Source organism: Paroedura picta, chromosome 5, assembly GCF_049243985.1.
Source record: "Paroedura picta isolate Pp20150507F chromosome 5, Ppicta_v3.0, whole genome shotgun sequence".
In the NCBI taxonomy this organism is placed as follows: Eukaryota; Metazoa; Chordata; class Lepidosauria; order Squamata; family Gekkonidae; genus Paroedura; species Paroedura picta.
In genome coordinates, this window is record NC_135373.1 from 84,854,735 (window position 1) to 84,980,112 (window position 125,378).

The 125,378-nt window shown below is 42.2% G+C and overlaps 1 protein-coding gene across 8 annotated transcripts; it reads right to left on the reverse strand.

The window, feature by feature from the left end:
* Positions 1-42,870: 42,870 nt before the first annotated feature.
* On the reverse strand, positions 42,871-121,374 carry KCNC2 (potassium voltage-gated channel subfamily C member 2). Of its 8 annotated transcripts, none has more exons than XM_077338836.1 (6): positions 120,162-120,301; positions 118,904-119,711; positions 55,209-56,136; positions 50,382-50,549; positions 46,152-46,284; positions 42,871-45,409 (listed from the first exon to the last, which is right to left on the reverse strand). In XM_077338836.1, exons 2-6 carry the CDS (start codon positions 119,690-119,692, stop codon positions 45,406-45,408), a joined length of 2,022 nt encoding a protein of 673 aa, XP_077194951.1. In that variant the 5' UTR covers positions 119,693-119,711; positions 120,162-120,301; the 3' UTR covers positions 42,871-45,405. The 8 variants fall into 8 exon arrangements, with proteins under 8 accessions (XP_077194951.1, XP_077194950.1, XP_077194956.1 ...); XM_077338838.1 differs by lacking the exon at positions 46,152-46,284 and having other exon boundaries at positions 42,875-44,299; positions 45,315-45,409; XM_077338835.1 differs by lacking the exon at positions 120,162-120,301 and adding an exon at positions 120,853-121,374 and having other exon boundaries at positions 42,871-46,284.
* Between the last annotated feature and the right edge of the window lie 4,004 nt (positions 121,375-125,378).

Genomic DNA, 125,378 nt, shown 5'->3' on the forward strand with positions numbered 1-125,378 from the left:
TCAGAGCAAAGGAAAGATTGCAGGTAAGGGAAAGTTCTTAACAATACAAATTTAAGATTCCTATGTCGAAACTGGCATCAGAAGCTGAGCCAAGGCAAGAGAGTGACATCGGTATAACCAATATCCAAAGTAGGCCCTCTGGGTCTGCCTCCACACCAGGGGTGGGAGGACTCTGGAGCTAAAGGTCCTGGTCGGGCTCAACCAGGGGAGCTGTGAGGGAGCTGCATTCTGAGCCAGTCATGAACTGCCGACCCTTTCTTTTCTCCTGGGGCTGATTGATCTTCCTCCCCCCCACCCACCACCACTGCCTTCTTGGTGGAACTCCAAGATGTTCAAAAGTTGCTTATCCACCAGGGCTCTGCCAGCCAGGGAATCTAATAGGTACCACTTCCAAAGATTGCACCAAAGTCTCCTTTGGCTCTCGGCCTGGCAGTAAGCAGAGCGCGGCAGCCATGTTGCCCTGAGACAGGGGCGAAAAGAGCACCCTCTGGTGGCAAGCTTTACCCTAGCATGCAGTGAGGCACAGCTCATCTGCCTTCCTGCCTCCCCCCACCTAGCAAGCAGGGGCTGCGTCTTCCCCCAAAATCAGAAGCGACCACTCAGCAATCAGGCAAGATGGTCCAGCCAGCTGGATCTCACCAGGGCCTGCCACAATTGGCAGCTTCTCCGTGGAACCTCCCTTGGGGGAGAGCTGCTGGGCGAGAGATGGCTCTGCCACTTCTCCCCCCCCCCCATGGGGCAGGGAGAGCCCTGGAGGGCTCTGTGCAAATATTTACACAGCTAAGTGTTAAAGATGTGGCACTTCCTAATTCAAGCAGTTCAGTTTCTTAGAACTCACAAATAATCTAAATATGAAAGAATTTACCAAAAAAAAATAGGTCCAAACATGCAGCAATTAGAACTATTGTGTAACCAATATTGTCACAGCTAGGGATGAGTAAACATGAGGAAGAATCCTGCATGTGAAGGTACAGTAGATCAAATAAATAAGAATTGTCTTCTTGAGAACTTGCAGCTGTATGATTGGTGCAAAAAGAAACTGAGTCATGGACACAGGAGCCTGCCATAACTCCTTCTCTCCCTACCTCACCCCCCAACCCAGCTCTCTCATGGACCATGCATGAAATTAAAGTGCTATCACTGACAGAGTGTTTAGATGCAATGTTTAAGAGTTCCATAGAAATGGAATTTGGCCAAGAATTATATCTTTATTTTTTATCAAATGGGATGTAGATCTAAGGATTGCCTGGCACTCAGGCAAGAGAAGCTCAGAGTTGGTTTCCCTCTGTGCCATGATCCCTAGTGCTCCTTAGAGGAACTATTACACAAATCCTTGGAGGTCTCCCATCCAAATACTAGCCAGGATCAACCCTGCTTAGTTTCTGAGATCTGATGGGATCAGGCTTTCCTGAGATTTCTGGCCAGGAATTTCTCGGTTTTGCACAGACAAACATGATAAGCTGCAACCAAGTGAAACCAGAAGATTCACAGATGCTTGGGATGCTCTTTGATTCTGATGAGCTTTGTTACTTAGGGGGTAAGGCCAGCACAGAGGGATCCCTAGCTGCAAGCCAATTAGTCTGATTATTTCTCTTTGAAAAAGAATGGCTTCTGATTTAGTCCAATAAGGGGAACAATAGCCTTAAAAGGTTCTCCCTCGGTTCCAAAAATAACAATGCCTTTATTGCTAGACAATATATAGTGAATGTTCATTCCTCTTTTCTGACCCAGTCTGACATGACCCTAGAATCCTGAGTGAGATCAGAACTTTTTCACATCTAGTAAGAGATGGACCATCTTTGTATTCCCCTTCCCTTCATATCAAAAGCCACTCTTATTATTTTTCTGGAAATTGATTGCCAACCATTCCCAGAAAATGGATGAGTGTGGGCAGTTTTAGACTTTCAAAAACATATTAGTACATTGTGTTCACATGAATCCACCCACATACCATTTAAAAGCAGGCATCCCCCTCCCCCAGGATATGTGATGTGCATATATCTGCATTTGGCACTCTTTCAATGAGAACATAATGTCATCAAGGACAATAAAGCTTGTGGTCTGCTATTACATCAGTTTCATTTCCCCCATACCTTTCATTTCACACTTTGTCTTTTACATTTGACAGCAAGAAGCCTGCAAACTGTACTTTTGACTAGGCATCCATGGTCAGGAAAAAGAACCTTCCTTTTTAAAAACTTGGTTAGAACATTAAAGGAAAGTGCCTGTGAGCCATTACTTAAATTATTCAAAACACACCTCATCAAACACATCAAAAATTGAATAGGGTTTTGAATTCTAAGCACATCATTATAAGAAGGCCTTTGTTTTGCATGTATGCTGTGATCTGTCACACAAGTGTGGAGGTCTGTCACTGATGTTTACCGATTTGTATGGGCAGAAATGGATTTTCCTCCATAGAGTATGCAGTACAACAAGGCACATTTTCACACATAATGCTTCATGAAAGATGACTGTTTTACCATAGCAGCTCAGTGTGCTGACAATACTTTCATATAAAGAATACTGTTTTGTAATGAGTAGAAGGAATGTTGGGGAACCCGGTTGCTGCCCGGATCCGGTTCAAGGTTTTGGGATTAACTTTTAAGGCCCTGCGTGGTCTGGGACCCACATACTTGAGGGACCGCCTCTTGCCTGATGCCCCCCGCAGGGTTTTACTCTCTGTGAGTTCAAATCTGCTTGTCTTATCCAGCCCCCAGGAAGCATGTCTGGCCTCAACTGGCCTCAACCAAAAGTGTCCTGGCCCCTACCTGGTGGAATGAGCTCCCGGAAGGGATACTTTCGGCATTCCACAGGGCCTGTAAGGCAATGGCTGCGGTAATTTGGGTGGGAACATGTGATGAGATCTTTTGGTTGATAACATTGGAGCACATAGGGCACAGCTACATTGCCTCCCAATTAGAAAGCAGAGCAAATACATACATAAATAATGCAAGATGTGATAAAAATCTGTGGCCCCTCCTCCTCAGTAATATCCTGACCAGTTCATTATGAAGCAGTTGAAATTTCAGGATAGCTTTTTAATTGAATACACTGAAAGAATCTATCCTAGACATTACTAAATGTAATGTCTGAGAGTTTCAAGAGCCAATCTTCACAAAGAAGGATTGTGAAGATACACCAACTGAAACCAGTGAAACATACAAAGAAGACACAGATACCACCTGGGCAAGTCCAGATCTAATAGCACACACTGCCAACCTGATCTTCCATGGAGGAATCACTAGCTTCTGTTCACCTCCCAGTCAACCTTTTCACCTGCCAAAAGCACATTTGTTCTGTCTGGGTTGAATTTTAGTTTCCTGTTCCCATTTCCACTTTATGACTGCATCTAGGCACCTGTTCAGAATGTCCTTTACCTCGTTAGAGTTGGATGCCACTGGCATAATGATGGATCTCCTTCCAGGTGCCTGGATGACTTTAAATGATCTCATGTAAATGTTAACAGCAATGCAGATAATATAAATAAGCAAGGAACTAGGTGCAGGATGCAGCTGAATGGAGACAATGTTGGTGGTACACTCATTTGTTTACCATAATTTTCAAAAATCATGGAACTCCATACAGCTAAAGGCTTCCCTTTGACTTTAATGTCAGGGGAAAAGGTTTCTCCAGCAGTCTTCATCATATGCATGGCACTTATTGAGTGCCATCAAGTTGCAAATTACTCGTGGAAACTAAGTGACGTGCCTCATGGAATTTCATTGCAAAGGATGAGCTGAAGTGGTTCACCATTGCCTTCCTCTGCATCGCAATTCCAGCTTTCCTTGGTGGTCTTCCATCCAAGTACTGACCGTGGCCATCTTTACTTAGCTTTCAAGCTCTGACAAGCTCAGGTTAGTCTGGGCTATTTAGGCTGCTTCAAATATGACTGAGAAATGACTAATGTATCCTCAATGGTTTATATATAAGAACTCTGTTGAACTTTGGACAGAAACATCTGTAGAGACCAATAATATGTCATTTTCAAAAAAGCAACTGAAAATACAGTGTCAGGAGCCTGTCCTGTTCAAGGCACAAGATCAGAGAGTCTAAGCAAGCAGCCCAAAGGACAAAGAATAGAATTCAAAGCAAGCAAAGATCCAGGAAGCCGTGGCTTTAAGAAATGGGAGGAGCTTGTGCTGACAAGTTGTCCAGAATAAATAGGTACATTGCAATCCCAGGTTTAGAAGAACTGTCCTGAACCTTTGTAAATGGGTTCTTGGTCAATGTGCTAGAACACATTCAGCTGCTTTCAGATCATGAGGGAACCTTAGGGTTGCCAGCTCCTTACAGGGACAGACTGGGTATAACTTTAACATTTTAATTCAAACAGTGACAGAGGGAGTATGAATAACTTCCTTTTTTTCTTGACATATTTCTTGTGTACCATGCAGAGCATTTCCCTCCTGGTGGGATGCATGAGTTTCATATTTATCTGGCATTTTCTCTCATTTTCTTAAAAGGTGGAGTGGAGAGGCTATGCTTTGTAAGTCACACAGGAAATGTAAACCATTTACACTTTATCCATCCCCATTTACATATCTTGAGTGACACCCTTCTGCACCTCTTATTTATAAAGAAACCCGCCACATTTCACCTCTGGTGAGGAGTTTTTTCTACTGAGATCTTTATATACACTGTATGGAATTCCATCTATGAAGGGCTCTGATATTAATCAATATATTCTTGTATAGATAAATGAAGTTGCAAGTAATTCTACTACAAACAAAGAACCACCCTTGAACTATCATTTTGTACAGATCTAGAAGATTTAGAAACAGGCCTGCAGAAGCATTCTGTCTACAATGCTGCCATTTAATAAAGGACAACTTAAAATACCCAATACTAGAACTAATTTCTGCCTAAGGAAAAATATTGTTCTGGTTTCTACCACCCACTTTCCTTTGGAGGAAGCAGGTGAGCTCTTAGGAAAAAAGGCAGTCTGGAATTCATTATAATTTTCTTTGTTTCCAGCAAAGATGTGCTGTATAATTTCTAAAGTCTTCAGACTAAAGAGGAAAACATCACAATAGAGCATTAGTATAGTTTTCCATGAATGATTTACAAGCCCCAAATTAAAAGCAGCTTTTAATTCAAAGAAATAAGTCACGTAGCAGAATTCTGCATTTGGTTCATGTGAATTTTAATTTGCTGTGAAAGCCACAATACATTTGAAGCTTACTATCCCATTTTTCTTTCAGAAATACAGGATACAGAACTGCAGAACTGACTCATCTGTTAGGGATATCTATATTATTTTTATATTTGAGCTTACTACTGATCATTTACTTAGTCTCAGGCCTGAGTTGAAACTAGAATTTTGAAGATGGAGACCTTTTATTGTATGTTAGTGTTTATAAATGTGAAATGCTGAAAAACCTCACGAGCCCAAATGTAAGTACATTTACTCAGAAGTAAGTCCAACTGAGTTTAGCAGGACATGTATCCTTGGTATTTGAGTGCTGTCATAAGCAGAGTTACACCCTTCTAAACTCGCTGACCTCGATTGACTCAGGAGGATGTAAACCCGCTCTGAACTGCATTGCAAGTTACTTAGCTCCTGGTAGGTGGGACTGAGAGCTTGCATTGTTATCCTTTGGTGCTCCAGTGTAAACCAGTCCCTTTGTATAAATGCCTGATCTTACAGAGACCCTGTTTGCATTTTTTTGTTTTCTTTAGGAGACCAAAAAAATAACAAAAGCAGTATTTAAATGGATGAAATTATCCAATATTACCATAGAAATAATATATTTTTAAGTTTTGCCTTGTATAATTTGGGAAACCACTGTCAAGAGTCATTTCACTCCTACACAAATTCCAAGTTTCCTTCCCTTACTTGTTTTCTACCCTTGCATAGGAGCCTGGCTCATACTGTAAGCCATCTGTGCAGTAAAGGGGTTATACCTTGATCTCCAAATAAACATATGAAGTGGAACTTCACAGTCAGAGTAGTTTAGCAGTGGAATAGGCTGCCTAAGGAGGTGGTAAACTCCCCCTCACTGGCAGTCTTCAAGCAAAGGCTGGATACACACTTTTCTTGGATGCTTTAGGATGGTTAGGGCTGATCCTGCATTGAGCAGGGGGTTGGACTAGATGGCCTGTATGGACCCTTCCAACTCTATGATTCTATGATTCTATGAACTTGGAGTTAATATTTCTGTAGTTGCTGAGAAATGTAGATTCATCATCTCAGATGGCATTATGTCCTTCTCAATTACTTGGTAGTTCTATGAGAGTATACAGATCTCGCCAACATTAAAGCCCATGGTGGACCTGCTTTCTGGCACTTGGTAGCGAGGTCACCAGCCAGTGTTTCTGGCAATCAAGTGACAATATTTTGCATCTTATAAAGCAGGGTTGAGAAACCTTGAGGAACTGGTGGTTGCTATGAAGAATAAATAGGATAATACAAAAAGGGTCTGACAAAAACTACTTTAAACAGAATTTGACTGGCAATCCATAGTTTCTTATATATATTAACTCCTTATTGATGTTTCTTCAATTTCTACATTGATATTATTTTTCTGTATATTTATGCACTTGTTAATGGTATACAGAATACTGTTTACAATTGTATGCTTGTCACACATTGTGGGTTCAGGTGGTATTTTCACTTTGTATTTTACAATAATCCCTTGTTTGTGATGTACTTCCTTGTTTTTGGAAGTTTTCTAAAGTCAAAGATAAAATTATGTTCTCCATGACTAAAACTATATGGCAAGCAATTTTTTTTAAACCATAGATAGGGATGGGCATAAACCACTTTTTTGTGGTTCCGTTCATGGCTAAATCATGAATCGATATGCTGGTTCACAAACCTGACCAGTTTGTGAGGCAAATTTTAAACCCCTGCATTTTATTTCCTGAGAAAAGTGACAGCAGGCAGAAAGCAGGGGGTGAAATGGCTCTGAGCCATTTTGCCCCCTGCTTTGTGCCCCCAACCACTTTTATGGAGAATAGACACAGTTGAATAGTAGGCAGCATAAAACAGAGGGGTTAAATGGCTTTATGAACCACATCAAAATTTGTGGAAGTTCATAGCAGCTCTTCAGTTTGCAAACATTGCTTCACAAACCAGCCCAGATTCATGATTAACTTTTGTTAGTGAGACAGTTCATGCCTATCCCTAACCATAAATGCTTAACATGGCTGTTCTTCTGGAAAGGCAGTTCTGTTCACCTGGAAAGAATTAATTAAACTGTGGACCTAGCAGTCAATATTCACTTTGTGATAGGGTTTGGCAAATCTACCCTGGCCACCAATAAGGGTTGAGTTGTTGTTGGAAGGTTTTGCTTCAGCCAGGTTGGCAAACTCCTAGAGATTTAGGGATGGAGCCTGGGGAGGACAGGGACCTCAGTGTAGTACAATGCCTTGAAAGCATTACTTTCTTCAGGGAACTGATCTCTGTAGTCTGAATTCCAGGGACATGATATGATAACATTTATTGTATGTAGCCAAAGGCCATTACAAAACACAATTAAAACAATATGGCACAAATATAAATAAATAAAACAATATTTCTCCAATATTGTGTACCTAAAAATGTAAACATGGATAACTAAGTTACAATAAAAGGGATAAAATGGTGTATCAAGGTGGAGGCTCCTGTAAAAATGCATTAGCTCGAATCTTCCTGGCAGCCAGAGCAAAAAGTGCCACCCTATATGAGATATAGGGGTCGACATCTGATAACAGATAGGTGACTTTGTTAAAATCAGAAATAGTGTGAGAGTTTGGTAATAACTTGGCAAGGAATTTGCCCCTGGGTTTGGAGTACAGGGGACAAGCCAAAACATAGTGGGGCAGGTCCTCCACAGATGGATTTCCACATATGCACAGGCGTTGGGCTGTGGGTATTCGGAGATATCGCCCAGAGAGCATGGCTGATGGCATCATTTCAAACCGCAACGATGTTAGGGCCATTCTAATATGACGTGTTATATTTATTAAATATGATGCTCTAGAATGGTCTTTTTTAATTGTTTTATACCATGGGGCTGCTTGTGATAGCTGTATTGAAGAGTGGTCAATCAGTGAGTCAGCTTTGAACACCCAATCACGTAAATCAGAAATATTGGCTGACTAGTAAAAAAAGCCCATTTTATATGTAAATAAAATGGGCGCTAGCAGGGGAAACTGAGGGGCGCGGGAGCCTTGGCAGCGGGGTATGGTTGGTGGGGCTGCGGCTTTCCTTGTCTGGGTGGGAGACTGACCTTTCGGAGGCTTTTTAGGAGTGGCGGTGGTCCTCGTCGCGCGTCGCCAGTGGCCTGGCCAGTCCAGGGGGCCGGGAGGGCGTCGGGGCGATGGCGGCCATCAGGAGGCGAGGTCGGAGGCGGCGGCGAAGGCAGGTCGGCGGTCAGTTCCCGGCCCACCCCCCACCTGAGGCTCTGTGGAGCCTTCCCTTGGCCGGCGGAGCCCTCTGACTTCAGCCTCTATGACTGGGGGCCAAGCTGGTAAATTTAGAGAGTCAATGGAAATAGCCTGGGTACTTGATTCTGTACATGGTGGGGGAGATGGCCAGGCTCCAAAAGTTTTCGAAAAGTGTGTAAACCAAGTGTTTCCAGATATTTGGGCTTCAACCTGTTGGGGTGATTTTGCAAGCCTGAAAGAAACAAGGTTCCAGAATTGAGACTCATTTTTCTCCTTTACTGCCAGATTCCAGGGGATTCCCAGGTCCCACCTGGAGGCTGGCATCTTAACTTTGAGAGGTCTTTATACCTTCCAACTAAATTTAAGAACTGGTAGAATCAATTCCTTCACCCACTTCACAGAGGCTCCACCAAGTAACCAGCTTTACCTGGGGGCTGGTGACCTAAATAGGACTGAGAAAGCCTTCAGCCACCACCAAAAGGAGAATATAGGAAGCAGGACATGGCCCATAGCATGGAAACCCACCATATTTAGACTGCAGCATGAGGCCCATCCTATGGTGTGTGATTAAGAGGGCGCTGAAGGGTCTTAACAAGTGATGAGAAAGATGTGTTAGTCATTGTGAAGTTAAGAGTGTCATTCTATGAAATTCTCTAAGTGCAGCATCATGGAAGTCAGTCTAACAACACACTTCGTTAATAATGAGTTCCTAAGTAATTTTTCTTATTGTTATATATAATTCTTACTTGTAATTCATATATTTTACTTTATAGTTATGTCACTGAGCAAGTATATGAAACCGTATGATTAGAGCTCCATGTTTTGACATAATGCATATTTGGCTGAAAGTCATCACTACTCTTCAACGTTATGAAACCTGCTTCTCAGTTTCTTCTACTTCTTTGCTGACCACCTGGAAGTTGGCAACAGAAGCTATATCCCCCGCCTCTTTTTACCATTCTCTTTTCCATTTCTATTTGCATACTTCTATTTGCTTACAAAGAAATCAACCCAATTTTTTCTTCCTTGGTTACCTTCTATTACTTTGCATAGGACCAGAGAAAGAGAAATAAGCTTTATTTGGAACTAGTAATAAAGCCCATTTATAAAAATGGGCAAGAAATGCGAGGCTGTGAGAGGGTGCATGGCGTCGGTAGGGTGGGGTGGGTGGAGGGCGCCATGTGGGGACGGGTCGGGCTGGCGCCACGCAGTGGGAGTTGCATAGGTCGGGCTGGTGTCATGCAGCGGGAGTCGCACGGGTCAGGCTGGCGTCGCGCAGGTCAGGCTGACGGGTTGGGCTGGCATCGCGCAGCGGGAGTGGCATGGCCGCTCAGTGTTGGGGGGAGGCGGAGGAGGAGGCAGAGGGGAATCACGCATGGCCGGAAGTCAGCGCATGCGTGGTCTGTCATTGTGGTGTGGGTGGGGGTAGCGTGGGAGAGGGAAGCCACGCATGCGCGGAACTCCACGCATGCGTGGCTCAGTTTGTTACTGTTGCGGCAGCCATGTGGGTCACATGGCCTGGCCGTGGCACGGAGCAGTCCGGGGGAGAATGGGGTGATGGGCGAGACAGGTTGATGGCGATGGCCGAGACGGGGCGATGGCGATGGCCGAGACGGTAAGTAGGGGAGCATCGGAGGGTGGCAGGGTGGGTGGCGGGGTAAAGGGTCGTGTTGGGGGGTAGGGTTTTGGGGGGAAGCACGGCACAGTTGTTGGGGGGTGTTGGGGGGGTGGGAGGAGGGGTCGATCGTCAGGATGGGCAACCATTGTTGGTTGGTGGCGGGTGCGGGGAAAGAGGCGCGAAGCAGGAGAGATTTGGGGGGGTTAGGAAGCAAAGGGGGGTGGGTAGTGGTGGGCGGCAGCTCACCTGGGTCGTGCGGCGGCATCATTCGGGTCCCGGAGGTCGGTGGCGGTGGCATGTTTGTGGCGGGAAGGCTAAATGGGAGGCATGCGATTCCTTCCCTGCTCCCCGGGCAAGTTGGGAGGGCGTGCATTTTCAATGCGGCATCCCTGCTCCTTTCCCCGCATCGAGGTGCAGTCCATGGCGGCCTGAGTGTAGGGCTGATGGCATAACTTGAAAGCGTAAATGAGCAAATGCCATTTGAAGTTTTTATACAGAAATGGTTACTAAATAGTCTGATCTGAGATGGACTGTTTTGAATAGTTTAAACAAAGGAGAAAAGTTAGATTTTATTATTGTTTGTCTATCCAGTATGGCATCAGTATTAAAGATCCAATCTCCCATATCAGACCCATCAACTTGTGTTGATATTCAATAACACTGGCATCATCTGTAAAGAGCCAGTACAAAAATTTTGAAGGTGCCTCAGTCTCAAGGTCTGCTGGATAATTTGCCCACTCTCACCCCCTGGAGTGAGCAGGCCAACCCATAGCCACCCAAAATGTTTAAGCAACCAAATAATCCCATATACTAAAGATGTTCATTTGGAAGCATCCATTAGAAAGAAGGGAGCTTAATTGTATCACTCAGCACTATAACATGGGGCCATAACTTAGCTAATACAAGATAAGGATTAATCTTGAGAATTCATATTTTTTTAAATGAAGAGTTATATGTTTGATGCAACAAATTTAATCTTTCTACGAATACCACAATCCAAATCTTCATTTGTTGGCTAATCCATATTTACTGTACTTTAAATTGATTTGCATTATCTTTTTTTAACCATTTGCCACCTTGGGACCCCTCATTGGATACAATGATGGTAAAGTTTTACCAGTCATGCTTATGACTAGATATTAAGTCCGTTGTAGGGAAAATACAAGTATGAGCCTCTTGTGGTGCAGGGTGGTAAGGCAGCAGAAATGCTGTCTGAAGCTGTCTGCCCCTGAGGCTGGGAGTTCAATCCCAGCAGCCGGCTCAAGGTTGACTCAGCCTTCCATCCTTCCGAGGTCGGTAAAATGAGTACCCAGCTTGCTGGGGGATAAACGGTAATGACTGGGGAAGGCACTGGCAAACCACCCCGTATTGAGTCTGCCATGAAAACGCTGGAGGGCGTCACCCCAAGGGTCAGACATAACCCAGTGCTTGTACAGGGGATACATTTACCTTTACCTAGGCAAAATACAGTGGGCGCTAGTGGGGTGGGAAAGAAAGAAAGAGAGGAAGGAAGAGTGAGAGAGAAAGGCTGAGAGACAGAGGCAGATAGGGGGGGAGAGAGAAATTAAGGAAGGAAGGAGGAAGGGAGTGAGGGAGGGAGGAAAGAAGGAAGGAGGAAGGGAGGAAGGAGAAAGAGAATGCTGGGAGGAAGAACAACAGGAAGGGAGGCAGGTAGGAGATAGCTTGAAGGAAACGGGGCAGGGGTTGGAGGAAGAGTGTGGGGAAGGTCCTTTTGGGGGAGGGTGAAGTAGCAAAGGGTGGGTGGGTGAGTGGGTGGGTGGACTTGGAAGGGCGGTGGAGGGTAGTGCAGAGGGGGAGCGGGCTTGGCAGAAGGGGGGAAAGCCTTTCCCACAGGCCCCCCCACGCTGAAGCCATCCCCCCTTCCCCTCCTGCAGTCGCTGGCTTCAGCGCAGCGAAAGGAGCAGGGCCGGCACGTCTCTGACCGCCGGGCCTGCTCCTTTCACCACGTGGAAGCCATTCCCTACCCCCCTGGTCGCCCCTCGGGTACTCACCAGCAGCGAAGGCTCTTTGCTTGCTGTGGCAACTCCCCGGCCAGCCCAGGCGAGGCTGGGCCAACTAGATTGGTCCTGGATCGCGGCTCCTGATTGGGCTCTCCGAGTTTTTATCCCGAACAGGGCCTGCCCTTTCTCCTTCCCTTTAGCCCTTAGAATTTTATTTAGACTGCTCCGCAGGAGCGGTTTAAAGATGTGTACCATGAGAAATCTCCTTTAACATATCAACTAGTGGAAACTGAAAAACAACAGATTTGACAGCATATAGGTGAGAAGTCCAAAATGTGTGAGACAGCTTTCAGGGTCAGCTGTGACAAATGCTGTAAGGCCATTTCCTAGCGCTTTGTTCTTCCAGGGGGGGGGGGGAAATAATAAATATGATGTACTATTCCCAAAAAAATTATTTTGCATAGACAGAACAGTCTGCAGCAAGCACCCACACAAGATTCAATTTGTGGAGAGAGCAACCTCAGGATCTATTTTTAGAAACATGGCTTGTACTCCATTGGCACCACTATCATAGCATTGACCACAAATATTAGACACCCACAATCCATACTTTCCTGACACGCTGTCCAACTCACTGATTGAAAAAGCTTTTCCTGTTGTCTCTGAGACATGCAGAATTCCAAAACACCCTCCTTAATGTCTACTGGTTGCTATTAGAAAAGGAGTGTGTGTCAATCCAGCAGGCAAATGGTCTCTTGATGATTTGGTGAGACCTTAGCATCCATCACCATTCTCCCCTTTATTGCAGTATAAAGTTTGCTCTGTGGTGGATCCTACTCTGCCCACTGCCGATGCTGGCACACCTGCAAATCCCAAAATAGTTATGAGATTTTTTGTATCTGTGTTTCAACCTTTGTTCTACATTTTTAAAATTAAATTAAATCTAGTACAGCATTTAGAAGGAACATACAGACTCCTGGCTTCAGTTTTTATCATTTTCTTTATAGCTGGACTTTAGATGCCATTTAATGTGGGCTTGAAAAGGTCTCCTCAGATGATACATGACAGATTGTGTACACTCCATTCAAAATGTGCCAGTCTTATGGATTTACTCAAAGTGGGGCACTGCTCCATACTCAACTGCTAGCTCCAGGCAGGTGTTTCTTCTCCTTCCAGCAGAAAGAGAGATGGATCAAGTCTGACAGGGTTTCCCCTTCAGTGCCATTTTTCGTGAAATTAGCTAGACTTGTTTTGTAGCTGAAGCTGACCAAAGTGACAAATAACTGTCAGTCAAAGTCTTTTCCCCTGCTTTATGGCTAGAAGAACCAGCTCTCCCTCAGACAAACTGGGTGAGAAGTGAATGGAAATATCTGAGTACATTTTACTCTTTATTTTATTAGCAGCAGATAGAAATTTAGTTTCTGCTGTTGGTACCCAAAAAGGTTGTAGTAGGCATCTCCTAAAGGACTACATAGACATTATAACTGACTGCAGTTATTCTAACATATTCATAAAGATAGAATGTTGGAATGAGCTGATTAAAAAAAAAGAAATCCATTTAGGTATTCTCATACACAATTATGTTTGTTTGTTTACATTTTTATTTTAAAGGTTTCAACCATACTGGCAAAATTTCCTTTGCCTCAGCCCATTCTCTACCATGCCATTTCCCCACTACCACCACCTTCAGAAGTCTTTTTAGACTTTAAAAACAGGTGATTGCTAACTCACAATGGCAAATAAAAAAATAACATTATAACACAATAATCATGTTCTACTTGTTTCTCTAAATTCCCAATTTATTTTTTTTTAAGTCTATAGCCCTTTTGCTGTGGAAATACATGGGGAAAGGCTTCAGTACCTTAATATATGTTAATACATTAAACCAAATTAAACATGGAAGAGTCTTTTAAAAAATTACGGATATAGTAGAACATTTTATAAGAAGCCCTGAAATTGGCATGAAATTTTAAAAAGGCTTTTGCTTTCTTGTTAAAACTTAGCATCCTGGCATTAGGATCCATGAAAAGATAAAGTATTATGAAACATAAAAGACAGAGGAAGCATAAAAAAGTTATTATTCAGATTAGAATGAGAGATCAAAAGATTCTTTCTGAACTGCAAAGTCTCATATCATTTTAAAGTTTATTTTTAACATTTTTAAAAATAGCATAAGAAACTTTCCAGTGGATTTAAAGCTTCCCTTAGACAGACATTTAATTACATGCTTAATTTTGTCTTTGAGTACTTATTTCTACTGACAGGCAGGATTGTGCTGTTGGCTTCTGAGCTTGGTTCTGAATGCTTCGGGCTAGGTAGACGTTTCAGGATAATTTATGCTTATTTTTTGTGTGTCTGTGTGTGTTGCTTCTGACTTATGGTGACTCCTTGAATTAATGACCTCCAAAATAACCTACCTTTAACAGCCTTGCTCAGGTATTGTAAACTCAAGTTTAATTTCTTCTGAAATTCTCTGGTGTGCTCCAGTAACCAGCATAAATTCGCAAAATTATCTCTACTGCCTCTTTCTTTTCAGAAGCCAGCTTGAACATCTGGCATTTCTTGTTCCAAATACAGAAAACATCTTTGTTGTATGATTTTGAGCAACACTTTACTTATATGTCCAATAGTTGCTGCAGTCTTTGGTGTCTCCTGTTTTCCAGAATTGGATGTAAATTAAGTTTTTTCAATCTGTGGACCATTGTTTGGTTTCCAAATTTGTTGGCATATTATAATTTTGATGGGTTCTGTTTCAATGGCTAGGAATAGCTATATTGCTTTCCTGTATACTCCTGGTAATTTGTTTCCCCTAATTGTTCTCAGTATAACATATGTGTCACTTCCTAAAACTGAATCATCAAAGGATTTGTATCTCTTTTTCATGCAACAGCAGAAAGACTCATCATTGCTGTTGGCTTGAAGCAGCAAAAGACTCCTCAATAAATCTATAGAGCACAACACAGTAATGGCTAAACTGATGGATTTGGTCAGTCACAGAACACCAGAAGATTTTCAGGGACACTGGGATGAATATCCGAAATATTTGTAAAATTCTCTATTTCTGTAATTTTTCTGAATTACTGATAAAAATTTTAAAAGAGTTTCATTATTCATCCATTGAAGCATTTCAGTTCTTTGGCTACAGGAATACTCTTTGCACATTCTTCGTCAATAATATCTCTGATTTGAACCCATAGTTCTTCTGGTTCCCATTGACTTTAATTTAGTATTGCAAATCTCTTCTTTACATGGTGTTTAAACTCTTCAGGAATACTGTGCAGATTTTATTTTGGCACTATGAATTTTTTTGTGTTCTTCAGCTTTATTTTGTTTTTTAGAAAAGAAACCAGCATGTCTCCATTTATTGCTTCTGGTTATATAATTTTTATATTGACCATCTAGTGATGTTGATTGCAATAAACAACTTGTCTTCACAGAATTCTGAGTTGTTTCCCTGCTTCATTTCACAGTTCTAGCCTAAATGTTTCAACAATATTTGAGTCTGTTTTGTTTGTTAGTTTTGCATTCCCGCCACCTATGATTATGTTGTTGTTGTTGTTGTTGTTGTTGTTGTTGTTGTTGTTGTTAGGTGCGAAGTCGTGTCCGACCCATCGCGACCCCATGGACAATGATCCTCCAGGCCTTCCTGTCCTCTACCATTCCCCCGGAGTCCATTTAAATTTGTAACTACTTCTTCAGTGACTCCATCTAGCCACCTCATTCTCTGTCGTCCCCTTCTTCTTTTGCCCTCGATCGCTCCCAGCATTAGGCTCTTCTCTAGGGAGTCCTTCCTTCTTGAGTTTCATCTTCAGGATCTGGCCTTCTAAGGAGCAGTCAGGGCTGATCTCCTCTAGGACTGACTGGTTTGTTCGCCTTGCAGTTCAAGGGACTCGCAAGAGTCTTCTCCAGCACCAGAGTTCAAAGCCTCAATTCTTTGACGCTTGGCCTTCCTTATAGTCCAACTTTCGCAGCCAAAAATTGCAACTGGGAATAACATAGCCTTGACTAAGCGCACTTTTGTTGGCAGGGTGATGTCTCTGCTTTTTAGGATGCTGTCTAGATTTGCCATAGCTTTCCTCCCCAGGAGCAAGCGTCTTTTAATTTCTTTGCTGCAGTCCCCATCTGCAATGAATTATAAGCACACCTTATTCATGTGTATGATCAATTTCTTCCTGGACACTTGTATAAAGTTGCTAATTTCTCCCTCATCAACACCTGCAGTTGTGGCAAAAAACTGAATGGTGCTTATGTTTACAGATTTTCCATGAATTTTGATAGATAGTTTTTGGTCAGACCTTGCATTGTAGTCCTGACTATATCCTCTTTAGTCTTTTGTTTTCTAATTTATTCCAAAAGGTCTACAGTAGATCACTCTGGTACATACCATACTGTTTTCATTTGGACCCAAATTGATGGATTGCTGAATCAAAATTGATTGACACCATAAAACAATATAATCCCAGATAAGTGGGGAAAGTAAAAAAAAGGAAAATCAGTTGAAAAAAAGAAATGGCAAATAGATGGGAAGGAAAATAGGTGTACTAAGGCCTAAAAAATCCTTTATAATATGCAACCTTTTAGGCACAGAATGTTACAACCAGATTCTAATAAGGTGTGTGAAAAGAGCCAACAAAAGTAATGGAGGAGAATATGGATCACAAAAAGTAAATATTTTTCCGATGTCTCTCAGGTGATGGCATCATCTGTGTTTTGGCACAGAAACTGGGATCCATGTAGAAAATTGCTTGTGGTACACTCATACAGTGGGGACAATGCATCAGCCATTTATTTATTTATTTATTTATTTATTTATCTTTATTTGGATTTTTATACCACCCATTCTTTACAGCTCTGGGCGGTTTACATTGAAACATTATCTAACTTTACATGGAACATATGAACGGCTTTCAAACAACTTTCAAAACATTATAACAGTTCAATACCTCATTATTTCCCATGGGTGATCAATGTGGTTCAAGTCATGTAAGCTGATGAGTGGAGGCAGTTTTGAATCAGGGTCTTGGTTTGAAACTGCCAGGATTTACTTGATGTGATGTAATAAAACCAGAAAAGTTTGAAAGCAAATAGAAAGGCAGCAATGTATATACATAGAAACAGAAAAGTTTGGCCAGCAAGGGAGCAGCAGAAGCATGAGGACAGAGAGACACAACTTTATACCTACATTTGTTTTCACAATAGCGTGGACCATCAGTGGAGACATCTGGTGATAAGGAGAATATGCTAGTAGGAACTATGGAGTATTCTCAATAACATATTAGAAATATTTTCCAGCATTTTCAAGTCTGGAATAGGTCTGTTAATGTTAAGACATTTTGGAAATCATTAATTCCAAAAGAAAAGGAGGTTGAGAGGGGACATGATAGCCCTCTTTTAAGTATTTGAAAGGTTGTCACTTGGAGGAGGGCAGGATGCTGTTCCCATTGGCTGCAGAGGAAAGGAATGGGTTTAAACTACAAGTACAACGATATAGGCTAGATATCAGGAAAAAAAATTTCACAGAGTAGTTCAGCAGTGAAATAGGCTGCCTAAGGAGGTGGTGAGCTCCCCCTCACTGGCAGTCTTCAAGCAAAGGTTGGATACACTCTTTTCTTGGATGCTTTAGGATGCTTAGGGTTGATCCTGCGTAGAGCAGGGGGGTTGGACTAGATGGCCTGGATGGCACCTTCCAACTCTATGATTCTATGATTCTAATTCATAGGGTCATTATAAGTCATAAGGAACTTCACAGCACGTGTTTTCTTGTATCTTGAACAGTACAAGGTGCCCATCATCACTATACACAAATGTCAAAAGTTAGTAAAGTCTAGCTAATTGGTCCCATCCCCCCCCCCCTAAGTCTCAGCAAATAGGGGTGGAACAGGGGCCCACTTATGACTAATTTTCCTGCCCTCATTTTGGGATGAGAATGACAAGTATTTATCTCACAGCTTCTCTGGAACTGGGCCAGCAAGACCAGCAGAAGTAATTAGAACAGAACACCTCTAGGGAGGAATGCAGACAAGGGAGCCATCCCCCGTATTGTACAATGTGCATTTTGTAGGTCTAAATACTGTAAACATGGGAATGCACTGGTGATTGAGAGCTGGGCAAAACCGGAGAGTGGGGGCCTCTGGAAGTGCATATTTTAGAAGGTGGGCTCCAAATCAGATACCTTTACTAGAAAAACTAGTTGGAGCAGCACCTAACAGATTTTTCTTTGCTACCCAGCAAGCCTTTAATATTGATTTTATACATGAGTGCATTCCTCACAGTAATTTGACCAGAGGAAGCCCCCTTGGGGTTGAAATGCATTTTGTCCATTCTGTGTTTGTCTATTCCAGGTGCAATTAGAAATGTGATGTTTTAAAATTATGATGACTATATTTTTAATATGTTGAATCAGTGCATTTTGGGTTCCTAACCTAAACGTAAACTGTCTTGGTCATATTCATAGAAACATGAGATAGACAGCTTTCAGAGAAGCAGAAAAGTAAATATTGGGAACAGTCCAGTATTGCAGATATGTAAGCCAGCCTGCTCTCAGTCCGCCTTCACTAAAGATATGTAATAAAGTATTTGCTACAAGGAAACTAAGCCAGATATTTCTTGGCTCACAGATCAGGCTGGTAGCTACTCTTCTACACATGTTTGGGATCTTTTTCTTACTGTTTGCAAATATACTTACGCATAATATGAAAAATATCCAAATCAAAAGTATAGTGGACCGTGATATTTTCAATGAAAACCTTCTGAGGGTGGCATGAGGTTACTGTGCCAAGAATTACCACCAGCTGATTTTTTTCAATATTTGTATGGCTGACTGTGACCATTTCCCTCCTCCTCCCACACAGTCATCATCATACCAGCTGCCCAATCATTACTTCATTTCATTCTCTTTACCATGGCAACCATGATATTTCGGCAGGCTTTCACACAATTTGATTACTGTCTGAAATGTTCCAAACTAGGCTTTCATGCCACCAATATTGTTTTTCTCAGTCTGCACTATTGCTTTAATCATGTTCTATCACCTTTCGCGATCTTGGCAGGATATCATAAACACAATGTTTGAAAAAGTACTCTTGCTTTCGCTCATTTTGATGTTTTGCTTGCATAACCTTTGAAGATATAAATAGGACAATATCATTCATAAACTAGCCCATACTTGCTCTGCTTTCAGTATTGGAAGTGTTACTAGTTTTGCTCAATGACATTTTATATAAGTTGCAACATATATCTATGAAAATTTCACTTAGAGTATAGGGATGTCCATTTGTCTACTAATAACAAAATGAAACAAATGTCATGTAGTACTATAACAAAAATGAACAAATTGCATTAGGTTAATCTTAATGGATCAGCAGATTTCAGACAAGTGAAGGGGAAACACATCAGGAAACAGGAACCTTTTCAATTTGCTGAATAAAACAAGAAGTTTTTCCATATGGACCCATTATTTAATAGTATTTCCTCCTTTCTGCTTCCTTATACATTTATTAAAAATTGACTTTATCTGGGACTGAATGCAATATATTAAGCAATCCCATCAACCTGCTTTGTACAATACATGATGAGATGCTGGGTCTGGCAGCCTTTATTCATTCATGAAACAGATTGCTAAACTATGTATTCCTAATCTATTGATTGGCAGGTGGAAGCATGACAGATATAAGGTGCATTGCTCTCTTCTGCCATTTCCAGCAGCAGATGTGGAGGGTGAGACATGCAAAAAGGCAGCATACAAAGGTGAAACATCAAAAAGGTGAGGAGGGGCTGAGAAGCACGATAAAATTTAATGCTTTGCCATTTAGCTGGTATAACGCTATTTTTACTAATGTGCAGAAATACCCTAAGATTCCTCTAGTTTTTCAACAAACAAATCATAAATTTAAAAGATCTTTAATTGCTTCTGTTAAAATAAAGCCAGAGTAGTTCAATTTTATTGGCTAGTTTTAAAAAAAGGATTAGGAGTAATAACCCAGCTGTTACAAATGATGTCTGTCAGAACATAATCCAAAGTACAAACATTTTTATATTTCCATATTCATCTACACTAAGTAATTTCCAGTAAAATCTGAAAACATTCATATATCAGAAAAAATGGCTCTATTTCCCCTCCCATCAAGGAATACCATCTCCAGGTTGGGAAACACCTCGGGCCATTCCGCACCGGGATCCATGTAGCAAATTGTTTGCTGAACGAAAAATCGCCATTTTAAATAGTGGAATTCGGCGTAACGCATACCTGCCTTTGTAGTGGAATCCAGTTGCGTTTCTATCGTTTCCCACAGGGTTCCGTTCTTGGCAAAAATCGCTAGAAAGGAAGCGCTATTGTTGAGCTGTGTCCTGCCCCTGGCCGTCAAGCAGCCAATGGACGGCCGTTATCATGCTCCCAAACAGCCCCTTTCCCTTTAAGGAAGGTTTTTAAAAAGAAAAAAACACCCGTTGCAACGAATATGCATTGATTTGTTGCAACGGAGAGACCCATCCAGCTAGCAGGTGATGTTTGAGCTGCCGTTTCATCGTTGCCACACTCCCCCCCCCCGAGTGAAAAAAATCCCCCCCCCCTACGGGCGCGATTTTCGGCCGCAAACAGTGTAAAAAATAAAGTGAAAATAAACCAGCAAACGGGCCTCTGCAATGCTTGTGCTTGGTGACTTTAAACAGAAGGACTGCAGCCGGGGAAGCCTCACTGGGTAAACGAAGGCTTGCCGGTGCGTTGATCTCCACTCACTCGGAGAGAAAAAAATGGCGATCGCTTCTCCGGAAGATCAGAGGAGAGAGCCAAGGGGAGGGACTTTGCAGAAACCGCAACAATGGTAATGCACAGAACTTTCCCGCTAGTGTTGCAGATTGGTTGCAGGAGTGTAGCACTTTCCGGAGGGTGAATCCACTTTTTGGGATTTCCCTGAAAGCGCTACAATGAAGCGCTTTTTGCGGATCGGTTTCAGGAGTGTTGCAGCTTGTCAACGACGTTGTGCATAACAGCAAAACTGTAGCGATTTCAATTAGTAACCACTGTGCTATTTTGGACGAATGCGGAACGGCCCCTGGAGATTTTGGAGGTGGCACCTGAAGCAGATCCTGGAATTTTTTTTTAAACTTTCCAAATCCAGCAGACATGAAAACACTGGAAATATAAGTCAACATACATACAAATACTTAATTCAAATTAAGAACACCTGTGTCCCCTTCCCACCTCCATGATCAGGCCTAGCAGCCAGCTTCACTCAGCATGTCTCAATATATATGGATATAACTCCTATACACTGCCTGTTTCAACAGATTAAGATCTGCAAGCAGATATGGAGAGATGTCCTACAAATTCTGACAACCTTTCTTTCCTGGGATGGTCAAGAAATAGCTTCAGCTGGCTGACAAGCAAAATCCTCCCAATTATCTTACAGCTTGCACCCTTACAATGAGATTGATTGTGCAGAGTAGAAACCATTTGCATGTAAACACAAGGAAGAAAATCTAGCTAAAATGTGCTAATATGGTGTTTTCTGATGATGAAAATAGCAGCAGCTGCAGGAGTCTGGAGATAGTCACGCTTGTACAACCCTTCCCCCCACCCCCAGCCCACATTTGAAAGAAACTCTAATGATGAATCATACACTGTTCTATAAATAAAACGTGATAATGGATTACCAGGCATAGAAACAGTCTCATTAAACTGTGTTGTCTTTAAACCGAAAGAGCCTCATTTATAATTTTAATCTCACTGAATCGTTTTGGGACAATTGTACCATCATGTCAAATTTCCTGCAGCATGCTATACAGGATAACTATTGTACATGGAACAGAACTTCACATCCAGCTTAATATTTTTATTAAATAGCTGCTGGTATAGGATGATGCAGATTTGTAGATTTACATCTGCAGAATTTGATTCAGACTAGGGTTGGATGCTTCGGCGGCCAAAGCGGCCATTCGCAGTGCGAGGGGAGGGGAGGCATGGGCGATGGCACAAAGGCCAGTGCACACACGCAGGAACAGAGCTCTGGCTGCTTTGGGCATGAATAGCTGCTTCAGAGGCCGAAAGGCCCAACCCTAATTCAAACACAAGAACCTGCCAGCTTTTCCCTGTTATTCCCTAACTGTAGCTGTGAAGTAGCTAATGAGCATCACTTTTAACACTGATCATACTGGATTACTTACAGCAGTAAAATTCACAAAAGATGATAGAGCAGATCATTCTACATCTTCCCCTTTCCCAGACCATCTGCTGTTTGCTCCTAAAGGTTCTTTGGGAGGATAAAGAGATCTTCTCAAAGGAAATCCAGCAATGTAGAGGATATTGCAGCAAGGAAAGAAATCTATTGAATTCACTTCCTCCTCTCTTCTTTGCCAATGCAAGTTCTAGTAAAATAGCTGCGGTGGCTAACGCAGGACCTGAGGGTTTGCCCAAGGAGTACTGGGATTTACAAGACGTTTTTGCAGAAAAGGAGTGTGATCAATTGCCCCCTCACCGTAAAACTGATTGTGCAATTGAACTCAAGCCTGGTGAGCCACTCCCTAGGGCTAAACTTTATTCTATGTGCCCTCGAGAAATGCAGGAGCTGAGAGCTTTCTTGGACAAGAATTTGGTGCGTGGATTCATCCGTCCCACCACCTCGTCTCTGGCCGCCCCGTTCTATTGAAAAAAAAAGGACAGCTTCCTGCGTCTTTGTACGGATTACAGAGGGCTGAACGCAGTCTCAACCTGCAATGCTTACCCATTGCCTTTGATTAAAGACTTGTTAGGACGCTTGGGGAGAGCCCGCATTTTTACAAAGCTAGATTTGAGGGAAGCCTACTACTGTGTGCGAATCAAGAAGGGGCACGAATATTTAACAGCGTTCAACACCCCCTTGGGACAATTTGAGTATACTATTATGCCGTTCGGCCTCGCCGGTGCTCCAGGCATGTTCATGAACATGATTAATGAGGTCATGCATGACCTGCTGTACAAGGGAGCCCTGGTTTACCTGGATGATATTTTGTTGTATTCAGAGGACCCTACTGAACATGTGTTGTTGGTCCGTGAAGTGCTGCACCGGCTACAGGCGCACCACCTGTACGCTAAGCTTTCTAAGTGCGAGTTCCACCGGGAGGCAGTGGAATTCCTGGGCTTCCACGTCTCCAGTAGCGGGATTGAAATGGACCCTGGGAAGGTCCGGGACTTATTGGTGTGGGAACCCCCTCGAACCAGAAAACAGCTCCGAAGTTTCTTAGAGTTCGCCAACTTTTACCGTTCCTTCATCCCCAACTTTGCAAAAGTTGCCCTCCCTCCGACTGATCTCCTAAAGACGAGGGGGGGGGAACGCGTCCCAGTGCGCCATTTGTGTGGTCATTGGACTGCCAAGCAGATTTCGACAAAATGAAGGCGCGGTTCACCTCCGAGCCTGTGCTGGCCCACGCTGACCCCCAAAAGCAATTTACTGTGCAAATGGATTCCTCGGATGTGGCCATGGGGGCAGTGATCCTCCAGGAGGGGGAAGATGGCAAACTGCACCCCATTGCCTACATTTCAAAAAAATTCTCTGGCCCAGAAAAGAACTGGGCGATCTGGGAAAAAGAGGTAGCGGCAGTCAAATTGGCTTTGGCAACGTGGACGCATTGGCTGGAGGGGGTGACCCACCCGTTCATAGTTTGGACGGACCATAAAAACTTGCAAGCGCTCAAACAGCCCTGCTCCCTGTCCACCAAACAGATGAGACAGGTGGAGTTTTTCTCCCGGTTCAACTTCACCCTCAAGCATCTACCAGGCAAAATGAACTTTCTTGCTGACGCTCTCTCGCGCCTCCCCCAATATGACTGCAAACGTGACCAATTGGTTGACACGGTGTTTACCCCCTCCCAACTCAGGCTGACGGTCATGACACGTAGCAAGACAAAGGGCGGGGGGCCATACTCAGGGGGCTGGGTCCAAAAGGACGTCAGGCTAGACACAGAGTTTGAACGCCTCTGCCCCTCCCTGGTTGAGAAAGAAGGACTGTTTTTTAAGGAGGATCGTTTGTTTGTCCCCTTTGCTGCTCGCAAAGAAATGCTGAAACTCTGCCACAATTCCAAACCCGCTGGGCACTTTGGGTTTGTGAAGACACTCCACCTGGCCCGGCAGCATTATTGGTGGCCATCCCTGCAAAAGGATATGGAACTCAATGTGTAAAGTTGCCCTGTGTGCCTGACTGCTAAACCCATGGGTGGGAAAAAGAAGGGTCTTCTGCAGCCCCTGCCTACCCCATCATGACCCTGGACAGATGTCACTATGGATTTTATTACGGACCTTCCCCTTAGTCAAGGGAAGAGTGTGATTTGGGTGGTGGTAGATGCTTTCTCTAAGCAAGCCCATTTTATCCCCTGCGCCGGGGTTCCCTCGGCTTTGAAACTGGCTTCTTTGTTCATCACCCACGTATATCGCCTGCACGGGATCCCGAGCAGGCTGCTCACAGATCGGGGCCCCCAGTTCGTTGCCAAGTTCTGGTGGGAGCTGTTGAAGCTGCTGGGGGTAGAACAAGCTCTTACTTCCGGCTATCACCCAGAGTCTAATGGACAAACTGAGAGGGTAAACCAAATCCTGGAGCAGTATCTACGCTGCTTCATTAACCATCAGCAGGATGATTGGGTCTCCCTCCTCCCCCTGGCTGAATTTGCATACAACAACGGGGTGCACGCGTCTACTGGAATGACCCCCTTAAAAGCTGTCTATGGGGACTTGTCTGCTGTGCCCACCTGGGAATCTATTGTTTAAAGCTACAATCATTATTTTTATCATTTTTGAACCCTCTGACATGTTTTTGTTTTCTTTAGATTTTAGGTTTTTCTGCAAACCTGAGGCCCTTTTCAGGATTTGTAGAAAGGTGTGTCTTGCCAGTTCACAGCTCGTCACTAAATTTAAGTATCCAAAGATTGGTTTCGCTACGACAGAGAGAGAGAGAGAGAGTGAGAGTGAGTGAGTGAGAGAGAGAGAGAGAGAGAGAGAGAGATGCATTGTGACTCATACAGCTTCTGTTTTGTTGTTCTGGGATCTCATACAGCATTCAACATTTATCTGCTTGCTTGCCATATGGGTAAGCCCTGTTCAAGATGGGCCATCTGTCTAGTTGTTCCTTAACATGTGTTCATACTTTCTATTTTAAGTTGTTCCTCCCATTCATTAATGCTGTGTCTATTTAGCTGTTTCACTGGGAACCTAACGTTATATCTTAGTCACGCACACAGTATGTATGCTATTACCAGCTTTTTTGTTTTCCAACAAAGATATGAATTCAATTCCATAGCCTGCAATGAACCTCTCCTTACAATGAGTGCTCATGGAAAACCCAAGTATTCCCTGCCAAATATCTCCAGCTGAGATTCTGGCAACTTGGATTTCCAAAATGTTGATATGTGTAGGCTAAAGACTCTCAACACCATGTCAGAATAAATATCTTTATCATTACTGTAGTCAAACAAAACTCTAACTGGCTGTGCCCTCTTGTATGAACTCTGGTGAAGAAGAAGAGTTGGTTTTTATACCCTGATTTTCACTATCCAACGTAGTCTCAAAGTGGCTTACAATTGCCTTCCCTTCCTCTCCCTACAAAAGACACTCTATGAGGTAGGTGGGGCTGAGAGAGCTCCAACCAAAGTGCTCTGAGAACAGGTCTAAGAGAACTGAGACTTGTCTGAGGTCATCCAGCTCTCTGCATGTGGAGGGGTGGGGAATCAAACCCACTTCTCCAGATCAGATGCCACTGCTCTTAACCATTACACCATGCTAACTCTAAGGAAGGGTAGAAACCAGAGTGTCTAAAGGGAACTAGACAACCCCATCATAAACATAGTAAGAAGGTGAGCAGAGAGCATACAAGAAAGGTTTCAGAACACATATGCTATGTACCATTTACACTCGAGTATAAGCTGACCTGAGTATAAGCCGAGGCACCTAACTGTACCACAAAAAACTGGGAAAATTTATTGACTTGAGTATAAGCCGAGGTTGGGAAATGCAGCAGCTACTGGTAAATTACATTAATTGAGGCATCGGTAGGTTAAATGTTTTTGAATATTTATTTCAAAGAAAAACAGAAACCTAGCTCTGTCATCAAGAACAATATGGTATCAACAATAACTTTAAAAGTGCAAAAACCTTGGCTTGATCAGCAACCAAACTAAAATATAAGAGTTAAAATCCTTCAAAACTGGATTCCTCACCATCATCTGTATGTCCAAAAAGAGCTTCAGCTGTAGCTGGTGCGAGATTATCAGCATAGACTGAGTTTGCAGTCATCATCATCACTGCTGTCGTTCTCATATAAAGTGCTGTCTTCACTGCCATCCACAGCATCAGAAAGCAAGGGGGGAGTGTCACATGGACACCTTCCTCCTCTTCAGCAGGATTATCATGTGAACATACCCTACTGACCTCCAGTGGAGGAGCTCAGGGTGGCCTGTTTAATCCCATTCCAGTGGTCCCTTTCATTTCCCTCTAGAATCAGAGGGAAGCAAAACATGGGGTTTAAATATCCAAGGAACCATTTATCTCCTTACGGCCCCACACAGAGCACTCCACTCTGCGGGAACTAATAAATTGGTGATCCCTGGCTGTGAAGTGCACCTGGCCTCGACCTGGGGGAATGAGCTCCCAAGAGCTGAGGGCCCTGTTGGAGGCAACAGCATTCCACAAGGCCTGCACGATGGAGCTCTTCCACCAGGCAGTTGGTTGAGGCCAAATCCCAAGGACTATCTTGGGATCCCTCCCCTAGATATTCAGATCAGCTATACCAGTAGCCAAAACAGATAAGTGATTCTGTGTTTGGCTTAGAAAATACCAAAAGTATTGGTAAAGTGTTTTTCTGTTATTTTTTCCAGTTCAGGTAAACCAAATGTACACACTTATATACATTAACAATGCATTTTCCCAATTAAGTCCCGGTCATAATTTTCTACAAATACATCAACAATAAAGTAGGAGGTTGAACACTGTCTTTCCAATAAACACTGGTTGTTCCTATTTCAAGCAACACAAAACACTGATTTCAGCAGCTTTGCTGCAACAGATCACAGCCATGGAAACCACAGTGTCACCTCTTCCTACAGCAGAATGTAAAGCATCTCTGTTCAAGAAAAAACTATTAATTCTTTGATATATAAATCTACAAGACGTTGTGCTCTCAAAATCATGAAAAGTCCTCAGGCGGTTAAGCTTCATGTTGTTATAAATTATTCTGCTCTGCTGGACTAATCATAACTTTTTTAGCCAGCCAAACCATAATGTAATCAGTCATCTCTTTGAAATTTATTGGATACTCTCATCTTTTGGATGTTAAACAACCCCAAACCAAGCAAACTGATAGCTTTGCTAACTTTGACAAAGACAGAGAGGAAGAGTATTCCTAAGCCATAGGATGCCATAAAATGTAAGGTCATCTGATAGCTACATAAAACACAAAAATTATCATTCTCTGTCAGAGAATAACAATACAATACTGATATTCAAGAAAAAAGTGCAATTAAATCTCCAAATGCTATGAAAATAAAATCCAAATCCAAAAGAATGAGCTTGAAAAGCCCCAGATGTACTGCTGAGCATGGGTACTTCTTATTACACCCATTTGCACACAGTGTCATCCTTGAGTATAGGTGCCAGCATAGTTGAGATAGCACCCAGTGTGCAAGAGGAAAAGGTGAGATGGAGGCAGAGATGGGGCTGAGACTGATGGATCTCTATACCTAATCATTTGTCAGTATGTGGTCAGTCACTCCCTTTATGTGCATCTCTAGAGACAAAGTATAAAGGTTTTGGAATATGACATGTTGGTCACACAGCAGGGAAGTTTAGGACATGTTAGTCATACAGTAGGAAAGGAGGGGTGGGATTGGCTACAGCCACAGACGGCATCCTTTGCTGTGCTAGAGCTAGTAGACAGGACCATGACCAGGCTTTACGCGAGTTGGGACCCACATACCTGAGGGACCGCCTATCGCCCTATGCCCCTCGCAGGGCCTTGCGCTCTGCGGGTGAAAACCTGTTGGTCGTTCCCGGCCCTAGGGAAGCACGCCTGGCCTCGACCAGGGCCAGGGCCTTTTCGGTCCTGGCCCCGACCTGGTGGAATGAGCTCCCGGGAGAGCTGCGGGCCCTGCGGGATCTTTCAACGTTCCGCAGGGCCTGCAAGACAGAGCTCTTCCGTCAGGTTTATGGTTGAGGCCGGGGCTGATAATAGATCTATGCCTCCCCCGGTGACTCGGGTTCTGGACCCGAAGCAAAACATCATCAGGACCTCCTCTCCACCCGCTAGTAGTGGGAGGGAGGGGGGGGAGTTGAGCTGCCATTCTTGCCATGCCGGCAATATTGGCAATGTTATTATTGTTTTATGGGGTTTTAATGGGGATTTGCAATATTGTTACCCGCCACGAGCCACAAGGGAGTGGCGGGCTATAAATCTAATACTACTACTACTACTACTACTACTACTAATAATAATAATAATAATAATAATAATGACTCAGGGAACATTTCGCCATTTCTTTTGCATGGATGCCTATAAGCTACATTGTGGTGGGATATTTTTAATTAAAAATTTTTATACAAAACTATAAAAGTTCAACAAATATAAAAAAATAAGAACATTAAAATACAGATAAAGATTTCAGTGTAACTCTCAAGTTTCTCAACAACAAAAACAGATCATTACTATTTAAACTAATGTTATAGCAAAAATACCTATTTACTCTAAATTATCCAAACCCCATTCTTTTTGCTTCTATATAACTTCTTAATCCTCAAAACCACAAATCATCAATTCATTTTCCCTTACATGCAAAAAAAAATTTCCCTTACATTTTCCCCTTACATGCAGTCAATGAGGTGTCCAGTTAGCATTAAATATAGTTATTGTTTTTTTCTCTTATCAAAGAAGAGCATTTAGCCATTTCTGCAAATTCCAGCATCTTCAACAACTAGTCCTCTACTGACAGTATTTCCAGTGTTTTCCACTTCAAAGCATATAATAATCTCACTGTGGTTATGTATCAGAACAAAGTTCCATGAAAAATATCTGTCAGTCTATTAGTCCCAAAAGAAAGGCTTCTGATATCACCTGCAAATTCCTTTAATATCTCCTGCATTATTGAATAAATTTGTATCCAAGGCTTTTTCTCTTTATTACAAGTCTACCACATATGTTAAAATATCAGGTCAAGTTCTCTACATTTCCAGTACTTCAAATTAACCGCATTTCCAACATTTATTCAAAGTACTTTATACATTTTACCTAATTTATCCAGCATCACATACCAACAATATATCATCTTGTGAAAATGTTCCCTAAGATATGAACCATGTTTTTCCCATTCTTCCATTTGTATATTATAATAAAAAAATTTAGCCTATTTTGTCATACATTATTTCATCTGTTCCTGTTCTGTTCCATATTTCAGTAACAATTTGTACATTTTGGCAATAACTAGGGTTGCTACTCCCCTGTCAGCCCCACCATCAGTCTGGGCATTTGGGTGCTTCTTAATAAATTCCACCTACCATCAGGTCATTCAGCCTACTGAGCTGGACATTGCTACCTTGCAGTGACTGAATCTGTCACCCTCATGCTCTGCCAAGGCTTCCACAGCTAATTTTTAGGCCTGTTCTTAGCTCAGGTGAGTAGCCTCATCGAGGGGGATGCAGCTGGGGCTAGATTTCACAACCCCCTCCCTTCTTATCAAAATATATTAGTCAGACATAAAGCATTCTGTAGGGTGTTACTCATGTTGTTTTTGTTGCTTTTCTATTTCCAGCCTGCAGCACAGATACCACTTGTTTTGCAGACAATGAGTTTATTAGTCTGGTTATGAGACAGAATCAAAGCAACACTCAACTATTTATCTAGCATTTCACTGTTGCATTATTGCAGCTTAGCAGAATTCATGGAAAACCTCTCAAAGAACTACATATGCATTTTGCTGCATGCATTTCATACTATTGATATGACTTATATAATGTAGTCATAGATAGCCAGCAATTATATTTAATTAATTAATTTGTTATATTTTTAGGTTGACAGTGGTCTTGGGTTGGCTAACAACATTTAATTCTTATAGCAATGTTTTTATATGTCCCAAATATGAAAACGGCTATATTATGCTTTAGTTGTGTTCAAATGTGGACTGTAAAGTGCATTGAGACTTTGAAAATGATGGATAAATTAAGTGATGTAGAACTACCTACTCTGACTCATTTATCAACTACATTATTTCAATCTTAGCTGTACTTATGCGTCTTGACACTATTTAGCCCTTTCTGCCAACTACCTCATGCCAACTATCTTTAACCGCTCCTGCAGAGTGGATTAAATAATCAGTTAAGGGCCCCGAGGGCGGGCCCTGTCCATGGTGAGGAAGGGTGCCAATAGGCCCTTCCCCCGGACTGACAATCGGACTGACAAGCGAAGCGACTGCTGATTGGGCCCTCCGATTGTCAGTCCGGCGGCAAGGGACCAATTGCGAGCCGCACGCAGCGAAGCGCCTGCCGATTGGGCCCTCTGATTGTCAGCCTGGTGGCAAAGGACCAATCGTGAGCCATGCACAGCGCGGCTCGCGATTGGTCCCTTGCCGCCGGACTGACGAATCAGGAGGCACTTCACACCTCCCGATCCGCCCCCCCATCGACTGCGCTCGCTGCAGCCTCGCTGCCGCCATTCCTTCGCTCGCCCAGGACCAGGCAGCTCGCTGCCACCCTCCAACTCCAGCCGGCCCAATGCCTGCGCCCGTTGCCCCGCCGCCACCTGCTGCCACGCCTCACTTTCCGATGCCTCCAAGAAGCCGGCCACAGCTAGACGCGGACGCGTCCCTGCTCCCGCCCGCAAGAACACTGCGGTTGTCACCCCCATGCCCATGCACCCAGGACCGCCCACCGCCAACCAGTCCTGGAGCGACGACGACGACCACCCCACCCACACACCAGCTGAACCTCGCTCGCCTGCGTCGGAGGACCTGCGCCGAGCCCACAGGCTGCCTCCTGCCCTCCGAGCCTGCAAGCTCCCTCCCGCCCACTGCATGTTCCTGCCTGACGTCCCACAAACAGGTAGGCCGCGGCCCAGGGCGCCCACTCGCCGCCACTTCATGGGCTGCCCACCGCCTGGCCTCCGATCCGTCCCTGCTGCGCTGCAAAACTCCAACACCCCGCTAGCACCTGCTGTCTTAAAATTACAGCGGGCTCTATTTCTAGTATGTAAGAATTGAGGAAATCTGTTTCAGTGTACCTGAGGAAGTTTGCATCTACACATGTGAAGTCCCTCAGTTCTCATTTATACCCAAAATTGAACTTTGTTGGCCTTGGGGGTGGAACTGGACCTAAACTTATAGTTCTCACATCTGTTTGTCTACTCTTGTATTTATATGCTAATTTGCTGCTATTTACAAGTCTTAACAATTTCAGCTATACTTATTGCTCAGTTGACTTTAAATCTTGAACAAAGTCTTTGAATTCCTTCCTCATTACAGGTATTAGTAAAGCCTGGAATTCCCCATCCAGCTGTCAACCAGATTTAAAGGTTGCTTAGATATGTCTTTTCCTTGCTTAGATATGAATTTTACTTGATTTCATTTCCTCTGTACTTCATGACCCTGCTGTTTGTTTTTATGCTCATATATTTTTATCTCCCATGTGTGAATCCCCTCATTGCATCTGAAGAAGTGGGTCCACAATTGCTTATGCTGTAATAAAATTTTTAGTTTTTAAGGAGCCACAAACCTGCAGTTCATTTTTGCTGCAACAGACTAACATGGCTACATCTGTAATGATTTTCAGTGACAGCTAACATGGTAAATATCATATGTCTAATTTAGATTTAAGAAACATTCCGTCAGCGGTAATTTTATGAATCATAGGGCAATGGGAAATTGGTAACAAAACCCATTAAAGGACATATTGAAATCAAATGTTAATCACTCCATTACAATGACAAATGTTAAACCGTATGTGAAAAATACCACATAGATCACTTGTCACTACATTGGATAGAATATTTTGACGGAGGCTGTTTATATATTCAGCTGCAAATCATCAGATACAATCCTCACACATATGAGAATCAGTCTCCCACTGAATTTTACCTGGTAATTTTCAGTAACAGTCTGCATTTAGGCCTTTATCGTACCTTGTCCTTACAGGTAATAAGAAATAGATACATTTTGAAATGGAGTAAAGTGGCCTGTCTAGAATGCTGATTAAATGCATAGAAAGCAATTCTCCAAGCAATTACTACTAACTTAAAGACAAAAATTGTAGACCAAACACATAATACAATTTTTATTTAAAAGCATTTGTCTGTCTTGGCCATACGATTATATGTGCAGTCTGTATCAAATATTCAGAAGTCTCTTCTCCAAAGGTCAAGTGTGATTGAGAATGGCTTTGTCTGAATAAGCAATGTGTTTTTTAAAAAATCAAGTTTTTTTTCAATTATGCTAGCATAAAACAGTCATTAGAAGACAAACACAAATATTTTGACACCATTTGTTTAAAATATATCAAAATTTCATTTATATTACATATCAAATACACCTGTTAAATTTTAATGGACTCAAACTTTAACAACTAATTTAATTTAGAATTAAATAAACAAAAGTGGCCATCTCTTGTTAAATTAAATGCTATTACTTCCACAAGAAAATTACATACAATTGTTTCAGATGAATCCCATTAATTTTAATTGACATTGACTGGAAGCCCCACCAGAAAAAAATCATTGAAATGACTGGTGGTTGAATTGTAACAATGCCTGGAAAACTATTACCAGTGTAAATTTCTTTTGTTACAAACCGTTTCTGAAATGTTACTGTCTGCCAAGAAATAAATATTTAATAATCTCTGATGTTTCATTCCTCTTATCCTCTAGCAAAAAAAGAAATGGTCACAAAGAAATGGCAAATTCTATATATTCCTCAAACAGCAACCAAAGTTTTACTGAGGGATTAAGGGAAAACATATTTGGCTGATTACTCTCTCACACATATTGTGAACTACAGTCTCTCATAAGTACCTTAATCAAATAAAATTGATATTTTTCATTCAGCATTCTAAAAATTCTCAACAGAACTACTTTTCTGGGTTCTTTTTCAATGGTTTTTCACAGAATGAACCATTTTTCTCTGTGATTCAACATGCATTTAGACCTTGCAAAAATACATTTTGTAAAACCTTCAAGAAGAGAATTGTGTAAGGTATATATGTTTGAATCCTGGTTGCGTTATTTACATGAATCCCATGTAAATGGAGTGCTCTGAGGTGCTTTTTAAGTGAAAGGCAGGATGCCCCTTACTTTGTTTCCAAGCTGCAAGTAACACAACAGGGAGCCAGTCCCAGCTTTGGTGGCATGGAATTCGCAGCTGAGCTTTTGTCACCCCCACCATTCCTGAACTGAACTGATTTAACTCCTTCTTGCTTCAAAGTGGGGAAAGCCAAAGAGATTATTTAAATGGCTGCCAGCCATTTAAATCAAACAGCTGATGGGTAGACCCACCAAGCTGTCAGGCTAAAATGGTTGTGAGCCATGAGTGGTGGTATATAAATCCAAGTATAAAAAAAATAAAAAATAAAATAAAATAAAATAAAATAAAATAAAATAAAATAAAAATAAAAATATGTGATGGATTTCACTTCCCAGGATCTGCCTGTGGTGGGAAGGTCTTTCTTGCTGCCACATACAGACCTGAAAGGATCTCAGCTCTTGTGGCTCCAGATGATCAATACAGGTATATATCCCCAATTAAAAGCTGGAAACATTTGGCTTTTATTCAGTCAGCTGTACCAGTAGCCAAAACAGTTTCTCCAATCTGCATTCAGCTTAGAAATATATATTTTAAAATTCCAGTAAATTATTTTTTCAATATTTTTTGTGTTCAGTTTAGGTAAATGCTCATCCTTGTTTTGGAGCAGACAGTGCATTTTGGCACTTTGAAATGCAGCTGACATCTATTCCAAATGTCCTTTCTGGCCAGGAGGAATTTCTATGTATGCAGCCTATAAACTGCCCCTTGACCTGGGGAGGGTTCTCGTTACTAACAACTGTTCTTAAGAACCTAGATCTCAGAATTCCTTAAATTTTTCTATGCATCAAAAACTATGCTAGGAAGAACCCATATAAACCTCTTCATACATTTCCATCAGCAGTGAAGAATTTTCATCAGGAATCTAGCTGTGGCAAAATTTATTTTTAATGGTCTTCTTGTTCGAGGCCTACACATTATGGAACACCATCTCCTGTTCTATTGCAGTTTATATATAATGTAGAGATTTTTAAAAATTCTGACAAACTTATGGGGACTAATGAGAAAGGGTAAAATTGCTTACATTGACTTTCTGTACTTCTGAGTTTATATGCAATTTTGTTGTTCCGCGGTTTTAGCCAAATAAATTTTATCAATTGGGAGTATTAACTGCCCTAAGGATTCTTCTTGTCAAGATATACATTTTAAAATTAACAGTATTCTTCAAATAATGTTAAGCAAAGAATTGTGCAAACCAATCCAATTCTGTTAGTCATAATGCACCTTATGTGATTTCTTTAGCATTATGTAAAACCGCCTATGAATATGCCCAAGAGATGATGAGTCAAAGAGACTTTGCAGTGGTGGGATGCTACATTTCAAAAATCACAAACTTACCTTTTTCTTGTTGCTATTCTGCTTTCCAATTTCATTTTCCAGCCAATCCATTCCATTCTTTCAAATGTGTGCAAAAAGCAGTAATTTCACAAGAAACAAGACCTCATCAGGCATAAATATAAGATCAATTGCAATGGCTTTTATCCTCAGTAGTTGCAAGAATTTTTGTGTGGTCAGAGAAATTCATGAAATGCAGTCCTTGATTTAGGGCAATGCTATCTGGAAAATATTGACAATGACTCCTCAAAAATCTGCAAACATATTTCTTTCAGAGCTGAATCTCTGTTGCAACAGATTTGAAAGCATCAGTTTCACTCGTGTCCGTTTCTTTAAACCTTTTGCTTTTTGAGAAGTGGATACATAAACTCTAAGACCGTTTACACACTGCAGGTTTCATGCCAGGCTGCAGGCTGAAGTTTTAGACGTGGCAGGTTGCCCCACCTCTTCCTGAACCCACATGGGGGAGCATTTGGCCAGGTGCATCTCATCTGCCCCCGATATGTGCTCCTGCATGGGAACTGGGGCAGTGAAGTTCCCAGTGCATAAAAAGTGACTAAGAATTACAACAGTGATAAACAAAAGAATCATCGTTCATGGCCAGGTCACTTGGACTCACAATTCTTCTACTGCTCTGTATTCTCTTTTCCTGTGGGATATAAAACAAGGATCCTACAAGGGAGAGCCAGTGGGTCACTGGAACAAACTTATTGGGATTAAGAAGGAAGTCTTGGTGAGGAAACTAAGAGTGGTAGAGAAATAAAGGTAAAGGTAAAGGTATCCCCTGTGCAAGCACCGAGTCATGTCTGACCCTTGGGGTGACGCCCTCTAGCGTTTTCTTGGCAGACTCAATATGGGGTGGTTTGCCAGTGCCTTCCCCAGTCATTACCGTTTACCACCCAGCAAGCTGGGTACTCATTTGACCGACCTCGGAAGGATGGAAGGCTGAGTCAACCTTGAGCCGGCTGCTGGGATTGAACTCCCAGCCTTATGGGCAAAGCTGTCAGACGGCTGCCTTACCACTCTGCGCCACAAGAGGCTCATGGTAGAGAAATATGCAACATAAATTCACAAACACTCTTCATATCAAGTTTCCCAGCATGCAGCTGTTGAAATTAGAATTGTATACACTTGTAATTAAATTCAAGTTGTTGTTGTTATTAAATTTCTAGACCAGCCCTCCCTGCAAGCGGGCTCGAGGCACTTTACAGTAATGAATTAGACATGCCAATAAAGCATTTTAAAATAAATTAAAAATTCTTTAAACTGATAAAGTGCTCTGCCATTCCACCCATTCATCAATCACCATGACTTTGTTTGCGATTTTGCAGGTTACCAGTGGTGGTAGATGGGATAAACAAAAGATAGACTTTATCTGCAGCAAAATATAAGCTTTGGTTTACTGTGGGGAGTCATAACTTCCACCCCCCACTTGTCACTTGTGAAGCTAATATTTTAATAATTTTAATCAATAACCTCTACTCTTTTGAAGAGAATTTTGCTTCTTCTCCTAGTGATTATATTCATTAAATAAATCATTTGTATTACTGCTTGTTAACCAGGCATATTCAACAACCTATTTTTGTTTTCTAGTTTCTGTTTTGTTTTCCTATGTTACAGAGGTATTATTATTATTATTATTATTATTATTAGTGTACAATGTATATCCTTAGTAGTGTACAATGTATATCCTTATCCATGGTTCCTCTATATCAGTGGTCCCCAACCTGCGGGCCTCGGCCGGGTGCCGGGCCGCAGCTCCCTCTCCCCGCCCCCCCCCCAGTAAAAAACTTCCCAGGCCGCAAGCTTGCGGCCCGGGAAGCTTCTTACTGCGGAAGGGCGGGGAGAAGGAATCAGGGCCAGGCTGCGCATCACGCATGCGCGGGTGCGGCCCGATGCGTGGGCGTGGTCCGTGCGGGCACGGCCCGCAGCCGTGGTCCACGCGGGCACAGCCCGATACCCTGCCGGTCCCCAGCCTTAGAAAGGTTGGGGACCACTGCTCTATATATTTGTGAAACAGCCTGGGGGGTGGAACATGTCCAGGTGTCTGTGTTGGAATACGGCCAACCAGCAACGCTGGGTGCACCCTGATTGGCCCTGCCCCTACAGCTCCCGTCCTCCCTCCCTGGATGCTAGCCATGTTCCTCTCAGATGCACCAGAGACAGAGATACACACACAGAGCCCTGCCGGACCGAACACAAGCCGTCATTCCCTCCTATTGATCCTGCTGCGAGGGAGGCAGAGAGAGCTGCCCCAAACTGCACACCAGCCCTGCTTTCCTCTTACAAAACAGCCCAGATTGCCTGCTATGCCTCCTGCTGCAAGGCACACTGAATGACACACAGAGAGAGGGAGCGAAAGAGATACAAAGAGAGCTCTGCACCTCCCGGTGTCCCCTAGGTCCTAGCGCCCATTGCATTCCTGGTTGCAATGGGCTTTCTTGCTAGTATTTAAATAAAAAGCAGAGAACCTACAAGGACTAGCAAGTGCATCTAATTTTTCACTCTCCCACTATTTCCTCTTTCTCTTTCCTGAAAGCTCTCTCCCCTTCATCTGCTTCTCTCTTTCCTGTTCACCACCCAACCAACCTTTCTTTGTCCTGTCTTCAGCTCTCTCTCCTCCACCCCCCTGGCAGCCTCTCCCAAAAAAGGCTGGGTAGACGTACATGGCAGGCAATATGAGAGGACTTGCAGGGAGCATCTTACTTTCCCTTACATCCCCTTCCCCACACCATTTCTGTCCCTCTAGCATTTCCATATCTTCAACTTTTCTTGTTTCCTTTTGTCCTTTCCACCAATCAGCCTTTTATCTAACAAACATATTTGCCTATTTTAAAATTTCTTAACTTCATTTTTACCCTTTCTACACAACGGGGAATCAAAAGCAGCTTATAACATTATCCTAGCCTCCATTTTATCCTCCCAACAACCCTATGAGATAGGTTAGGCTGAGAATGTATGACTGGCCCAAGGTCACCTAGTAAACCTGCATGGCAGAGTAGTAATTCAAACCCGAGTTTCCCATATCCTAGTCTGAAATCCTAACCACTACACAATACTGGCTTTTATGGGGTGACTGCTGCTAAAAAAAACAACCAATCAGGGCCAGGTAATCATGTGGTAGTGAGTTACCCTGTGGTTGCTACCAGGCTCCCATGAGACTAAAGAAGACCTCCAAAGGTCTCTGTCTCTCAACTTCTCTTTTACTGACAGAATCCAAAGCTTGAAGGCTGACCATGTAAGCTCTAGTTATTTAGCAAGGGTCAATAAGGGTATTCATTTCTTAAAGCTACGAGCACTGCTTTTATGATTGGGGGGATGGGTTAAAGTGGCCAGTGTTTGTTTGTTTTTAGATCTCTGGGTTTTCTGCAGATTTGCAGAAGGACCTGTCTAGTCTGAAGGACCTGTCTAGTTCCAATGTTTGGATTTGGCCATATTGAGAATTAGATATATAACTTTCTAATTAATTCATGACTTTTTAAATTCACATCTTATTACATATAGTGGCTAATATTTTCATACTCAATTGCTTTACCCAGTCTCTTCCTTCCTCCTAAATAACTCCAGTACATAAAAAGCAACTTTAAAATATGTATTTTAATATTTGTAGCTCTATATACATCTCCTACAGAATAAAGATATAATTTAATAGTTGTAGAAACCACATATATAAATTCACCTGTCATTTCTTGCATTCACCAAAGAAGAAGCAAAGTCAGAAAATAGGTGATGTTAAGGTTTATTTTGATAGCTCAAATGCAGTTTATAAAAAAATTTAATCCATTTTAGCATAGATTTCCTTAAGAGTCTACTCAATGGGTTTATCCAGCATTTTGGCAAATCATCCTGCCGAAAAGAAAAAGAAAAGGTCTCTATGAAACCTCTATGAAAACAAACAAAAACATATGAAAGTACTACAGGCTGAAACTATAAAACAGCTTCAGTGTGGCGAATATATAGATACAGCATACCTTAGCCCGTAAAGAACCTTAGCCTAGCGATCCCCAACCTGTGGGCTGTGGACCACATGTGGTCCTTTGACTAATTGGAGGTGGGCCCCAAAGGACGCCATCTCTCCCCCCCCCCGGCCCTTTACTTCATCCCCCCCAGCCCTTTACAACACACTTCATTGTTGTGGCGTGTCTGTATCTTATTTTGAAGGGATGTTTAAACATTACCATAGCAATCAGAGAGCGCTAGGGCAGTGGTTGAGAGTAGAGGAGTAAACTACCCCCCCCCACCAGGCCTCAGTAAAAGGTGTTGAGTGGTCCCCGGTGAGTGATCCTCGGCATTGAGTGGTCCCCGGTGATAAAAAGGTTGGGGACCACTGCCTTAGCCCATATAGAAGTTAGAGCATATGATACAAGTAAGAATACAAGTAAGAATACAATTACAAAAACATGCAATGTAAATATAAGTGTATACTCACAAGTAACACGGTTTCAGAGATACCAGCTAACTGTGGAATGTTATTTGACCCTGAAGTAAGGTTCTACATTGAAAATGTAGATACAACCTGGCAGGCTGAGATAATCTGGTTTAGCTAGCTAGAGAGTTAAATTACCAGAATATTTTAGCGCAACAGTATAAATTGGTTTGTTTTTTTGAGCTTTTTGTAAGCCTTCCCAGTTTATCTGCTATACTGGGTTGCTAAATAAACAGGTATGCACAGAAATAGGAGCATAAATAACACTGACAACAATCAATCCTGATACTAGCACTAGTAACTAAATACTGAATCATATATGGAATGCTAGGTGTACTATGTAGGAACCAGAAGACAGTATGTTTTCTCCCTTTAGAAGATTGCAAATGCAGATTTGTGCATAATTTTCAATTTGGGTTTGAATATTTATTTATTTATATATTTATATACCGCCCCTTTCAAATGTCTCGCAGTGGTTTGCAGAATTCATAAAAACAGTAAAATCCCATAAAACCCATTAAAACGTAATTAAAACACAATATCACGATGGCGGATAATATATATATAACCCACTCTCCTCCCCCCGTCCAGCAAAGATCTATTACTCTCTATCTGGGAGCAAGGGACTTAGTTGGTTTCAGCTAGAGATCGCCAGCTGACAGCGCCAGGAGCCACACTGGACTCAACCATATGCCTCGCGGAAGAGTTCCGTCTTGCTGGCCGTGTGGAAAGCTGACAAATCCTGCAGGGCCCATAGCTCTTCCAGGAGCTCGTTCCACCAGGTTGGGGCCAGGGATGAAAAAGCCCTGGCCCTGGTCGAGGCCAGGCATATGTCCTGGGGGCTTGAGACCACCAGTACATTCATACCCACAGAGCGAAGAGCCCTGTGGAGGGCATGAGCAGATAAGCAGTCCCACAGATAAGCCAGATCCAGGCCGCGTATAGCCTTAAAGGTTAAAACCAGAACCTTAAACTTGATCCAGAACCAGATTGGCAACCAGTGCAGATGGAGTACCACCAGCTGAATATGGGCCCTCTAGGATGTTCCAGGGAGGACCTTTGCAGCCGCGTTCTGTACCAGCTGCAATTTCTGGGTCAAAGCCATTCGGGCTACTTTCGTGACCTGAGCCTCCATGGAAAGGGAGGCATCAAAGGTCACACCCAAATTCCTGGCTTCTGTTGCCAGTGTTAATTGCACCCCATCCAGGCATGGGAGATGCACCTCCTGATCCTGCCCCCTTCTACCCAGCCACAGGACTCTGTCTTGGAGGGGTTGAGTTTCAGACAACTCTGCCTGAGCCACTGCTTCTAAACATCTGGCAAATGTATCTGGAGGGGGGAGGGAAGTCCAGCCGGCCGTCGATTAGGAAATAGAGCTGGGTGTCATCTGCATATTGATGGCAACCCATAACCCCGGACCAGCTGGGCTAGAGGGCACATATAGATGTTGAAAGTATTGCCCCCTGAGGTACTCCACATGGGAGCCCAAAAGGGGCCAGCAACTCTTCCCCCAGTGCAACCCTCTGTGTTCGGTTGTGGAAAAAGGAGACTAGCCATGTAATATTCCGTTATTATCCTATCTTAATTTGAATCAGGACATTACATGAATCTACCATGACTTGAAGCTTGAACATAGACCTCTGCAATAATCTTCTCACTTATGAAGACCTTTTTAAGACTACTACTAGTATACCTAATATGAGTATAAAGGTAAAGGTATCCCCTGTGCAAGCACCGGGTCATGTCTGACCCTTGGGGTGACGCCCTCTAGTGTTTTCTTGGCAGACTCAATACAGGGTGGTTTGCCAGTGCCTTCCCCAGTCATTACCGTTTACCCCCCAGCAAGCTGAGTACTCATTTTACCAACCTCGTAAGGATGGAAGGCTGAGTCAACCTTGAGCGGGCTGCTGGGATTGAACTCCCAGCCTCATGGGCAAAGCTTTCAGACTGCATGTCTGCTGCCTTACCACTCTGCGCCACAAGAGGCTCTTATGAGTATATGCTTCAATAGATTACTGATCAGGGCTAGAGTCATGATTGTTGTCAGAGTTATTTATGAGTATACAATTTTATATTTTCTTTACAATGCACATTTTTGCAACTGTACTCTGACCTGTATTATGCTGTATTTGAAGGGTTGTAACTTGGAGGAGGGCAGGATGCTGTTTCCGTTGGCCGCAGAGGAAAGGACACGCAGTAATGGGTTTAAACTACAAGTACAATGATATAGGCTACATATCAGGGGGAAAAATTTCACAGTCAGAGTAGTTCAGCAGTGGAATAGGCTGCCTAAGGAGGTGGTGAGCTGGCAGTCTTCAAGCAAAGGTTGGATACACAATTTTCTTGGATGTTTTAGGACAGTGGTCCCCAACCTTTTTATCACCGGGGGTCGGTCAACGCTTGACAATTTTACTGAGGCCCAGGGGGGGGTAGTCTTTTGCCGAGGGATGTCGCCGCCACCTAAGCCCCTATTCCACTTGCTTTCCTGCTGGTGCCCCTGACTGGGGGGCGCTGCCAGCAGCACTTGTGCAGTGCCATGCCGAGGGGGAGCCCCAGCCATGCCGAGGGGGAGCCCCAGCCATGGCGGCCGCCAGAGAGCACTAAAGGTGAGCCAGCAGCCCCCGAGGCAGCAGCCGGGGAGGACGAGGAGGAGCTGTGGCCCGGTGCTGACTGATCCACGGACCGGTACCAGTCCCTGGACCGGGGGTTGGGGAACACTGCTTTAGGATGCTTTGTGCTGATCCTGCGTTGAGCAGGGGGTTGGACTAGATGGCCTATATGGCCCCTTCCAACTCTATGATTCTATGATTACTTCTGTATGGGCAAAGGTTCGATGCAGCTGTCTGATATCCACAATGCACTTACTGCTATTGTTCCAGCCCCCAGCAACTATGTACTTTGTTTTATCAATGCTATCTGCTACAATGCAAGATTAAATGGACTCTGGGGAATGGTAGAAGACAGAATGTCCAGGGGGTCGCAATGGGTCGGACATGACTTCATAACTAACAACAATCTGCAAATGCCCTTTGAATACAGTACTATTCTATAAGACTTATTCCCCCATCTACCACCAATGTATGGTTGCACTGAAGAAGTAAAGGAGAGGGTGAAATGAGCGATTTTTCAGAAGCAGCCATTTCAAAGGCTACAGAGTTTAAAACATAATATAAAAAAGACATAACAAAGCACCTAATGTTCTATTATGCATGGGTATTCAGAGATGTTTCAGACTATCAATAAGGATGGACTGAGCAAACAAAGTTTATATAGTTTTGATTCTACATAATTCTGAGACCACATCTTAGCCTATGTTCTAACCCACAGAGGCATTCACAATGTAAATGTGAGTATAAATGAACACCACATGTCTATGCCTACTTAAAAGTGATATGACAAATTGTTTATGATTGGTACATTACTGATTCATGTAGAGTCAATTAAAATGGTAATTTGTACATTTGTCCTAAAATTAAATAATTTGCATAGCATTGTAGTCTTATGATGGAGAGTTCGTAGTTGAAAAAAGGACAAGTTTAACAAATTGTTATAAGAAAGTTTTTGAACAGCTTGTTAGGAATCTATGAAAAATCTAGTGCATGTCAGATAAATATAGCTATCTGCATTCAGATTTTTATTCTACGGTCATTAAGTAGTTCAAATAAGAAAAATTAATTACCAAAAAAGGCCTTCCAAAACTACTTCTGGTGTTTAAAAAAAAACTGACTAGACAAAATTCACACAAAAAGAAAGACCTTCCATGAGAATGCAAGCTGACATAACATCACACTTGCTTGTGATCAAATTTTTAAAGACAGAGTCTTCTCACTAATAAGACCAGGAATTCTGGTCTCATTAATAAGGCCTGGGTAGTCTTGTCTTTTTAGAAGCTATAGATGGAAATTACCTTTTTGCATGGGAATATACATTAGTAGTAGAAAACATGATACATTATCACTTCCATCCCTCTCTAACATGTCTGAATCCTTTCATTACACCTTGATTATCAGTACTACCTTGGAACATCAATTTAGTGCTGTAATATATCCATGAAAGATGCTAGTAGAAATTATAATGGCCATTCCCACCTTAAACTAGATGATAAGAAAAAGAGAGAGAGAGAAGATATGCTGAAGAAATACTGAACACCATGCTGTAAGATATGTTCCAGATTCGTCCCCAGATCTTTGTATTTTATTCTCCAATTCTGTTAGTTACATGGCCATTGGTTTCCACCAGGCTTGTGCATGCACCTTGACATGTTGACAAAAAGGTCTACAATACAGAGTTTCATATGTGGGAAAGGTCCCTACATTCGAAATATCATGGTGACAAACAGTTTCTGGAGAAGGTCTCATTGAACAGGATGGCACGAACATAAGTTATCACACAGTACCCAGCTACAAAGCGTCATCGACGTGGAATAGACTAGAACAATTTACCACAAAAGTCACAAAAAGGTAAAGAATATCTCTCTTATGCAAAATATACATTTTTAGGATATATTTTAATTCCTATTTTATGTTTATTGATGTTGATTTTGATAGTTTCTGTAAAAAAACTATAATATTTTACTGCTGTATTTTATTTCTCTCAATACTGAGGTAATAATGAAGTAAACAAACTAAAAAGCTCCTATAGAACTGTGGACAAAGACTGTGATTTGTAAAAAAACATTTTTTCCTGTATTCACAAATCTCTTATCCAAGTCAAAACTAACCAAAATGTTGGCATGTTTGCTAGTATTCATAAAAATATAGATATGGCAAACTGAGAGAGCAACGACGTAGCAAAATTCTAAGCCATTAACGTTCATTACAAACTTTGCAAAAATACAGTTGTTATGAGGAAACTTATGACAGACAGCATTTACATCACTATTGTTAAAACGTGTGCCTTTGCATGATCCACAGCATGATCTACTGTAGGAACCAGGAAGAATACATAAAGAGGTGTCTCGGCCTTTTTTCACAAAGTCTCAGGGATGATGTCTTTGAATTCAGCATCCCTTGGCATAGATGACTAAAGCTGATATTCCATGCACACACATCTTATTTACAGCTGACTCATCAATAGTGACTAATAGCTGCGTCTGCTGGCAGCAGCATTTGGAATTCATCCATAATCCTCATAACAAGCTCCACTTCCATGGGAATTCAAGGGATCTCTTCAAGGTGGAAGATGTTTATCAGGGCCCATTCAGGAGGAGCAGTCTCTTTCCAGTACAGTCCTTGGTATGGCTAAATTCCATTGTCCCTTTTTCAGCAGTCAACAATCCATGATAAATTCTGTATAACACTGTAGCCAATAACAGCAGCACCAGATATTAATTCCTTTGCTAGAAGCTGTTTGCATATCATATACAATATATGAATCTATATCTACTAAAGTTCTTGACCAAAACTAAAGCAATGTACATCTCTAAATATCAGAAATGTAAGCTCTGATAAAATACATTCTCATACAAGAAATTTTAACATGCGGTTCATGCTGGAAGGCTAAGCTATATACAGAACAACATTTTTCATGGTCAAACTGATTTGTTCCTTACAAAAATAAACTTATGACAATCAGGGATTTTCAACAATCTCAAGAGTCTCTTACAGAGTTGATTTTCTTCCATTTATATTTCTAAGGCTATATATTGTTGGGTGTTTTTCTTCACCAGCCCAAAACATCATATTTGGAACTGCATTTGTGACAATGCTTAAATAAGGCTTTTTTTTTCTATTGCAAAGAAAAAGCCAGTGTGAAGGATAAAGTCTGAACATAAGAATGAATGCAGATTGCTAGGGAGTGGGATTGAAACAAGTAACCCTACTGAAATGGCAAAATCATTGCTAAATTCCACATTTGGAAAAATGTCCGAGTGCCCGCTAAAATATATCAGCTTATACTTGAGATATGCATAGATACACATATAAAAAAGTGGAAGAGAAAGGAAATGTATTTAGCAGCTGGTTGTATATGAAGGGGGTATTTTTGAAGAAGGCAACTGTGTATTGTGGAGACAGATGAAAAATACAGACAGGTAGCCAGACAGACACAAACAACACATAGGACAAAGCATTAAAAAATAAAACACTGAGCAAAAAAAATTACAAAAGCTTGAGTGTTAGAGTTTTAAGGCTGGTTAAAAACCCCTTTAAAACCTATTGCCCTCCTATAGCTATAAGAAAAAGTAAAACTCCAATAAACTTTCTTTTACTTAACATGCTGCCTCTGAAAATGTTGAAGAACCCTTGGAAGAGAAATGACTATAGGACCAAGCAGCACTTGCTAGTTTAAAATTGCAAGCCTGGATGCCGTTTACCTTTCTTTTCATGTTTTGTGCCTTCCCAAGCCATTAAGAAAGAGATCTGGCCTCTGCTTGCGTGTAACCCGTAATGACAACCTCTTTGCAGTTATCTGTGTGTAAACAACCGAAAACATTCAGAACTCTGATACATCACTCTAGTACCAAAGTAAACCAATCAAGAAATAACATTATTGAAAACACATTAAAATAAAAATAACAACCACCAAAAAGATCCACAAGAAATAACCCAATCCCACATGCAGACTATTGATCATAGCTTTCATTGCACCAGAATGGTAAAGTGCAAAAAACTAAACACATACACATAAAAAAAAAAAACCCACATCATCCAGAGCCATTTGTGGTCCCGGTAATCTGCAAGACGTATTTCAGGTGATGGAGATGATATGTCCATGCAAATGATCAAAATGAAGTCACACCATATGCAATCAAGACAAGATTCCAGACATCTTCAGAATGGGATAACATTACAAGTAATGAAGGTCCAATGGAGTGGTTATCTATTGGAAGCACATGGGTTTAATTATCTCTCCCTGAAAATGTGTGTGTTTATTTATACTGGCCAGTGAAGTTCATTAGTTATCCTTTTATTGCCATGATAAAGTAGATCAAAAACAGGTGAAAGGAAACAGCACTATTTTAGAGAATTTTTTAAAACCAAATAAGGATCTTCGGTTATCCCAGTGGCATTGTTTGTTACTGGCAAATTATAGCATGCAATATTTATACTAGTATTTGTGGAAACTACAGTTAATGCTATACTTATTTCCATAAGGTGATAAACAGTGCTCCGGTTAACGTTTTGTAGCTGACTGATGCCGTCTGGCTTACAAGATAGATGGAATGGGAGATCGAGAGCGTCTTAGAGGACATGGTGAGTTGTAGGGTGATGTTACTGGAGACAGTCTCAGAGCATTGCCTGCCATGCCAGCTATGTTGTTTAAACTTCGAGACTTTTCATACCCTTTTATGAGAAAATGCAGATATCAGTTGAATTCAGCCAGGTAATAGACAAAAAATACAATGCAATGTAATCAAACATGCTTCTTAGATGCTGAGAGAACTTGAATGTATATAATAAGTGGGGGAAAGATAAAACAGTGTTATCTTTATTACTGACACTAAATGAATTCGGGTATCTTCAGCACTTCGATTTCTTCTTTCAGAACAGGCCAAGTGGCTTGAGTAGAGTTCCAGAAAATGTGCCCAGAGAACTTATCAGACCTTCTGTAGTACACTCAAATGTTATAGCTTTGATCGATGAAAAAGAGTATCTGAAAGATGTATTTGGAACCAATTCCTAATAGCCCTTTAAACTACAGAACATTTCCTAGCTAATTGTACAAGCTTGTGTTGTAATAATAAATGTAGAAGGTTTTGTATTTTTTAAAGTTTCATCTTAGAATCAAATATCTGAGACTGTATTTCATACTATTCAAAGTATATTTACAATATTATCTTTTACAATTTACAATTTATGATTTACAAGTCATTATAAAGTGCAACTTATTTACAGCTTTTTAATGTTCTACAATAAGTATGATTTGCAATATTGATCCATTATTACTAATGAAAGAAACACAGCATGACTATTTGAAATCCCCAGATAGCTAGAATTTACATTTATGAAAATATATTAAACAATATTTTTACTAATATCAAATCATGTACCTGCAGAAGTTCCCTATCACAGATACTGTGAAACGTCATTTCAGTCTACCCACTTTTTCAAGAAAGATAAATCTATTTCAAGTGATTAGTAGATGCTGTACTTAAGCAACAGATACATTCTTATTTAATGTCAATCCATGTTACATACTTACTTGAAGGCTAAGTTTCTAATGGCACACTATACAACTGGAGGACTGTATGATAGTCTCATGGCCACGCTGTAAGCAAGTCTTCTGGGGAGTGATCTTATTGATCTTCATGAGGTTTACACACAAAAGCTGTGCTTAACAGAAGCACTATACCATGGTAAGAGAATGAGGCAGATATCAGCCAGTGATTCTTAAACTGTGAGGCCAGCCCTTTGAGCTGCACAACACCAGGAGAAGCTTGACATTCCAGGAATATAGAGAAACATGAGACAAATGGTCCTTTCCTCACAAGCAGCTGAGACACAGGTAAGATAAATGGTCCCTAATAGAGATCCTCATTGATATATGTATAATTTGTGAAGATGACTTTGCAATCTGTCAAAACCTATCTGGGTTTTGTTGTTGTTGTTGTTTTTAACGTGATGCTTTTTTGTGTGGGTTATAGGAAGGGACAATGAAAGCCATCTTCATCTTCTCAGGCCATTGTTTGATTAGAATCCCAGTACACAGATCCTTGTGCTCAGCAGGCTGCATGCACACAACTGGGAACAAGGACCTGTACGTGCTCACCACTAGAATGGATGGTTGGTTCTGAGCTGGATAGGTCAGATGATAACAAGGATATTATGCTGAAAAAGTAAGAGAAATATTGACATAGGCACAGAATTGTTTGAAATTATGTGTAGGGAACATAATTCATTCAAGATTTTAAATTCAGCTTTTCCTAATCAAATGTTTCAACAGAACTGAGTTTCCTACCAAGGATAACTAATTGATTCTAAATGCAGTAATGCAATTATAATTTTATATAAGTGTGTGTGTGTGTGTGTGCGTGCGCGTGCATGCACACACAGCGTTATTTAGCCTGTGCTGGTAAATGTGGATATAATGAATAAATCTGCTAGCTTCCTCCTTACTCCTTATCCTCTGCATTTGATTCTACATACATACAAGCTGTATGTGCATATAACAGTGCAGGGTAAGGATCATGCACAAAGCACCTACTTACAAACTGCTAATATCCATGGAGGTTCCTTGCAGAGTTCTAAATCAAAGTATTGGGCTGAGTATGCCCAATTGATGCAATTCCACTCCCTCTCCACATACCTATTTTCTTTGCAGCTGAATAATATACACAGAGCTATATTAACTATAGCAATAACAATAATTAAATTTTGAAAGAAAAATTAGGAATTGCATGAAATATATTTAAATTTTCACGGTGGTCACAGTTTGTAAAGTCTAGTCTCCAGACTGAGAGGGCAATTCAAGTTGTGAAATTGAATTTTAAAACAAAATTGTGTAACTACAAACTGTTAATTAACCTAGTATACAAAAGATGGATGGATGGCTCTGGGCTGCTTTGTAGGACATCTAGGATCATATGGCCCTAAAGTATGTATGTGGTCATTGAGGATTCAAAGTAGCAGATTATTAATCAAACTTCTGTTGGTTAAAACTATGCAAATTAATACTTAGGTTATTTCTGTGTGATGATGAAAACTGAGTACAACTCAAAGTTGCAGTTTTATCACTAGACATTAATCAAATAAATGATTTCACATCTTAGTATTTTACCCCAAACAATTTTTGTTTGTATAGCAGGCATTAGATTATTTCATTCCTCTTCTGCCTATATAGAACAAAAAAAATTTAAGTAGACATGTCTATTTGTATTAAATTGATAAAAGATGACTTTGTGACCTTGGTACAAATATACCACTGTGTGTTCTTATAGATATTATTTTCAAAAATCCATGTTCTAGTAACTTTCTTATTACTACAAGATCTACAGAGTCTAGTCTGTTGACTCCAAAGCCAAAACAAAATTATTGCTGATCTGAACAATGGAAAATAATTACAGAGACTTGTAGGTTCATTAGTGTTTCTCACAGTAACATATGAAATATGGATGACCTATCTGTAAGTTGTATTGAAAGAATAACCAGCTAAAGCTATTTAACAATGTAGATCTTTTCCCTTTTCCTTATCCCCACACTTCTTAAGATCTCAGAAAAGATGGATACCATGAATCACAGGACCAACATGGACAAAAAGCCATGATGGTCAGGAGCAGCAATGAGTGACACCTGGGTAAAACTGCCCTGATCTTTCTCTTCCCATTGATATAAGAGCAAAGTGTAAATAGTTTCACCTGGCTCCCCCATCCTGACTGCAGCCTCCAAATCACAACTCTTTTTGCCCATGTGGGTCCTGCAAGCTCCTGCATCAGCTTTTCAGAGATCTCAAGAATTGCTACAGAAAGGAGACAGGAAAGCTCTGTATCTGCAAATGCCCTTGCACTTACGGTTCTTGAATCCAGTCCTATATATGCACATGCATGATAAATCCAAATGGACTTGGCTTTAAGCTTGTTTGACGGTCCTAGCAGGGGACCATAGCCATTTTAAACCCCTAACCAAAGAACAGTACGCTCCTATTTGGGATGGTCGTGCTCTTCCACCGAGTGCACAACTTCAGGAGGGACACACGTGGAGTGGTGAGGGAGGCAGAGGACATCCACCTAACCAGCCAAATCAGCTAAATCAACTCTTGCCATCAATGAGATGACAGATGTCACCGCCAGATCATCTTCACATCCCCAGTGGACTGGATCTTGTTAACACATGTACATGGGTGTTTAAAGACACAGATAAGTCATCCACACTTTATGGGTTTGCTGTGAGAAACATTATTCTACCTAAATAATTATGTTTGACACATAAAGTATAGACCTACCATCAGATTCTGGGTCTTTGGGATCAGAATCTGTTTTCAATTCTAATGCCCTCAAAAAATATATATCCTGGTATTTTACTTTGTGTTGCACACTATTATGAGGCCAAGTGTCCTGTCATTAGAAGTAGACTTTTGAAATAGTTACATTACTATGTTAATTGGAATTTAAGGTATTGCCAAAAATTATTATTTTAGTGATTTAATGAACATGGCCTAAATTACAATTATCTTTGGACAGGACAGACAAATGAAGCCATGAATGAAACAATTACTAGAACGAACACTGACATATTTGAGGTGGATTGATGGGTCAAGGATGCTTTTTTTAAAAGGGGGGAATACTAGCAGCAGGAATAGGGCAACAAATGAAAAAGAATTAAATAGACTGATCCAGACATAGTCTTTCCTATAGAGCATTTGTTCATATCTGTTTCATTCCAGGCTTGCTTATTTATTAGAACAGTGCTGAATGAACTTTATAGTCTAATGAAAGAGTCCATACCTTTCCTGATCCCTCCATCAGTAGCACACGCGTAATCACCTGCTGTCAGTAGGAAACATGTTCCCCCTCTTCTGTTTTTGTCTCTGGTACTAGAGCGTCTCATTGGTGGGAGCCTTTCCACAGGTGAGAGTGGCTGCTCACTTTCTGCACTGTCTTCACCTGATAACACTGGTCAAAGTATCATGCTCATTTATATTAGATAGCCAATGAGTAAATTAAACATCACAAAAAATCTTACTCTGAATAGTGAGAGACCTACTTCTCAAATACCAACGTGCCCCCAAAAGGGTGCAAGGACATGACATGTAAAAGTAGCTACAGAAATGCAGTGAAGTTGTAAATCAATAATATGGGGGGGGGGGGTCTTCTGTTATTCATTTTACATGTCTGCTACAAGGTTTTTTAAAAATACATTAAATCCTCTTTGTACCTTTGGGACTTTAAGAAAAGTTAGATTTGCCAGCTTAAGCTGCTGTGGATGTTGTTGTTTTTTAAATTAAAACAAAGTTCTTTCCTGGGAGTCAGCAATAAAACTTTTAATCCAAATTTTGCCCTCATATTCAGTGTTAATGAATTCTTATGCAATAACAAAAGCAACCCTAATGCACTAATCTAACTGTACCAATTCTTCAGTAGAAACTATCAATTACCATATATGATATTAGACCTTTCATCAAGGTTGCTATAGTCTAGTAAAACAGAGTTGCACTTACTTGTAACTGTTGTTCCTCAAAGTCTTCCGTGCAAACACACACTGGGACTGCACTTGCACAGGCCAGCCACTGATATTTTATTTCCAGCTCTTGAAAACTCCTGCCACATGGAGCTAGTACATGTGCAATTTATCCTGCCATGGGTATCATGTGCTCTGCAGACAGGCCACCCCTCTCCCTCAGTTTCCCTGTGAGCCTGTAAACTCTCCTATTAGACAAGTATAATATATCAAACATCTTTTCTTTTTTTAGAGGGAATGAGAAAGAGCAGGGCAGTAGGGAAGGATTGAGTGTCTTCACAGAAGACGTCTATGAACAACAGTTACAGGTAAGTGCTACTCTGTTTTCATCTTCCAGCTTCTGGTGCAGCCCTACATTAGGACCATTAGTGAACTACTAACCCTAGGAAAAGGGGTGAGCCTCTCATGGAATAAAGACTGCAAGCTTGTTAACTGCAGTGTGCCAAGAAAGGGGGGGGGGGAGTGCTGGACTCAGCCAGTGATTATAGTTTTCCTACAGGGATGTCGGAATCCTTATCACTGCCTTCTGAAAAGAAGCCAAATCTCTCTGAATCTTGAGATGAGGTCCAGGGTGAATATGGATTCTGCTTTGGATTGGAAACTGTAATGAATACCATTCCCTTCTCAGGATTTTTAGAACAGGGATCTCTCTTATCCTTATGTTTCAACTTTTTATGTCACTTAGCACAGCCATTCTTAATGTGGGTCATTTGAAGGGGGCCACAAACTGAAAAATGTAAGAAGGGGTTTATGGGAGGCCCTAGTAAGTAAACCAATGAAATACACTTTTTGTCACACATGACATCATTAATTGCTAGAAAGTTTGTCCTTTGTCAGTGGGGAAAAAAATCATGCAATCCATTCCATTGTGTGTGCTTGAATTAATGCATTCAAGGGGGGGAAACACATGTGCTTCTCTTGGCTGAATGCTTCTCTCAGTTTAAAAGGTTTTTCCAGTATGTTGGAATGTTCAAGTTTTCTGTCTTCATTTTGTATTGTATCCTTGTTTGACAAGGGACCCAGGAACCTGAGAAGAGTTTCTAAGAAGGCCATGACCCCAAAAAAACTTAAGAATGGCTTATTTAGCAGGTGACTCCAACCAAAATCAGTGAGGCTTTTATGCATTTGGTCCTGGGATGTCAATGTGTTCATCCCAGAGGCAACTGAGGAGGCCCTCTTCAGGGGAACAGACTAAACTAGAGGTAGGCCTCACCAGAATGGACTGCACCAATGGCAAGCCCAATTTAGGCTTAGAAACTGAGATGGATAGAACTGAGTCAGGCAGTCTGAGTAATCTTGGGTGGAGTCGAAGGCAAGACAGCCTGTTCCCATAGTGTGGCCTTGAGTTTAGAAGCTCTACCTGAGTGGGCTTCAGGAGTAAATTTCTGGCAGATTTTTTATGTTCCCATCATGTGGGTTTCTCCCAAGTACAGAAGACAGAGTATATGCTCATCAGAAGTGGGCATTTTTGTGGCACACTTGGTGCATTTCTTGAATGGATCCCATATGGGACCACAAGTCAAAAATGAAACACTAATTTTGACATTTTTAGAGCCAAATGATGCCCTATGAGGCTACAGAATCTTTTTACAACATACAATGATGAAAAACAGTCCAAAAGAACAATCTTACTTCTAGTGATAGCTAGGAACAACTCACTCTTGCAGCACAAAAAAAGAACTAAGGGAGTGAGGCAGCTCACCTGTGTACCACATGATGCCTTTGGTGCGCAAAATTGCACATGGACAAGCCATTTTAGGAGTTTTTAAGAGCTAAGAATAATATACCTGCAGCTGTTCTGCACATGTATAGTCCCAATGTGGGGCTGTACCAGAAGACAGAAGATGAATGATTACTACAATGCTCACCCTCCAAAATGTTACACAGTTTAACATCTAGTTGTTTCCTTCTCTGGTTTGACTCCTAGCATCACCCACTTACCCAGTCAACTGGGTCTGTCTGCCCCTTTCCGTTATGGACAAAATAAGCAATGTGAGCTGTATTTGTTTAATATTCTGTTCATCAAAAATGAACAAGGCCTGGCATATAGTGATGGATCTCTTTCTCTCCCTTGGCTGTTCCTTTCTGCAGCTTATGGTTTGCTTGCTTCCTTCAATTATGTATGTTGATCCTGAGCTCAGCTGATTATCTGATTCTCCAGACCAGGCTGGATTCTGGAGACTTTTGGTAGGGGGGGATCACTGGGGCATGGAATTGGGGTCACTGTAGGTGGGCAGGTAGTTATGAGTTCCTGCATTGAGTAGGGGGCTGGATAAGATGATCCTGGACTCTATTGAAATATCAAATACTTTAAAGTTATGCCTTTTGATATATAAGGAGGGTAATCAAAATATCTGTGTCTTATTGAATAGTTCTTTGTATTTTGCAATCTATCTCAAATCCCAGTGATTAAAGGCAAGCTATAAATTAAGTAAATAAATGAAGAAGAAGAAGAAGAGTTGGTTCTTATATGCCGCTTTTCCCTACCCGAAGGAGGCTCAAAGCGGCTTACAGTCGCCTTCCCATTCCTCTCCCCACAACAAGCACCCTGTGGGGTGGGTGAGGCTGAGACAGCCCTGATATCACTGCTCGGTCAGAACAATTTTATCAGTGCCGTGCGAGCCCAAGGTCACCCAGCTGGTTGCATGTGGAGGAGTGCAGAATCGAACCTGGCATGCCAGATTAGAAGTCCGCACTCCTAACCACTACACCAAGCTGGCTCTCTAAATGCCTCTAATAATTATTCTCCCTTCTGGAGTGATATGACTTAAAGAAGGACGCATAGTCCTTTTTGGATGTACCCCTAAAGCTTTGCAGAAAGAAGCTATATTCTACTATATTCTACCACTATCCTTTTTCCCCCCTTTCCTGACATTTTTAAATTTAATACTTAAAGAAACCTTGATGAATCCTTTTCCATAATAACTATATTTGAGGGATTTTGAACAGGATCAAGTTTTAAAGGTAAAGGTAAAGGTATCCCCTGTGCAAGCACCGAGTCATGTCTGACCCTTGGGGTGACGCCCTCTAGCGTTTTCATGGCAGACTCAATACGGGGTGGTTTGCCAGTGCCTTCCCCAGTCATGACCATTTACCCCCCAGCAGCAAGCTGGGTACTCATTTTACCGACCTCGGAAGGATGGAAGGCTGAGTCAACCTTGAGCCGGCTGCTGGGATCGAACTCCCAACCTCATGAGCAAAGCTTTCAGGCGGCTGCCTTACCACTCTGCGCCACAAGAGGCTCTTGCAGTAATAAAAATGGAACATAAATGTCTAATTTTTAAGAACCCAAATCACTTCTCAGACCTGCTTAGGATTGCAGTGTTATTGTTCTAAATAACTTATATGGATATCGCTCCAAATGAAATCATAAGAGATTTATTTCCAAACAACCGACTTTTAGTCTGAGTTTATGACCAGTCAGGGAAAAAAGGTTTAAATATTGCACAGGAAATATAGAATTACGAATGCCATTTTCCTTGCTAAAGATAAACTTCATTCCAAATATTGTGATTTTCAGATCCGAAATTATTGTATGAAGGCATGTTAATATGCTATTCTATGAAAAAGCATGTTCTACTTAAAATCTAAGAGCTTGGGCATTATTTGTTGCATTGAATCTAGTCTAGATTAACCACCCATCTTTAAATAAATGTTCCTTGTATTTCTTTTAGTATTTCACCAGTTTGGCACAGGTAAAGCAGACAGAAAAGACAAATATCACGCCAAAACAGCATGAAAGTCAACAGAGTGATGTACAAACTGTTCTGTAGTCACAAGCATGCAGGGAAAAAAACATCTGTACAAAGCAACAGGCAAATGTAACACTGTGTGCTATTGTAAAATTCAAAAACTGAAAAGATGAAAAATGAAAAGCTTTGCATTCACAACACACCAAGCACCACTTAAGACCAGTGATGAACAGTTCTGGGAACATCATCCTTATGCAATAGCTACTTTAATATACAAGATTGACATACACAAACAGTGAGGGGAGAGATGTGTGCAGATCCTCTAGCTGCAGAAAGACTGAATACTTTCTGATGCTTTGTACTGCCAAACATACCAGACATGCATTTGGGGTTTTATCCTACCTGATTTATTGTGTTCCATCAGCCGGTTATCTTTGCCCAGGCAGATTTCCCCCTGTGTGCTATTGCAGGCCATATTCAAGTCTGTCTTGCAAAATGTAGGGGAACTTGCCTGAGGAACAGGTGGGATGTGCTTCTTTCTCTTTCTTGGAAGCTTCTGCTTTGCCATGGCCAGAGAATAGTACATTCCAAAATTGTTGACAATAACAGGCACAGGCATAGCTATAGTCAGCACCCCAGCCAAAGCACACAGAGCACCTACTAGCATACCTGACCATGTCTTTGGATACATGTCTCCATACCCAAGAGTGGTCATAGTGACCACAGCCCACCAGAAACCAATGGGGATATTTTTAAACTCTGTGTGTGCACTAGCTGATGGGTCATTGGGCTTGGCTCCTATTCGTTCCGCATAGTAGATCATGGTGGCAAATATCAACACTCCTAATGCCAAAAATATTATCAGCAGCAAAAACTCATTGGTGCTTGCTCGTAATGTATGACCCAGCACCCTGAGGCCTACAAAATGTCGGGTGAGCTTGAAGATTCGAAGAATTCTCACAAACCTCACCACCCTGAGGAAACCAAGTACATCTTTAGCAGCTTTAGAGGAGAGCCCACTGAGGCCCACTTCTAGATAGAAGGGCAAGATTGCCACAAAGTCAATGATATTCAAGAGATTTTTGATGAATTCAATTTTGTTGGGTGAAAACACAACACGAACTAAAAATTCAAACGTAAACCACACTACACAGACTCCTTCAACATATGTCAGAGCAGGATCTGTCTCAATTTCATACTGCAGAACCACCTCAGTGCCATTGACAGTAGGGTCTGTTTTATTTATGATGGTATTGAATGCTTCATGGGTTTCCAGACAAAAGGTTGTGATCGAAAGGAGGATGAAGAATAAAGAGGCAAAAGCAATGAACTGCAAAGAAAAGAAAAGAAGATAATCAGAACCAGTTAGTTTAAAAAGTCATAATAATCAGCTCTATACAGTTTACATTATATTAAGGTTTCTACTGCAAAGATTTTTTTCTACACTTGATACTTTAGAGTGCCACTGATGTACATGGCATTTTATAAAGCACAAAACTGTATTGGTTTACATCACTCCTTGTGGAAAGGAATCATTGGGATGCTGTTGCAGATCAGTTGTCCTCAAGTATGAGACTTACCCCACGAGGTTCCACAGGGCTCTGTTCTATCCCACATGCTATTTAATCTCTATGTAAACCCTTAGGACAAAACATTCATGATCTCAGACAAGATTGTCAGCAATATGCTGATGACCCAGCTCGATAATTCTCTATCCAAATTTCCTTTAGAGCAGGGGTAGTCAACCTGCGGTCCTCCAGATGTCCAAGGACTACAATTCCCATGAGCCCCTGCCAGCATTTGCTGACAGGGGCTCATGGGAATTGTAGTTCACGAACATCTGGAGGACCGCAGGTTGACTACCCCTGCTTTAGAGGTCCTGAACTACTGCCTGACTACTGTGGTTAAATGACTAAGGAAAAACAAATTGAAACAGGATTCGGACAAAAGACCCAACGTAAATCCCTGAGGTACTCTCTCCCCTGCATTGGCTATAATCTCTCCCGCCTTTAATGCCAAAGAGAATGGACTGAACAAATATTTAGAGATTAGTACCGGAGTGGAAAGAACACCAGTAACAGCCGCATTATTTTGGTCTGTTACTTTTTCCACTGGTTTCCCAAACTTATATGAGAGCCTTTTAAAACCTGCAGACTTCTGCCTGCTACATAACTTCCAAATAACCCTGAAACAGTACTACTGTAAACTAGCCACATCAGGCCACTACTCGAAACAGTCCATTTTGATTTGAAGAATCTGGAGACAAAACAAGATCCCTAACGTGCTCAAGGAACTTCTAAACTCTATCATAGCAGGAATGCCAGGTACTAGACACTACATTTTTCAATGTTCTAGTGAGACAGACCTCCAGCTGCTGCTGCATCCAACAGATAAGTAAGTGGAATGAGAGGATCCTTTTCTAGTTGAAATAGAATTCTGAGCTGTAAAAAAACTTCCTGGGGTTGTAATGCTGCCCTTGAACGGGAGGATTAAGGGCCTAGTAATTATCAACTCTGGCAGTATCACTTATTTCACATGCAGAGATAAATTTGGTACATATTTAGTAAATTCAAGGCTTGATCATTTTAGAAATCTCTAAATGAAGAAGTATAAATTAAAGTGGGGCAGTGAAAGTCTGTTCAGTAACCTACTTGAGCTATACAGATATATATTTATTGCCGTTGGTTCTACCTGTACCTTTATACAGACATATGCTCTGCAAAAGCTCCAGCTGTCTGAAACATATACCTACCACCAGCCTAAATAAAGACAATAATCCTGGGAAGTGCCAGTAATATGCCACAGATATGGCTACAGCAAGGAAGAATAGGTACAAACAGAAAACTGTGGCCCAGAAGCTGCAAGAATTACCTGTCTTCACTGGCAGTCTTCAAGCAAAGGTTGGATATATACTTTTCTTGGATGCCTTAGTATGCTTAGGGCTGATCCTGCGTTGAGCAGGGGGTTGGACTAGATGGCCTGTGTGGCCCCTTCCAACTCTATGATTCTATGATTCTATGTCCACAGGGATAGCCATTCACATGGCAACAAGGGCCATACCAATGCCTGTGACCTGAGCAGTGGGATTGTCATCATGGCAACAAAGAAAGGTGAGATTTTCTGAGAATCATGGATGTTAATAAAACGGGGGTGGGGTGGGAGTAGAAGTCTGTAGCAGCTGCAGGAATGCATTTAAAGGTCCACTGTTAAAAGCCAAGGAGGAATGTGTGGTTACCTTCCAGAGCACCTATGTGAGAGGTGGGTAATTTGAGCTGTCGCCTCCCCACACACATACACAGCAAGCTAGAAGGTAAGTAATGTATAAAGCAATCAGACAGCAAGGGAGTTGAACCCAGGTCAAAGAGGCAATATGGAGCAAAACCCACCCACCCCCTTCACCATCATAGCAGCTCTTTTTTTTTCATGCAAAGACAAACTCAACAGCTGACCAGAAAGGATGAAAACAGAAATTTTAAACTTATTCCTGGATTTAAAAACTAGGAAAATAAACAGCTAACGAGGAATGTAAATTATATGAATTTACCCTGGAAGCATAGTATCATTGGTATCCGGAAACTATTAGCAATGTGTGGCCCCATCTGCAAAACCAAGGAACCACACTGGCTATTCTGCTGCCAATGGCATAACATACCATTTTATATACTAGTTGCAAAAACCACTTTAAAAGCAGACTGTGGGTGGCAGCCCCCCCTGAGCTCTGATTGTGGGATCGCACAGGTCATAGCTGGAGGTCATGATGACCACTCATCCTTGTCAGTAACACTAAGGCAGTAAAGAACAGTGGGACCTCAGCAGCAAGGCAGGCTGCTTAAAATGACATTGCTGGTGGGGAGGAGGGGGCAAGAGGCACCAACATCTGGAAGGGGTGAGCACCTCATCCACGGAGGCCCAATAGACTGCCAAATTATGGCCACCACCTGGCCACTGCTGGGGGAAAAGCAGGCTGGGTGAGGGTCTATAGAGGATGTGGCTGCCCATTCTAGCCCCCTCCAGAGTTGTGGGAGGTCGATAGTGACATGTTCAAAGATGTGGGAGACCTTTCCTACGGGTCCTCTGTGTCGAGGATGGTGGAGAAGGCCTCAGGGAGGCCATAGAGAACAGTGGCAGGCTGGAGAATATATGGTGGTTTGTTGGAAGATGGGGGGTTCTATCCAATGGATAGCAGTGGTGTAGACAGCAGGAAAAGTGGCAGAGCAGAGGCATCATAAAGCAGCACCCCATTATAAAGCAGCATGGCCCCTGGCACTCATGGGGAGAGAGCCCTTCCACTGATAGCCAATCAGAAGTCCTGAGGAGAGTGTGAGAGCCCTCTGAGTAGCCCTCAGTTGGGAGTGTGCTCTCAGTGAGGGCCAATCGGAGGCCCTCCCATGCTCCCAAACAGCATGCCATCCCCTCTGACTGGACTTAAGGGGGAGGGCCCTCTTCCTGAGGGCCAATCAGAGGGCCAGCACATTGTCAGAAGCACAGTCACAATTTTATGTGGTATGATGTCACTAAATTTGGAGACCAAAGTGGCAAAAAAATTAGAAACTTTCATAAATTATTAGCCAGTCCTATAGTCTCACTACAAGAAATGTGGGGTGAAGTAATTTTCCTGTAGAAAATTTTCTATTTCTGATAATTTATTGTTATAAAAAAATAATCACAATTGATGTCATTGCCAATACAATTTTAGGTATTCAAAGTTTTAAGAGTTTGAATTAACATTTTTCAAGTGATTATCACAAGGAATGGGTATCTGATTAATGAAGCTTTGACTCTCAAAAAACCTAGAAATCTTGTTGCTGGTCCCCAACCTTTTTATCACTGGGGACCACTCAACACCGGGGACCACTCATAGGGGACCACTCAACGCCTTTTACTGAGGCCCGGTGGGCCACTGCCCTAACGCTCTCTGGTCGCTATGGTAATGTTTAAACATCCCTTCAAAATAAGATACAGACATGCCACAACAATGAACATAAGGAACATTTTATTTTCATGGAAATTTTAACTCATGACAATAACAAATCAATGGGAACCCTGAGCTTGTTTCTCTGCAACGAGATAGTCCCATCTGGGAGTGATGGGAGACAATGACACCCGAAGTGTGTTGTAAAGGGCCGGGGGGGGGATGAAATAAAGGGCTGGGGGGGGAGGCGTCCTTCGGGGCCCACCTCCAATTAGTCAAAGGACCACATATGGTCCCCGGCCCACAGATTGGGGATTGCTACTTTACAGTACTACTAGACTCAAATCTTGCTCCCTAGATGTGTGAGAGATAACATATACGGGAGAAATAATTAAACCACAATATGCATAATAATCCATTTTTTAAAAGTAGTTAATAGTTCATCTGACTGGCTATGTATATCAAATCAAAATGAAAACTGAAAATCTTATTTATACTCTCCTCCTATAATGTGGAAAAAATACATAGAAGGAGTGATGCTACAAAGAGTGACAGTGAAAATGAAGTGCACCAGTGACTGCTGCAGAAGACAGATAAATTCTGTTGAAAAGATGAGTGAACATCTGTATTAATAGTTAATCATGAACAATACCTTTGGTGCCCTAAAAACAGCGTACCAATAGTTTCTAGGGGCTTACATTTCCCTACCCCCTTAAATTGAAATCAGGTACATGAAGCACATGTTATATTATCTTTACATTTTATATTACTTCAGTAAAAATATTTCCATAAAACATTTGATGGGATTGGGGCACAAAGTTATTGTGGAATACTTTTTAAAAAACAAAATATATGCCAATATAAACACGCTAAATCAGATCATAGTTTGTTTAAGGCATCAGGAAATTGTAATAGAAAACCCACATCATTGTTCACTAAACTTGAATTCATAATGACATGCCATAATCACAACTCTATGTATATACTAGCAATAAATCAGTAAAAAATACAATAACTGTAGAGACAAGAGCAACATCCAGAACAGGAATACCAATGGACACCTCCAAGAATGTCTCTGGTAACTCATTCCAGTCACAGTATGACACCCACACAGCAGCTTTACACAGAAAGTTCCAGTCAATAAATAGTAATACTATGAGGATCCACAAGAAGTTTGTAGCATCTAGTCCACAGTTTTCATTGTACACAAAGAACAAGAGCATGCTGCCAAAAAGAGCTTTCCAGACCTTCTTGGCTTCCTGACCCTAATGGCTGGAAAGGCAATTCTTCCTCTCAGGCTAACGTCTGAATACTCTGGCAGCCCTTGCAGCAGCCTGAAAACAATTCTTTGGATGAGAGATATGGGCAGATCAGAACAGATCAGAGTGCTGTTCTAATAATAAAAGCAGATAAACTCAAATAAATGTTTCAAGTATTCATTCCCTGTGGTGCCTTTCAATTTGCCCAATCGCCTTCATCGTAGTCACTCATACCTACTTCTTCCTATGAGTTGTGTATTTTCCAGGGTCTGCCTACCAATCATCCTTCTGTACTACTTAGAGAAACAGCTAAACTGAGCCATAAAACCCCCCAAACCCTAAAAAGTATTTTTGAGTTGTTATTTAAGCTGATTACAGATTCCTTGGTCTGATCAGCTGTAGGTACAGCTGATCTAAATAAAAGCAACTTTTATTCAGTCATATTCATCTACATCAATCAGCTATGGTAGTCAGAGCTCTCAGCTCCCGCTACCCCAGCTGATCCTCTCAGATATGGTTGTAGCCGCAAGAGATCTCCCCGCTGCACGCAGATCCTAGGGTAGACGGGTAAGCATGCAGCGGGGAGATTTCTTTCAGATGCACACAGACCCTGGAAATAGCTCCTGTTGCACGGGGATTTAATTACCTTCTTTATTTCTTTCTCCATCTCAAGATCAGCCTCAAGGGTTTGATCAGGTGGGTGATAGTATTTCCATCCATTTAGCTTCTGAGGCACAATATTTCCACCCATATAGCTTCTGTTGAGGAATTAATTCCTCCGATGTCTTCTAACTTATTTGATTCTATGTACTCTTTGATATACAATGCAACACCAACAACAACCCATCAATTCCTGTCCTGCCTATAGAGCTTATATTCAGGAACGATTGTACCTCATAGATTTTCCCCATTCCACCATGTTTCTCAGATATCTAAATGATCGAGTTAGCCTTAAAGCATTATTATGTAAGAATCAGCTGGGAAAATATTAGTCCATTGCCATTGCTATTAACAGGGTAGTTAATAGTAGACCATTATATGCTTCATTATAATTACTTCAATGCACATACCTAATATTAATAATTAATAATATAGTTATTATCACAAAGCTTATGGATAGGAGAGCAAACACACAAGTTGCCCTAAAGTGGTTGAGCTTCCTGTACCACAGTAAAGAAGACCAGAGCAATTATATGTTCCTAATTTTGGAGCTGGGTCATCATTAACCTTGAAATCTTATCCAAATGAAGCTAGTCTTTGACATGTGCATATCAGAACAAAGGATTGTATTTAACTCCTTTAAGCAGAAGGTCTGTCCCTCAGTGGTAAAGCATCTGTTTGGCATGCTGAAGATCCCACATTCAATCCCCATCATCCTTAATTAAAGGATCTAGCAGAAGGTAAATGTGAAAGACCAACTACTAGAGACCATGGAGAGCTGCTTTGATGGACCAAGGATCTGATTCATGTGTTCATTTTGATATCGTACAAGAAGATCATACTATTTGAGAGCTTCCTAACAAAATATGAAGTGTCCTTATTTAAATTGTCGTGCTTCTTAGGGCTCATTCTCTGCATGCTGCAACTGTACTTTGGGCTGATCCTGACAGACAGCCATTTGCTGGGATGGTCTGGCTCATGACACCATCACATGTGGAACTCAGGAGAAATGCACTTTCTTCTCCTGGGTTGATAGTAAAGATGTTTGTATTTTAAGGGGGGAAAAGAAGCTTCTGAGGGTGAGTTTCAGCACAAAACAGCAGGAAGGCACTGACTGCACTATGCATGCATTAATTAGTCTTAAAAGGACATACACCCACATACCCCACAGGCCTTTTGTTGGGGATAAAAAATATATATGCTGTCTTATTTCTATATACTAATAGTCAAGTCAGCTAAATCTCCAACCATATAAATCTGGTGCTTAAAACTGTGAGCAGACAAGATGGATCTTTCTACAAACCTGAGAAATGACCATTTTGCTAAAAAAAATCTGAAATCAAAATACAGTGGGATATTCAAAAAAATGATAAGAAACAGAAACCCTCTGTGGCTGTTAATTCACAACCACAACATTCTAGACTCAGATTTTGTCATTAAAAGAGAACAAGTGGGGGCAGAGCCCTTTCCAGGGCTGTTTTGGCCTTTGAGGGAGGACTCATTGGACTAGTCACCTAATCACTCACCAGGTTACCTGCTACTACCTGGCTTACATGGCTTGCTTAGCCCTGTTCAACAGTAATCACCATATGAAAGCCAATGTGGTGTACTGGTTCAAGTATCGCACTGGGAGACCCAAGTTCAAATTGCCAGTCTGCTATTGGTGTTCGCTAGGTGATGTAGGGCTTACTCTATCTCAGAAAAAGGAAGAGAGAACTGCCAACCTCCAAGTGATGGCTGGAGTTCTCCTGGGACTACAACAAATCTCCAGATATTAAAGATCAGGTCCCCTTATAAAATAGCTGATTTGGACTCTATGGCATTAAGTTTAAATTGGAACAGCATGCTGAAAGATGGTTTTAACAAAAATGATAAGGAAAATAGTTTAGTATAGCGATCCCCAACCTGTGGGCCGCGGGCCACATGTGGTCCGTCTACAAATTGGAGGTGGGCTGCGAAGGACGCCTTCTCCCCCCAGCCCTTTACTTCATACCCCCCGGCCCTTTACAACACACTTCGGGTGTCATTGTCTCCCATCACTCCCAGATGGGACTATCTCGTTGCAGAGAAACAAGCTCAGGGTTCCCATTGATTTGTTATTGTCATGAGTTAAAATTTCCATGAAAATAAAATGTTCCTTATGTTCATTGTTGTGGCGTGTCTGTATCTTATTTTGAAGGGATGTTTAAACATTACCATAGCGACCAGAGAGCGTTAGGGCAGTGGTTGAGAGTAGAGGAGTAAACTACCCCCCCCACTGGGCCTCAGTAAAATTGTCAAGCGTTGAGTGGTCCCCAGTGATAAAAAGGTTGGGGACCACTGGTTTAGTGTATACAAGCCATTGTCTTTCCAATCTTGTGTTATTCAGAAAGTGGGATGCTGCTTACTGTCTATTCCCATCTGTTCCTATTCTGAAAGCAGTGAGCCTTAAACATGAGTCAACCATTTTTGTTTGCATAATTTAGCACCAAGCCACAAGTGAAGCAGGCACAGCTGTTTCTCTATTGTTGATGCAAACCCACAAGTCAGCTTCTTGATTCAACCTAAAAAACTAGCAGAAATATAATACCATACTCTTTGTGTCTCTCTGTGTGTGCTAGTTTTCAACAGTGAACTCAAATAGTTTATATATTTTAAAGTGGAAAAAACACAGGGGAGGGTGCTTAGATGCCATCTTTCCCTCCCTCTGATAATCCCAGCAGTGGTATTTAGTAGCTAGAGAGAGGATTCCTCAACAGAAGCTGGGTCTTGGCACAAGAGACAGATGTCTAGCAGTTACCTCACCCCCTTGAATAGCTTTTACTGAATTTTTGAGAGATCCAAGCATGGCAACTACAATTTTTCAGTACAACTGACATTAATCCTGTAAAGTAGGTCAGAGTTATCCTTATATTGTAAATGTGATTCTTAGGCTAAAGATATAGTAGCTTATCTAGCAAGTTAATGGCCCAAATGAAGTATGAATCAGAGAACTGGATCACAGCTGCCACTCTCAGGACCGCCTAATAAATGTTCACAAACTAATTGGCATTTCCAAGAAATACCCACATTTTATTTGTTTGTTTGTTTATTTATACTTGGATTTATATCCCGCCTCTCATGACTTTTGTCGCCTCAAGGCAATTAACCATTAAAACCATATACAATTACCCATATACATATATAAAATGGCTGTCTGAGAAAGTTTTACAAATAGCTGAGGAGAGAAGGGAAGTGAAAGGCAAGGGAGAAAGAGAAAGATACACCCAACTGAATGCTGAATTCCAGTGAGGTGAGGTGATGGGCCAACAAGCCGCAGCACAAGGGAGCCCCCGGCATTGGACTACACGCCGCCTCGATCAAGAAAATGGCCGCCAGCCAGAAGATGCCGCAAGGGAGCCCGCCCGCTCAACGGTAAGCCACCTTTTACTCTGGCCCCCGCCTGCTAGCGCCCATTGTATTTTGGATACAATGGGCTTTTTTACTAGTCCATAATAATCCATGCTTTTATAATTTTGTAGCTGGATTATTTTCATGTATTATATGTTGGGCTATTGTCAAAGACAAAAAGGAAACTACAATTGTGTCACCCCAAAAAAGTGGTCTCCTAATTAGTTGGGGGGAATTAGCAAGGGCACTAGCTGTTAGTCCTGGCCCCCCCGCCCGTGCCGCGGTCTACCTCAGGCAGCGAAGTCTGATCAGGTCTGTGTGCGGGCAGGGCGGGGGGCGCCGCCGCGGGCAATCGCGGCTCGGCCGCCAGCACCGATCGCAGGCCCGCCGCTGCCGATCATAGCTCCTCCACCGCCCCCACCAATCACGCCGCCGCCGATCTCGGGCCCGCCGCCGATCACGGCTCCTCCGTCACCCCGGCTGATCGCGCCACCGCCGATCTTGGGGCCGCCACCGCCGATCTTGGGGCCGCCACCGCCGATCGCGGTTCCTTCACCGCCCCTGCCGATCGCGGCGCTGCCGATCTCTGGGCCTCCACCGCCGATCGCAGCTCCTTGGCTGCCCCCGGTGATTGCGTTACCGCCGAGCTTGGGCCCGCCACTGCCAATAGTGGCTCCTCCACCGCCATCACAAATCGCGGCCCCGCCGATCGCGGCCCTGCTGCCTCCGCCACTGCCGGCTCTGGCGGCTCTGCGGCCTCCGTCAGGCTTTTTTGCTGGCACCGCGGATGGTGGTGCCGCTGCTGTGGTGCCGCTGCTGTTGTTGTGGCTACCAGCGGCTCCATCGCCACCGCTGCTGCCGCTGCTGGTGGCTCCACCGCCGCCGCTGTTGCTGCCAGCTCCGCCACCACTGCCAGGAAGTTGAAGCAAGTAATGGCAGCGGGAATGTGAGGACAGTGGAAGGAGGGCGGATTAGTCAGTCTGGCGGGAAGGGACCAATTGCGGGCCACGTCCCTTCCCGCTGGACTGACAATCGAAGGACCCAATCGGCAGGCACTTCGCGCCTGCCGATTGGCCCCTTCGATTGTCAGTCTGGGGGAAGGGACCTATCAGCACCCTTCCTCATCCCAGACAGGGCCTGCCCTCGGGGCCCTTACTGCTTTATTTAATCCGCTCCGCTAGGAGCGGTTAAAGATAACTGTGGAGCCTTGAATTGGCTGTGCAGTAAAAAGAATAGCTCCCATAGTGCATGTATGTAGAGAATTAGAACATAAAAGCATAGCACAGCTTTCTAATCAGAACTGGTAACATCCTACCCAAAAGAAAGAATCCATGGTAAAAAATTTCCTTCCCAAACCTGGATTCAAAGCTGTAAGATTCTTTTTCCCAGCACACAGGTGTACTTCTACTCTGAAGAACTCCATTACCATTTCTACCCACTAAGTAATATGCCATTTTAAACAAGAGTTGTAGAGATAGATTTTAAGGTTAAGTTGGCTCATTTGCATTCGTTTCAGGATTTAAAACAATGCCCTTAATATAGTGACTGCAGAAAACAGCTATTAAATATTTAATAAGCTCTTCAAAATATAGCATTTAATATTATCTGATAGAGGCTCAACATAGATGTAAAAAGAAACAAAATGCATTTCCTTAAAACTTAGTAAAAACACATATTTGAAATGACACCAAAACCTGAATGTTCCATTGTGCTCATTAGAAATCTCCATCATAGACTTTAGACTCCCTCTGTATAAGACAGGCATAATAAATGTCAACAAGTTAAATGCAGGTCATATGGGATGAACAGCAACCTTCCAAGACCTTTACAATTTGCCTGTTTTGAAGTCCTAGACAGACACACACAAAACAGGTTTACTGAGCCTCTAATGAGCTACCATTCATGTCTGAAGGGCTGTGTTAGGCATGATGGCATACACAGTCTATGCAGGTCCCTTTATATATACACTACAGCTGTGTTTTTTTACTTGAGCCTGCTCTAGAAAAGCACTCAGAACTGTGTTCAGCCAGAAAGAAACTAGCCTCTGTGAACTAGCCTCTAAAAGAAATTTACATAATGAAGCTAGTTGTCTCTCCATCCATCAGCCAGATGGGTCAAAGATGGGTCATTTACCTTGGTAAGCTTAGCATTAACTAAACAGTACAGTTGTAACTAGAACAAACCACTATGAAATCCAATCTACTGAGTATTTCAAAAATAGCTGCTGTTCAGTGACACACCTGTTTCTATTTCCCTTCCCATCTTAAGCTTTTCCTTCCCCCAGCCTTGCCATGCACTGACTGAGACTTGGAAACCTCAACACTGTTGGCTGGTGATTACCTACCAAGCTCCACAACAGGGAGTACCCCAATGTAATCTCTTGAGATCTTGGTGGCATTCTTTTTGTAAAGAAGAAAACACTACTGGTATGATTTTTTTAAATAACTTTTTTACATTTCATATTTTTCTACATCTGCAATGGCCCCATCATGTAGATTTTTTGATCCACACTCTAAGCCCATTGTTCAGAATTATTGTTCAAAAATAGATTAGAATATTGTATGCAAACTAAATGGCTAATTTCAAAAAATCTGAGGTACTATAGACAAGGAAATCCAGTTGTTAAGAAGTTTTGCTAAAGATTACCAGAACTGATTAGTAAAATTCACATTAACATTTTTATCACCAGCTTGACTTGTCAGATTTCAGACCTATGGAAGTAGATGGGACAATTCACATCTGCAAAAGCTCTAATTTCAGTCTCACTACGGTCAAAGGAATGCCATTGGCTGAAACACGTGCTGTCAGAGTATTCCTCAAAGACAGGTTGGTTAGCAACATTTCATCAAAAGCTTAGAGTACTGGGGTATAATTATCCAGATGTGAAAAGCTGTGAAAAATTTAGCACTTGCATAATTGCTTGATAAATATGAGCAAAAGACTGCTGCTGTTTATTATGCACGGCCACACAGAGACCCTTTGGTGCATGATATTATAATCAACCCCAGTACCAGTCAGATGATACTCAAAAAAATCACAATTTTATATTTCAAACTGAGTTCCTACATAGTTCAGATTATAAACATTACATTCAAAATGTGCTTGATGTTCAGGATATTAAAGACCTCTTATACTGGAGTAAGGGTTAGAGAGCCTAAAATTCAACTGCTATTCTGTCATTACAGAACAATCATGATGTAGTTCCTCTCTACTTGGCCCTTAGGTCCCCGAAAAACTTTCATTCTGTAAGGAGGGCAAAACGTTAAATTCAGCAATCAGGACAAATAAGGGAAAGGGGATAATGGAGATATAATATGCTTTTATTTTGTAAATAAAGAGCCAGTTTGGTGTAGTGGCTAGGAGTGCGGACTTGTAATCTGGCATGCCGGGTTTGATTCTGCGCTCCCCCACATGCAACCAGCTGGGTGACCTTGGGCTCGCCACGGCACTGATAAAACTGTTCTGACCGGGCAGTGATATCAGTGCTCTCTCAGCCTCACCCACCCCACAGGGTGTCTGTTGTGGGGGGAGGAATGGGAAGGCGACTGTAAGCCGCTTTGAGCCTCCTTCGGGTAGGGAAAAGCGGCATATAAGAACCAACTCTTCTTCTTCTTCTAAACAGTTTTTAGCAATGAGCAATACAGGAATATGAAAATATAGAAAAGTCAATATTTAATTGAAGAGTAGCGTATTAATATATTTTATACTTGCAATGTGCAGGGCCCAGACTAAAAGATATCCACTCAGCCCACCAAGGAATTTAGGGACCTAGCTGTTGTCCTGAGTTTTTCCCTGGCAATGCATCACTCTTCAGGTTCTGACCCATGGAATGGCTTTGTCCTTCAGTGTGCTGCCATCAGCTTGTTGACACACTGTTTACAGAATTTGAAGTTGTCTATATCAATTTCTGACTTTGGGGTTAATCTGTTTCTGGCTATGCAAGTTACAGAAATGCATGGCCTTATACTTACATCCTTACCCATGGTTCCTTTATGTAACTGGGAAACTGCCCTGTGGGTGGAGCATGTCCAGCCCCAAGACAGTGTCTGGACTTGAATCCAGGCCAATCAGGGCTGGCCCCTATGCCACCCTCCCTCCCTGACTGCCCACTTGCCTCTTGCCCACGCACAAACAGGCCTGCTGCAAAACTGGAGCCGCCTGGGGACCACACGATGGCCAGAGCAGGCCGCTGCCGGCACCCAACACAAGGAGGTGCTGGGTTCATGTGGCCACCACTGATGGTGAGAAGGGCGATGAAGGCCAGCCACTGGCCCCATCAATCAGGACATGGCAGTGGACTGCAGCTGCCACTGCCACCCCACACCATGCCATGCTACCACCGAACTGTCCGCACCTACACGCCACCCCCCCAAATCCTGTAATCCATGCCGCTATGACTAATTTGGTTCCTAAAACACTCCCCCTTCAGAAAGCCATGCTGCCAATAGTCCGCTCAAGCCGCAACCGCCCTGTCCTCTGTGCTGCCACCCCTGCATGCCTGGAGTTCCGGCCACTGCTTCCTACATGGCTGCCTGCCCACCCGTGGCCTGCACACCCCTGCACCATGCCAGCTCCAGCCAGTGCCTTTAGGGATGGGGCCCGCTGTGGGGAAGCCTGTCCCTGCTCCCGCCCCCATCCGCCCCAAGTACTTCCACTAGCGCCTGCTGCCTTCTTCCAGGTAGCACGCTTAGTGGCTAGTATGTCTAATAAACAGCAGACATGATCATTTCTTGAAATAGCATAACCTGGCCACAGTGATCCATGTTCTAAACACATCAGGTTAGGCTTATATGCTTAATTTATTTATTGTTTGCATTTATATTCTGATCCTTCGAACCTGTCGTCTCAGGGCAGTTTACAGCTATTCTGAGAAATTGGTGTTGGAGACCATTCAGAAGCTTCAGTTGGTTCACACTGCAATGGCTAGATATTTGAAATCACTGTCTCCAATACTGCCAACTGATATGCCCTAATTTCTGCATGCTATACAAGATTGGCTTTGAGAATTCCCTCTTCCTTGAGGTTCCCTTCCCCGTTCCAAAAGGCATATGTGGGTTTTCTTGCAAAATGGTGCCTTCTGGTACCTTTCTTTTAATTGTGCCCCTTCATTCCATGTTCCCTGTCTTTCCCCCTTCTCCCCCAAGCGTTCTGTAAAAAAAAAAGGGTTATTGGGTTACAACACGGTGTCATTGTAACAAGTGTAATAACAAGCAATACTGTTTTTTTGTCCCTGGAGGATTGAAGAAGGCCACGGGCTTCTGGCATATGGGGGGAGGCAGGTGCAATTTGTGTGCACCTCCCCAATGCTGCACAGGGAGGCTGTAAGATCTCATGGGGAGTAGAGGCATGGAGGTTCCCTTGTTTTCCCAAGCCGAGCCTGTGTTGCACATGACAGCTGTGTCTTAGATTGGGGAAGGAAAGCAAGGGGACCTCAGTGCCTCTCCTCGCCAATGACACCTGCCCTGTGCAGTGTCAGGCCATGATAATGCATAGGGCAGCTGTCAGATCACATTGGGGAGGGGAAGCAAGTGCCTCTCCTCCCAATGCCATCTGACAGTCGCCCTGAGCAGCATCCGGGAGGCACACACAGCTTTCTCCGCACCCACCTCCCCTCTGTCCTTCAGAAGCCCACTGCCTTCTCTAATCCCCTGGGGACAAAAAAACCCCACTCTTGCTTGTTACAACACAACAACCTTTTTTTTTAAGAACACCTTGAGGGGGAAGGGGTGGCAAGGGAACGTGGAATGAAGGGATGCAGTTGGGGGAGAGACACAGAGCATATGGAAGAGGGGAGTGCTAGAGCATCTTTCTCAAGGGAGAGAGAAGAAGGGAGGATGATGACCAGGAAAAACCAAATGCATGCATTTTTGTACTGAACAGCCCCAAAATACATACGGTAAGATCCCACTTTAAAAAGTGAAAAACTGATTGGGGGGGGGAATTCCTTTGCTGTGGGTTAAGTGAGGGATCAATTTGGGTCGGCAAAGACGAATTCCAGTGCGGAAATAGATAAAAAATTCAACACTTTAAAAATACAAATCCAAACTATATGCCTAGTGTGAAAACAGTCTTGGACACTACTATCCTTTATGTGCTAGGCAAAAAGATACTTTTTATTCAGGCTCTTAAGTGAAGAGTTCCACATTTTAAACCTCCTTTTATTATCTGCTTCTAGCCTGAGGACTACTTAAGAATATCGTTTTAGCTTGTTTAATAGTACTACTATGCCCTTGTAATTTTTTATTACTTATTAGTAATCATCATGCATAATATCTCATTTATCAAGGGGAATATCTGTGTGCAGAAACAGGCTTCTCTATGTGGCTGACACCCATAAGACATGAAGAAAGTAACTGTAAGTGTGTGGGAAGAAAGAAAATTCCTAAAGCCAATTTGTCAGGCTAAACACCCAGTACTTTTCACACTTTAGAATAGTCAAGCATTTTAGTTAGAAGAAGAGTTGTTTTTTTATATGCCACTTTTCTCTATGTCCCAAAGCAGCTTACATTCGCCTTCCCTTTCCTCTCCCCTATAAGGTGGGTGAGACTGAGAGAGCCCTGATATTACTGCTCTATCAGAACAACTTTATCAGTGCTGTGGCGAGCCCAAGGTCACCCAGTTGGCTGCATGTGGGGGAGCAGATAATCAAACCTGGCTCACCAGATTGGAAGTCCAATAAAATCAGAGTCCAGTAGCACCTTTAAGACCAACAAAGATTTATTCAGGGTGTGAGCTTTCAAGTGCAAGCACACTTCGTCAGACTATGATCTTCTTACATGACAAACCTTTGTTGGTCTTAAAGGTGCTACTGGACTCTGATTTTATAGTGATACTTCAGACCAACATAGCTATCCATTTGAATTTATCCAGTTTGGAAGTCACCATTCTTAACCATTACACCAAGCTGAACAATAATTTCCATAACATTCCAAGAGAAAATGTAACTTGTCTACATCAAACTTTTAATATTAGCCAATAAACAAAAAAGTATTTAAGCATTCTCTACTTTTAATAAAAGAATGATTTAAAACATGCTGTGTTAAGCCACTGGATATTTAGACATAAGCTTTGGAATATTTAGATTTTACAGGCAAATCTAAGAAAGAAAACAGAATACTTATTAATCATCTATCAATCATCTATGATATAATCAATCATCTATGGAATGATTGGTACTATTTGCATACTATTTTCCTCCACATTTTCTTAGTATTTTTAGATTTGTGCCTATTGCCCATAGCTTTAGAAGTATAGAAGGTCAAAAAAAAGGGAAGATTTTAGTTCCTAAACATATTTTCTCCCAGTAGTTACAATCTCTCTCTTTCTTTACAAATGCTGAACTGTTTGTGCACATTCTATTGCTGACAATATCACTCTCAGTCTCTCTTTCACCTTGATCACTAGGAATGCTTATAAACATTCCAAAACACTATAGCAACTGGAGACAAGTTTAACTGGCAACAGAAAACAGGCAGAGTTTGACTCAGTGGCTTGACATTATTCTGTATGTATACGTGTGGTTTTTCTAAAGATATTTTTAGAAGTTTTTCCTGCACATTTTTCTTTCCTTGGCAGTTATTCATTCCAGGTCTTTGATTGCATTTTGCAGCTGGTCAAAATCATTCATTGGTGAACCAATTTTCTGCACATGATCTTACTGTTAATACCCTACTGACCTTGAAGAAATCTCCAATTACAGTCTTTTTTTCTCAATAAACTTGCTTATTTCTCAATCACTTTGCAGTATAATAGCACATCAGTCAAAATGACAAACTCACTGTCTCTGAAACAGAGTTTTCTAAACTATGCTAAACATTATTAAAATATTCAAACTCACTGTGTCCCTTGAAGGAGAAATATCAACAAGTTGAAAAATTCAAAATATCAATATTATCAATCAGATAATGGAATATGAACAGAGTATACAGTATATTTTACTAGAGCATATATACAGGATAAGGGTGTGCATGTATCACACAACACCCAGTAAGAATCTTCTTTCTACATTCACTAATCAACAGCTTAAACAGACAAACATGATGCACAGGACTATTCTAAGCAGTTATATCCTTCAAAGTCCGGTGAACTCAACAGGCTTAGAAGGATGCCATTCTGTCTAGGATTGCTCCAGTTGTCTTCTTGCCTTTAAAAAATATATTCTTCAAATTAAGCCCCCTTAAAATAAGCAAGATATAGTAATCAAGTTTGTTCCATAAAGTTAACTCCAAATTCTAAAGTGTTCAACTGGTATATATCAAAGCGTAGAACTCTTAAGTGAAAAATCAGTTGAATGATTCCTTACATTGATAAGAATGCCACTTCCCTTATTATTTGAAAGTGTCAAGAGAGATGGTCACCTCTATATCAATCAAGCTGACAGTTTAAAGACCAGCATTTGACCATGCCATAAATATAAAGCAAAAGCCTGTTCCCTGATGTACTATCCATGTGTTAAAGAATAACATGGAGAGAGTTCCAAATCGAATGCTTACCACTCTTCTACTCTTCCCAAGCCAAAATGAAAAGCTTGAATTTGCACCTGTAAATACCAAAGCAATATGACAACTATTTTCAGATGGAATTTGGAGTCTCATCCTTCTTAAGAATTATCTTTTGTATTGTTTATAGTAGTCAGGGGACCAATGTTCAGCTTCCTATAAATTCTCTCAGTTTGGGCCAAAATATACACACAAAGAGAATATTTATTTATTATTCATTTATTTATTCGATTTCTATCCCACCAACCATGGCAAGCCTTCTCATGGCAGGTTATACAATAAGACCCACATAAAATACAATCCCCCTTAAAACCCATACAAACCATATTCTACCTATGAAATTAATTATGTATGATGAACTTCCAGAAAGAAAACTGAGGTACACTGATAGCAACAACAGGTTATCCAGAAAGTACCTACTATGCTTAAATAAAAAAGTATATACCTGGGATCTGTGTATCAAATGCATATATCATAAATATCCCTATACAATAAGCATTGCCTTGTCTGGAAAGCTGGTTTAATGTTATCATGATTCATTTACTCACAGTTTGGAGGTATTCAATGATATTGTTGTGGAGGAAATGATAGTAATGGAGAAAGGATAAAAACCACTGATTTAAATTTATCAGACCTATAAAATCTGGTTACTAGAGTATGAGCTGAAATCATTTAGCATGTCGATACACCCTACGCTTCATCACTGATTCATATTTTAATGATGTCAGATTACAAAGAAATTTTCGTTCTGCTTGCATCTTGCAAAAGGATCATTATTATGTCTCATAATAATGAATCCCAAAAAGCAGATTTGTGCAAGTATACTTTTTAAAGAAGCCAGTAGATGCAGAAAATTATTTACTGAGATAAAATATAGTCATGGAAAATTAGCATACTTAGTATTTCTGCACATGCTATTATTAAACCAAAGAAATTGAACTGAATGAAATTCATTAGGGATTCAAAGGTACAGAAATAAACTGCTTTATTTTCAAATCTACAATAAGTTCAAGAGCTTTCCTTGTTCTTCTACTGTTACGTAAGTCATCAGACATTAATTTGTTTGCAACTTAGTACAGATGGCCAACGCTTTGCACAGGGTTGTTCCTCTATTAAGTTGAACAGTATTCCTTCCTAACAGACGATATTTTATATAATGATGACAAATGCAACTTAAGCAGATGTCAGCAGTGTACAATATGGAGGTATCATTCAATCTGGCAGTAGCATATTCACCCTTACAAGGGATAAAATGTTTTGAAACCACCATCACCAATGTCTTTAAACAAACAAGCATCCACCAAATGCAAATTAATGGCTTTGATCCAGAACTGGTATTATGAATTAATATACAGTAACAAGATTTGTTTAAAAAACCGCCCAGAGCTGCAAAGAAATGGGCGGTATAAAAATCTAAAATAAATAAATAAATAAGTTATTTGTTATGATTTGCAGAGAAGGTAGCATAGCAGCCCCATAATAATCATAGCTAGGCCCAGAGAGATAAATAAATGAAAATTAGAAACAATTAATATCAATATCACCCACACACATGCCAAAAAGGGAAAACCAGAAAATTCTCCTTAGGCCTGTAGCAGTCATAGCTTTAATAAAGATTGGGCAATTAAGTTATGGACAACAAAGGGATTTCACCTTACTGTAAGCATGCTGTTTCCATGGTCTACCTTCTAAATTAAACCATTGCAACAGATGACTTAGAGTAGGAAAAACAGAGCACTGTTCATATGAAACACACTTAATGCCATTTTGCGGCAGAACACAACAAAAATGTATGTAAAGGTCATAAAGTATTTATGCATATAATAACTTAAATTTATCTTGAAACCTGTTCCAAACATTTTGTCAAGATATATTAACATTTTCATATGAAATGTTCATGCTTCCAGATGAACACAAAAACGCAGATAATAGTAATGTGTTCTTATTTGATACACCTCTACATATTCTTGCAAATCAATACTCTGAGCACTGAACAAAGGACTGAAACTGCAATACAACTGAAGTAAAAAAAAAAAAGAATACTGTAATTTCTCTTCATGTTCTTGTAGCCATCCTACAAATATACAGTTGCCATGGATAAAACTTCAAATACTACTAACTGGTGGTATCTATGGCTCATTCCGTACATGGTTGGATAATGCACTTTCAATGTACTTTAGAGGCAGATTTTCCTTTTTTGTACAGGAAAATCCAGCTGCGAAAGCACACTGAAAGTGCATTATCCAACATGTGCAGAATGTTTTTACGACAATACAATGTTTCCAATCAATATAGTGATTCAGAAAGAATAAAAAAATTCTTTTCTCAGATTGACTCCACCACATAAAAATAGATAACTATAGGCAGGGTTACATTCTAGTGCTCAAATGCCTGGACAATCAGAGCTTCATTATAATGCTGCTGGCATACTTATGGTAGTTCTGAAGCACAACCATTTTGGATATCATTACCTTCTAAACTGCTCATAATGTTATTGTCACTGGCTTCTCAAAAAGACCTGTTATCAGAACATTAACTCTCCCCATACTTTCTTTTCGCAATGATTTGCATCCCCAGCTTGTATTGTCTCATTCCATTACAAAACCTACTGAACTGGCATGATCTGTATAATATTGAAAAAGTGTCTGTGTGGAACCAATCCTAAGAGACAAGAATATGGCAATGAATTACGTAGTTATGTAAAGAAATATCAAGGGCTGTGGTGGGAGGAAAAGCATTCATTAAAAACAAAAGGGGTTACTGTTTTGCTCTTTCTCTCTAACCTTTATATGTGATGTTATGTATGTGCACATTCTGCAGAGTATGAAAATGACGGCCTGAAGGCCAATCAATCTCAATCTAACATTAATTAATTATTAATGTATTAATGCACTTTATCAGGTTGCCACCTATCTAGCCTTAGATGGTGAATACATCCAATGAAAGACCTGTGTAGATGACAACAATGTTTGAGCAGGTTCATATGGGAAAAGTCAGGGAATTTCTGCATACTTTGTGTCCTGCCCGCAATTGCAGGATAGTAAATGGTGCTATTTCTCCCCTCCACACTCTGCCGCCATGTCTCACATTTTCCCCTCCTCACTAGTGTGGGAAAAGGCAGAAGAAAGAGCGATGTGGGGCTGTGAGAGGTCATGTTCAGACATGATTCATCAGTCTCACGTGGCAAAATAAAAATATAAGCAAAGCCATGTGAAACCACCACCTCTGAAATTTTTGGCATTCATTTTGCTAACAGACCTTAGGTATCGGGCATTTTTATTTTCAGCCTGCCATATTAAATTAGCTAGCTCCAATTTATCTACAGATTTCTCTAAGCAAAGTTATTCAGTTCCTTGTAGAAACAAAATTAATCCCTTATTACTTGAAAAAAAGCCAACTTTTACCTAATGTGTTCATTCTTTTCCAGTTCAAGGAGTTTATGCCAATCCAGATGGTAGCTGCTCCAGCTGAAAATCACAAATGGAGCCCAACTCAGGTGCACTCAAAAGAAGAGACACTGAGTCAATAGTTCCTCTTTAGCACACAGCCTACCCACATGACTACTCACACAACTGCCAGTCAAAATGAGGCAAGATAATAAGCTACCATTTGGGGTAATATGTGTGCAGGTAAATTATACACATTTTACCTTGCCACTGAGTTTGATTATAGGCCACATGTTAAAACATGAAACACATCACTGTATGATGTTGTGCCAGCCACTCTCATTCAGCCTACCCTACCACACAGGGTGCTTGCTGTGTTGACAAAATGAAGGATAGGTGAGACGGGAATGTCAGCCTGAGCTCCGTGGAGGAAAAGCAGGATAAAAACATATTGAATGAGAAATAATAATTATTTCAATGAAGCATAAAAGCATGCAGCAGGCAGCTAGCAACCACCACTACAGGTCTCCTTGTCCTCTGCTTCTCCAAACATACACACATGCAAACACACACACACACACACAAACTTTGAAGAAGAAAAATCTGAAAGCATCACCTGATTCAGTTCTTCAGGAAATACCTCAATGTCAGTGAGATCTAATCATGTCATCAAAATTTGTTCGGTGATCGTGTCTGTGTGTGTGTGTGTGTGTACATATTTTGGGTGGTCATTGACCGTATTAATAAACAGAACTGAATGAGATCTAATTTCCAAAGTATTACTAATGCAATAGAACTGAAAGTCCAAAGAAGATAAAAAGCAGATTCATCTAGACAAAAATGAAATTAAAAAAGAACAAATAAAATAAAAATGTTGTTGTTGTTATGTGCGAAGTCGTGTCCGACCCATCGCGACCCCATGGACAATGATCCTCCAGGCCTTCCTGTCCTCTACCATTCCCCGGAGTCCATTTAAGTTTGCACCTACTGCTTCAGTGACTCCATCCATCCACCTCATTCTCTGTCGTCCCCTTCTTCTTTTGCCCTCGATCTCTCCCAGCATTAGGCTCTTCTCCAGGGAGTCCTTCCTTCTCATGAGGTGGCCAAAATATTTGAGTTTCATCTTCAGGATCTGGCCTTCTAAAGAGCAGTCAGGGCTGATCTCCTCTAGGACTGACTGGTTTGTTCGCCTTGCAGTCCAAAGGACTCGCAAGAGTCTTCTCCAGCACCAGAGTTCAAAAGCCTCAATTCTTTGACGCTCGGCCTTCCTTATGGTCCAACTTTCGCAGCCATACATTGCAACTGGGAAGACCATAGCCTTGACTAAACGCACTTTTGTTGGCAGGGTGATGTCTCTGCTTTTTAGGATGCTGTCTAGATTTGCCATAGCTTTCCTCCCCAGGAGCAAGCGTCTTTTAATATCTTTGCTGCAGTCCCCATCTGCAGTGATCTTGGAGCCCAGGAAAATAAAATCTGTCACTATCTCCATTTCTTCCCCTTCTATTTGCCAGGAATTGAGAAGGCCGGATGCCATGATCTTTGTTTTCTTGATGTTGAGTTTCAAGCCAACTTTGGCACTCTCCTCCTTCACCCGCATCAACAGGCTCTTTAGTTCCTCTTCACTTTCTGCCATTAGAGTGGTATCATCTGCATATCTGAGGTTGTTGATATTTCTCCCTGCAATCTTGATCCCAATTTGTGACTCCTCTAATCCCGCATTTCTCATGATGTGCTCTGCATACAAGTTAAATAGGCAAGGCGACAGTATACAGCCTTGCCAAACTCCTTTCTCAATTTTGAACCAGTCAGTGATTCCATGTTCAGTTCTCACTGTTGCTTCTTGACCTGCATATAAATTTCTCAAGAGACAAATAAGATGCTCTGGTATTCCCATCTCTTTAAGAACTTGCCACAATTTGTTGTGCTCCACACAATCAAAGGCTTTAGCATAGTCAATGAAGCAGAAGTAGACGTTCTTCTGGTACTCCCTAGCTTTCTCCATGATCCAGCGTATGTTGGCAATTTGATCTCTAGTTCCTCTGCCTCTTCGAAATCCTGCCTGTACTTCTGGAAGTTCTCGGTCCACATATTGCTGGATCCTAGCTTGTAGGATTTTGAGCATAACTTTGCTAGCATGAGAAATTAGTGCGATGGTGCGGTAGTTTGAACATTCTTTGGCATTGCCCTTCTTTGGGATTGGAATGTAAACTGACCTTTTCCAATCCTGTGGCCATTGTTGAGTTTTCCAAATTTGCTGGCATATTGAGTGTAGCACTTTTACTGCATCGTCCCTTAAGATTTTGAATAGTTCAACTGGAATGCTGTCACTACCACTAGCTTTATTGTTGCTCAGACTTCCTAAGGCCCATTTGACTTCACATTCCAGGATGTCTGGCTCCAGGTCAGTAACTACCCCATTGTGGTCATCAGGGATGTTAAGCTCGCTCTTGTATAGTTCTTCTGTATAATTTTGCCACCTTTGTTTGATCTCTTCTGCTTCTGTGAGGTCCCTACCATTTTGGTCCCTTATCATACCCATCTTTGCATGAAACGTTCTCTTCATATCTCCAATTTTCTTGAAAAGATCTCTAGTCCTCCCCGTTCTATTGTTTTCTTCTATTTGTTTGCACTGTTCATTTAAGAAGGCATTCTTATCTCTTCTAGCTTTTCTCTGGAATTCTGCATTCAATTGGGTGTATCTTTCTCTTTCTCCCTTGCCTTTCACTTCCCTTCTCTCCTTAGCTATTTGTAAAGCTTCCTCAGACAGCCATTTTGATTTCTTGCATTTCTTTTTCTTTGGGATGGTTTTAGTTGCTACCTCTTGTACAATGTTGTGAACCTCCGTCCATAGTTCTTCAGGCACTCTGTCTATCAGATCTAATTCCTTAAATCTATTTGTCACCTCCACTGTGTATTCGTCAGGGATATGATTTAGTTCATACCTGAGTGGCCTAGTGCTTTTCCCTACTTTCTTCAATTTAAGCCTAAATTTTGCAACAAGAAGCTCATGATCTGAACCACAATCAGCTCCTGGTCTTGTTTTTATTGACTGGATAGAACTTTTCCATCTTTGGCTGCAGAGCACATAGTCAATCTGATTTCTGTGTTGACCGTCTGGTGATGTCCATGTGTAGAGTCGTCTCTTGGGTTGCTGGAAAAGAGTGTTTGCTATGACCATTGTATTCTCTTGACAAAATTCTACCAGCCTGTGCCCTGCTTCATTTTGTACTCCAAGGCCAAACTTGCCTGTTATCCCGGTTATCTTTTGGCTTCCTACTTTAGCATTCCAATCCCCCATGATGATAAGCACATCATTTTTGGGCGTTGCTTCTAGAAGGTGTTGTAGGGCTTCATAGAACTGATCAACTTCATCCTCTTCAGCAGCAGTGGTTGGGGCGTAGACCTGGATCACTGTGATGTTGAATGGTTTGCCTTGGATTCGAACTGAGATCATTCTGTCATTTTGGGGATTGTATCCCAAGACTGCTTTTCCTACTCTCTTATTGATTATGAATGCTACTCCATTTCTTCTGCGAGATTCTTGTCCACAGTAGTATACCTGATGGTCATCTGAATTAAATTCACCCATTCCTGTCCATTTTAGTTCACTGATTCCTAAAATGTCGATGTTCAGTCTTCTCATTTCTTGTTTAACCACGTCCAGCTTGCCTTGATTCATGGATCTGACGTTCCAGGTTCCTATGGAATAAAAATCTTTACAGCATCGGACTGTCTTTTCGCCACCAGTTACTTCCACAACTGAGCGTCCTTTCGGCTTTGGCCCAGCCGCTTCATTCATTCTGGCGCTACTCGTACTAGCCGTCTGCTCATCCCCAGTAGCATATTGGACACCTTCCGACCTGAGGGGCTCATCTTCCAGCGTCATATCGTTATGCCTATTGGAACTGTCCATAGAGTTTTCATGGCAAAGATACTGGAGTGGTTTGCCATTGCCTTCTCCAGTGGATCACCTTTTGTCAGAGCTCTCAGCTATGACCTGTCCGACTTGGGTGGCCCTGCACGGTATAGCTCATAGCTTCACTGAACTACGCAAGCCCCCTTGCCACAACAAGGCAGCGATCCTTGAAGGGGGAAAATAAAAATACAGAAGGCTATATTTTTGCTACACTATAGCTTTACTTATCCATAATAAAGTATTCATAAATTTTCCAGCTTTGAAAACAGTTAAATATGTAGCATGATGATGTGCTGTGTGGGGTTTATATATCTGAAGATTCATTTTTTTCATGTGACACTTAGGGTTTTAATATGTATCTGAATATACTTCACAGCTGAAGACTTTTCTCAAAACATACAATTTCACAAGGAAATGGGCCAAGAGGATTTGGATACTGTTCTATCAAGTCAACCCACATAGAAACACTACTAGAAAAGATAGGTACAGAAGCAAAAATAGAATACCTTGTCAACAAGATTAGTTGTTTGAAGATGAAGATAATATGTAGTGAAAGCTAATAACCTGACTCAAGAGCGGCATGCACTGTACTGAGGTACTGGGAGGGAAACTAGGCCAAAAAGCTGAAAGTCACATTGTTTCAAATAAGGACCACCCATGTACTTCCTGGAACAAATATGAATTTACTCTATATAAAAACAGAAGGAAAAAAACAGAAAAAACATTCAACATCACTGAACAAAATCCATATTCATGCGTTTTTAGTATGGCCAATCTAAATATCACAAAATAGTGAGATTAAATGTTAAATGTGAGATTAAATGTTAAAATTTGGGGGGTGGATGTGCATTTCAGGCTCAGATCTTGAAGCCCATGTTCATTGAATTTACCGAGTTTAGAAGGCTGTAAACTATGCTTAGAGCACAGCTGTCCAATTAAGAGCAGGAAAATGGTCTGAGGTTCATTCCCCTTCCCTCACACACATACACACACACACACACACACACACGTTTTGTTGTTGCATTCAGCCTGATAAATATTTCTTTAAAAATCACTATCATCACCCAAACAGTGTACTGTAAGCACTGTTGTTGTAAGGTGTACGGCAGGGGCTCATGGGAATTTTAGTCTGTGGATGTCTGGAGAGCCACAATTTGGCCACTCTTGATCCAGGGAGTTCAATATGAGAACACATTTTAGTATCTGAACTGAACCAACGAGAATCTTTAGTCTGGGCAACTCCCACCAGTAGAAAAAAAGCTGGGATAACTGATATAATTGAAGGAAACATGTTGTTCACATCGTTCTTAGTCTGTAATGGCTCTTTCCAGCCACCACATGCATAAAAAGCAATAGTGTAACATAGTCCCAGATTGTTAGGTGGTTTGCCAAGCAGACTCACTAATTGCCACTATAGTGCAGTCAAGGGTGGATAGAAAGGAGGCATCATAAGAAGCAAGCAGTGCCTTAATCAGCAATGTACACTTATGTGAGTAGTCATGCTCACCAGCATTCACCACTAGCAGGCTGCACCTACAGAGATTATCCAGGCAGCAGTTATTTTAAGGACTCCCCAGCAGCTGCTGCCACCGTCTGGCAGTTATTACAAATAGGGCTGGTAATTTCCCACTTCTCCTCAATCAAGCCCTTCACCACAGAACTGAGAACTTTCCAAGCCTGAACCCCCAGACAAGCTGAGTTAGAGGGTGCATAAATATATTAAACTAGTAACTAAGCCCGCTGCAGGCTTAATGCAGCGGGCGCTAGCGAGGCTGGGGAGTCTGGCAGGGCGCGGCCAGGCAGGGCCGGCTCGGGCTGGGCCCGCGAGTCTGGCGGCGTGGCCTACCTTTGCATTGGCGATGCCCGAACTGGCTGTGGGCGTTGGCAGCGAGGCAATCAGCAACGGGGCCGGACGGGTCAGGGCACCGGGCAGGGAGGCCGCAGCAGTCTCGAGACGTCCCATCCGCCCCGGAGGGAAGGAGGCGAGCTCCCACAAAAGTCCCGGAGGCTTGCAGAAGCACTTTGCTTTTTTGGGGACCGGCAGGGCATCGAGCCGCGCCCGGCCGCGCCCGCGCATCGAGCCGCGCCCGCTGATCGGGCCGCGCCCGGCCGCGCCCGCAAGCCGCACCCGCGGATCGGGCCGCGCCCGGAAGCCACGCCCGCGGGTTGGGCCGCGCCCGCGAACCACGCCCGCGGATCGGGCCGCACCCGCGGGCCGCGCCTGCGGATCGGGCCTGCGGGCGTGGCCTGCACGGGCGCAGCCCGGCCCCGATTCCTTCTCCCCGCCCTCCCGCAGTAAGTAGCTTCCCGGGCCGCAAGCTTGCGGCCTGGGAAGTTTTTTACTGCGGGGGGGGCGGGGAGAGGGAGCTGCGGCCCGGCGCCATGGCCTTCGCGGCCTGGCACCGGGCCGCGGGCTGCAGGTTGGGGACCACTGCTCTAAGGGGCCGCCTCCAGCCTTCAGGTGAGACTCGCCATGCCTCCTTCCCTGCTTCCCTCCGGTGCGGCTTCCCTCCGGCGGCAAAGGGAGCAACTGCGAGCCGCGCTGCGCGCGGCTCACAGTTGCTGGGGCTGGGAATCGGAGGCACCAATCGGCAGGCGCTGTGCGCCTGCCAATTGGTCCCTCCGATTGTCTGTCCGGAGGATGGGTCCAATCCGGACCCTTCCTCATCACGGACACATCCCGCCCCAGAACCCCTTACCCTTTTATTTAGTCCGTGGCGCCCGCGGCGCCACGGGCGGTGTTAAGATAGTATCGGGGGAGAGAATTGCACTCTGTGCTACCCCACAATGGAGTTAGCAGTGATGGGATTGTTATCTCCCAATAGCAACCCTCTGACTTTGGAGAAAGGAGATCAGTCACTGCAAGGCTGACCCCCATATCCCCACATCAGTGAGGCAGTGAGCTAAGAGCTCATGGTCTACTAGATCAGTGGTCCCCAACCTTTTTCAGGCTGGGGACCGGGTTGGGGGGGGAGAGGGAGGCCCAAAGACCAGGGGGGAGAGGGAGGTGCGGACGCCAGCGCACTGGCGCCCACAAACAAGCAGGTGCACCTCCCTCCCCGCGGCGTGATGCTTGCTGCACCAGGAGTGCGCTGCAGGGGGTAGGCACAGGCGCCGGCATGCTGGCATCCACAAATGTGCAGGTGCAGCATTTCTGCGCCAAGGGGCCTCCAGTTCTCTTATTATAATAATGGTTGTGGAAAGGTTTCAGGAAAAAGACAAGATTGTATTAATTTAGTGTCCTTCTTCAAGGGTGGATTCAAATGAGTAGCCCTGTTGGTCTGAAGTAGCACAATAAAATCAGAGTCCAGTAGCACCTTTAAGACCAACAAAGATTTATTCAAGGTGTGAGCTTTCGAGTGCAAGCACTCTTCATCAGACTAAGAACTGACCATCATAACAGTAGGAATCTATAAGCAAAAGTTAATTCTGTTACATTAGTAAACTGTGTCACAGATCCACGCACAGCCACATGATAACTCCCAGCCAAACCAAGGGTGGTAAGAGACCAAATTACACTAAGCAGGTGAGCTGGGCATGAACTAGCAGAGGCAGTGAAGGCTGCATAGAAGATCTCATTGGCTCTCATAAGCGTCCTATAGGATGTTCTTGTCACTTCATCACAAGTTTTCCTCCAAACTCCCTCCAGCCGTCTCAAGTCCCACTTTTTTTCTCTCAGCTCCCCAGTGTACCAGGGAGCTGATTTGAGACAGGAGTGGAGAGGGAGTCAGGGAGCAATTACACTGATGGCCACCGACAGCCAGTTGTGCCAGCCATCAACTAGGTTACCTAACAAATCACTGGGGGGGGGGCATCAGGTCCCACAGAGCATTCAGGAATCCTTCTGGCCCCATAAGTCTTTGCAGAAGGGCATAAATGTGCCCTCTGCCTATACAGAGCTGGGTCTTCAGAATGAAGTGATCTGATCATGAAACAGGATTCACTACTATCAGATCTAAATCCACCCCTGTGCCATAGATCAAGTTCAACATGTGGCCCACCTAAAGGGTGGGGTCAGTAACAAATTGTGAGAGCCTTTGTGTTGCCATGAATAACAGTCCATCCTCTGACTAGATGTGGCTTGGTCCACATAGTCGCTAAAGTCTATTTTAAACAAGTATATTTTAAACATTTAACATTCATAACAAACCAAAACGTGTGGGCTGGCCTGTGCATGCCATAGAAATTTCTCTTGATGTTTTTATAAATAACAAGGTTGCTATGTGCTTTTTTGTTAGTAACTAAGCAAGGTGGGCCTTGGTCAGTATTTGGATGGAAGATCATCAAGGAATATAAGGGTCATGATGACAAATCACCTTTGAATGACTCCTGACTAGAAAACCTGTGATTTGGTCAATAATAATGATGATGATGGAAAGAAAAAAACATACAAGAAAATATTAAAAGAAACCACACTGCAATTCAGGCAAGTGAATGATTATACTTAGTCATCACAATCTCATCTGTTCAGTATAACTATAAATTGAGTCACACCTACAATTCAAACCTATTAATAATGTTTTCTAAGGAATTCTTATTTAGCCCTGACTGATTTTTCAACAGGGCAGCACAGTATAATTTTAATCATGTTAACACAAAAGAAAAACAAAACATTAGCCTAGAGGCCTTTCTCTGTGTTCAGGAAACAAAAATATTCATTCAAGTGAAATCACGGGTCAACAATAATTATTTAATGCAGGGGTTTTTAAGAACATTTTCTCACCTACCAATACGTTTCCAAGGAATTTCACATTTCTCCAAAATACAGCTTGAAACCCTTGTCTCGTACACCTCTCATTCTCTGCACCTAGCTTAATTTTATTTGTTTGTTTGTTTGTTTATTCTATTTCTATACTGCCCTCCCTTTTAGCTCGGGGAGGTTTACATAGAACATGGAGGTAAGTACAGCATAAGTTACAGCATCGAGTAAAACAACAGTAACAATGGTTTCAATAACTGATGATAACAGTCTCTATAAGCTCTGCTCTAGATGAGATGCTTGACTGAATTACTCTAATCTGAGTCCAGTTAAACTAGATTTCTCTGGCTGTATGACTGTTCCATTTCTAAACAATGCATCGAATAAGAATTCAGCTGATAAGCTATAAGACTACAGAGTGTGACATATGCCATATCTTCAGAAATACAAGAGTAAACATCAAATCAGTAAGATGCTTGCATAATTAGAAGCCTAATCAGGTCAAGAGGATGTTTTCCTTATTGTAGTGGTCTTTAATGGAAGCATTCTGAGCAGCTTAGTGTGGTTGACAGTACTGCTTAATTGCATAACACACGGATATTTAAAAAATAGATTTCACACATTTCCCCAAACTATTAATCCATTCCTACTGCCAAAGAATCAAGTACTTTCTTGTAGTTGAGAATGATAGAACTGTGGCAGAATAATAACGAATCTTCTAAAATGACACCTCTAAGTTTGCCAAGTAGTTCACAGCTTTTTCAGCTTATGCCTTGGGGATGTAAAATATTCGCCACTGCCAAGATATGGAAATTTTTGACTCAAAAGCTGGAAGGAAGCAATTACCTGCAACTGTCTGATTCATGCTTAAGGAAATGAAGAAATGAGATACAATAACACTAAAAATATAACAAAATAGGGGGGAATTCCTTTTCATTTTAGGCTCTCTGTCATAGAAAATAAATTGAATGCAGACTACTTGTTAATGATGGCTCATTTAATGGGGCAAACGCAATCTAGTTTGGATTTATAACTGACTTTTCTGTTTGTCCCAGTAGCTGATTTAGTTGCTGGATTAACAAAGCCTTGAAACCCTCAGATCTTGCTTCTCAGGCAATAAGGACATTTATAGATCAACACAGAAGTATCCACGTTATGTCTTCCAACTTTGGAACTATCCAGCACAACAAAAACTGTCAAGAATAAATCAACACAACAATACAGAGTGGAAACAAAGGAGAGCAGCCATGAGCCCCATTAAGCTTCAACTAATAGGACACCCCTCTCCCCAACATGGCACAGTGACATAGGCACAGTGACACATCAGCGATACCTAATACAAATAGATATGGACCACTAAATCTAGACTATAAATTGAGTGGAAGGAGACCAAAAGTAATTAGTAACATTTATCCTTTTCTGATAAACAGTTACACGTTTAACCATAGAGGGTTAAATTTGCCAAAAGACCAGTCTGTTGTTATGTTTCATCTGCCAGGCTATCTTCCTTGGTTGCTTATTTTTCATATACTACTTAGCAGTGTAGCTGTATCAGTCATATGCGGACTCTGGGCGACAGCAATATTGTTTTTTGTCACTTTTTTATTTCCAGACTTGTCTTTCAACTATATTATAATTGTTTACTTTTATTATAGGATTTAGCTATTATTATTTAGACGTTTATACCCTGCTTTTCTCCTGAGGGGTGGCCCAAAGTAGCAAACATTTTTATTTTTTAATTTATTCTTAAATGTATAGACCACCACTCCTGTAACAACACGGCGGGTAACAACATAAAATCCAGTAAGACCCCATTAAAACACTCCCGTACAACAATCACAAATTCTAGCATCAGTAAAAACTCCCCACCATCACCACCCTAGTCCAAAGCTGCCCCTGCCTCGGGGGTATGAGGATCAGCCAGATGTTCATGTTTGGCCTGGGGAGGGGCCCATGATCTTCCTTGTCCTGGCCTCAACCATAGACCTGGCAAAAGAGCTCCATCTTGCAGGCCCTGTGAAACTGCGATGACTCTGTCAGGGCCCTTGGCTCTGCCAGGAGCTCATTCCACCAGATCAGGGCCAGGACCAAAAAGGCCCTGGCCTAGGCCAGGGGAACCACCCTCAGGCTAGGAATTCTAGAAGAATAGCACCCACAGAACAACTTGCTGGTCTATGACAGTATTAAATAAAAAAAATAAAAAACACCCACAGAGCAAAGGGCCCAGAAGAGGGCATAAGGAGGCAAGCAGTCCTGGAGGTATGCATGGCCCAGGCTGCACAAAGCCTTGAAGGTTAACACTAGTACCTTGAACCTGATCCAAGCTACAGCTGGCAACCAATGCATCTTCCTCAGCAGCAGTTGGATATGGGTCTTACAAGGTGTACCTGTGAGGACCCTCACAGCTGCATTTTGTACCAATTGCAATTTTGGGATCAGGGACAAGGCTAGGCCCGTATAGAGTGACTTACAGAAGTCCAGTCAAGAGGTAACTGTTGCATGGATCACTCTAGATATTTTTATCAATATAATTTTCAAATAAGCCTTCTTGCAAAAGTTCCAATATTTCCCTTTAAATAGTTTTTGTAGGGTTAACCTGAATTTTAATATAATGTATTTTGTTACTCAGTTGTGCTTTAGCTTCTTTAATATAATCGTCCTTACTCCAAAGTACCAAAGTACCACTCTTGTCTGCTGGTTTAAAAATCACATCAGTGCGTTGTTGAAGAGATCTAAGAGTCTGTTTTTCTAAGTTACTTAGATTTTTCCACACTGCTATTTTTTTCTGGTTTATTCTATTATGTCTTCCAGGACCGATTTGTGGAGGATTTATATTCTGGGGTTGATAGAAGAAGAAGAAGAAGAAGAGTTGGTTCTTATATGCCGTTTTTCTTTACTCGAAGGAGGCTCAAAGCGGCTTACAGTCATCTTCCATTTCCTCTTCCCACAACAGACACCCTGTGAGGAGGGAGAGGCTGAGAAAGCCCTGATATCACTGCTTGATCAGAACAGCTTTATCAGTGCCAGCACCTGTGGGGAGCCCAAGGTCACCCAGCTGGATGCATGTGTGGGAGTGCAGAATTGAACCTGGCATGCCAGAGTTTCAGGCAACTCTGCTCCTGAGCTGTATGGGAGGGTGGTATAAAAATAAATAATCATATAAAAATCTGATAAATAAATAAACAAACCATGTCTTCCAAACATCTGGCAAATGTATACAGTGGAGAGTTCGGGCAGCTGTCCATGAGGAGATAGAGCTGGGTGTTATCTGCATACTGATTACAACCTGGCCCATAACCCAACACCAGCTGGGCCAGAGGGCACATAAAGATATTAAACAAAGTGGGGGAAAGTTTTGCCCCCTGTGGAACCCCACAGGGAGCTGAACAAGCTGCGATAACTCTTCCCACTGCCATCTTCTATGTTTGGCGTGGGAAAAGGGAGCACAGCTACTGAAGGGCTGTCCCCCAAATCCCGGCACTGGCGAGGAGGTGGGCTAACAACTCGTGAACCACGTCAAATGCAGCCAGCAGATTGAGCATCATGAGGATAGCCGGACTGCCCTGATCCAGCTGGCATTGGATATCATCCACCAAGACAACAAACACCATCTGTACCCCATGACCAGTATAAAAGCCTGACTGCTATGGGCATTGTTCCCATTTCATCACACAGATGCAGCCACAAGTTTTTTTGCTTCTACCTAGACCTACCTACCTACCTACCTACCGAGAGGCGCAAAGCGCCTCCAACGCGTCAGACCGCCGGCCAAGGGAGCCCCCGCCAGCCGCGCTGCGCGCGACTGCCAGGGGCTCCCTTACCTAGCGCCCGCTGTATTTTTCGTACAGCGGGCTTAATTACTAGTTATAGAAATGTTACATTAGCAAAACTGCAATCTTCTTGATTGCCTGCTGAATACTCTTTACATTCTTATTAAAATTATATCCAAATTCTAGATTTGATTTCTTTAGCAATATATTAGCTTTAAGTAACACAAAGCTGCAGACATTTAAAATTCTAGTTCTACTTTATGTAACTTTAATACAATTTTTCCTCAAAATTTTAATTTGCAAGATCCATATTTCACAACTTCACTCTGATGGTAAATATATCAAAATGCTGAGGGGTGGATTTTTTTTCCAACTCCAAATTAAGCATTTCATTGAATTTATTAGATTTTTATACCACTCTTATTCAGAGTGACTTACATTTTAGTAATTATAAAATAGAGAGAATATCTGTGGAAGATCTGGGGTCCCTCCTCAGGATGCCCAGAAGATGTAGGGCAGAAGGCGCCTCTCCCTGCAAGGTCAGCTCGTGGTGCATGCTGGGGTAGGACTATTTGGCCCATGCTGGAAAGGTGAGTTGGGAGGGAATAGAATGGGGTTATGCTGCCAGGGGATTTTATAATTTGTATTTTTTACTGAAATTTATTGGGGTTTCATTGTAAATTGCCATGAGCCAGCTTGGCCGAGGAGTGGCAGTCAAGAAATCAAATCATACACTAAATAAATAAATAAATAGATAGATAGATAGATAGATAGATAGATAGATAGATAGATAGATAGATAGATAGATAGATAGATAGATAGATAGATAGATAGATAGATAGATAGATAGATAGATAGATAAATAGATAAATAGATAAATAGATAAATAGATAAATAGATAAATAGATAAGAAAACTTATAACAACAAAACAATGTAAATCAGTAAAATGGGGGGGGGGGAAATCCAATGATTTTTTTTTTAAATGATCAATACAACTCCTACTATACATAAAAAATCCAGAAGCAGTAAAAACATTTTTTAAAAACCTAGCATAAAATGACTAATTAGGATTTCCCTGTTCTCAATATTAGCACTTACAACTGTGACTAAACTACTCCTGACATATGACGGCTTCACTTACCCTAAATTCAAATAGCAACAACAGTAAAATAGCAGCAGTCCTGAAAAAGAAAGAGCTGAATATGAAAGTGCATTAGTACAAAAAAGGTTCTTTGGAGCTTAAATATTTATTAATATTTGCTGATCTTTTGAATTAGTTATTAGACTGATATCACTACTAAGTTTGAAAGGATTCATTCTGATAAGAAGCCCTATTTCAGAACACTGAAATCACTTACTGGGGGAGAATAAAGACCCCCCTCCTCCAGAACATTTCCAGTCACTTTCATTGTCTAAGAGCAAAGTATTGTACATTCTGCAATCTACTAGGAGCAGTGTTGTTACAATAAACACTACACTACAAGACTTGAAGTGGGTTCTTAATATTTTTAACACAGACAACCTCTTTAAATATATCTGTATTGTACTACCAATATATGTCAATGAACTTTCCTTCTCAATGACTGATTATGCATGGGGCGGGAAGTCCGGGCTGGCAGCGGCAGGCCAGCACGGCAAATACCCGATTGCAAATGACGCCAAAGCCATCCTGGTGCCCTTCAAACCCTGACCCAACTCAGGCCTTCAGATGTCCCACGGCAAGGGAACGTGGATGGTCAGTCAGTTTGATCTTAACGGTAAATTTCCACATTGCCTCCTTTTCACAATTTCCTATCATTCCTTTTTCCTTCAGGCCTCTTTTTGATGTTAGTGCCTTTCTGTCTGTTGCATACTCTGCCTTTTTCCTCATCCATGATGCCTCTTTATTCTTTCTCCTTTAAACTCTTTGCATTCATCTTCCCAGCTCACATTTATGCAGGTCCTCTTGTCCTTAGGCTTTGCATGATGTTTCTGTCAAATAATCCAACCTTTTATTCCTCTCAGGGGGACTAACATAACAACTAAGGACTAACATAACAACTACGGGCTAAATTGCACACATCACAGAATAGCCATTGTCAGGATTTTCTTAATGTTTTTAAAAGCAACAGCTATTGGAGGTGTGCATTTTATTCAGATTTATGCTGCATTTGCCAGTAATTTAGCAAGAACAGAACAGGAGAAGACAGGCAGTTGTTTTGCCAACTATATAAATACAGGTATATTATTATCCCATTGGTTTTTATTGTAACAAGTAAATACAAATTGAAAAGCACAGGGATGACAAGGAAGGGGATAACTTGGTACTCTCAGATTCTCCACTACTGCTTGCTTCTGTTCTTTCCTCTCTTCATACAGCTAACTTTATTTAAAAATACATTCATTTCAAAAATCTTCACAAACTACATATGTATGATACATTATGGTAGAAGATTAGACAATGAAAACAAATGTGAAAATAAATGTAATATTTTTCTACCAGTGTTCATACTAATAACATGACAAAGTATATGACACAATTCTCACTGGAAATTCTCATGCGTAAAAAAAAGAAGAGACAGCAATGCATAGATACTAAATCTTAAGTCACAGACAAGCGCAGTCTTAAACTAATCTCTTTCTGAATGTATGTTCAGGCTGCTGGCAAAATACATTATAATACAAGAACAAAACATTAGAGATAAAAAGCATAGGAACCAATTCAAATGGTAATTTTCCTGGTTTTGTATTCACTTTCTTGATGTTCACTTTGTTGTCAAGTCATTCTGTCCTGAAATGAATTAGGGAGTAAGGAACTGGAACAAAAACACTGTACATGGAGGCTATTTCTTCCCCATCGTGCTGCTGCAAATGCAGAGACACCCACTATATCCATGGAGCATCCACCAGGAGTGGGGATTCTCTGTACTTTCCATATGCTCCCCTCTTGCCCACCATTTCCCTCTTGACACCTTCAAAGGACACATTAACAGGTTTTTCTTAAGGTAATGCTATGGCGCTAAGAAAGTGATAGGTGCAAGAGAATGAGGGCAGAAAAATGGTGCTAAAAAGCAAAAGGTTCAGAAAATATGCACAGCATATACCATACAAACTTGCTCTGACTGATATTTCAGGAAAAACACAGCAAGTTTGAGAAAGATTAAAATAAACCCAGAAAACCCAAGTAAACAATTGGCGAGTGACTGATTTTGCTGTTTAGCGGATCTTCTGAGAAACATAGAGAAAAAAGAGCTGTGTGGAAGAAGTCAATGCCACAGATGTCCTTTTGTCTTCTTTTGTATCACCTTACTTTTCTCCACCAGGTGTTTCTTACAAAACCAAAAAGATAAAAACAAACTGCAGTGTAAAGTTTGAACTACTTTCATAAACAGTGATGCCAGCAAGGTAAAGTTTGTTTATTTTTACTTTGCATATGTACAGTGTCACAGAAGGTACAATCTACTTTATGGACACATTTAACATCACATCACCTTCAGTAATAGAACATGACCTCTCTAAATTACAGAGGTAGAACTATGTTAATCTGTTGCCACACAGCCAAAGGAAACTTGAGGCATCTCAATTACTTATTGTTTCATAAGCTTTTGTAGACTAGAGTTTGTACTGAATGAACACCCTTCTTCCTTTTTAGTTGTACAAAATTCCAATTTTGTGAGAAACATAGCCAACTAAAACTCCTTTTAATGAACAGCATTGTGTAAGTTTCAAGATTTGCTGCTGGCTACCAGTCCTGGTGGATCTCTGTTCTCTCCAGTACCAGAGGCAGTATGCCTCTTTATATCAATTGCTTGGGAGCATGGGTAGGAGGGTGCTCTTGTAGTCATTCTTCTTGTGGGTTTCCTAGACACAGTTAGTTAGCTACCATGTGAACAGAATGCTGGAACTGATGGGCTTTTGGTCTGATCCAGTATGGCTTTTCTTAAATTCCTAGTACGCCTGTATCACTATCAAGTACACTGACATACTTCATAACCAGTCAGAAGAAAAAAATTCCCAGACAGCCAAGAAGTTGTTGCAGTCCACCTTCTGTGTCTGTCCTCCACTCCCAGTTCTACACTCAATCCCAGAAGTGCCAAGTGAAAAACCTACATGGTTTGGGAAAAACAGTCTGCTGTTCTAAAGGGGATGTTTTCATGTAACTACACACATTCTGACTGGTCAAAAGTAAATTCCCTCCTTCTCACTGAAATAAGCACTATGAAGGAGGCTGCTTTTATGGGCAATGCCATAAAAGGTCCAGTAGCACCTTTAAGACCAACAAAGATTTATTCAAGGTGTGAGCTTTCGAGTGCATGCACTCTTCCTCAGACTATGAACTACCATCATAACAGTGGGAATATAAAGCAAAAGATAATTCTGTTAAATCAGTAAACTGTGTCACAACATCCAAATTAAGCCATATGATAATTCTCTCCTAAAACCGCCAATCAATCCCCTTGAATTCAGTTGTAGTTCACAAAAACTTAGTAGAAATAAAACTGTCTATGTTAGTGATTAACTGCTGTGACTTTACAATTTGTTGCTGTCCCCATCCATCTCCACCCAAGTGTGAAAACATTCTTGCAAGTGAAAAGCTGTGCTGGCAACTATTTTGTCCTGAGACCAGAGAGTTAAATTCAAAATTATATTACATATTACTAAGATCACCTTATAGTCACATTGCCCCAAATAAAATAAATTTAAAAGAATAGAAGATTGTAAGAATGAGGATATACGAGTTAAACAAGGTTAGCATGCATAGTAAGATTTTAAAAACCTATCTCCTTGTTGAGTCCAGGGTATGTCATTGTTTTGAGTGTTATAATAACTTGCATTTCTGCAATCTCCCTTTCTAACCTGTTCTTGAAGTTCCTTTGCAATAAAACAGCTACTTTCAGGTCCCTTATTGAATATCCTGGAAGGCCGAAGTGTTCCCCTATAGGTTTTTCAGTTCTGTGGTTTTTGATGTCAGACCTGTGTCCATTAATCCTTTGGCGGAGAATCTGACTTGTTTGCCCTATGTAGAGAACAAAGGGGCATTGCTGGCATTTGATGGTATATACAATGTTAGAAGAACAGCAGGTGAATAAGCCCCCCAGTCTCAAACAGCTCCTCACCCACAACAATGCAGCATCTAATATGAACATGGACACTGGTACTTGAGCTTGCAACACACCCAGATGCCAACTTTACTGCTACATACACTCCAATGCCACAATTACTGGACCTAACAACATCACCTACACCATCAAAGGCTTATTCACTTGCTCATCCTCCACCCCACCCCAAAAAGAACCCTTAGTGAACAACCTCTGTCCTTCAAGATTATACTTTCATTATTGTGCCATTTCTTTGTCCATTTATAGTAAGGTCACTTCTTTGTTCTGAGCTGAGAAAGTGTTCTGTGACATTTGGAATGCCACAAAAATATACTGTGCTGTAAACTGCCTGATCAAACTTTCAGTCATTGGGAATTTAACACTCCTGCTGGAATATCTGCTATAGCAAGTTAACCTTGACACTGCTCTGAGCACAGGCATGAATAACAAAACAATCCCTTTGCTATGGAAAGGTGACTTCCTTGATATTCTTGTGCAAAAGACTCTCACCTGTCTCTTTTCATATTCATTCATGTTAGTATTAAAGCAGCAACAAACTGGGTCAGCAAAAATTTAGCTCTTTGCTTAAGAACTCTGCAGACAGTAATAATAGTGCAGTTGGAATGTTCTATGAATATTCATCTGACTTTTGAGACTTAAAGACAGGGATTGCACTCCACCCACACTAGCCCTTCACTCCTAAATACTACCGAGGCTAAAAAGACTGGACATGTTTCTAAGGACTGGACATGTTTTGATTCTTCACTCTGTTCAACATCTGTTCTGGGAAAGAAGCATTACTGAGTTACACTGATTTCTGCTCCAATTAATTGCAAGATTTTCTTAGGCTCAGAGCAGGCGCAATCTAAAGAACAAGTTCTTATAAGAGCAATAGATGGACATTAGGCTTAAAGTGCTATCCTTTAATATGTGGCTTACTGGTAATATCCAGTACATGATATATAACAGGAAGAGGCCCTGTTATATACAGGCATAATCTGTTGTGTGCCTTCATCAGAATATTTCAAACTGCCAATTTATTGGGACTTAATTGACTAAGAATCCCAATTTATGCTTATTAAAGGTAATACTTTAAAGATCAATAAGCAAATAATGTATGATATACAGCCGTGGTCCCCAACCACACCGGTGGTCTCTGGCACCGGGCCGTGGATCCCTCTCCCCGCCCCCCCCCCCGCAGTCAGAAACTTCCCAGGCCGCAAGCAAATCGGCCGCAAAAGCAGCCAATTAGCTTGCGGCCTGGCAAGCTTCTTTTTGTGGGAGGGGGGAGAGGGAAGCAGGACTGCGCATGCGCAGCTGCGCATGCACGGCATGCGTGGCCGGGCGATCACCCTCCCCACTGCCGCCAGTCCGCAGCCTTAAAAAGACCACTGATATACAGGAAAAACCAACCATCAGGACTTGTCCAAACAGACTTCATAGTGGTTAGGTTGCCCTTTCTTGGAAACTTCAGATTATATCCATTCTAGATATAATTATTGCTTATGTGATTATCAGTAGAGGTATGGCTCATTTTATGACTACAGCTTGTTTTAATATTGATAATTTTATAGTGGTTCAATATATTTCTGCAAGCTCAAGGAGGAGGCAATTTTCACATATTCCTGATCCCGTAGAGGAGACTTCTGATTCCTCAAGCTATTTCAGAAGATCCCCCAGGAGCAATCCTTTGGAGGACATTTTAGGCTTCTACAAGGAGGCGAGGATTAGGGCAGATCACGGATGTACCCTTGCATGTACAGAAATTATAGACAGGATCCAAGCCCTTGTCTTTTGAGCTTTACCTTTAATAGGCAGAAACAGAAGTCTTTGTAAAGAATAATGTCTTAGTTTTTTTAATTATATGTATACCATACACTTGAATAACTGCACAGACTTTACATTATGGTTAATTGAAATCCTGGTTATACTGGTTCATGTGGACATTAAGTTCAGTACTCCATACATTTGATTTCTACTTCCTACACCTGAAAAAATAGGCTTTGATATGAAAGCTTATAAACTATTGAAGAGTACTAAGCCTCAAAGAGGATACAGAACTCAGACTTTCAACATTTCAAACAATAGCTTTCTTCACAAACAAATCCCACTACTTTGTTTAAACCAGTGGTTCTCAACCTTCCTAATGCCGTGACCCTTTAATATAGTTTATCATGTTGTGGTGACCCCCAACCATAAAATTATGCAAGTGTTCTTTCACAGAAATTAAACCAAAACTGACCAATAGCATGAAGATCCATTGTTCATGATTATATATAAATTGGTTTTTTTTGTGGGGAGGGGCGTTTCTCAGTTCAATTCTGCCTCTTGTCCCACCATGCCGATCTTGCGCCGCCACCTGGAGCTCCTGACTGAGCCACATTGGAGGTGCTGTTGGAGCAGCTGGTGGCTGTTTGCAGGCACCTGCAGGAGGAGCGGCAACAGTGGCGGTGCCCCCTGGCCAAGCTGCTTGCCCTGCCACAACCCCTGTGAAAGAGTCATTCAACCCCCAAAGGGGTCCTGACCACCAGGTTGAGAACCACTGGTTTAAACAGAAATATTATACTTAATTATCCTAGGTCTGTAATATTTTTATTACAGAGGGAAAATATGATCAGCTACATCATTCATACTTCATTGACCCAGAAGTATCCTGAATTCTTTTAAAGATGCTATAGCCTTCTTAATTTCAAGGGAACTGAGACATGTATCTCTACATTATAGAAAAGAGCTTTCAGAAAAGTTAAATATGAAAAAGGTTACATATGGATTTTTCAAAGATCAACTGAAAATAATGGTTATGGCCTTAAATGCATCAAAATGCAAACAAATCCTGTGTGCTTGTGCTGTCAGAGTGAATAAATTGATGTTGACATGGTACATTTGAATCCGTTTTATTTTTTTAAGTGTATAGATCACTACAAAAAAGGTTCAGTATGTACTTCAAGGCCAAAAATACATAACCCAAAATAACTTTGTTCTTCATGTATATTTATCGGGGAGACCTTTTAAAGCATTTGTAGTCCTACAGGGTTTCCTAGCTGGTCAAACCAAGGTCAGCCACTCACAAAACAGCTGGTTGTTCATAGTACATTAGATTTATTTTTATCTCACATTATTCTGTTTCTTCTACATGGAAAAGCTGATCATGCAGAAGGACTAGACATCTAAGGAGGGTCAGTCCTGAGACCATGTTGCTGCCTAACAAAGTTCAAAGCACAGTTAAGCATTTATATTATTCCAGGAAAAATTCAGAATTTTTTTTTTGGGGGGGGGGGGAGGGAATCCAAACATTAACAGCACCAGTAGCCAGTGACAGACTAATAGTTTCTGTTACCAGACGCAGTTACTACTTTCAGCACCCTTTGTGTACATGGCTGCTGATAAATAAGCACTGCCTGGTACAGTACAGTAATGTCACTCTCACACTTGATGTTACTACTAACTCAATGTTTTTGCCACTAGTGGTGTTTTTGCCACTCCCACCATGCTCTTTAGGGGTTATGCCAAACTCCTCTCCATTACTCAGGAGCTCTAAATGGCAGAAGTTGGTAGTCCAACTCTGAATTGCCATACAAGGTACCAGTGGTAGAGGCAGTGGAACCCATAACTGATCAAGAAAGGCAACCTGAATGGTGGCTGGAAGCATTTGAGAGTACAACCCACAATCTAACATTGTGCTACAAAAGATGTATGGCTCTACAATTGTTATGCCTGAGGCTCAGGACCAAACAACAGGTACATTCTTTGGTCTATAGGCCAGGCTTTCTCAACCAGGGTTTCGTGAAGAGACTTGGGGTTTCTTGACAGACCTGGAAGAGTTTCCCAAATGGACGGAAGTGAATTAAATTTATATATAATATACTAGATTCAAAGCCCATTTTAAAGACCAATAAAATGGGCACTAGAAGGGCTAGACCGACGGCACGGCGATCCTGAAAGGGTTCTGTGTGGGCAGAGAGGCAGGCGGAAAAGGAGCATGGGGCATGCTGGTGGCACAGCGGGCCTCGGGGAGTCTACCGCAGTGGAACTAACCTGGGCCAGGGCAGCGGCGGGGTGAAGGATGCGAGGAGGGCATCTGCGGCCATGTTGCGCTGGACGGGCGGCGAGGCCTGCGTGTGGCGCAGGGGCGGCGCGGTGGACTGCTTCGGTGCACCTCAAAGTAGAGGCCAGGCGGCGATGTCTGGAGGCGCCGCTTACCGCGGAGCAGCTCGGCGGCAGCCTCGTTGTCGCGGTGGCCATCTTCGAGGGCGCTGGCTGGGCGCGGCGGCGTTGGCAAACTCCTCTTCATCTTGGGGGCCATCTTGGAGGTTGCTGGCTGGGTGCGGCAGCATTGGCGAAGCTCGGAGGGCGGTGACCGTGGTGGCTGTTGTCGGCAGCGTGCAGCTTACCGCGGAGCGGCTCGGCGGCGGCCTCGTCTGGACTTGAGTACATTTGTGGCTGTCCCAAAGAGCCTGGCTGACTTGTGCTGTTTTCCCCTGCTGCACATTCAGAAGCCCCTCTCTGTTCTGACCAAGCTGGTTGATCTATGGCAGCTTGTTCAGCAGCAGCCCCTGGTTGCTGTGGCAACTCCTCGGAGATGGGAGGTAGCAGCAGGGGCATGACACTAAGGGAAGTTCACAGCCTCTTGATTACTTTAGCAGGTGTACCCTACTGTCAGTGATTCTCATCATGAAGTGCTACACACTACCTGACAAATCAAACTAGGTTCTATATCCTTCAATGAATACATTTAAAGCACAATGAGGTATATTTTTACCTTCATTAAATTTGCTCATATTCATTTCTTGTATATTTGTATGTTTTGATAAGGGCCTGCTCTTATCCATTACTATTATGCCCAACCAGATCTAAAATAACAAAAATATTTAATCATGAATTCTTCTGTTTGCTCTAGTAAGGTGGCTCAGAATGTAGATACTCATCTGTTCCATATAAAATATTTCTGGTAAGGGCTTGCAGGAAGAGCATATCTCATGGCTTAAGTGCCACTCATTGCTTAATACCCATTCACGATGGCTGTCCTGCCCCTGAGTGCCTCCTCCTCCAACCGGTTTGCCTGTCTGTCCAGTGGCCAGCAAATCACCTTCCATCCCCCACTCCTGACTACCCCCTCCTCCTTCCACTTCCCTCTGAGGCTTGGAGGCTGCAGATCCCTGCTGCATGAAAGCTGGCCCTGCCGGTGAGTTCTCTAATAGCTGCCTGAAGCCTTTCCAGATCCTGGGGGGAGTGAGAGGCTATCCATAGAGTTCCCCCCCCCCCAATCTAGCATCTGTTGTATTCCTGAATGCAAAGGGATTGGCCCCTCATGTGATCATAAGCAGGCTTTAGAATTAACAACCCAATAAGATGAATGGGAAAGTTCTCTCTGACACCATCATTTCTATCAGTTTGCATTCACACTCAGCAAAATACAAGTGACAGACTCTACAATCCTTTATTCCCTTTCTCAGAAGTGAACTGCATTAATTTAGTATTCCCCAAGAAGATTTATGCAGAAGACTTCAGCTTGGTTCCACAAACCAAGGCTATTTTTTCAGCAGTTTGTATCTCCTTTAAGAAACAAAACAAAAAGCTCCCTACTATATTTCCTAAACAGGATCCTGAAAGGACATGCATATTAAAATGTACTTGAATATTCTTAGATTCATAAGCAAATTAAAACCAAAGAACTCAATATAACATGTCTACTTGGATGACTATGGAAGCGGGAGGGGATGGGAAAGTTTAACCTTCCCATCATTTTTATATGAAAACATCATAACTTGAAATCAAATAACTCAAGCCCATACCAATATCGCTACACCAAGTGTTCCTATTTTAGAACACAGGTGGCATGACTTGCCTCAGTGAAGTCTAAATCAAATTATTTCAGATTTATGACATTTCCACTGACATTTAGTCAACCATTCAGTTTGTTCTGAAGCTTTGCAAACAGTTTTCATGAACAGGGAAAGCTGTTAAGTTCAGTCAATAAAAACAGTTGGCGTCCAGCTTCAATTAAAGTATCTTGTTTTATATTAAAAAGTAGAAAGGGTTACTTAATTTATTTGGCAACGATATCCCCCCCCCCTTTCTTCCATGAGATCTTGGAGAGTTGCAGGGCTAAATAAATGTCTGATGAAATCCTTAGGCATACATTTTCTCTCCCTTCCTTAGCAGAAATGTATGTTACATTATATCATGAATGTTTTAAACCTGTGGTCCCCAACCTTTTTATCACCGGGGACCACTCAGCACTTTACAATTTTACTGAGGCCTGGTGTGGGGGGGTAGTTTACTCCTCTACTCTCAACCACTGCCCTAACGCTCTCTGATTGCTATGGTAATGTTTAAGCATCCCTTCAAAATAAGATACAGACATGCCACAACAATGAACATAAGGAACATTTTATTTTCATGGAAATTTTAACTCATGACAATGACAAATCAATGGGAACCCTGAGCTTGTTTCTCTGCAATGAGATAGTCCCATCTGGGAGTGATGGGAGACAATGACACCCGAAGTGTGTTGTAAAGGGCCGGGGGGGATGAAGTAAAGGACCGGGGGGGAGGTGTCCTTCGGGGCTCACCTCCAATTAGTCGACAGACCACATGTGGTCCGAGGCCCACAGGTTGGGGATCACTATTTTAAACCACCCTGAGCCACAAGGGGAGGGCAGTATATCCTTATCCATACATGATTCCTCTATATATTTGTGAAACAGCCCTGGGGGTGGAACATGTCCGGCTGTCCATGTTGGAATAGGGCCAATCAGGGTGCAGCCAGAGAGATCTGCACTTCCTGGTGCCCCCTGGGTCCTAGCACCCATTGCATTCCTACTTGCAATGGGCTTTCTTGCTAGTAATATAATAAATAAATACATTCTAAGCTAAGATACCTTGGTGCTCTTGTAAAAGCAGAAAAGGAAGGGTATACATTTAAATAAAGGAAAATGTAAAAAAGGAAAATAAATAATTTTCCCATGTTGTATATGTTGCCCAAGCTCTACTCAAAATATCTCAAGCACTTTATAAAGAAAGGTTAAGTTTTCTATAGGAATTGCATGCCTACCATAACATTATCTCCAGCCCACCTAGACTTCTGCATAGCAAGTTCATAGCCTCCTTTTCCTCAGTACTCTGGTTCCATCTCCAAGGAATCCTTATCAGAAACAGAGAGAGAGAGAGAGAGAGAGAGAGAGCATACTCCCTACCCAGAATGAAAAAATTGCGCAAAAACCTACATGCTACTCTGAAGTCTCTGCTACAAATCTGATATTTCTTGGCGATCTTTCATACAAGAACTAACCAGCGCCAATCTTGCTTCAATTCTGACAAAATCAGGCTATCCTGGGCTATTCTGGTAAGACTGTGTGTGTGTGTGTGTGTGTGTGTGTGTGTAGAATAAAATCAAGGAAATTCTTTGAATGTAGCAAATTGCACTTTCAGGGATGCAATAATCTCTCCAATCCTCTGTCAATGAAGCAAGGTGAAACTCTTGATTCCATATTGAGATTAAACCATATAGCATAATGCTCCATGCCATAGAATATTCCTTAACAGGCTCAGACCGAACACAGATCATGATAAGATATATAATTTATACTCCTTTGATTTTCTGGAAAAAATATTTTCTTATTTTGGCACTAAGAAGATATTTTTCAGTCAACATGAAAGACAGGATACAGAAGAGAAATTATGGAGCTGATTATAAACTAAAGTGCCATATTAGTTACTACTGCTTTAGGTGATTTTTCCCCCTGTCTGCTCTATTTCTACTTCATTAGTTTCCAGGAAGTAATAATCTTTTGCCATTAATGATACTTAGTTGTCATTGTGAATTTACCTAACACTTATCTCATTAGCTTCTTCTTTATGCTTAATATAGTCTATTTTTCATTTGCCCATTTGTAAGAGATTGTAAAAAATCACTCTGTAACCCATCTTCTCAAAAGTGTATTTTTACTGTAATAGAAATATAATTAAAAATTAAATAAATCATTATATGGAGCATTCAATATATCCGACAACCTGAGACAGATAGTTTAATTAATACAATTACACTTTCATGTATCTGGATTTTATGAAATAAGGAAATTTGTCACTCTGACAACCACCACTTGTTTCAATCTGTACATTAGAAATAAAACTCCTAAATCTGCTCTCTACATTGACTCAGAATTCTCCTATGGGCATATAAGTAACAGGCATGCTTCATCCTATTTCCACATTGTAAGGTTCCATTCCACCCTATTTGAATCACGCATACAGAGTACTTAAATGGAAAGCCTTGATACTTCTGCTGGACCTCATGATTTGAGACTTGCAGTTTAACACATTTCCACTTGCTAGGCATATTTAGAAATCCATTCAAATTATAGAAGTCTTTCATCAACTTTGAATTTAGGCTCAAGGATACAAAAACCAAAATTGGTAAGGAAGAAATTCTTACTCCATGTATGTTATTGTTATGTAGGTGGACTCAATGGTGCTAATCCTGAACACTATGCAAATGAGGAATTGTAAGTGAATCTATTGCTGACTCTTGTTCTAAGGACTTACGGATCAATAGCCCATGATAAGAACCAATCAGGTTCTTTGGCAGGCTAGCCAAAGTATATATAAGTTCATGTTGTGCCTATGTTCTCTGTTTGCTGTTTTTGTTGGACAGTAGACATAGTAGACATAGACATAGTAGACATAGACTGTTTTCAAAGAGTCTATGTCTACTGAACCCACAGACTTAATAGTTATGTCCAATAAGACTGCAGATCAGTAAGCATTAAAAATTTCCCCTTACTAATAACTGGCTCAAGAACTCCCAAAATCTGTGATAAATGTAAATATTTTTACTGTACAACAGTGTATTTCAGTCATGTATTTTCTCTTTTGTAGACAGCAAAGTGGGAGAAAGCTACCACAAAAACCACTGCCTACATTTTAAGGCAACACCATTCTCTAATACTCCAAATCTGCCATTTGTTTCTTATCTTCAAAAGCAATCTTTCAGTGGTTCTGCTTTCTGATCTTTTGTCTTTTTTAAATTGTCATTTCACGGGCATCAGGTCTTTCCAACAGCTCCAGTTCCCAGGATATGTTTGCATGGGTTTTCTAACTGTACCTATATACAAAAGCAATAGCACTTCTAACATACAAATATGTCAGTTTTATTTACCTGGATGTCCTATATGTCATATCAAAGCCATTTGTAAAAAGAACACAAGAAAGAGACACCATAAGTTTTCAAAAGACACTGAAAAATATGAAGAGGTTAAAATCTGTTCATTTTCATCCTGTAAGGCTATTTGTATAAATGCTTCCTTACATGTATTTTTCATAAAGTTATTGGGATATCCACAGATCTCTACCTATTGCTATTTCTATGTTGGAGCAGACATGTGGAAGACATCTGATTCACATGCCAAGCTTATTATTACTTGTTTTGTAATAACTATGACACTTCTTGTTGCATTTAACTGCACTTCTTCAAAGAAGAGATGCCAAACTTTGATACCAAAGTCAAGCACTATTTAAAATCCAATTAAAATAATAGCTGAGCTAAACATATGCCCCCTCGCACTGAAATCAAGGCCTTAAGAAAGCTGAATTTAGGCTCACCCGCCTCAAGATTTTTCTCTTTCCACATACCCAATGTTACATTCTAACAATATATGTGGCAGTGACAGTCTGGCTCAAGCAATGCCAGCTGAAACACAACTCTTCCAAGATGGAGGTCCTGTGGCTGGGTAGAAAGGGAAGTGCTATTGCCCTGACTGGATGGAGTCCAGGTGAAGTTCACACACTCAGCTAGGAATTTGAGCTAGGGACCTTGATGCCTCCAGGTCCCTAAGTTAGCCAGCTGCCATTTTACCACTTATTTCAAGTATGGCTACTAGCGCTCTTCCTTACCCCAGAACACCTAGCCACAGCGATCCATGCAACAGTTATCACCAGACTAAATTTCTGTAAGATGCTCTACACGGGCCTTCCTTTATCCCTGATCTGGAAACTTCAGCTGGTACAAAATGCAGCTGCTAGGGTTCTCACCAGAACACCATGGAGAGCCCATATCCAACCTGCACTGAGGCAGCTGCACTCCTTACTGGTTGAATTCCAAATCAAGTTCAAAGTTCTGTTTTTTACCTTTAAGGCCATTCGCGGTCTGGGCCCAGCATATCTAAGGGACTGTCTGACTCCCCGTGTCCCCTGCAGGGCTTTACGCTCTGTGAGTACTAATAAGTAGGGGCTCCCTGACCCACATAAGATTTGTCTGGCCTCAACCAGGGACATGGCCTTTGTAGCCCTGGCCCCTGCCTGGTGGAATGAGTTCCAGGAATAGCTACATGCCCTGACAAAGCTAATGCAGTTCCATAGGGCCTGTAAGACGGAGCTCTTCCAGGCTTTTGGTTGAGGCTCGGTTAAGGGGTCCCTCCTATTTATTCACAGAGTAAAATAACCTTTGATATTAATCAAAATAACTAATCAGTTTAAAATGAAACTAAAATATTATCAATATTTAAAGCAAATCATACTAGGGCATATTTCTCTGTCTAATTTGGTAGGCAATGGCACAAAATCTTGCTACTTTGCAGGTGATATCTGTGTATATCAACAAGGAACATTGATATGTAATAGCTGTTTATTTTGCCTTGATGTCTGACCAAAATTGGTACTATATATTGGGATCGAATGTCTTGATAAAAGCTACATAGCAGGAGCACATGTTCTATAGATTCTACTACTTCCACCGGGCATGAACATAGGTGTAGAATATAGGGGGTTCAGGCATATCTTCGTTCAGTAACAGCTGAGGGAAAGGCATTGAGTTGAACAAGACTGAAAGCTCTACTCTGTTTTGGATAATCCAAAAAATGCAGGTATCTTGCTGGGGTGAAGTTTTTATGGAAATTTCCTGCTGTGATAGTAGGGTACAATTGGGCTCTACCCTATTGTAGAGAGACGTCCCATAATCTTTGTTTAATTAAAGTTCTGGCCTGTTGGAGTCTGAGTTTCAGTAGAAAATTAGTGGATAGACCAATGTGAAGCAATTTCTACTTTTTCGACCAGATTGACTGAAACATATCTACAGAGCTTCATGCTGTTATAGCAGAGGGATTGTAAATTACCTTTAACCACAGATATATAGCTTGAAGCCAGGCATGGGTTTCTAAAGAACAAGTCCCGCTTCTAGTCATAGGAGAGCATTACATATGCATCAGGGTACCCCAAATACCATTCTCAGAATTTTTGATTGAATTGCTTCTAATTTTGAATGGTTTTTATATAGGCACACCTGAGCTCCGTACATGACATGAACAATAACTTTTTCTTCAAAAACCTCCAGAGTATGTGGTATATGGGAACCCCCTTTCGTGAAAAAGAATCTTAGCATGCCTGTTGAAGTTTTTTGTGCAGTGGCCATTGCCTGTTGCAGTTGGGAAGACCAGGATCCGGAATACTGGAACACAACACCCAAATATTTGAACATCTTAACTTGGCCGATTTTATGATCATCTGTCTGCCATCTGTCACCCCACTGACTGCCATGGTTGATTCAGCTGACCTGGCTGGCTAGGCGGGTGTCCCCTACCTCCTTCACCACTCCATGTTTGTCCCTCCCAAAGCTGTGTGCTCAGTGGAAGAAGACAACCATCCCAGATAGAAGGAGTGTACCGTTCTTAGGTCAAGGGTCCCTTCCTCTGTTATTTGATGACGTCCATTTATATCCTCCTGGGTTGTCAGTTGACTGTTTGGGGGAGGGGGTTAAGAGGATCAGGAGGTTTTTTGGTTTTGCTAATTTATTGAGGTATATTTTAATCCTGTTGTTTCACTTCTGTTGTAAACCACCAGAAGCTGTCTGTGACAAGAGTGGCAACATACCAATAAACAAACAAACAAAACATGCATAGGCAGCTTCTAGTCAATTGATTTAAAAATACACAAGAACTATATTGCAAATACAAAAATCATTATTGGACAAATCTTTTTTCTTGGTCACTTTCGTACAGGTAGTCAAGCTGCTAATGTATATTTCTAAGAAAAAATGTCATTAAGAAATTTGTGATAAAGCAAGTGATAAAGCGTCAACTTTGGTTATTACTTATTCACTTTTGGTATCCTACCTTTTACAGCTAATACAATGTACAAAGCAGTGGATCATAATGAAAAGCTAAATTACTTTATTTCCTATCTTAATGGGTATATATCCATCCTATGCCCCAAAGCAATTCTAAATGCTGTTTTCTGTATATTAAATATTATACTATAACGACAAAGACATGATGTCCTTCAATAATTCTTTAATTAAACACCATACCACATAAAAAACGTGTTAAAACAACTTTTAAGAAAAAAAAATCAAAACAAAACACAGAAACTAGGAACTCTGCAGTAATCCACTAGTTTTTCTTTTTAATACCAGTTTTATAGTTTAATTGGTTTTATAGTTTAATTGACTGGGGAAGGCACTGGCAAACCACCCCGTATTGAGTCTGCCATGAAAACGCTAGAGGGCGTCACCCCAAGGGTCAGACATGACTCGGTGCTTGCACAGGGGATACCTTTACCTTTACCTTTATAGTTTAATTGATGCAGATAAGCATCCATACATTATTCAGTTCAATCCTATTTCAGTTAGTTAGAATAATTCTTCAGCTGTTGGGTGTGCAAACTTTTTATGGGAAACATAATATTAGATGCACATCTTACCCATGTTTGGAGATTTGTGTACAAAAGCTGTTATGAATAGCAGTGAAGCTGGTAAATGTTAAGTTGAATGCAGAGCAAGGGTCATGCAAGATTTATATGAGGATTTCATCTTCCTAGATTTATGGTCTCCCAGGCAGCCATTTCCAACCTGGGAATTCGAACCCATGTGGACTACTAGCCTTGCAGATTGGGAAGATATAGTGGGGAAGGGGGCAAAATTGTTCCATGATGCCTCTCCCACGAGCAGAAAGTTCATTGATATAAAAGAAAAAAAGGAGAAATTTTGGCTGGTTAGCCATCCTACTGCAGCATCCAAGCCTGCTTGGCTATTAATACATGAAGGTCCTACAATCCCAGGAATAAACTCTCCCAGGGATGGAAATTACTTCTAGAGGAGCGGAAAGCCAGGAATCTATGTGCCTGTCAGCACATTCCAAGCCTTCACCCCAGTTGCTGTTAGTCCAAAAAAGTCCCTTAAATGTGAAATTAGCAAAATTGTGTGATCTCTGATCAGTTTCATCTGTACAGGGAAGGATATACTTGCCACTATGCCTTTGTCAACTACACTGCTGCACTTTGTCACCTCTAGAGGGGTGAGAAGTAAAGATAGTTAACTTTGGAGAGTTATGTGCCAAAAGCTGCAAAGAACAGCACTCAAACTGACAAGCTTTCAAAAAAGATAAAGGTATATTTTTATTTATCTATATATCTATCTAGCTATCTATTTATTTATTAGATTTTTATGCTGCCCTCCCATATAGCTCAAGGCTGTCTGAAAACTTTTGTACCTAAATGCTCTCTACAGATGCTCCAAACATAAGCAAACAAAAACAGACCAAGTCTGAAAAATCATTTTCCCCCTCCCCATTTGTTTTTCAGTCTAATGAAAATTCAGTCCAATGCTTGCATACTGTTCTGAATTATTTACACTGGTGTTAACAAATGGTATTTCATAGATCTTGTTCTTTTCTTTGGATCAGACAACTACATGGAATGCCTAATGCAGGCTTTTTCAGACTTTTGACCATGGTGGAAGCCCTGAGATAATTTTTTCAGACTTCAATGAGCCCCAGAAGTGATTTCTGCTGGCCATGCCCCCTACCATGCCCCCAGAAGTGACATCCCTACCCACACACTCCTTTTACTCCCTCCCCCACCTGTACTAGTACTACAACAATTCTGCCACATGTAAAACAGAACAAAGAGTAGAAGCTGAGAACACAGCCCAGATCCCCCTATACCACACCACTTCAGAGCTTCCACAGACGCCCTTCAGAACTCCAGAGAACCCCAGAGGTTCACTGACCCATGGTTGGGAATCCCTGGTCTAATGAGTGTACAACATTTTAAAAATATCTGAATGCTCACCAAACACCTACATCTCTTTCAGCTTCCAAACAAACCTAACACTCAGATATCCTGGGTTTTATACTTACACTTTGGTAAAATTAACAGGGATAGGTAGAAGAGAAAAAGAAAGCACTAGGCAATTCTTAATCCACAAACTACTTGTAAGATACTGAGAATAATGCAAACACTTTAATCCTGGCTCCTCAGCAGCTCTATGTCCCATGCCCCAACAGGAAGCATGTATAAGAAACTTGCCAGTATGCAACTGAAAGCTTCTCCCAAAGTCAATCTCTACAAGATTGATGAAGGCCTACACACTTTCTCTTTAAAAGAGTTTTGTAGACATTCCTACATTACTATCATAACTGCAAAAATCAAACACCAATAAAGTTGTGCAACAAATCAACACAATATATCTTCACCACAGTTCAAAATCCCCTGATAAAAGTTGTATCTTCTTAAAAGCAGAAATTGTCAAGAGAATCCACCTGAGAGTCCAGAGAATAAAAACCCAGATCAAGCAGTTACACCTTTTTACAAGCTCTAGAAACAATCCTTGGGCTCAAGCAAGGCATTTAATATTTTGGATGACTGAAAATCCTATCCTAAAACCTGCCTCTGAATAGCTTGGGGGCAACAAAGCCTGGCAGATATGTTGTTGCCAAGCAGCACTATCACATTGGCATCAGAAACGTATAATCCCAGCATAGAAATAAACTGCATCAGAACCATGCAGGGGAAGAGGCGGAGGCTTAGCTATCATCCAAAACACTTCCACCACCCCAGACCTGACCCACTGTCTAATCCCAACATCTGAATAATGATACACCAGCAACAACTCTGGTATAACTTTAACTCTCAGAAAACACAAAGTGCACTTTGACTGAATATCTTCCCTATAAACCAAAAGAAAATATTGTTTTAATAAATGCAATGATCTTAAGTTGCTCCTTATACAAAGTTAATGCATTTTATAGGCTTTCATCTCAACAATGGATGTGTGCCACTTTGTTTCCTTAAGGATACTTCTGTTAATGTAATATTAGCAAATTAAAGCAAGCATCTAAGAGACAGAGCAAGTTCTAAAAGTTCGTGCTGATTGAAATGTAGAGGAACGATCCACTTTATAACCATATAAACCAATCTTTCAGATTTCCCTTAAATCAAATAAAACCAATCAGCCTCAATAAATCTACAGCCAAACTAAATGATGATATCCATCTAGGGAAGGGAATTACTCTTAGTAGAGAATGCATTTAAGTGACCTATAATATTCAATCAAATTAAAGAATGAACTAGTTATGATAACAATCCATTTCAAGACAATCAAAGTTAAGAATGGTTTTGGGGCACTACATAATATCTGAGCAGGGAACACATTGATTGTTGTTGACATCCAAACCCTGAAGTGTGGCTGCAGATAACATCACTAAGCTTTGTCAGGCCTATGCCACAGACATGTACAGACCTGCGTGCTTGTATCTGTTTTGACAAACTTTTTTTTAATTCTGACTTATTACGCAGATTTGCCAGAGCTCTTGCATCAGTCAGTGATGGCAACTTCAGGTAAACTGCCCTCTGGGAATCAGCCATGGAGCTAATAGTACTACTGCCTTCATCACTCATTAGCCCTTGCACCTGCTGAAAAGGGTGTTTGCATGTCAGAGCTGCTCAGGACAGGAAGAGCAATAATGCTGTACTATTAATAGCTGTATAGCACCAAGCAGTTAGGTTCCAAACCTTTGGATCAATGCTCAGACCCTTACCAAAGATTCTGAGTGCCACTACTTATCATGGAAGAAGACCAATCAAGCTCCTAAATGTATATTTATTGTGTTAAAGGAAAACTAAATAAAGACAGGTCAGCCATTTTAGCAATAAATATGAAAGTAAAACTTGATTCTTGATGCTCAAGAACTCAAAATAGAAATACCACAATCTTAAGAACTAAAGAAGAGTCCTGCTGGGTGAGTCCAGCATCCTGTCTCACATAGTGGCCAATTCCTCTGGACAGCCAACGACAGGGCATAGAGGCTGAATCCTTCCCCTGATTTGGCCTCCTGGCTCTGGGATTCAGAGTAGTAGTGACCCTGAATGTGGAGGTTCCCCACAGTCACCACGGCCAATAGCCACTGATAAATAAATAGATGAATCATCCATGAATCTAATCCTCCTTTTAAAGCTGTTTATTCCTGTGGTCATCACTAAATCCTCTGGCAGCAAATTCCACATTCTAATCACTGTCTGTAAAGTAGTACTTTCTTTCATCTGTCCTGAACCTACTGTGCATCAGATTCATCTGATCCCCTTGAGATTGAGGAAGAATAATTTATCTTTGTCAGCTCCCTCCAAATGAGGCCATATTATAGATCTATACATGTTTTATTCTTGATCCCTTTCCTAAGAATCCCTAAAACAGAGTTTGCATTTTTCACCACTGCAGCACACTGGGTTGACACTTTCATTAAGCTAGCCATTATGACCCCAAGATCTTTTCTCCTCTCAGCCTCAGCAAGTTCTTACCCCATTAGCCTATACTTGGTTGGAAATTTTTTGTCCCAATGTGCATCACTTTACACTTACCGGCACTGAACTTCATTTGTCACCCACTCACCTGGTTAGTGGGGGTCTTCTTGGAGCGCTTCACAGTCAACTTTGGTTTTCACTATCCTGAATATCGACATACTGGAGGCAGCATAAGCTTAGAGCTGGTACCAGTAGGTACATGACTGCTGGCTAGGAATACCTAGTGCTAGTTCACCTATATAGTTCTGATTCCAGCCATTCCCTGCATTCACCATGGTCTTGTGTCTCCAACTCCTAAGGGAATACAGACTCCCAGCACTTGCTTCTAAATTATGTGGGCTTCTTATCCAGGCCTTGCTGCCAACCACCAGCTGCTGTTACGCCAATGGCACACTATCAAACAAAATGTTACATAAAGAAAAGTTTTAGATGGGTAGCCATGCTGCTCGTATATGTTTAAAGAAACAGGAGGCCAATGGCACCCTCCAGACAACCAAAATCCATTCCAGCGTAATCTTTTGTGAGTCAGAGTTCATTTCATCAAGTGCATATTTATTAGTTCAATGCTTTTATGCTCACAACCGAAAGTTGGGAGATGTTCCAAGGAGTGGCCACTTTAGAACAAGACCTAATATAGCATAAGTGGTTCACTCAGAGTGAGTGGCATGACATGTTAAAGTGAGAGAAGTCAGAAGGCCCATTGTCCAGACCATCCACGGTTTAACAACAAAGTTCACTTAAGATGTTTTGGGAACCCCATTACTGAAAAAATAGGCTACTCTAAATTCACACTATTTCTTCACACCCTTTCTCACCCATTCCACAATAAAGAGAGTAGTTCTGGGAAAGGCAAAAACATGGAAGGGAGGGAAAGAAGGAAACGTTCAAGAAAGGGGAAAAGGTAGTTAAGTGGATAGAAGACAGAAAAGGCAAAAAGGAGGGCAGATAAACTGGTTGATGATGTAAGGCAGTGGTCCTTCCGGTGTAAGGCAGTGGTCCTTCCGGTTGCTTCGGACCGGTGCTCCGGAGTGGCGGGAGAGGGTGGCCCAGGGCCCCGCGCATGCGCGGCTGCCCCAGCGCAAACGCACATGCACGGACTGCTGCGCATGTGCATTTGCGCCCGGCATTTGCGCCCGGCGCGTGCGCGGCAGTCCACGCATGCGCGTTTGCGCCGCCGCTATGCCGGCGGCCGCAGCTCCCTCTCCCGGCCCCTCCGGGCCGCCAGCAAATCGGCTGCCAAAGCGGCCGATTAGCTTGCGGCTCGCCAAGCTTCTCTTCCCCCCCCTCCCGAAACAAGAAGCTTGCTGGGCCGCGAGCTAATCGGCTGCTTCGGCGGCCGATTTGCTTGCGGCCTGGCGAGCTTCTCGCTTCGGGGGCGGGCGGGAAGAGGGAGCTGCAGCTCGGCGCCAAGGCCTTCGCGGCCCGGCACCAGGCTGCAGCCCGCGGGTTGGAGACCACTGATGTAAGGGATAGAAGCAAGCAAGGCAAGAGGGGAAAGTGTGGGGAGAGGGGTACAGGAGAAATGAAAAGCTCCTCACAAATCCTTGCAGGTTTCCTGCTAGTTTAATATCTAATATCTAATCAAGAAACAGCTAGCAGCCATGCTCCTAGCTCCTAGCTAACCAGAAAAATGGATTATAACTCAAATGGCAAACAGAAGAAAGTTATCAGCCAGGCTGATCAAAATTTTCTTAGAGAAAGAACAATTCTGCTATAAATATACTGTGGATCTCCTTGTGTGTGTGCTTACATCACAGGCAAATACCCTAGGAGAAGTAATTAAAACCAAAATTTCCAATATTAATTTTTAAAAGCTAAAAGTAGGTTTGTATGATTGCAGTGGAATCCCCGCTGACTGCAGAAGGCTCTGTCCATGATAGGAACAGGCAACGAATTAACCTGCCAGCATGAAAACCAAATGCACAGTGACATTAGGAAGCATCTCAGACATTCTTTAAGTCAGGAATCAAGGGATAAAGACATAACTATGTAGAAAGATAATCTGGATACTACACTTCTGCATTACTATCAAATAACTCTCCAAAAGAAAGATGCTAACAGCTTTGAATTTATGCACTGTATTTTTAGAAATTTGTTTTTAATATACACTGACTTTTCATTCCCAAATTACTTCAAATAAAAGCATTTGGGCCACTGAAGTTCCATTATACTATCATTGGGATGCTTCAGACAACTGTTCCCAAGTGGTCCTAAGGCTTAGCACCACTTGGGAACAGTTGTCTGAAGCATCCCAATGATGCTTAGGACCTAAGCACCACAAACAGCACTCTACCTGGCTAACTAGTCACAATGTGAGATGTTTTAATAAAATGGCTTCTATTCATATATGGTGAAAGGGACCAAGAAAGGCAGGCTCCAACTATGTTTTCTTGGTTGCTGATATATTAAGCAGTATGCAAGACGGAGCTCTTCCGCCGGGTCTATGGTTGAGGCTGGGGCTGCTGTGGTACATCGACTGCTCTCCTCCGGGCTTCTTCTTGAACACCGTTGACCTCCTTCTCCTCCACCCCCCCCTTTTTTTAGGAAGGGGGGTAGGAAGGGGATTTTATTATTGTACCGCCATGCTGTGATATTTTAAGTCTTTTAATGGGAGTTTTAATGGGGTTTTAAGACACTGTAACCCGCCACAAGCCATTTGGGAGTGGCGGGAAATAAATCTAAATAATAATAATAATAATAACAACAACAACAACAACAGTAGGCAGATACCCTGAAAAGGGCATCAACTGCTACCCTTCAGCCTAACAAGTAGTCCACACATTAATTCTCCTTATCATCTATGCAGAAATATACAAATAATACATCTTAATGTAGAGAGCTTGAAATGCTTCAGGTGTTCAATGCGCAGCCAAGACTCACAGCAGCTGCCAGTTGATGCTGCAGAGGGCTAGCTGGAGGCAGATGCAACCGTCCCAGTGGCCCTTTACAGCTTGAGGTGTGCATGCACATGTGCACAGTGTCTAAGTGGGTAGGCAGGACCCGTAGCACCTATAAAGGTGCCACATGCATGGGTCCCAGCCTCTTTGCCCAGGATGCCGCAGAGCAGCTTCCCTCCCATCCACCCTATATTGATGTGGAAACAGCCTTGTTCTAGCGTTTGAGGTCGATGTTTCATGGTTAATATTTCATCACAGCTGCGAGTTTGCATGTGATGGAGCCTGTTGGCAGGGAGTTCAGTGTGCAATCAGACTCCCTGGGATGCAGGGCCTCCATAAGAGGTGGCATGTAAACGAGTGCAGCTTACCTGGCTGGGAGGCCAGGGCCTTATAGACAAGCAACCTGAGGCCAGCCAAATGAGGTGGACACCAGTTGGCTCCCCCACACAGGTCACTTCCCTTAGGGCAGGCTTCAGTAGGCAAGGGGATCTGCTCACCTGGTTGGAATGGTGCAGATCCCCAGGGCACCTCTGGACTCTGAGGGTTTTGTTGCAGTCTGCTGACTGCTAGGTCAGTCTCCCTCTCCCATGCTACGCCAACCTTCCCGTCAGGAAATAATGAAGCTGTGGCTTTGTTTATACTGTGGCCTTGTTTATACCCTCCTGCAAATCAAATGCAAATAAGTCACAGAAGTAGCATTGTAGGGCTTAGGGAAAGGGTAAGTTTACTGGGTGCGTTCCTTTCACATTTAGTACAACATGGAATATACATACATATGTCCTTTATTATATGCTAGATATGAAAACTGGAATGACCACACACTCTTATAATATTACTTCCAATATTATGATTATGGAGGATGGAACAAAATTTCAGAATTCAAGGATCCAGCATTACATTTATAGGCATCAGAGTGATGCACATGGTTGCTTTCCAGTCCTTCTAATTATCTTCCCTTTTGATCTATCCCATTATTATAACACATTGCAACACTGAGAACTCTGGCAACATAGCTCTTCTTGACATCTTATCCTTTGCAACTGTCATTTCACAGAGAAGCTATTCCTAAATAAGTTTTATTTTTTATTTAAAAATATTTAATCATAAACAAGTGTTGAAATATGCAAGATTAGTCTTTCTGTTTAACCACAGAAGAAAAGAACATAATGTTGTCTACAAGCCTTTCCAGATGAAAAGGAAGCCTGCACTGTTTTTATCAGAAGCTGCATATGGGAGCTTTACAATTCATTGCCAACTTCTGCTCCCAGCTATATTAATGCAAATTATGACTGAATCACGACTTGGAGGTGTTTCTTTGATTAATCCACTGTAGCGGAATTTGGACATGCACACATATGTTCACACAGAATTATCTTCAGAAATGACAGCACAGATTATCTGTACAATGTTAATATCAAAGTAATGGACAATATTATTTTAAGATTAATAAATGGCAATGGCAATGTTTGCAATGAAAACAAGAAACTAGAAGCTGACCTGTTTCCATGGAAACAAGAAGAGCTGTAGACAGAGCAGCTCTAGAGAAAAAAAATGCTGGGCAAGAAAAATCTCTCTTATTTTACCTTTTTTCACCTATCAGCTCAAACACACTAAGTATGAGAATGACTGAGTCAATTTTTCTTGTATTCATAACTTATTAAGCCACAGGTGTCAGCCAACTCTCTAGCTACTAGCCTTTCCAGCTACTGCGCCAGCTTTCTAACAGATTACAGTCCTCAGGTAGTATTTGCACAGGCAAATACATAATTAGAAACTAGCAACAGGGCTGTATGCTAATTGTTAAAGTCTTCTTTCCCTCTTACTGTACTATAAGCAATCATTTCCAATTACTGAGTCATGGCTGAAAGCTGATAGCATATTGTTGTTGTTGTTATATGCCATGCTGTATATCCAGCTCACAAGTTTAAAACAGTCTGATAATACAGTTAAATAAATTATTAAAAGCAATGTAAAAGCTGCTGCCTCTTTTTCAATATATATCCTTACAGAGGGGGGCCACCCAGTGCTGATGGGTTTAAAGGGTTGGATTGATTCTCAGGTAGGCCATCATTTTAGATGTTATTTTCCTGGCACCTGTAGGCCTGTCAGAACAGCAAACAAAACAGGCTTCTCTTACCATAATGGCAAAGAAGCTTTCCTTGTTTATTTTCTTAGGAAATGTTCATAACAATTTCATCACTGAAAATATCTGCATTATTAATTACTGATAACACACTGGGACCTATGGGGCATGATCTACTTGTATTAACTGTAGGATTCTGACGCAGCTCAAAAGAGCCCTGTTTTCTCCCATTCTGTCACCTACATGCACATTCAGTCAACAAATCAAAATGTTAAGAGGAAAGGGTTCTGGCGAAGCCCAACCTTGTAATGCAAGAATACCCCACTTTTCACTACCTCTGGGAGTTTCAAGCCGCTTATAATCTCCTTCCCATTCTCTCTGCACAACAGGCATGTTGTAGGGTAGATGGGGCTGAGATGTCTGTGACTGGCCCAAAATCACCCAGCAGATTTCATGTAGAGGAGAATCAGATTAGTGTCTGCCACTCTTAACCACTACACCATACTGGGAATAATACTGATCACTGAGAACATCTGCATTCTCAGCCCACAGTGGTCTATCAGACCACATGGAAAGTAATCATACCAGTGCTACCAGTCATCCAAATGCTGTTGATGGATACTTCCCATGTACTTTGGCAAACCCATGAAAAAATAGATACTTTTACCTTCTGTTCCTGACTCCCAGAAACACCCTTGTATTTCTTACATGAAAAATGCCAAGTACTTTGACTACAAGCACATCAAACAGAAAGCAAGGAAGATGAAAGGATATAGATTGTCAAATGATTACTGCCACCAGAAACTTTAATATATGTCTAAAACAAAATAAATTAAAGTCCCACCAGGGTAACCTAATACAGTTCTATGCTCCTTTGGTTTTATATTGCACCCAAATGTCTATCACAAATCACCTTGAGAAATCAATGGCTATTCAGAGGATAGAAGAAAAATCAAGTTCTATCTTCTGTTTCACTTATTGCGTTGAATTTGAGTCACCTTGGGTCACCTTTAAGTATTTTCTGTTATAGATACCAAACAGGAATCCAAATAAACTATATCCAAGAAAAGATGCATATGCATGAAAGTAACAAGTTGTCTTGTTCTTATACATACAAAGAGATACTGCAAATAGGCAATGAAGAATAGAAGTATGTATCCTTCTGTAAAAATCCCAGCTCAGCATGGCCATGACTCTCACTACATATCAGTTTTCCTTCTACAAAGAAAAAATAGTAAGAACTCTAGGAGCATGAAAAAAACCTAAAGATGACAAAGCATGATAAAATCATCAAAATAAAAGTGACCCAGTTTGCAAACTTGCTACATTAACACAAAGGCAATTCATCTTTGTCCATACTAACAAGATAAATTTCCATACAGTATAGGCCTTGGGGGGGAAAAACCAGGAGCATACTCAGTTATTCCCTGGGCACATCCTGACAGCCCTTTAGTTTGGTGGTTAGCAGCGGTTTCAAAATCTCCAGTTCCTGCTGATCAGTTGCATGTTCTACATAATCTACATAGCCAGCTTTTTGCTTCAAACAGCAGACTAACTTTGCAGAAGTTCTACTTTTCCACAAAACATTTCCATGGAACTTCTGTAATGTGCCCAACTTAACACATATAACTTTCACTAAAAAAAATGGGTTGGTTTAAACATGAGCTCACATGCTGATGTCCATGCTTTTATAAACATGTCTGTCCTCCACAGCTGCTTTTCAAGGTTGTGCTACCTTTAAGTTGGACACTTGGCAGTTTTTTTAAAAAGCCAACACATGGACACATACAGCTAGGAATTTTAGTGGGGTTAATAGCAAGCTGAACTTGTAGAAAGCATTGAGTTCATACTTCATGGCAGTCACATTGCATTACTTGACTATCAACAAATCGGGGCTGAACCAGGTGAAGCGTTATGTTGTGTAAATATTCCAAGGGTGCCCAGTCATATTTAAATGCACTTTTCAGACATCTTAGCCCATCCACATATAATGTACCAACAGCTTGCCTATCCAGGCCTATTGCTAGCATCCTAATTAAATAAATAGGCTTGATTCAGATACAGGACTGGCAAACTAAAGGTGCCCTTCCATTAGATTTCCTTATTTAATCTGGAATACACTTTAAGTGTTTGGCACAGACAGTGCTGTTTGAACAAGATACTGTGCAATCACAATACCCTATGGGAGACTGCTTTTGCCTTAGCCAGCACTATATTTAAATCAAGCCAACATACACGCTAAGTGCTTTTGAACATGACACGCTGACATAGAACAAATACACAGGTAAGCACTTTATCTCACATCTGTTTTAGCAGCCCAGTCTCTTAGGCACAGTTCATCCATAACAGAAATAATAATTTATCTTATTTCACATGACTATTATGGAGGACCATGAAGAGTTGTTTTTTAATGCCCTGGAGAAATCTCAAAGTGACCTACAACTGACTTCCCCTCCTGTCCCCACAACAGACATCCTATGAGGTAGGCTGGGCTGAGAGAGCTCTGACAGATCTACTTTGAGAGAACAACTCTAACAGGACTGTGACTCACCCAAGGTCACCCAGCAGGCTGCATGTGGAGAATCAAACCTGATTATCCAGCTTAGAGGCCACGCTTAGGTGGAGGGAAACCAGCTCAGGCAGTTCCTGGAGCTACTGCAAGCCCTTGGTTCACCAGGAGGCCAAGACCTGGAGCTCATGGGAAAGCAGCTATCTGTATTTGAGATCTTTCCCAAGTGTTCCATTGTAAACCTCCATGGCAGAAAAGCGGTATACACACATTGCATTCAATACAGAAGCCATGCCCTTTCCAGGCCTTCCTACCACTGCAGCCTCCTGAGGACACCCAGACCGGGTCCTCCCTGGCCATGTGGGGCAGACTTGTCAGAGAATGGGAGAATGCTGGAGATAGCCCTCTTTTTCCCGGCAGTGTGGAGCTGAGCTGTCCTCCGGCCGCCCTTCTGCTGCCCTCCCGGGCTCCGCCCGCCAGCCCGCCCCCCTTACCCTGGCGGCGCGGGAGGAGTAGGGGTCCTCGAAGAGCGCCCACATGCGCGGCTGGAGCCTCTTCCAGCGCCCTCCGTGGCCGTCGAGGGGGGTGCCGTTGGCGGAGGACGAGGAGGAGGCGCCCACCGCGCCCACGTCCTCGATGCCCAGGCGCTTGGCGGCCAGGTCGTCGTCGTCGTCGGGCTCCCCGGGCGGCTCGCCGGTGATGAGGTCGGGCGCCTCGAAGATGTCGAGGGCCTCCTCGGCGTCGCGGTGCTGGCGGTAGGTCATCCAGCAGCAGGGCTCCACGTCGGTCTCGTCGATGCCCCAGAAGGCCAGCTCCTCCTCGAAGAGCGGCCCGCACACGTCGGCCGGGCAGTGCAGCTTGCCCGTGCGGTAGTAGTTGAGCACGTAGGCGAACACGCCCGGGTGGCGGTCGAAGAAGAACTCGCAGCACGCGCCCTTCCCGCCACCGCCGCCATTGGCGCCGCCGCCGCCGCCGCTCCCGCCCCCCACGCCCGGATTGGCTGCCGCGGGGCCCGGGTTGGCGGCGGGCAGGAGCGGCAGAGCGGGCGGCGGCGGCAGGGGCAGGGGCAGCGGTAGCGGCAGGGGCAGGGGCAGCGGTAGTGGCAGGGGCAGGGGCAGGGCGGGCGCCTCCTCTCCCCCGCCGCCAGGGGACTCGCCCTGGGACTGGCAGGCGAGCAGAGCCAGGCGCGTGCCCGGCAGGGTCTTGAGGGTGCTCCGGTAGGTCTCGTGCCTGGTGCCCCCGACGTTGAGGATCACCCTCTCGTTATCCTCGAGCTTCCCCATCCCTGTGGCTCAGACATGACTGCGGGCGAGAAGAAGCAGAGACACAACAAGCCACAGGCCGGCCGTTAATCCGGGGCCGCCGGGAGCGAAGGGCAGCCCTGGTACATCCGCCCCTCTCGCCCGCCCGCCGGCCAGGCCGCCCGCCGTGAGGGAAGGGACGGAGAGGGGGCTGCCTGCCTCCCGCCCAGGACCCCCGATGGGCAGAAGAAGGCACAAGCTCGGGGGCCACCGGGGCCATCCCGGCCGTCGAGGGAGGGCCTCCTGCCAACGTCCACGCATTCGTTGGCAGTTCTCTCCTGGGCTCCTGACCCAGAAAGTCCGACTTCTTTTCCCGCCTTCTGCCAGACTGTGTTGCCCTGTGCCCTACCCCTGCCGGTCCCCGCCCCGTCCCCTCTTGGAGTTGGCGGGGAAACGGGGACAAACGCGCCAGCGATCAGAAAGTTGCTGTGCAGACAACCCTGGAACAAACCTTGGGCTCCGTCCAGCTTCCCCCTGGGCGAACGGAGGGCAGTCCCCTTTGGCCACGCTCATTCTCCAAGGCAGCCTCTGCCTCGCCGAGCATCATCTGGCTTCTCCTCCCTTCTCCTCTGGCTCTCCTCTCGTCTCCCACCCCCCGCCCCGCCTGTGATGATCTGGACTCTTCCTCGGAGCGCCCACCCCCCACTCCCAACACAGTCGAGGCTCAGCCCGAAATAACACCGCCTCTCCTTCATAGCTCTCAGTAGTCACCTTCGCCAAGCCCCGTTCATCCCCCCCAGGCTTCCTGGATTTGTTCCATCAAATGGCCCGAACGAAAATCAGGAATTAAGAGATGTGACATTTGCCCGTCTGCTAGTAGGGGAAACCGACAGGAGGCGAAGGCTTGGTTGCTAATAAAAACACTCTGCGCCGCCGCCGCCGCCGCCGCCCCCCCCCCCCCCCCGCCCAGCAAATCGAGAGCAGCGGGCACACCCTACAGGATCCCTTATCGCATAACCTTGGCAGCGAATTCCTACGTTCGCTAGCCTCGCAAGATTTGACCTGTAGGTTTATATATGGGGAGGTAAGGAGAGCAAGTGGAGCCACAAACAGAGGGTTGTGATCATTCCCCACCCCATACACGCAAACACACCGATACACACACACACACACACACACCCATCACATTCCGTCCTCAATACCTTAGGAGGCTCTTCTTCACAGAGCAAGCGCTGTTTGCTTCGCAGCTGCTGTCAGACTCCTAGCCAGCCGCTCTGTGTACATCTGGAGGAAGCTAAGAACTACTTGTTGTGAGCCTTTCCCCCTCCCGTCTTCAGGTGGCCATTCCAGCGCCCCTGACTACCAGCTCTGAAAGCCACAAAAGCCATCCCCACCTGCTGCTAGGAAACCTCTCTCCTGTCAGTTTGCGAGACAGAGGAGAAGCTTTAGCATCGCGAGGGAGAAGAGCCATCACAAAACCCTGGGGGAGGGGGAAGAATGTCAGCAGAATGGGTTTTAATGATCAAAAGGACTTGGCGCCGTTTCATCCAAGGGACTCTTCAATTTGTCTCAACCCAAGGTGAAAAGAAATGCAGCCGTTCAGCAGGAGCTCTCCGTTTAGGACCGTGGCTTGGGAGCTGTCCCTTCAGCACCAATTTCTAGCCATTGATAGCAAGCTGCCCCCCTACAGTCTTCTGTGCCAAGGCTGTGTCATCGATATAATCACTGCAATCAGTCCACAGGATATGAAGGAGGGGGTATCTATTAGGAAGGCACCCTATCTCCCCCCCACCTCTTACATGCAAATTTCATTTTGGGAAAAACACGAGTTTCAGATTTGTAAAGACTTATTGGACAAAAAGGGCTAAGCAGTATTGAGCTACAAGTGTGAAGAGGAGCTGGACATTTGGACTCTGGAATTCTGGATCTCATAAGGGCATGAGTAGAAATATGGCTGAAAATAATTTCTGCTTATCTGTGCTCCTGGCTCTACCTCCCTGTCTCACCAACAAGGGTGGTGGCGGATCCTGTTGTGCTGTAACCTACTTGATAGATATCCATGGCAATAGACACCTTATCCCTAGACTATACTCATCAAAATGCTAGAAGCTCAACACTATGGTTAGAGAATACAGTATACAATATTCCAAACATAAGCCAAAGAACCATATTCAAAATCAACTGAAATAGAAGGATATGATGACTATATCTGTTTTCTTTTAGATAACCATATGACTTCTGAAATGCATTACTTCAGAAATCCAGAAAAAGGAATACATTTTGAAGTGATGGGGCAGTACATATATGCAGTCACAAATATACCATGTTGTATCGCTTATCTTAGTGTGTCTGTTGCCGTAAGAGCTACGACCCAGAGAGGATAGTATCAAAACTAGGCTATCCAAAAATGCTTTGTTCCAAGGGCCAAGAGAGGTTGAAAGGTGTGAAATTTAAACAAAGATGTTTCATTCTGAATCAAAATATTTTTAGTAGTAATCTACTTGAATCTACTAAAGATATGGGAAACTTGTCTTACCATTGGCATACTACTGTTCACAGCCAGACTCCTCTTCACACTGAAAGGTCGTTTATAGGCAGATATACCCATCTGTGGCCATCCATGGTCCATCTTTAGCTGAAGCATTTGTGGCAAAATCAGTACATTAACTGATGCCACAGGAATCAAGAGGGATCCTTGTACCTTGGGCAGCCAAAATTGACTCAGTCAGAAGTCCCAAGGCAAAACCCTGGGCAGCAGGTAGTTACAGCAACCAGATCGGGGGCATGCCACCTCCCTCCTTAGTCCCAGAGCACTGGGCACCAGCTAACAATGCCATTCTCTGATGCTGGAACAACAAAGGCAATGCTAGGGAACAGCAAGCCCCAGAGGCCATCTAGCTGGCCAGCAAACACAGAGGCAACCAGCAGAAGCTCAGCTGTGACAGCCTGGGTGGAGGACAGGCAAGGTACAGACATGCAAGAACCTGGAAGGAATCAGGCAGGAAGAGCATGGCTGAGTAGCTAATGAAACACCGGAGGAGGGCCAGCTAAGCTAAGAACTTAGCCAACTCCTGGCTAGTACAATAGTTTAGGCCAGAGGGAGGGATAGAGACTGGGGTTGATTGGAAGGGGCAGGAAGGCAATGTAATATTGTGTGAACGCTTTCCAACTTGTCAGTATCCTTGAACTGTGGTGCACTGAACTGCATTATGATCGAAATCCAGGTGCCATCAGCATGTCCACCAGTGGGGCCAGAATTCCAGAAGACCTTCCATTGTTGCCCCAAGCACCAACAATACAGAGCATCATTGTCCCAGACATAGTGTTTCATCTAGACCTTGTGGCTAAGGACCACTCATGGCCCTCTGCTCCACATGTTTATTCAATCTCCTTTTGAAGCTGTCTATCCTTGTAGCCACCACCAGTTCCTGCAGCAGTGAATCTCATGTGCTAATTACTCTTTGGATGAAGTACTTCCTTTTATCTATTCTAAAACTACTCCCCATCAATTTTATTGAGTGCCCATGAGTTCTTGTATTGTGAAAAAGGGAGAAAAGTATTTCTTTCTCTTTATCCTATGCATAATTTATAAACCTCTATCATGTCACCCCTCAATCGTAATTTCTGCAAGAGTGCCCTAAACTCTTTACCTTTCTTCATTGAGAAGGTATGCTATCCCCTTAACAATTTTAGTTGTCTTTTTCTGCACTTTTTCCAATGCTATAACTTTTTTGATATATGGTCACCAGAACTGTACATAGTATTCTAAATGAGGCTGTACTATAGATTTATACAGGGGCATTATGATCCTATCTGATTTGTTTTCAGTCCCCTTCCTAATGATACCTAGTATAGCATTTGCCTTTTTTATTGAAATTGCATGCTGAATTGACATCTTCAGAGTTACCTCCCAAAACACCAAGTTCTCTCTCCTGGTCAGTTGCCACCAGTTTAGACCTCATTAACACATATTTATAGTTAAAAATTATTGCTCAACTGTGCATTACTTTGCATTTGTCCACAATGAACCTCATTGACCATGCTGATGCCCACTTGCCCAGCCTCGACAGATCAGAAGGGAGCATGTATTGTCTTGCAAGCAACAGGATACTGGAGAAGAAAGCTATCTGCATTTCAAACATTTTTTATTTTATATATGGCTCAGGGTGATTTACATAGAACATGGGTGGAACATAGGAGTAAGTACAGTATAATTCGGTAATAACACTGAATAAAACAACAGTAATAACAGTAATAACAGTGTATTGAGAGTAATAACAGTACAATAATAGTATGGCAGTAATAACAGTACAACAGTGCAGATACAATAGCATTGCATTGTTACTGGTGGTAACAATATTAACATGTTAACTATCCCATGGTTGGTCAGATTCTGAATTCAGTTCATGGGGAGGGGTTCTGGGAAGCCCAGTAGATGTTGTTGGTTTAGTTGACTTCAACTAAATGCTTGGTGGAAGAGCTCTGGCAGGGCCCTGATCTCTTCTGAAAGCTTATTCCACCAGGTAGGGGCCAGGACAGAACATGTCTTCATATATTGCTTTGAGAGGACAAAATGGTCCATCAGAAACTATATAAAATGTGGGTTCAAGAAGGGCTTATATAAATCAAGTCAAAAGAAAGAAAACAATGGGAAGCTTGAACAGTTCAAGTTAAAGCCAACGGCTCTACTAAATCTCTTTCTGTCTGCGGAGCCAATGAAAGCAATGTAGCTCAAGTAGCCACCACTGACTTTGTACTAAACACAACTGTACTAAAAGACAAAGGTAGGTTTGAAAAGTATTTCCTCGCATCCATAGCAGCAATTGAGAAAATCCTAACAGACTTATGCATTAAAAATGTTGGCTACTGCTGCTGCTACCACTCAGTGAGAAGAAAAACTCACTAAGGACTACAGAATAAATTTAGGGGCCTGTTCAGCTTGCTTGTACCTGTGGGTTGTTGTTAATGAATGGGAATCTATCCCTTCTTCTAGATACTGAAACAAGCAAACGAACATGTGATCACGTGCATTCCTTCAGAGCAGGGGTGGCCAAACAGATGTCCATGGACTACGATTCCCTTGAGCCCCTGACAGCACACATAATCCATGGACATCTGGAGAGCTACAGTTTAGCCACTCCTGCTTTAGAGTCTAATTAGACATTTTGAATGTCTTCAGAAATCCGTGGTTGTTAGGATGTTACAAGACTCTCTTCTCATCTGAAGATCCACAAAAATACCACTGTAGAACTAATATGCTTTCATACACACCAAGAGCTAGCTATTTTCTTTTTGGTTATTCCCCCCCCCTTTTTTTTAATAGAGAAAATTGCCTATGTTTGGACTGAGCTGTCTACTGCCATGGAAACAGAACAATGTTCTACAGAGGACCAACACTGCTTATTTTCAAGGAATATTTGTACTGGTCTATGAGGAGTTACAGTGGCTTATTGCCATACTTGTGAATATTTTTCCAAATAAAAAGGGCTGATGTAGAGAAACAAAACTCTCACTTAGCAAACTGTTACTCAGGTGTCCTGTACCTGTATGTTCTTAGATTATTTTGAGGCAGTGCTATTGTTATACAATAGGCTCCCATCTGATGTCTCCTCTTTTGTTTTAGAAGATCCTCCAGAAAACTGAAACTGCAATTGGGCCACTGTGTTACTCACCAACACCAAATGCATGGAAACAAAATACCTATGTCTCATTTGAACCATTCATGAAT

Bases quoted from the DNA above. Each gene is read 5' to 3' on its own strand.
- KCNC2 (XM_077338835.1), bottom strand. From the start codon at position 119,692: ATGGGGAAGCTCGAGGATAACGAGAGGGTGATCCTCAACGTCGGGGGC. The intron at 56,137-118,903 runs GTAAGGGGGGCG...TTTTCTTTGCAG, and splicing joins ACTCCTCCCGCGCCGCCAGG to TTCATTGCTTTTGCCTCTTT. The intron at 50,550-55,208 runs GTAGGATAAAAC...TACTTTGACCAG, and splicing joins GATGGAACACAATAAATCAG to TGTTATCAGGTGAAGACAGT.